Raw genomic sequence first — 144,179 nt, 5'->3', positions numbered from 1 at the left:
TTTCCATGTCAATGGATTTGGAAACTGAGTAATATTAAAATAGGAATTTTCCAAAATTGATCTACAGGGTCACTTCAATCACTATCAAAATCTCAGCAGACATTCTGTAGGAAAAAATTTTTAGAAAGATTTTTTGTAGAAATTAAAAACTCTTTCTAAAATTTATATGGAAACATATAGTATGTAGAGCAGACAAATCAATTTGGCAACTGACTTAATATTTAAAAATGAATGTTATTCTCTCCCAATAAAATAAATGAAATAGTTTATTCTTCCTATCTCAATAAATTTTATTACAAGTCAGAATCACACTCCATCTCCCCACATATACACATACATATACAGCAATAAATAAATCTATCTATCTATATACATATATAGCAAAATATGATTTCTCTACTGTCCGGAATTATTGCACATAGTTTTATTTTTTAATGGTTCAAATAATAACTGCCATACCTCCCTCTTCAAAGAAATTCTAATGTTTGTGATTCATACCTTCACTACGTGGATTCCAGTAGACACTTTGCCTATAATCTTTGTTGTTCAAAAAAGAGTAGCCTTGGGCTTCCCTGGTGGCGCAGTGGTTGAGAGTCCGCCTGCCGATGCAGGGGACACGGGTTCGTGCCCCGGCCCGGGAAGATCCCACAGGCCGCGGAGTGGCCGGGCCCATGAGCCGTGGCCGCTGAGCCTGCGCGTCCAGAGCCTGTGCTCCGCCAACGGGAGAGGCCACAACAGTGAGAGGCCCACGTACAGCAAAAAAAAAAAAAAAAAGAGTAGCCTCATTTTTGCCACTGGAAAATGTATTAGTACAAACACAGTTTTATAACTTACAGGCATAGTTTTTTTACATTTAGAAACATTTCAAGTGTCTGCTATCATTTTAATAGTATTTTACGAGCTTTTTTCCCCCTGTGTTTGATTTTATTACTGTTCGCTAATTTGTTTTTTTGAAAATTTATATTTGGATTCCAATTTGATGTTTTCCCTCTGGTTTATTCTTTTGTTACAGGCCTTGCAGGCAATTAACTTTCCTTGCATGGCTGCCTGTTTGGCCTCCCATACCAGTATTGGGAAACATCAGGAGAGCAATTTTCTTGCGAATATTTTTTTCAACTTACTCAGTTTTCTCCCTCCTGATGATTGCAGTCAAGAATTGCCACTCATTTCTGAGAGATTGCTTTCCTCACCTTTTCAGTCTCCTGCTAACTAGCCTGGATAGTAGTTCTGTTTCCCTCCAGGGTAAATTCCTTACTAGAAGAAATTTTATGTAGTTCTGACCTTACCAATGGTTTCTAAAACTTTCTAGCTGTTTCTAGGCTAGTTCTTAATCAGTCAGTAATGGGTCAGAGTGTTCACACTTCACAATGTGAACATTGGATCAGGTATCCAAGGCCAAGAGAGGTAAAAAAGGGAGTGAACTGTTTTTGGTGAGGAATTTCAGTTACCAAAGAGCTGAGACCTCAAATTCTGCTAAATCCACGTTATTTGAAGTTATTTTAAAAGCAAGAAATTCTCTTCCACCCAGCATATATAATTTAAAATCAGAGGGACCAATTTTTCAGAACATAGATGGGACTGCCCGACAAAAGCCGAGAGGTATCACTTCATGAAAAGTCTTGTGGCTCCCATAATTGCCTGGGTGGTAATACAAGATAATGATGTGATGTATGTGTGTCTACATCACTAGGACTATTCTGACAGCACTTAAAGTACTTTAAGTAGGAATCAATATTTAAAAGTTTTGTTTAAAATTTCAGATATCATTACGGAAATCTACACCAGGGTGTTTGTTAATTAGCAAGAGGATGTTAAAAGCACTATTTTTATTGGTGAAATAGTGATGTTCTAGAAAACTGTTTGATTAGGATATATGTACAGGTCTCGTTTTAAGATTAGGTAGAAGAATTTGGCAAGTGGGGTGTGCAGCTCCTGAGTTCTATAACCTTGTTAGTCCTTGTGCTAGACTGTTTTATGGCCCCAATTTTTCACCTTTCCCTATATCCACACCTTTTGTGGATATATACATCACATGACTTGCTTTATCCAATAGAATGTTAGTGTGAGTGATATAACCAAAAGCTTAAAAAGCACTTATGCAGTTGGTCTTGCCCTCTTCTGCCTCTACTAAGATGAGCTTTCCCTAGGTGGCCACTTCTCCATTTTCTTGGGCCCTAGACCAAATCGTATTCCAGCAAAGATACAAGCCCAGCTGAAGCCATAGCTTAAAGCAGGCACACCCAGCCTAGGCCAGTGTATATCAGCCAAACCCCTCACCCCAAACTGCCAACATGCAGAAACATGAGTTCAATAAACATTTTTTGGTTTTTGTATGCCATTTTGATTTGTGTCTATCATGTAGTGTTATTGCAGTAATTGCAAACTAATACATTCCTACATCCAAATTCACAGGGAATGTACTTAACCTCACTATAGTTGGCCAGTTTTGTCCTCAAAGAATCCAAGAGTCCACCTTGGAGTCAAGTTTTCACACAAAGTGCCACTGAAAAAGTCTAAGACGGAGAGAGAGATTGTCCAAGCTACTGAATAGGTCATAAGACTGTTCTGAACATTCTTGCTATTAATATTTGTGCATTAAGCAACGTTTGCCTTCTTTGATACCTACCACCTGGTGCTAAGGATATGAAGGAAAGGAAATATAGTTCCCACCTCCCTGTAAACCGCAGAGATGGTGAATATTTATCAAAAGATCCCTGATGTTTACTGAATGGGTAAAAGGACTTACATCAGTTTGCAACAGTGAAAAAGAACAGTAATGTTAACTTTTAAAAATTATAAACCTTTTATCAGAGAAAAGTTCATGTCTGCTTCATGGGGAGATATCCCACTTTTATACAGTTATATTCTTCCTGCCCCCATACACACAAGGATCCTACCTGTATGGAAGAGATGTCTTTTTTGTTGTTGTCATTACCCTCTTCCTCAAGTAAAAGAAGTTTTCAGAATTTGCAGCTAATGGTCCTAAGGGTTTCAGTTATACAGTATTTTTAATGTTAGCTATAGCCAAAATTGTTAGAACATTTATACTGTCTTAATACTGTCTTAATTTATGATTTGTGGATTTCTATGATTTATGACAAGTTTTCTCGATGTCTTTCATTCATATATATATATATATATATATATATGTATGTTTTTCTCACCTCTGGAATAGATTTAGCATTTGTTTATGTTTTTACGCTCTCCATTGAGCTCCCATATTTAATTTACATCAGCTCCCATTTTAAAACCCTCAGAACCATAATTCAAGTTAGAAGTTACTACCTAGAGATGTCTTCAGTCATTCAGTCCATGTTCTAAATCCTCTAATTCCCAAAACTCAATTAATTTTAATGTATCTGATTTCTAAGATAAATGTCATACAGCTATTTTAAAAAGGAAAAGGAGAGTTCTTTAAAAATAATGATGAATGGATAAAGATGTGGCACATATATACAATGGAATATTACTCAGCCATAAAAAGAAACAAAATTGAGTTATTTGTAGTGAGGTGGATGGACCTAGAGTCTGTCTTACAGAGTGAAGTAAGTCAGAAAGTGAAAAACAAATACCATATGCTAACACATATATATGGAATCTAAAAAAAAAAAAATGGTTGTGATGAACCTAGGGGCCGGACAGGAATAAAGATGCAGACATAGAGAATGGACTTGAGGACACGGGGAGGAGGAAGGGTAAGCTGGGACGAAGTGAGAGAGTGGCATGGACACATATACACTACCAAACGTAAAATAGATAGCTAGTGGGAAGCAGCCGCATAGCACAGGGAGATCAGCTCAGTGCTTTGTGTCCACCTAGAGGGGTGGGATAGGGAGGGTGGGAGGGAGATGCAAGAGGGAGGGGATATGGGGATATATGTATACGTATAGCTGATTCACTTTGTTATACAGCAGAAACTAGCAAACCGTTGTAAAGCAATTATATCCAATAAAGATGTTAAAAAGAATCTTGCCCTCCTAAAATGGTACAGATGAACAGGTTTGCAAGGCAGAAAGAGAGACACAGATTTAAAGAACAAACATAAATAAATAAATATACATCAAAAAAAGACTCATACTCTAAATCTACCTTAAAAATCTATTATAAATAAATCTACTTGTGAAAGGGGGGGAAAGGGTTTGCTGACATTGACTTGGATATCGTTTGATATGAAGGATAGTAAACAGAAACAAATTTTAAGGTTATGTCCACATATCCTGAAGCTGGAGGAATCTTCACAGGAAGATCAAAGAGCTCTAAATTCTAATTTAGGAAAGAAGAGTGTGTAAGTGAGGAAAAATAACAGCTTTCTATTGCATACACATTTCCTGGAATACACTGAATCTATTAGCAACCCAATTATATGAAGACTAATCTGAATGCTGACATGAAATTATCAGAACAATTAATACACTTCTATTTTTACTCTGAATTACACAGAATAAAGACTATAGTAAAACTTCTATCACTAAATTCACTCTGTGACTTTCAAACTAGCTGATCATTCACTGATCCAAGTTACTTCAAGTATCAGAATTAGATATTTTGTCCTGTATCCAATCAATTTATCTACAAATGCCTTTTTTTTTTTTTCTCTTTTGTAGATAACTACCTTGGTCATCTCACAAGTGAGATGAAAAAGCAAATACACCTGGCTACAAAGTAGTCATTAGCAAACCTGGAGGTGACAATATGTTGAAATTTGAAGAGAGTGATGTAGAGGTGCAGATGTCAACAGAAGAAAGCTAGCTGGCCAGCTTTTGGGAAGAATCACTGCATACCCTTGCCTAGGTAAATTCACCATGGTCTAAGGACTAACCTTAGCTGTGAATGTCAAGACACACAAGTTTGTTCAGTCAAGGAATGGGCTTCCCTGGTGGCACAGTGGTTGAGAGTCCGCCTGCCGATGCAGGGGACACGGGTTCGTGCCCCGGCCTGGGAAGATCCCACAGGCCGCGGAGCAGCTGGGCCCATGAGCCATGGCCGCTGAGCCTGCACATCCAGAGCCTGTGCTCCGCCAACGGGAGAGGCCACAACAGTGAGAGGCCCGCGTACCGGGAAAAAAAAAAAAAAGGAATGATTGGACTGTAGTGAATGGACTTTGACAGCTGTTTGTACAAATGAGCAGTCCTTTATCAAGAAAATCACTGATTGGAATGGAAATATTTAGGACACCAAATTACAAATCTGCAGTTTGGATAATGGCCCAAAAGTGAACTGAGATAAATGATTATGGAAAATTTTCTTCCACTTCCCAAACAGAAAGTATCACTTTCTCAGTGACCTTTTTCTTGTCTGTTAAATTGAATATCTCTTTTCCCTGGAAAATCCTGACAGTGTCTAGTTCTTTGCATTTTCCCCTTAAGGTGAGCATACCTCTCTGTATATTATTTTTCCAGGTATGGTGTCATACAATTGACAACGGAATTTCAGTCATGTTACGTATGCCTGAGATCATAGTCAGTTTATTTTGAGGATTTATGATGATCCTTAGGCTCATCAGTAACACTGTATGAGGACGTTGATCATTTATCTGCTAAAGACATATCAGGAATATCAGTTGTATCAGCTAAATATGAGGTTTTCTTGTTTTTTTATTTTTTTCTTCTTTTTTTTTTTTTTGCTGTATGCGGGCCTCTCACAGTTGTGGCCTCTCCCGTTGCGGAGCACAGGCTCCGGTCGCGCAGGCTCAGTGGCCATGGCTCACGGGCCCAGCCGCTCAGCGGCATGTGGGATCTTCGCGGACCGGGGCACGAGCCCGTGTCCCCTGCATCGGCAGGCGGACTCTCAACCACTGCGCCACCAGGGAAGCCCTCTTGTTTAATTTTAAACGATTTTTTCCTTGTTTCTAAGTTTTAAAAGGTCACCTTATTATCACATTGAACACATACTCTATCAATAACTGCTGACAGCTGTTTAGCAAATAAATGTTTAGTGAAACGTTAGTTGCTAAAGAGCCAAGCCTGAAAAGGATGAAACATGATTTACACAAAGTTTAAAACTTTAAAAGATGGAATGTAAAGATGGAGAGTGAAGTTTATTTTCTTCCTTTTCCTTGTCTTTTATCTCTTTGAGTTTAAAGCCAGGCCATATGCTTTTAGTTTAGTGCTCTTTCAACAATAGTTTTTTTTGATATTTAAGTCTTTGACTTTTTCACTTATGGTAGGTTTGCTATTACAAAATCATCATTTGAAATAAATAAGATTAGCATCTATTTACTAGGTCACAACTAATACAATTTATTTTTTTCTCTAACGTGAATATTAAGCTATCATTTTACAAATGGTTTCTGTCAAAGTGATCTGCTCTCCCAAACTCCCTGAACAGAGAAAAAGTTCTTTTTTATGGTTTTTGACTTTTATTATCTTTATATTATATAAGTAATACAGAATTATAGACAAATTAGAAATGTTAGGTGAGTAAACAGAAAATAAACAGAAACAATCACCTTTAAAGCCTCAGTCAGAGATAATCTTCCATTAGCATTTTAGTGTATAACCTCCTAGATGTTCTTCCCTTTCCTTTCTTTTATTTTTTAATGGGCTTATGTCTCAATTAATTAATTAATCTGGGAAAAAAGAAAACCATCTAGAGTATCAACAATAAATTTACTGTCAATATTCTAGATCTTGCATAGGATGGCAGATGTTTATTAGACTATTAAATAAAAAATAGAGTCAATGATGAAAATGTGGGATGATGTTCTTACCAGAAAGACTAATGTGGAAGTGTTGGGTAACAGCTCTCAAGAACACTTTTAAAAGATAAATGATGCATAGCTTTTTCCGCTTCTGTATCTTGATCCTTTCCCCAAAATTGCTGCCTGAAAGTCAATTTGTACCACGAAAATAGAACTCATGCAAGCAATCACTGAGTGGAACAAGAAGGAATGCTTCCTGAGTTTGGAATATTCATGTCTGGAGAGAACTGTCCGCCTCTGAACTTAAATAGCAGAGAATTAGCTCTGTTTTATTTAGGTCACGGATATTTGGGGTTCTCTTTTTCATTCAGCTCATCTTTAATCCTAATTGATATACTTTTTAAGTATCAAATAATATGTATTTATTTGCATAGTTTGGGTTTGATTCTTATTTTGGAATCACCAATGGAAAACAGTGTTCACAATTCAGGCACCACCATTTAGGGAACCAAGAGGCAAATTCCCTGAAAAGTAAGGCAGAAATAACTAATGAGCGAAAAATGACTTTTTTTTTTTTTTTCCTTCCAGGACAGATCATCTACCACAGAACATAGGTGTGGTCACCAAAGCAACACACTCTCATCAGTAACAATAGCTCATGATACAGCTTTCGCACATTCCCAGGCTCTCTCCTGTAACTTCCTCCCATTTCTCTATGATCTATGACAGAACTTGCTGATTGAATTATATTCCCTTGATTTAGGGAGGTAGCACCCACACACACACACACATACACACATGCTTGAACATCTATGCACTCATGCAAACACACATCTAGTTCATGTGCACACAAAAACAACAGTTTACAGTACTTGCAAATTTGCCAAATAATTGTAAAATAACATCATATAAAAGCTTAAAGACATAAGAGTTCACTAGGGAGCTAGTTTCCCACAATCAGAGCAGCTTAAACATGGCCAAAAGTTTAGGTAGAATATGGATGAGTAGAAAGGAAAGAAAGTGATAATCATTGAAAGCATTCTAAAAAAGCAAAATGACTAGAGAGAGTAAAAATTTTAAGGAATTATGAGAAACTCCTGTTTTGTTTGGCTGGTGATAGCTGTATTGAATATGGCCAGATTTCTGAATATCTGATTCCTCTAGAAGCCATACACCACCATTTAAATATTCTCAGAGCTATGTTTAAAATAAACCAGTATTTTCTAAAGAATATTTAGCAGACTGGAGGTCCTTTTGAGATTTTCTGTACAATAAAAAGACTCAATGATCAAATAAACATGGAAAATGCTTTGTAATGATCATCTACTATTTTGAATGGCCAATAACATTTTCTCTTTGCAAGAGCACTCTGTTTTTCTATTTTGAGTTCTTCATTCCTAAGCTTTAACCATATGGATCTAGGGGCTGACTAAATTGTAATATTCCACTCCCAGGGCATGTCCCAAACCAAGCCCATTATATGCTTCCTAGCTTTTATACTTTTAATTGGAAAAAAAATGTTAAAAAAAAAAAGGCAATCTATCTTTGTTGGCAAAACCCTAAGATACTAATTTGGAAATGTTAGTGGAATGTTCCATGTCACTGAGAAAAATCCAGTCTAAAAAGAATAAAGAATGAAACTGATAGAAACAAATAAGATTGGAAAAAAAATCTTTACAGTATCCCTCTCCTTGGTTCCATGTCTGTTTTGAACCAGTGATTATCTTTGCCATGTATTTGTATAGTCTAGTATCCGTAAATTGTTTTTCCCCTCTTAAACTTATTCCAGCTGGAGTTCCCTCACTTACAACCAAAATAAATCTGATTAATTCAAGCTATAGACTTCTCTCATCTGTTGAAGATGAGCGGTGCAGATTAGCATATGCAAGGCTCTAAGATGATGTTTAGGCTGTTTAACTTAACCCAATATTTCCCCAAAATTGCTGAGAAAGAAAATTCTGTTATTTGTTAGGATGAAGGCTCCAAATTCATATATACTCTTCTTTCCCTGGTGAACTAAACTACATCATGGATGATATTTGGGAGCTCTTTTTATCCCTCTATTCTTAGAAGGGCTAAAAAAAATATGCTTCATCTTGAGTACCAATTCTGATGGGTTACAAGAGGCTATTTGGAATGCTGTATTGAGAAGGATTCTGTTGCAGAACATAGCCTAGTGAACAAGAATGCCATTCAATTAGCAGTAGCAGACATTGGGATTATCATGTAGAGTGATGGTGCAGGTAACACAAGTTTGCCCTTCAAGCTAGCTCGGTATGCTGACGTTTTCCCTTCAAGCATGAAAAGATGGATCCAAGAAAAAGAGAGGAGAATTGCCCCGAGGTGCTTCTGCAACGCTCCTTTTTCTTAGAAATCACCTTAGGTTCTGCTGTACCTTCTAAAGTTAGGGAGCTCTCTTATGTTGGGACAAGCTCGAGTTCCTTATGTATTGCCAACAGAACAGACTCCACGAGAGATGGAAGGAAACCTGAGGAAAAAGAGTTCCCAGATGGCACCAAACAAAAAGCAGCAGCATTTAACGATCTGGTTTTTTCTTCTAAAAACGTATATTGTACTATCCCTTTGATTCATATAAGCTCTCCTCTACTGAGGACATTCAGTGAGGTGTACTCTGATCCATTGCAAGGGCAAGTCCAAACCAAAGGACAAGAAAGCCTAGGTGCTGCAATCTATAAAGGTCAGCCACTAGGACATAGAGAAGGTATTAGGAGAGTGTACCTGGAGGAGTAAATGGACTATATCCAGCACAGAGCCTAAGGGCCATTAGTGGAGCCAGAAATGTGAAACAATAGGAAAAAAGAATTATTAACACCTTTCTCTGAGCCAGCAAAGTGGAACCAATAAAGGTTTTAGGCATAAAATTAGAATCTTTCCTCTTCATAAATGTAAAGAATTAACATGACCAGGTCTCAGAAATACTGGAGTAAGCAAAGCATCACTGTTATAAGAAGATAGGTTTGAACCAGGAACAGAGGAATTTGAAAATGGATTAGAAATGAAGGAAAATGCATTATAACAAGAACTGAGTATAGTTTAGGCAGCAGTTTACCTAATTCTAAAGAGATATAGCAGACACGAAGACAAAGACAGTGTTTTTTTGTTTTGTCCTGTTGTTGGTTCATGTTACATTAATAAGCACTGTTACAAATGACTTGCAAATGTTAACTTATTTGATTTATGTAACACTATTACATAGGTGCTTTTCTTCCTTTTAGGACAGAAACAAATTCAGTGCAAGAACAGTTCCAGCACTTAGAAAAAAGAAACAAGTAAGCAGTTTTCGCTGATAGGCTGCCTGACCAAGAAAAATCCTATTCTGCCAAATAAGGAAGACAGACAACCACAGGTAGGACACGATCCCCATCTTATAAACATGGCTGCAAAGACAGTCAGATGTTAACTCTTTCCTTAACAATATTTACTTGGATGACAAAGGACTCAAACAAGCTATGTTTTCATTAAATTATTATTGCCATCCCTTCCTCCATGACCTCTCCCTTCCCCTGTCTTTCTCCAAAACAAAATTTGAGTTAACAAAAGAAGTCATAATAGCCATGTTTCAGTGGGCACTTTAGAATCCTAGTTATTGGCTGACTCTGCAAGTCCATACAACTCTGCTTTTGCACAGTTCTACTTCAGTGTCTGTCTGTTTCAGAGGCAGTCTCTAAGAACAAATTTTTCATCCATTTTTTTCATATTATTTCTATCAACTGGACTCTCCTCTCTTCTTATCTCCATTCTGTCAAAATTATATTTTTGAGGGCCAACAAATGTTCTACATGCTTCATGAAGACTATTTTTCTTCATCATCCTCAGCCATAAATAATATTTATACTATTGAGATGTTTCTCAAAGTGTGGTCCTCAGACCAATCCATTATAATCACATGGAGAGTTAAGGTTGTAAATTCTAGGTTCATCCTAGAAAGGGCAGAATATGAACTGCATAATTACCAAGGTCCAGAGATTCTAATACTCACCAAAGTTTAAGAAACACCATTCTCAGTTAATACAGAACTTTTTCTTTCTTGTGACACTCATCAATTTCTGCTATGGATTGTAGTTATTTTGTATCCATTATTTTATCATAAGGACTTCACAGCCATGGACCATGACTTCATGTTCGTACACTTAATGATATTTGACATATTGCTCTATATTAGATAGGTGTTTAATAAATATTTGTTTTATTTTCATGATTTTTTGTGAAGAAAGAAATAGTTTTATCTCAGAAATAGTTGTATTGTTCTAATCAACAACTTACAATGACTAATTTCTTTTTATTTAAAGATAGATGTGTAGGGCTTCCCTGGTGGCGCAGTGGTTGAGAGTCCGCCTGCCGATGCAGGGGACGAGGGTTCGTGCCCTGGTCCGGGAAGATCCCACATGCCGCGGAGCGGCTGGGCCCGTGAGCCATGGCCGCTGAGCCTGCGCGTCCGGAGCCTGTGCTCCGCAACGGGAGGGGCCACAACAGTGAGAGGCCCGCGTACCACAAAGGGAAAAAAAAAAAAAAAAAAAAAAGATAGATGTGTAGGTCTGCATAGATAGATATAGAGATACAATATTTTGTGTATATTTGGAATTCTTTCTTATCAGCATTAACGATGAAGCATGGGGCTTGAAAGTTACTATTCAGATATTTATACAACTGGACTCAGCAAACTCAGGAAAGTAGTAAAATGTAAAAATAAAAGATTCAAGAAGAGTCCAAGATATCCCTTGAGCTAAACAGAGATCCTGCCTCAATGACAGGAAAAAGTCAAGGAATATGCTTCCAATCTTTATCCCATGCTTTGCCTCAGATCATTTAAAGAAGAACCCAACTGGGTTGTCTGCCTCCTTTTAAAATTATATCTGCTTCAGGCAAAGCTGGCCTCAAAGGGACCAATTACAGTGAAAACTGGATGGTTATTTCCTTTTAAATTCCCTTGGCTCAGTAAAGTTAGCACATCTTTATCAGGCTTTCTGGAGGTCCTTCTTAGGACCATAAACCTAGTTGGGCAGAACTGCTTTCTTCCTTATAATTCCCTGTAGTACCTCACTTAGTACTCCCTGTATCATGGCCAGGACCTTTAATAAATTGTGCTAATGAAGTTGATAAAATAATCACCTCTTTATTTGTACCCAGAAGTGTTTAGTTCATTTAGTAGAAGTTCTGAATTTTCAGAAAGGTTAATATCTACCTAGCTATTTAGAAAGCTTCACATGAAGATCAATTAACCTATTTTTTTCTTTCAAAGTAGGCTTTCCTGTCTTTGAGGAGGTTAAGTATCTTGAAAGTCAATGAGAAAGGCTTTTATTAAATAGCTCTACAGTCTAGCAACTTTCTCTTGAAAGTTGAAAACCTTCGCCAGATGTATTACTACAGAGGAGACTCAGGCAATTAAATCAAAGAAACCCACAGCACACGCCCATTATCCATGTTTCAACAGTTCTCTTTGTGACATGTACAACTCAGGTGAAACTCTTTTGTAATTCTTCTTCTCAAATTTGACGTGATTCTGTGAAGTCTGTCACAGAGCAATTAAAAAAAGAATCCAATCATACAATTCAACTGTATCTTAAAGTTGCAGCTTGCTCAGCAAAGGCAAGTGAGACTTTTAAATAAGAAAAGAAAAAAAGCTTATATAATGCTCTTTCTATACCATTTTTATATACTATGAATTTGTGTACAACACAGAATGACATTTAGACACCTATAATAACATATTACAGTTTTTACTATGATCTTATTGCTACAAGTTCAATGTGTCAAATACTGAAATATAAGATTAAAGTAAACTTAAATTACACTTAGATACATATATTTCTTTTTAATTTTTTAAAATTTTATACAATTTTTAAAGGTTGCTTTCCCTTTACAGTTATTACAAAATATTGGCTCTACTCCCCGTGTTGTACAATACATCCTTGAGCCTATCTTACACCCAGTAGTTTGTGTCTCCCACCTCCCCACCCCTATATTGTCCCTCCTTTCCCTCTATTCTCAGGTAATGCAAAATTTGATTGGCTCTCATTCCAATTAGTCTAACTGCCTACGAAGATCTGGTACAAATTCTATGTTAATGAATTAAAACACTCAAACTTCGATATCTTTGGGGACTAAAAATATACTAAGAAAAAGATAGAAAAGCTGTCCTTTGTTATATGACCAATCTGATAGAGAAGTGGACTAGGGTAGTGCTCTTGAGTTCTTGTCTTTGTTTCACTGCATCTGTTCACAAACATAAAATTCTGGGTGAAAGGAGACATGACAACAAATGGGACTATTTTGAGTACGCATTATGTTCCAGAAACTTTATAAATGGTACCTGAAGTTTAGGTTATTCAAGGGTCATTTGCTAGTCTTAAAAAACAAGGGCTTTGGTTTAAACAGAGTCTAGTGGAGACAGGGGAGCAGGGCTATTAGGGGAATGGAACTGTGACTTCCATGTAAAGGACAGAGCTGTTGAAAGGTTATACTTTTAGCAAAAAGATAGACTAGGAAAAAGGAGAAAGAAAGAAAGCTTTCTTATTGACTTTGGCTCTAAATAGGAAAATGAGTCTTCCTAAGAATTCAAAACATGAGCCTATCGTGATGTATGTTTGATATTGAATTGTCACTATCTGTGCTGTACAGAGACTCCAGTGCTGAAGAGTTAACATAAAGAGCCATGCTGGTAACAACCTTGCCAAGACACCAACTGAAGTATCCTTTGGAAGTACACAACCTCATCCTAAGCCACAGATGATACTCTAGTGAACGGGAGCTCACAGGCCCCAATTTAAAAACACAGTTGACCCCTGAAGAATGTGGAGGTTAGGGGCACCCACCCTAAGAGCTGTCGAAATCCACATCTAACTTAGACTTGGCTCTTCACATTTGTGGTCTGCTGTATCTCTGATTCTGCATCCGTGGATTCAGCTGACCTGTGCAAATCATGTGAATTGTAGTGTTTACTATTGAAAAAAACCTGCACGTAAGTGGACCCACATGGTTTAAACTCGTGTTGTTCAAGGATCAAGAAGTTAATCAATATTAGGCTGAGTTTCAGGAAAAAAAAGAAAACACTGTAGAACTCAACCTACAACCTCAGATGTAAGACAAGAAGAGTGTGACAGGTTCACACTTAGAATTTCATATTGTCAGGGGTGGAACAAGAAAAAGTAAAAAGATTAATTAACATTAATTGTTGTTAAATACAGTTGTTTAATATACCGTAAGGGTGTTAATATTTTAAAAGTAACTACAAAAATAATAAAAATAGAATGTATAAACTTTAATGCAGTGTCAGGGGTATGGGGAGGGGGCAAGAATTAATCAATTTTTGAACACATTAAAAAAGAACAAAAGAAATATGTTAACTACAAATATCAGATTATATATTAAAGAAGTCACATATCTAGAAAGCATAAATAGGATGATATAAGTACAAATCTATCAGTAATAGTAATGAATATAAATTGATTAAACTTAACAGTTAAAGATGAAAAGAGGTGATTTGATTGGACAAAATGCAACCTAACCATCTGCAATTTTAAATCAGCACATATGACATAAAGCTACAGAAAGTTTAAATGTGAAGTAACATCAACAAAAAAATGAAGCTAATGTTATAGCTTAAAAATGTATTAAACAAAAATATACATAATTATAAAAGGTAATATGCAAATACAACTCTTATCATTGATAGATCAATGAGAAAAAATTAGAAGAATAAAAAAGATTTGAAAAACCTGATTACAGATTAATAACAGGCACATTTAACCCTGCAGTCAACAAGCTAAAAATAGACCTTGTTTTCAAGCATTTGTGGAAAAGACAAAAATATTGTCTATTTATTAGACTTGAAAGAAAAACTAATCAAATTTCAAAGAAACATTGTTTTGTCATAATTACCATTACTTAGAAATAAATACTGAAAAGATGAAGAATAAAATAAATTTCAAATTTAAAAACATATTTCTGCCTAAGTGTGAAGGAATGATAATAGAAATCAGAAAATATTTAGCACTAAATGTAAAACTCTAAAGCAACAATATATGAAAGTCCTATAATTATACCCTTGAAATGCTAGTGGAAAATAAACTGTATAAATAAGATGAACACAGAGCTGTCGAGTCAGAGCGGTGTCTTAACGTTGTAAGACATGAGATGTTTAAGTCAGGATCTATCATGGAGATGAACTTGGGTGAAGAAAAGAAGGGATATGCAGCTGTTTCCCAAAACCCACCACCTCCAGCTGACAGAGATGAGATCCAGAATAGCCTGAACTCAAAATTGTAGCAGTCTCCTGGAGATATCAACAAGCTTCAGCAGAAAAGGCCACTCTGTGCCAGCATGGAAGCAGTTAAAGACCCGAGCCTACATTCAGAATCTCGGGAACTCCTTACTGTAGGGGAAAGCATGCCAGAGAACAGTAGTGGGAACCATGGCTCCCCTGAGAATGTGGGTGGAGAGGAAGAGGTAGAGAGCAATAGCTACCCTGAGGGGGGTGTTCCATCCGCTACCTGGTTGGCCCAGTTCAACAAAGTAGATGAGGCCACTCAGTGTGATATGAGTTGGTGGTATGAGGTACAGTCTGAGAATTCCCGAGTCTTCACCAGGAAGTGGTAGAAACGGAGCAGAGCAGGTGTCAGTGGGGAGCAGGAACCAGGATGAAGTTGGGGAGGTAGAGAACAATGGCTGTGAGAGGCCCATTCCCTCCCCTACCTGGTTGGCCCAGTTTACCAAAGTAAATGAGGGTATACAGTGCGACATGAGTTGGTATGAAGCACAGGTAGAGAAATCCCCCCAGCAAATGCCCTCCAGAGATGAAGGGACCTCACCAGACTGCAAAACCAAGGGGTCATGGAGAAAGCCAGTCACAAATAGGAAATTAAGTGCAGACAAAGATGAAGTGATGGTGAATGATGAGATTGGGGAGGTGTATAAAGAGAACTTGAAAAGGTGTGCGGAGACTAGAAAGACTGTGCAAGGCAGGAAGCTGAAAGACCTGAGCAGCGTCTCAAATGTTAAGACAGCCTATTTGTTGAAGAAAAGCGCTGCCTTGACCATTGTGCTTCCTGAGGATTCAGAAGACTCTGAGTTGGAAGTTGAAGATGTAATGGATGAGGTAGAATGCCTCCTTGAAGAAGTGAGTCCACAAGACCCTCTGACATCTTCCAAAGGAAGGTCTTATCTGAAGGCTGGAAGGATAATCAGGATGCCACCTGAGTGCTCTGTCCCTCCCCAACTTATGGTCTGGCCCACCAGAAATAAGTACAAGTTATTACAAGCTGGTGGTGAATATGAGCACATCGTCCCTGTGGTTTACCAGCTGAAATGACAGGATGGACGGCTGTGAAAGCACTGGTGTCAGCCTCCGAAGAAAACACACAATGCCCAAGCCAGAGGGACTGGAGTCCAGGAGACCCTCTCACAAACCATCGGAATGTGACTGTGAGAGATCAAAAACCAAGTTCCCCTACAAAGTAACAGAGATTCAAGGCAGATGCTATAAAGTTTTGGAAATACCCAGCAGCTCTAGAGGAAATAAATTGCTGAGTTCCAGCTTCAAGGAAGAGCTAAATATTGCATCATATGATATCTCTCTTGACTGAACTATTAAAGCATTGTATCAAAAAACAAGAAAATGTGACATTGTAAAGTCTTTGGAAATATAAGTTGTAAAACAGCAAATAAATTGAATTGCAAAAGTGAAAAAAAATAACCTGTATAAATATAAGCTATATACATATAAAGTAAGAAATCAATAAAGTAGTAAACAAAAATGTACTACAAAGGATTCTCAAATATACACATTAGTTTTTTGAAAAGAAAAACTTATGAAATAGATAAACCACTGACAAGGTTGATCAAGGAAAGCAAAATAAGTTCAAAATAAGAAATATTAAGAATTAAAAAGGAGAATACAGTAGTGATTTTCAAAAGATATATAAAAAATGTATCATGAATAACAGTTTAAACTTGAAATTTTAGAGAAAATAGACAATATACTAGAAAAATACAGTTTACCAAAATTAAGTCAATAAGAAATAGAAAACATTAACTAATTGTAAAGATTAACAGTATTGAATCAATAGTTCAAATTTTAATCCCGAGAGAGAGAAGGAAGGAAAGAAGGAAAGAAAGAAGGAAGGGGGGAAGGAGAGAGTGAAGAAGGAAAGAAAGAGTCAAAGTAAATAAAACTCCAGGCATTGATGGGGAACTAAATAATACTCATATATAAATTGTTCTAGGGATTTGAAACAGAGCAAATGCTCTCCAATCAATGTGTGGACCAGTATAATATTGTGTGGTAAGGACTGATAATTGCAGTAATACAATCCATAAAGTTTTAACTGGGCTCCTGGCCAATCAGCTAGAGACTATCTTTCCCATCATCCCTTAAAGCTAGATATAACCATGAAAAGAAACAAAAATGACTATCTCACTAAGTTCAGGAAAAAAATACTTAACTGAAATTACACATTCAATATTAAAATTAAGAAAATACATAAACAAATTTTCAGCAATGGAGAAACAAAGCAAATTATCTTAATCTGGAAAAGTGCATCTATCAAAACACCTATGACAACAACAGAATGGATATTAAAGTGTTAATAATATTAGCTTAAAGATTATGAATAATACAACACTCTAATATCACAGTAGGTATTAAATATAATACCAAAGGAGTCAGTCACTGCACCAAGACAAGAAAAACAACTAATGAGATAAAGATTGGAATAGAAAATATCCTCATTCATTGACAATATAATTATTTACTTAGAAATCTAAACGGAAGCTGCGCCTTTTAGAATTAATAAGACAATTAAGGATTTTAGATAGAAGATTAATGATACAAAGTAATAAATGTGTTATACAAAAATCAACATATAAAAATCAGTAATAGATTTAGAAAATGTGCTTTGAAAATAAATGGTCTCAATTTCATGTATGTGTGTATAAAATAAAGTAATTCCTATAACAATTCTTATGATTTTCTGTGTGGGGGGGAGAAGGGAACAAACTTATTCTAAACTTTACAAGAAAAAGTAAAAGGCCAAGAATAATTAAAACATTCTTGAAGAAAAAGAACTAGTGATGGGTGGGGGAAGAGAAGATGAACTTGCCCTAACAGGTATCAAATGCTACGATGAAATTATAATAATTAAGAGAGCATGGTATTGATGTAGAGATAAATCAGCAAAAAAAAGGAACAGAAAGGAGCTGCGGTAAAGGATATAGGTATATAGGGAAATGTCATTTATGATGAGAGATGTAATTGAATGTCAATGGCATTGATTTTTAAAAGCAATGCTGGAATGATATACTAAAGAATGTAAGTAGACTCAAAATAAACAAATAAATTTTTTAAAAAAAGAATATAAGTAAATTCCAATCTCACACCGTATACAAAAGTACATTACTAGGAAAATAAAAACTTTAAACATTTAGGAAAAAAATATAGAATATCTTTTAACTTCCAAAAAAGGGATGATTTCGTAAAAAGCATCAATACAAAAATGTGTAAATCAAAAAATTATTAACAGTTTTACCTGTAATTTATAAGAAAACTTTATGTGCTTCAAATGACAACAACAACAAAAGAAAAAAAAAAATCACAGACCTGGGCAGCTAATTGCAAAATATATTACCAAGCTATAAGTATATAAGCATACGGAAGATTTGAACCATTCTAATGACCAACACAACCTGATTTATATGTATAAAACACTCCTCCCAACAGTTGGAAACTTCACATTCTTTTCAAGTGATCACAAAACATTGCCAAGATAAACCCTTTGCTGAGCCATAAGACAAGTCTAAACAAATTTAAAATAATATAAATCATTTAGAGTAGGTTCTTAGGATTAAATTAGAAATCAGTAACAAAAAGGCATTTGGAAAATCCTTCAGTATTTAGAAGTCAATCAAAATACTTATTAAACCACAGGTCTAAGACAAAAAAAAAAAAAATAGCATATGACAAATATGTATCATTCAGAGGAGAAAATGCGACTGCCAATACATATAAAAGATTCTCGGGCTTCCCTGGTGGCGCAGTGGTTGAGAGTCCGCCTGCCAATGCAGGGGACACAGGTTCGTGCCCCGGGTCTGGGAGGATCCCACATGCCGCGGAGAGGCTGGGCCCATAAAAAAGTTGTAAAGATTCTCGACCCCACAATTAATTCTGGAAATATTTTTTAAAAGCCACAATGAAATTCAATTTCACATATAACAAACTGGCAGAAAAAAAAATTTAAGTTAACTAGAATATGAACAAACCAAAAATTTTAGCCACTGTTAGTGCAGGTTAGCACAATCCCACTTGTAGATCAAATTGGTAAATACCTCTTAAAGTTCAAGAGCTGCATATGCTTCAAAGAAGCCATTCTACTATAATTTTATGACCTCAAGAAACACTTGAATATTTTCTCTTACAGACATGTACAGGAATGCTCAAAGCAGCAGTATTCGAAATCTCAAGAATTTAGAATATCTATTGGCAAAAGAATAGATGATAAATTCTAGTACTTGCATATCCTAGGGCATTCTACAGCTCTGGAAGTGAATTGTACAGAGCTACACAAATCATATCATAATGATACACTTTCTGTAAATATTAAGACATGGAAAACAATAACATTGTTTTAATTTAATTTGTATGCATATATAGTAAAGTATAAATGAATAAATGAAATTTGGAAATACTAATTTGTATTCAAAAGGATGCTTAACTCTAGTTGGAAGTGTGGAGAATATGATCCAGGAGGATTAGGGAAATATTATCTGATGGAAATAGTTTATATCTTAAACTGGATTATGGGTATATTGCCATTGAGTGTATAATTCTCTCTCTCTCTCTCTCTCTGTCTCTCTCTCCCCCCCATCCCTCCCTCCCTCCTCACTCAGTTATCTCTCTCTGTTTGCTTTTTGAAGTCACGACAAAAATAAATATATTAAGATAATTTTTTGAATGCTTATGGCTACTTCTGAGTATAAAAATAGGGGAAAGTTCAGAAATGGGTACAAAATTTGATTTTATAAGAGAATTGGTTTAAAACAAAAAACACTTAAGTTGCAGCAGTTTACATGAGTTGACATAGTGGATACCCCAGTTTTGAGAGTAGAACCTAACCCCAGTGAAGTCATTCCTTTGAAGAATCTAATCTTTCCAGTTTTCAGTTAAATTTTCTCCAACTCAGGAGCATGTAAATAAAAACACTGTAAAGGTACTTGAAGGCAAAAGAGCATGCCAGCATGCTAGGAATTCATCTGCCTTTCTGATTAATTTTAGATGTGAGCAATTTCAGATTACTGATTAGATTTATCAATAATTAATGCAATGTTATTGTGGATGATTAAGGTTATTTCTTTTAATGGGAATCTCACATCACTTTTAACACCCTGATATAAATTCTTCATGACATATAGCCCAGCATACGCTTTAGCAAGGCTGCCAGACAAGTTTTGTAATAATGATTCAACCAATCTCAGGGCACCAGTGAGGAAAAATTTGGTTTAGGCTTAGTTAATAAATGCTTATAGTAAAACCTTTAGGGGTAGCAAGACTGCTTTCTATATCTAGTGTTTGCAACTTTCTTTACCTCTGTGTGATTTATTTTAATTTATTTCGAATTCAGGTATGTTTATTCTGTAAGTTTACGCACATATGAGAAAAGAAAATGGAAATAGCTTTATAGTCAATTTGGGGTGACAATATGGTAATATGTTAACTGGTAATGAGTTTCTTTTCATATTTGGAGAACTTGAATACAATTTTTATAAAAATACAATGTTTATTTTCATAAGAAAAATAGACCATATCAGGGTGTGATTTTTTTCCTTCCATAATGTTCCCTGGTGTCCCTGAATAGTTACTTTAATTTAAGAAAATTAATATGTATTTATACTCAAAGTCTGTCCTGAGAATGTGAGTTGAGATAGTAAGACAAGTTATGGATAATTCTTAAGCCAAAGAAAACTGCTATTGAAAAAAAAGAGCAATATCCACAATTTCAGAGGATCTACAAAACATTTGCTCATGAGCTCTGTGAATAGCATCTATGAGTTTTATTTTGTGTTTTTATTGGATACAAGTGACAGATAACATTATGTAGATTTAAGGTGTACGACCTATTGAGTTCATACTTACATTTATGTATTGTAATATCATTACCATAGTAGTGTTAGCTAACACATTTATCACGTCACATTATTATTTCTTTTTTGTGATGAAAACAATTAAGTTTTTTTTGTTTGTTTGTTTTGCAGCACGCGGGCCTCTCACTGTTGTGGCCTCTCCCGTTGCGGAGCACAGGCTCCAGACGCGCAGGCTCAGCGGCCATGGCTCACGGGCCCAGCCGCTCCGCGGCATGTGGGATCTTCCCGGACCAGGGCATGAACCCGTGTTCCCTGCATCAGCAGGTGGACTCTCAACCACTGTGCCACCAGGGAAGCCCTTAAGATAAGTTTTAAAATATGTTCCCAAAAGAATGTAACTCCATCCCGTCTAAAAATGTTTCAAATTCTTTAAAGCACTTAAAATATATAATGTTATACCTGGTTAAACAGTTTAACAGAAAGCTATGCATTCAACTTATTAATGATAGAAAGAAAAATAAAGTATCTCTGTACTGATTGAATTAAAAATGTACAAAACCAATGCAAAAAGTTGACAAAGTTTTCCTTGGTCTATAAACATTCCAAATAAATGAAGAGACACAACTTACTGCTGGGTGAAAAAATAATATTTTAAAAATATTAATTGTCCTTAAATTGTTTTATATATTTTATGTAAATACCAATGGGATTTTCTTGGAATTTTGAAATTTTGGGGGGCAAAATAGTAATATTTCTTGCCCAAGATATACCCTAGGAAATTAATGCTAAGACAATTTAAGTTATTGTTGCTGTTTTTTCCAATATTACCCAGTGGTCAATTAGTGCTGGGTTTTTTTTGGTTTGTTTTTTGTTTTTTTGCGGTACGCGGGCCTCTCACTGTTATGGCCTCTCCCGTTGCGGAGCACAGGCTCTGGACGCGCTGGCTCAGCGGCCATGGCTCACGGGCCCAGCCGCTCCACGGCATGTGGGATCCTCCCGGACTGGGGCACAAACCTGTGTCCCCTGCATCCGCAGGCGGACTCTCAACCACTGCGCCACCAGGGAAGCCCAGTGCTGGTTTTTAAATTCAGGTTTCCCTGTCCAAATTCCTTTCTGCTACCAATATACTATGCTGCCTCATAAAGAAAAAAGAAAAATAAAAAAGGAAAAATATAATGAGGGCATTCTGCTACTGAATCAGAAACACATTGATAAATCAATGGAATAGAATAAGAAGCCCATATACAGAAATAAACTCAAAATGGATTAAAGACAAAGGTAAGACCTGAAACCATAAAACTTCTAGAAGAAAACATAGGCAGTAACATGTTTGACACTGATCTGAGCAATATTTTTTGGATATATCTCCTTAGGCAAGGGCAACAAAAGCAAAAATAAACAAGTGGGACTACATCATACTAAACAGCTTTTGCACAGGAAAGGAAACCACCAACAAAATGAAAAGGCAACCTACTAAATGAGAGAAGATATTTGCAAACAATATATCTGTTAACGGGTTGATATCCAGAATATATAAAGAACTCATAAAACTCAACAACAACAAAAAAATATCCTGATTAAAAAAATGAGAAGAGGACATGAATAAACATTTTTCCAAAGAAGGCATATAGATGGCCAGCAGGCACATGCAAATATGCTCAACATCACTAGTCATCAGGGAAATGCAACTCCAGAGCACAATGAGATATACCTCACAACCATCAGAATGGCTATTATCAAAAAGACAATAAACAAGTTTTGGCGAGTAAGTGGAGAAAAGGGAACCCTTGTGCATTGCTGGTAGAAATGTAAATTGGTGCAATTATTATGGAGAACAGTGTGGAGGTTCCTCAAAAAACTAAAAATAGAGCTATCATATAATATAGCAACTCCACCTCTGGGTATGTATCTGAAGAAAACAAAAACACTAATTAGAAAAGATATATGCACCCCTATGTTCATTGCAGCATTATTTATAATAGACAATATGGATGGAAGCAACAGATAAAGTTTTTATATATATATATATATATATATATTTATGCTAAGTGAAATAAGTCAGAGAAAAACCAATACCATCTGATTTCATATATATGTAGAATCTAAAAAACAAAACAAATAAACAAACATAACAAAACAGAAACAGACTCAGATACAGAGAACAAACTTGTCATTGCCAGAGGGGAGGGGCTTGGGGGGACAGATAAGATATGTGAAAGGGGTTAAGAGGTACAAAATTCCAGCTATAAAATAAATAAGTCACAGGGACATAATGTACACATAGGGACTAATAGTCAATAGTATTGTAACAAATTTTTTATGGTGACGGATTGTAACTGGACTTAATGTGTTATTTCGTAATGTGTAAAAATATCAAATCACTGTTATACATCTGAAGCTAATATGATATTGTATGTCAATTATAACTTAATTTTTAAAATAAAAGCCATTTGACAGGAAGAAAGAAACAAACTTTCATTTATAAGATGAATAAGTTCTGGACATTTATTATACAGCATGGTAACTATAGTTAACAATTCTGTATTATGTACTTTAAATTTGCTAAAAGAGTTATTAGTTCACAACATAAAATAAAAATGGCAATTATGGGAGGTGATGGAAGTGTTAATTAACCCTATCATGGTAATAATTTTACAATCTATATGTGTATTAAATCATCACGTTTTACACCTTACACAATGTTATATGTCAATTATATCTCAGTAAGGCTGGGAACAAAAATAAATAAAACCCATTTCGAATGAAAAACATAGTATCTTTGTTTAGTGACACTTAAAACACCACAGCTTTGTTCTTTACAGAAGTCACTTCATTTATGCTCAGTTGGATGTTGGTTATTTTAGCTTTCCCAGCACTTCATAACTAATTTGAATTCTTCCTGCACCAACACCAAAAAATTGTCTCCTCAAAGAGCTTCACCCTCTCAGTTGTCCCCAAACTCCAGGAATTCCCTACTTTGGGGGGACGTTTCTTGAGGTTACTTCTCTCCTTCCACCTTCTAGATTTCCCTTCCCTCCTAGTTAAGGAATTTTGATTAACAGAAACTCATACTTTGACTGACAGTAAAGTTTCCTTAATAACATCTCTTGAAAGGGAATTCAGGCCTGCTGGCCACGAAGTCTTGGTAGTTCTTTATAGATTGGGTGGCAAAGACAAAAATTACCTCTCATTTTTTGTTGATCAGTTGGAGAAGAAAATAAGACAAATGAATAAAAAAATTGTTGATTGATCCATGATAGATAAATATGTTGATAAATATTTGGAAAACTGATTAAGATACTTGAAAATATCCATCCGATAAATCAAGATAATCATAAAATGATTCAAAATTTCTTTATCTCTGAAAAATAGTATTTTATAAAATAGTGTTTTATTTTTACTTAGCTTGACATTTTTATAAGAAGAAAACCTTTTAAAATGTAACTTGTAACTTAGTGAATGGTCAATTGTTAAAAAGAAGGTTTTTTTTAACAATGGTCCAGTCTTGCTGTTTATGCCCAGTTTGGCTGTGGGAGAAGTAATATAGTTTAGTAGTTGTGAGCACATTCTCTGGAATCAGATTATTTGGCTTTGAACTTCAGCTATTCCACTTACTAGCTGGGTGACCTTGAGCAAGTTTCTCAGTTTAGCTGTGCCTCAGCTTACTCATATTTAAAATTCAGATAATATAAAATCTTTATCATAGGATGGTTATGAGGATTATACTAGTTAATACTTGTAAGAATCTTAGAATAGTGCTTGGTGTGTGGTCAGCACTATGCAAGGCTTTATTAATAAATAAATTATAGAATATTCAGAAACATCATATCCTTTTCTTTACACCAGCTGTAATAAATACGGTAATTTGTTCAGAGGCCACTAAATATCTGGAAAATGTTTACCAATAGGAAAGTAGAAAAGTCAATCAAAAACCATTGGCTCAATTGTTTATTAATAATATCACAAAGTGAAAATAGTTCAAAATGAGTGCTCTGGAGAGGAGTAAGATGCTTAAAGATCTTACAGAACAAACTGAGGAACATCAGAGTCCAGTTTTGTTTCCAGAATTGTTCACTGTTAAAATTCTCAGAAGACACAGGGAACCAGAGGATGTGTTAATGATGGGACGGGTTGCAAGACTTTAAGCCTGAGACTGCAGTTAGCCATTAATTGGTTGATTTACAATTAGGAAAAGGGTAGGAACAGTTTGGAGGCTAAGATCTTGCTGGAGTCAGCTGAAAATTTTCAGTTCTTCAGCATCTTTCACAAGAAGGAAGATGAGGAGAAAGAATTTCAAGAAAATTAAGATGCCAATAGGGTTTACTTTGTAAATGAGGTGCTTTACCACCCTCCAAATGTAGCCAGAGACAAGCTACTCTAGCAATAAATGGTCACCAGAGACAGTATATAAATGTATAGTTAGATGGTTTATATTATACCCCTGCTGCAGTGAGTTGCGCTAATCACAAATTTACACTCCAGGGGTAAAGATGGTAGCAGTAGGAAGAGGAAAGCAGCTTTCAACTGGACATTATTGCCAGAGTCTCTAATACCCAAACAATGAATGTTAGAAATAAGTTTTTGTGGCTAAAATTAATAGACTGTTTGGATAATATACAGCAAAAATGAGTTCTCATTGGTGACACAGTCAAGAAACATGAGTTGAATAAAATATCCGACAGACACTCCTCACACTTGCATAAATGGGACATAAGAAGCTAGCAAGTCCAATAGCCTCAAAATTTAGGGATGGTGATCCATGCCTAAACCATAAAGGATTTTATGTCCTCTGCCTACTTTAAAGGATTCACGGTCTTCTGACTCAAGCAGATGTGCAGCTGAATCCTTAAACTCGAATGCTGTTAAGTTTTCTTCAGGTGAAAATTTTAGACAAAGTGTTTGCCAAGGTTGCCAAGGAAGAGAAAAGAGAGAAAGAGATAAAAAGGCAAGGCCACATCAAGTTTAGAGAACAAGTCGTATGACAGAATTTTTTTTTCTGCTTTGCAATATATATGTGCTATTTATTATATGTGGCAGAATTTGGTCCCTGACTCTTCCCCTTACAAACTAGTTGTGTGATAGCTAATTCTTTCCTGCAACTACCATTACCAAACAAAACAAAACCAGCACACTAACAAAAATAGCTGAGGGTAACCAAATTGGCATAGATCAATTTATATTTTCAATTTCATATCAATGATAAGAAAGTATTGCTTCTCATAGTGAATTGTAGATACCCATATTATTTAAATTTCATGTCATGCCATTCAGTTATGTATGCTACATTGCCATTTTAATATTGAACACATTAAATTTGGGTCATGGGACACATGGAAATTTGCCTGGCAGAATATTTTGAGTCTAGGGGAAAAAAACTAGCTGAGAAGCAATCATCAGGGCTTTAGCTCAGGAAAAGACTAAGATTCTGCGTGGGTCAGTGGGTTCTAATACCACTTTTAGGAAGTTGAAAAGTTATTGCCACTATTAACTGTCAATTGATTTATTTGACACTTAGAGCTGTGGACCGAACAGTAAGCAACACACTTTACAACAGACTTAAATTTGCAACCATCTGTGCAGTTTAGAAACAGATGGTGAATATTCTGGCCTGATTTTTTTTTTTCTTTAAACCTGGCTTTAAGGAAGGCAAAAAATTCTCTTATTTCACAAATTAGTACATGCAGTTACATTTAACCTATTTAGTTTCTATAGGTTTTCAAACAACTGCTTTTATAAATCATTAGAGCATCTTTAAATAGAATCACTTGATTTCTTTGCATTTGCATTGTTTCTTACATTGGATTTATGTAATAAAGATGAGCAATATATCTATAAGTATAAAAACAGACTAAAATAACTGTATTAGCATGATCATTATATTCTGTTAAAATACTATCTCCAAATTTGATTTATTTTTATTAAAAAGTTTCAACACTGGCAGGATGAGAAGAGAGGTATTGGGAGTTTTTGCAGTTACAACTTTGCTTTTTATTTCAAACAAGTTGCCTAATTGTCTGCTGGATGTTTGAGACTAAAAGTCCCCAAAGTACAGATGGTAAAGAGATTCCTTCTGCACTGCTTATAGACATTCTTACTTGGCTTTAGAGTTCCTTAGGATTCAGGGAAACCAAAGTGTACTGTAGCGGCTTTCTAGAAATAGCTAGTGACTGACACCTTGTGATAAATTTAAATTTCAACAAAATATGTTAAAGTGGTAGGGATGTTACATGGCACCAGTCTAACTCAAAAGAATGTCCAGGACCACACCCGCCCACATTTTTCTTCAGCCAGTGGGAAATGGAAACACAGGGAAGAAAGAAGGATGAAGGAGAAGGATTTCCCTTTGAAGATACAATAATTCCCATCTTATGAATAATGCATTGCTAAATTTGATGGATTACAGTACAAGCCCATATGTCTGCCCCAAACCTGTTTATCCACACCCAAATTTCCAGTTTATCTGCATACTTTGAGTCTGGCCTGAGACCAGAAATGAAGATGGGGCCAACCATATTGGACACAGAAGACTTAGTCTGGCATGAAAATATGGCACAGCCAGAGCTAGCAGTAGAGTTAGGGCCAGCTGGATCCAAAGATGAATGGCATGAAACTGTGGTGGGACCAGTTCCCAAAGCAGAGACAGGGCTAAGCAGAAGGGAGGAGAACAAGTGGCCACATGGCTGAAAAGAGAGCCAGGCTTTCAGGATTTCCCTATATCCAAATCAGCCTCATTCCCCAATGATCTGGGTATTTGAAGTTTTGTTTTATTTCTATGTAAAGACAGTATTTGGGATGAAGCCCAGAGCCAATGCAAGGATTTGCCAGCAACTATGGCCTAATTCAGTCAAAATTCATAGGAAAAAATTACTCAAATAAAAAGATAAGCATGGTTACAGTCTTGTATTAATACTACAGATACCTGAATTTGAGGTTAATACTATCATACTGCTGATTTGATGACAATACCAAATCACTATGATGTGTAGAAAATTTAAATGAAGGCCACATTAAATGATTCAGATGTATTCATTACAATATATTGTGTGAGTTCAAAAATTCAGTGAAGGTAATGGTATTGCTTTTTAAGAAAATATTATACTGAATCTTGCCTCTTATGTAGTACTAATAAGACATGACCCTTTGTTACAATATCACCTGTGATCTGAATCTCATAGCCCTCCTGCCTTCTGCTTTTTGAAGAAATTTCCCCTGCTTACAGGCTTCTTTCCACCAATATTTAAGCATGTTCAAGTATGTCTTATATTAAACTAAAACATCTTTCCCTGGGCCAAGATGACCAAGCTTTTATATTCCTACATGTATAATTTGTTGGATGTTGGCCACCCCAGAAAGGAAGTGACCATGGGCAATCCCTGAAGGGCTGACAGCTGAAGACTTTCTCCAGGAAACACTCCCAGCATCTCTATCAACAAGTCCTTCACTGAGAGAGACTGGGTGGTATATCACAGTGTCCAACATGGGTCATTCCTTTAGTTGTTTGGATTTACTTCTTCAAACACATTTCTGGAAGCAATTGCTCCAGGATTCTGGTGACCTCTCCTCTTTAGGGGAACCACAGGAAAATAAAATCATTGTTCCTACAGTTGCAACTGGTCTCATCATCTCCTTCATCCACTGTCCATTTCCCATCCTTAGCAAGCACCTCTGCCATCTTGGTGGCTTGACTCAGACTTCCATCTCTGAGAGTTCTGAGCCCCTGATCACTATGCTTTTTTCAGGCCAGGGTTGATGAACTTGTCCATTTACCATAAAAAGAGCCACTTAATTGGATTATCTGGCTGACAAACATATGCCTCCCTCGTTTCTTCATTATGTAACAGCATCCCTGTCACTTTCTAATAAAGGTCTATTACCCCAGCCTGGATAGTGACTCCTCTTTTTGCCTTCTGGTCCCTTGGAACAAGGAGACTGAAATCCTCAGACAAGTTACAACTTACAATTCAATGTCTCTGTCCTTGACAGAAGGATACCCCATTTGAGAATTAAAGTCTTTAAACCAGCAGAGCCCAGTTGCAAGGACTGGAAGTAAAAATTCTGCAAGTGGGGCCATCTTTTTCGTTATCTTTTTTTCTGAAAAATTAATAGAACTTAGCAATGACTATTTATTTTGTTTTCCTTTTAGTGACTAGTTCCTTATGATTTCTCAAATACCTAATGCACCATGCAGGCTAATGCATCCCCTTCCACCAGTATACCATCCCAATTCTTTACCTTGTGCCAGGGTTAACTGCTCCACCTACGACCACTGATGAAATCCTCAACGTCCGCTGAGTAGCACGTGATCCAGGTACAAACTCCATCTTCAGCACCTGCTTTCACAGACAGGTTGCGTTTTTCTGGAAAGATGTTTTAAGATGGAGTTTAGCATGCAGGTGGTTTATTAAGGAATAAGGGAAAGGAAGTAGGAGGGAACAGAGGGAAAATCAAGCTGTAATGCAGACTTAACAACAATTTTGGGCAACGCTATAAGAAGCTTCGCAGCTAGAAAGGTTCTTCAGTTTTTTGTCAATTGGACAGAGATGTCCAGAGCTTTATATATCTGCATCAGTGAGTCATAGGATGTGGGTTGTCCATAGAGGGGCTTGGGCTTTTTTGCAGCTTTTTTTGCATACCTTGGTATACCTTGAAGGTGCTGAGACTAAAGGTTGTCTATTGACAGCACTTTTAACACATAGTGCAATAAGTCCTTCATTGAAGGAGAATCCAGTAGGTGCATAACCATGTTCACCACTCTTGTAGTTAGTGAAGTTGCCTTCAACTCTATACTACTCATGAGTAGGATTTTTGAACATATGGCTTAATTTTGATAAACACTATCAGATTATTTTCAGATGTTCTTAAACATTTGTATTCCAATAGCCTCAATATAAGTTCCAACTTCTCACAGTCTCATCAACACGTCAATGAAGTTAGGTAATAACATACCTTTCTGATTATAGCCCTTCTGTTTGGTAATAGGTAGTTTTTACTACTTTTATTACATCTCTTCTTATAACTTTTAGCCTTTGGTTGTTCCCTCTGGAAGTTGCCTTTTCACTTCTGTTAGCCAGTTTTCTACTGAGTGTTACGTCTTATTTCTGTATGTTTTTTAGGATTTAATCTTCTGTCAATTTCAGATGTTGCAAATATGTTCCCTCTACTTAATCACCTGTGAAATAATAAAAAATATATGTACTGGTCTCTGTTCCTGGTTCCTGACACAGAGCTCTAAAACACTTGTAAATAGGGCTTCTAGGAGAATCTTTAGTTCAAGTATTTGGTCTTTGACCTTGGTTTATGGCACAGAACTCCTAAATCCCTTGCAATTTTTTAGTGATTAGAATGACTTTTGTTCCAATGTGCTGATTCTTGGTGGGCTTCTGGATAGGGGCTGGCCACCAGAAAGATCAAGCCATGATTAGAAGCTTGGTACTTTCAGCCACATCCCCCATTCTCCAGACTGAGAAGAAGGCCTGGAAATTGTTACTAATCAATCATACCAACATACAACCCCCAAAAGTATATGTAGGTCTAAGAGAGCTTCCAGGTTGGTAATATGTCTACTTGCTAGGAGGGTGGTTTATAATATCCTTTATAGTAAACTGGTAAACATAAGTAAGTGTTTCCCTGAGTTCTGTGAACCATACTAACAAATTACTGAACTCGAGGAGGGGGTTGTGGAATTTATAACCAGTCTGTCAATAGCACAATCTTGGACATGCAGTAGCACATCTGACAATCTTGATGTTTGAAGTGGGGGCAGTTTTCTGGGACTGAGCCCTTAATTCATGGGATATGATACTGACTACAGATATACAGTGTTAGAACTGAATTGAATTGACCAGCTAGTGTTGGGAAATAGGTTGGTGTGGGGAAAAATTTACACATCTGGTGTCAGAAATATTCAGTGTGTCAAAAACTCAAAATGGATTAAAAACCTAAATGAAAGACCAGACACTGTAAAACTCTCAGAGGAAAACATAGGAAGAGCACTCTGACATAAATCACAGCAAGATCTTTTTTGACCCCCCTCCTAGAGTAATGAAAATAAAAACAAAAATAAACAAATGGGGCCTAATGAAACTTAAAAACTTTTGCACAGCAAAAGAAACTATAAACAGAATGAAAAGACAACCCTCAGAATGGGAGAAAATATTTGCAAACGAATCAATGGACAAAGGATTACTCTCCAAAATATATAAACAGCTCATGTAGCTCAATATTAAAAAACAAACAACCCAATCAAAAAATGGGCAGAAGATCTAAATAGACATCTCTCCAAAGAAGACATACAGATGGCCAAGAGGCACATGGAAAGGTGCTCAACATCACCGATTATTAGAGAAATGCAAATCAAAACTACAATGAGGTATCACCTCACATCAGTTAGAATGGGCATGATCATAAAATCTACAAACAACAAATGCTGGAGAGGATGTGGAGAAAAGGGAACCCTCCTGCACTGTTGGTGGGAATGTAAATTGACACAGCCACTATGGAGAACAGTATGGAGGTTCCTTAAAAAACTAAAAATAGAATTACCATACGACCCAGCAATCCCACTACTGGGCATATACCCAGAGAAAACCATAATTCAAAAAGACGCATGCACCCCAATGTTCATTGCAGCACTATTTACTATAGCCAGGCAATGGAATCAATCTAAATGCTCATTGACAGATGAATGGGTAAAGAAGATGTGGTACATATATACAATGGAATATTACTCAGCCATAAGAAGGAATGAAATTGGGTCATTTGTAGAGATGTGGATGGACCTAGAGACTGTCATACAGAGTGAAGTATGTCAGAAAGAGAAAAACAAATATATATTAACGCATATATGTGGAATCTAGAAAAATGGTACAGATGAACTGGTCTGCAAGGCAGAAATAGAGACACAGATGTAGAGAACAAACGTATGGACACCAAGGGGGGAAAGTGGGGGGAGGTGGGATGAATTGGGAGATTGGGATTGACATATATACACTAATTCGTATAAAATAAATAACTAATAAGAACCTGCTGTATAAAAAATAAATAAAACTCAAAAATTAAAAAAAAAAGAAGTGTTCAGTGTGAGAGTAAAGGAAAACAGTGCATTATTTCTAGGCATCATGCATTTCTTAAGTTAGTTTATGGTATTTAGAAATGTTTGATTTTGGTATAGAACATCAACGTTTGATCATAGGAATTGTACTTCTGTGGTCTTTTCTACCTTGAAGTCACAAAAATGTGCTCCTTCATTTTCTTGTTAGTTTTACACTATTATTTTTTACATTTAGGTTTTTAAAAGATATTTTTTAGAGTCTGCATTTACATATTCTGCCAAATTTGGATATTTATATATGACCCCAAATTAATTAATTTCATGCTGATTTTCCAATGAAGGTATATATATAATTGTCCATAATATTATTACATTTTCGTCTCTATCTGTCCATTTAATTTATTTGTGCTCTCTCTCTATCTCTTTTCTAACCAACTGAATGTGAAGTGCCAAGGTTTGACATTTGAGTGACTAAAGGGTTATCGATGCTGTCAATATACATGGGTTAAGTTCTGCAAATGCTATTTCCTTAAATGGAGAAAATGGTAGTACCTACCTCATAGTGCTGTTGTAAAGATAACTGAGGTAATACATAGAACACTTTGAATATAGCTTGAATAAAATGACCTTAATAAATGTTAAAAAGTATTATTATTATAATAATCATTGTTTTATCAGTATCTTTATTTACAGGTAAATTATAAATATTAGTGTAAGCTCTCTAGCAACCAACTTGAAAAAGATAAACCCAATAAAGTGTAGAGTTCATACTCTCCAAATAATAAAGACAAATTTGTTTATAGCTAAGTAATATTGTGAGACATTTATTTCTTTCCCTTCTGTATTTTCTATTCACACACACACACACACACACACCCCTTCAGAAAAGTAGCAGGTTTAACTTCACTGCATCAGAGTAAAGAAAGTCTGGAGTTGAATGCAAAGCAGCTTGAAGAACTTCTTGATTTTAGTTTTCCAAAATATTAAATCTAGTATGCAAGAATTGAGGAAAGAGACAGAGTGTTTGGAAAACAGAGGTGAACAAGTTTTTCTGCCAGACTAAAATGAGATTTCCCTGTTGGAGGTCAAGTTGGAAAAGAAATATGTGGGACTCATAAAAATGAGAATCAGACTTATCCTTGTCAGGGTCCTAGAGTGGGGCCAAGATCCCGGAAAGAAATGGCTGCAAGGAGCTTATAGGGAGATGGGACCACGGGTTCCATGATGACAGTCTCACCTTTTATCTTTGGACCCAATTAAGATTTGAACTCCCAGAACTGCCTCTAAATTCTCTGAGGAATCACTACTGGCTGAACACTTGTAACCAGCTTAACCTTCAGCCAGTTCATTTCTCTATGTTTCAGTTTCCTAATTTGTAATAATATCTACCTTACAGTGTAGTTTTCACTATTAAATGAGGTAACAATTGAAAAAGACTCCTTGACCAAACTCCTAGACAAGCTCCTCTGCTCTGGGTACCCTTTCAAGTTGTAATAGTCCACAGTCCGTTATGCCTTATGAAATGTCTAAATGATGGCCTCTGGAAAATTTAAGTAATCCCAAATCTTTCTCTCTTATTTAGCAGTGGCACATATATCCAAATCAAGACCCAGGAACATATACATGACTTCACCTGTATAGTTAGTAAGCTAAACTTTCCAAAGATCTTTGTTATTTATGTGATCAGTAAAGAATGAATACTAAATAAGATTGGCATTTCTGGAACTGTCTGGCTAATTTCAAAACCAAAATGAAGAAAAACGTGCAAACCACTGAAGATTACAGAACATATTTAATAGTTATAATTTCTTAAAGCCTTAAAATTATTTTCAGAATGGAGAAAAGGAGAAGAAAAGTATGTTTCCATATAAGTTGCTTAAAAAGGGACAGGTGGAAACTTCCTTCAATTGCAATACTATGAAAGCCAGACAATAGAATAGAAACAAAATAGTTTAAAGGAATTCGTCAGATTATTAATTTTTTGTTTAAACAGATCCTCAAAGACTCAGATTAATCTCATTTTACTTACTTGTGACAAATTTAAACATTTGTGATAATGCAGTAGGGAAAAGGAATAGAAAGTTGGTATATAACTGACATAACTAATTAGGTAGATTACCTTCCTTAGATTTCATCATGAATGCAAAATACATATTTACCAATACCATGAAATTTCATTTGGTATTCTTACTTAACTCTCATGACAGACAATAAGAAAAATTAAAATAAAAAATGGTATTTCCAACACTTTCTCTGAGTGAATGTTAAAACTGAGCCACCGAGACAAAAATGGTCCCGGATGCTAACTGCATGTAATATTCAATTGCAGTCATTTGTTGAGATACAACATGACTACAGTTATATAGAATTTTAAGATTATCTCTGTATTTGAACTAATGAAAATAACAGCATCAGGTTCAAAAATGAGTACAAAAGCAAGACTGACCTAAAACAACAAACAGCCAGTTATTTTACCAGCAAAATGGGTTTATTCAGGAACAGCAAAGAATTGCAATGTGGGACATGCAATCTATCATGAACCACAGGCTAGACTGGAGAACAAAGGAGAGAAGTGTTCTTTATAGAGGAGAGGGAGAAGTTGGGAGGGGCTGTTATAAACAAAGAGTCTATTGGATGAAACTGGGAGTTCGAAGTGCAGTGTCTTTTCATTGGCTGAGTTATGACAGTCTCATTGGCTGGGCAGTTGCCAGGCAAGGAGAAATTCTTTCTTCCTCCTGCTGGATAGTAAAGTAGTAACCATTTTCCTGATGGAGATGCAAAGGTACATCCCTTCCTGTTGGGTCTGCAATTGATGCTGAGTTGTAGGTTGTGAGAACTCCCCATTCTGGCCTGCCAATTCCATTTTCAATGAGGTTTCTGTTTATTAATTTTTATATCAAGAAAAAAGTTAAATAGGAGACTCAACTACTGAGATACCTCTGCAACAAAAATTAATCATTTTTCATTTTTGCACCCCATATCAATAGTTGAGAAGGAATGAGAGCATGCCTGCTCACCCCTGCTTCTTTTTAACTAAGTTATGATTTCTAGTTTAAGTAATAGATTTCTCTGTTTTACATAATAGTTGACAACTTTGTCCCTAAAAATTTTCTAATCTCATTATATAATATTATGGAACAGATGACACTAGCAACTAGCATGGAATGCAGGGGAAGAAAGAAGTGATGGAACCTCCCAGTTTGAAAGCAAACACACTAAAATACAGCTTTATGTTTCTAATAAATATTATGATCTCAATAGCTCTTTTATGACTGTATGCTCTAAAGCAAAATAAAATGTTTCATGTGTCAATGAATTTCTTACTTATAGCAAGTTACTCTACTCTAAGTGGTCCTCACCTCCTCACCTCTACCAAAAGAAATGGCTATGAAATTTAGAGTGAAATGACTTGTAATAGTGCCAAAATTGTCATTTATTTTATCCAAGCAAACAATTTCTGAAAATATAAGAGAACTCATGAAATGGAAGGGAAATGGATAAGGATAATGGAAGCAATACCAATAAATCGGTATTGATTTACTGGATAATATCAATATCAAATATCAATATTAAATATCAATAAATATCAAAAGCTTGATTTACTGGATAATATTTTTTGGGTAATTTTGTCAAACAGTGTGGGATGAAAATATGAAGATAAATAACTTTTTTCCCTAGAAGATATTTAGACCAGGTTGAAAATCAGGCCAGATTCTGTAGATAAACTCTTGGCTCATGACTTTTCTACTGGAGATGAAATAGGAAGGAGACTATACAATGGCAGTAAACCAGTGAGATCAAGATGGAGAGCTCAGATCTTACACGGTAGGATACTGGAAGGTAGAGCAGTTATTTATTTATTTTTCTTGAACAAAAGACTTAGGTATTTATGTAATAGGTTGTAGGGGCAACTGGAGCATGGAAAAACATAGAGCAAAGTCAAGTGTACAAATATGTAACTTTGAAATGCACTGGACATCATACTCCAATGTATTTTCTTCATAATTAGCACAGGGTAGTAATAAATTTTACAGAAAAAAGAACTCCATATAAAAATAAGTTTGGCAAACAGTGGTTTTGACATAAATAATTTTCAGTAAGACAAGTAAAAGAGTTCTCAAGGATTTTCTTTAGTGATTTCTATATGAATTTCCAAGAAGGCAATCTAGAATATAAACAGCATTGCCAAATTTATTTTAATATAAAGTTTACTTATCACGGAACACATCATTGGTCTAAATTTATTGGGAATACACTTTAAGAAATGCTGTATTACAGAAAGGGAGTATAAAAGAGAGCCATCAAAAATATAAAGCATATGGATAACACCAACTTCTGGCTTGCCTAACCCCAGTTCTAGTTTTTTATGTTCTCTACCAGAAAATATAGTAGTCAGGATTTAAAGTAAAATCATGCGTAACTGCAGATAAAATACCCACCACTGGTAACAAGAGAAACCATTGAGAGAATAAATTTGTCTCCATGTATTGTTAGTTATTCAGAAAATAGTTATGAGATACTACATGTCAGACACTAAGTGAGATGTTGGAGTTCCAAAGATAAATTAAGTCATAATCCTTGCACACCAGGAACTCATTCTAATTGAGTGGGCAGCTGGGAGGAGGAGAGACATTTAGAGAGATAATTACAATCTACTTGTAGATTTCATGAAAAAAGAAGAACATACTTAAAGCCATGAACTATTTATTAAAAAAGTCACTAAGTAAGCTTTACATACAAATCATTTTCAACACTATACACTTTTAAGTTATTTTAAAAGGACTATAATTAAGTGTAACATTCCTGAGTTACATGTATTCTCCTGAATAAAATGGTTATTGTATCAAAACTAGACTTCCTTTGTGCACACTGGCCAGTAATCTATTTTAAACTTGTAATAAAATCCTGTAAATCAAAATCAAGCTTCTAAACGTACCTTGGAAGAGACAGAATTACAAATAATGTACAAAGGCTAACAGCTGTTGTACCAGATTACCCTTCTTGAAAAATGTGATAATGCAGATACTTTTCTTTCCTTACAGTCATTTAATAAAATAAAGTTCCCCCAAGTGAGAGGTGCCTGCCAACAAAGCATGAAAAAAAGGTGTTATGTACTCCAACGCCTTTTTTTGCTGTGTCAGGATCCATAAGGGAACATTCTAAAAACGACTTCCATAAATCCTTTTCTTTTGTTCACGTTTTGCAAAAGTTTTTGTTCTGTGTAATCTTTCTTTGGCTTGGTTTAAAAAAGTTATTTGATGGGTCTGCAATTCGTTCTTTCAGGATTATCTAAAGGTGTCATCTATGTACTGTCATGATGTCCCAGAATCTGTCACCTAAATAAATTTATAGCAGTTGACTTCAATGGTTATAGAGCTCACATTGCATTCTGTCTTGAGAGAAGCTAAAGTAGAAAGCAGGAGATTGTAATTCTTGAGAAATGAACATAAACTACTTGTGTTGAGGAGAGATTACAGCAACTAATGTGCTCTATAAATACAAATAACTCAGATCATGATAAGACATAAATTAACTAATAATATTGCTGTTAAGCAATGCAAGAAAGGGAACATTTGGTTTGCTGTTCTTTTTTTTTTTATAGCATTTATATATTTTTTAACATCTTTATTGGAGTAAAACTGCCTTACAGTGCTGTGTTAGTTTCTGCTGTATAACAAAGTGTATCAGCTATACATATACATATATCCCATATCCCCTCCCTCTTGCATCTCCCTCCCACCCTCCCTATCCCACCCCTCTAGGTGGTTGCAAAGCACCGAGCTGATCTCCCTGTGCTATGTAGCTGCTTCCTACTAGCTATCTATTTTACATTTGGTAGTGTATATATGTCCATGCCACTCTCTCACTTCATCCCAGCTTACCCTTCCCCCTCCCCGTGTACTCAAGTCCATACTCTACATCTGCATCTTTATTCCTGTCCTGCCCCTAGGATCTTCGAACCTTTTTTTTTTTGTGGGGGGGATTCCATATACATGTGTTAGCATACGGTATTTGTTTTCCTTTTTCTGACTTATTTCACTCTGTATGACAGACTCTAAGTCCATCCACCTCACTACAAATAACTCAGTTTCGTTTCTTTTATGGCTGAGTAACATTCCATTGTATATATGTGCCACATCTTCTTTTATCCGTTCATCTGTCAATAGACACTTAGATTGCTTCCATGTCCTGGCTATTGTAAATAGTGCTGCAATGAACATTGTGGTACATGACTCTTTTTGAATTATGGTTTTCTCAGGGTATATGCCCAGTAGTGGGATTGCTGGGTCATATGGTAGTTCTATTTTTAGTTTTTTAAGGAACCTCCATACTGTTCTCCATAGTGGCTGTATCAATTTACATCCCACAAACAGTGCAACAGGGTTCCCATTTCTCCATACCCTTTCCAGCATTTACTGTTTCTAGATTTTTTGATGATGGACATTCTGACTGGTGTGAGGTGATACCTCATTGTAGTTTTTGATTTGCATTTCTCTAATGATTAGTGATGTTGGGCGTCCTTTCATGTGTTTGTTGGCAATCTTCTTTGGAGAAATGTCTGTTTAGGTCTCCTGCCCATTTTTGGATTGGGTTGTTTGTTTTTTGGATATTGAGCCGCATGGGCTCCTTGTATATTTTGGAGATTAATCCTTTGTCAATTGCTTCATGTGCAAATATTTTCTCCCATTCTGAGGGTTGTCTTTTCATCTGTTTAAGGTTTCCTGTGCTGTGCAAAAAGCTTTGAAGTTTCATTAGGTCCCATTTATTTTTGTTTTTATTTCCCTTTCATTAGGAGGTGGGTCCAAAAGGATCTTGCTGTGATTTATGTCATAGAGTGTTCTGCCTATGTTTTCCTCTAAGAGTTTGATAGTGTCTGGCCTTACATTTAGGTCTTTAATCCATTTTGAGTTTATTTTTGTGTATGAGGTTAGGGAGTATTCTAATTTCATTTCTTTACATGTAGCTGTCCAGTTTTCCCAGTAAAACTTATTGAAGAGGCTGTCTTCTCTCCATTGTATATTCTTGCCTCCTTTATCAAAGATAAGGTGACCATATGTGCGTGGGTTTATCTCTGGGCTTTCTATCCTGTTCCATTGATCTATACTTCTGTTCTTCTGCTAGTACAATACAGTCTTGATTACTGTACCTTTGTAGTATAGTCTGGGAGCCTGATTCCTCCAGCTCCATTTTTCTTTCTCAACATTGCTTTGGCTATTCAGGGTCTTTTGTGTTTCCATACAAATTGTGAAGTGTTTTGTTCTAATTCTGTGAAAAATGCTATTGGTGGTTTGATAGCGATTGCACTGAATCTGTAGATTGCTTTGGGGAGTATAGTCATTTTCAAAATGTTGATTCTTCCAATCCAAGAACATGGTATATCTCTCCATCTGTTTGTATCATCTTTAATTTCTTTCATCAGTGTCTTATAGTTTTCTGCATACGTGTCTTTTGTCTCCTTAGGTGGGTTTATTCCTAGGTATTTTATTCTTTTTGTTGCAATGGTAAATGGAAGTGTTTCCTTAATTTCTCTTTCAGATTTTTCATCATTAGTGTATAGGTATGCAAGAGATTTCTGGCATTAATTTTGTATCCTGCTACTTTACCAAATTCATTGTTTAGCTCTAGTAGTTTTCTGGTAGCATCTTTAGGATTCTCTATGTATAGTATCATGTCATCTGCAAACAGTGACAGTTTTACTTTTTCTTTTCAGATTTGGATTTCTTTTATTTCTTTTTTGTCTCTGATTGCTATGGCTAAAACTACCAAAACTATGTTGAATAATAGTGCTGAGAGCTGGCAACCTTGTGTTGCTCCTGATCTTAGAGGAAATGATTTCAGTTTTTCACCATTGAGAATGTTGTTGGCTGTGAGTTTGTCATATATGGCCTTTATTATATTGAGGTAAGTTCTCTCTATGCCTACTTTCTGGAGGGTTTGTATCATAAATGGGTGTTGAATTTTGTCAAAAGCTTTTTCTGCAACTATTGAGATGATCATATGTTTTTTCTCCTTCAATCTGTTAATATGGTTTATCGTCTTGATTGAATTGCATATATAGAAGAATCCTTGTATTCCTGGGATAAACCCCATTTGATCATGGCATATGATCCTTTTAATGTGCTGTTGGATTCTGTTTACTAGTATTTTGTTGAGGATTTTTGCATCTATGTTCATCAGTGATATTGGCCAGTAGTTTTCTTTCTTTGTGACATCTTTGTCTGGTTTTGGTATCAGGGTGATGGTGGCCTCGTAGATGAGTTTGGGAGTGTTTACAAGCAGCACATGTAGCACAGTATCAAAAAAACAAACAGTCCAATGCAAAAGTGGGCAGAAGACCTAAATAGACATTTTTCCAAAGAAGATATACAGATTGCCAACAAACATATGAAAGGATGCTCAACATCATTAATCATTAGAGAAATGCAAATCAAAACTACAATGAGGTATCACCTCACACCATTCAGAATGGCCTTCATCAAAAAAATCTGCAAACAGGGCTCCCCTGGTGGCGCAGTGGTTGAGAGTCCACCTGCCGATGCAGGGACACGGGTTCGTGACCCGGTCCAGGAAGATCCCACATGCCGTGGAGCGGCTGGGCCCTTGAGCCATGGCCACTGAGCCTGCGCGTCCGGAGCCTGTGCTCCGCAACGGGAGAGGCCACAACAGTTAGAGGCTCACATCCCACAACAACAACAACAAAAAACTCTACAAACAATAAATGCTGGAGAGGGTGTGGAGAAAAGGGGACCCTTGTGCACTGTTGATGTGAATGTAAATTGATACAGCCAATATGGAGAACAGTATGGAGGTTCCTTAAAAAACTAAAAATAGAATTACCATATGACCCAGCAATCCCACTACTGGGCATATACCCTGAAAAAACCATAATTCAAAAAGAGTCATGTACCACAATGTTCATTGCAGCTCTATTTAGAATAGCCAGGACATGGAAGCAACCTAAGTGTCCACTGACAGATGAATGGATAAAGAAGATGTGACACATATATACAATGGAATATTACTCAGCCATAAAAAGAAGTGAAACTGAGTTATTTGTAGTGAGGTGGATGGGCCTAGAGTCTGTTATTCAGAGTGAAGTAAGTCAGAAAGAGAAAAGCAAATACCGTATGCTAACACACATATATGGAATCTAGAAAAAAAAAGAAAAAAATGGTTATGAATAACTTAGGGGTAGGACAGGAATAAAGATGCAGAGGTAGAGAATGGACTTAAGGACATGGGGAGGGGGAAGGGTAAGCTGGGACAAAGTGAGAGAGTGGCATGGACTTTATATATACTACCAAATGTAAAATAGATAGCTAGTGGGAAGTAACTGCATAGCACAGGGAGATCAGCTTGGTGCTTTGTGACCACCTAGAGGTGTGGGATAGGGAGGGTGGGAGGGAGACAGAAGAGGGAGGAGATATGGGGATATATATATGTGTAGCTGATTCACTTTGTTATACAGCATAAACTAACACACCTTTGTAAAGCAACTATACTCCAATAGAGATGTAAAAAAAAAGCAAGGCCATCTTTGGCATTGTGCAGTATACAACATGCACAGCTATACACAGCAGCCCTGGGTTAAAGAGTGGGCTCCAGAGTCAGAGAAATCCTAGTCTAAATCTCACTTCTGCTATTTATTCTCTGTAAAACCATGAGCAAATTGACCCTTCTATACCTCACTTTCCTCTTTCATAAATCTGGAATATTTACAGTAGCAACCTCTTAGTGGTGTTGCAAGGATTAACATAAAATAATATATAGGTGAAGATTTTAACACAGGGCCTGGCACAGAGAAGTTGCTTAACAAAAGCTATGATTATTCTCCATGGCTAACTTTACCTTTAAGATCAGCCTATGTCACCCTGGATGGGAGGGGTGTTTGGGGGAGAATCGATACATGTATATGTATGGCTGAGTCCCTTTGCTGTGCACCTGAAACTATCACAACATTGTTAATCAGCTATACTCCAATATAAAATAAAAACTTTAAAAAAATCCAGTATATATAAAGAGCACATTCAACTAAACAACAACAAAAAAAAACCCAATTAAAAAATGGGTAGAGGGGACTTCCCTGACAGTCCAGTGGTTAAGACTGCACTGACACTGCAGAGGGCACAGGTTCCATCCCTGGTTAGGGAACTAAAATCCCGCATGCTGTATAATGCAGTCAAAAAACTTTTTTTTAATTAAAAAATATTTTTTAATGGGTAGAGGATGTGAATATACATTTTTCCAAATAAGACATACAGATGACGAACAGGCACATGAAAAGATATTAAAAATCACTAACTCTTAAGGAAATGAAAATCAAAACCATGGTGAGATATCACCTCACACACTTTAGAATGGCTATTACTGAAAAGTCAAGAAATAACAAATGTTGAAGAGGATGTAGAGAAAAGGGAACCCTGCTACACTGTTGGTGGGACTGTAAAGTGGTTGCAGCCACTATGGAAAAAAATATGGAGATTCCTCCAAAAATTTAAAATAGAACTTCCCTATGACCCAGGTATTTCACTTCTGTGTATCTATCTGAAGAACATAAAAACACTAATTTGAAAAGATTTACGCACTTTTATGTCCATCACAGAATTATTTGCAATAGTCAAGATAGGGAAACAACCTAAGTGCCCAACGATGTATGGATTGATAAAGAAGATGTGGTATATACACGTAAGGAATACCACTCAGTTATAAAAACAAATGAAATCCTGCCTTTTGGGACAAGATGGATGGATCTTGATGGTATTATGCTAAGTGAAATAAGTCAGATAGGGAAAGACAAGTTCCATATGATTTCTCTCATATGTGGAATCTAAGAAAACAAAACAAACAAACAAAATAAAACAAAAACAAACTCATAGATACAGAGAACAGAATAGTGATTACCACAGGAGAAGAGGGTTGGGAGGTAGGTGAAATGGGTGAAGAGGATCAACTGAAGAGGAATGTAAACTAAACTTTTGATGTATTGTACATTGTATACATTGTATACTGTTTATATTGCAGTGTATACAGAAGTCAAGTTATAGTGCTCTACACTTGAAAATTATATAATATATATAATATACAAATATATGGCTATATTTCCCAACTCATAATATGTATTCAATAACATTTTATTGAATGAATCTGAATGCAAAAGAACAAATATATAATATTTTAATCTGGACTAGTAATTATAAGATTGGGCAGTAACTTGAGGGGAAGGACCTTTCCAATAGATAGTCACCTGCCTTGTCAATGATAAACCCAGCTCAACCTGGGAAAATGCACAAGAGTTTACAATGGTAATAGCAATGATAGTAATAATACATCACAATTACAAATTGAGAAGTTTGAAGATTATAAAACATTTTCATAACCTGCATATATTAGGCTCAAAATAGCTAGACAATATGTCTCAGACTGCAGCATACTAGAAAAATCTTCAAGAGTGTGTGTAACACAGTAAGTGTCCTAAAGTCAATGACTTCTACACAGCAGGGAAAGCTTTCTCAGGTGGTGACCAACCTAAAAAGCTATTCACTTAGAGCCAACATCCAGAACAACCCAGATGACCCTTCCCCGCTAGAGAAGGATGTCACCCCTGGCTTACAGATAAGCATTTTGCACAATATCTATTAAAAGAAAACAAATATTCTTAAAGTCGTAGCCTCCCAAATTAGAAACAGTGGGAGCCAGAGCAACATAAATCCATAAACATGCAAGGTATAGTTTCATAAAACACAGACAGAGAAAGGAAGGCTCTCAAAAGTAAGTTAAGCCCTGGAGCAAAGATCAGTCCTTTTAGATTAAACAGATATAATATAGGAACAGCACTGGGGACTGAAGATCATCAGGGCAACAAAAGAAAAAGAGTTTCTGAAAAAGATTAGGACAGACAATTCCATTTGCCAGAAATGGCCAACCTTTAATACTGAAGTAAAGAAAATACATTATGTAATTTGAAACATGCATGCTTAACTTAACTATATTCAGAGAATTCAACATTTAGAAATTATTAAAGAAATTATTCCAGAACACTAAGTAGAAATCATTATTCCTTAAGGATTGGTGTTATAACAAGGCAAATTTTCCCCTGGGCATCACAGAACTGCATTTTGGTCTTCAGCACTCAGCATTATGATCGCAACAGTGTTATGTCCATGTTACAAATAAAAAAGGAAATTGAGGATCAGAGCTGAGACTTGAATGCAGATCATTTGAGTGCAAACTCAGTGTGTTTCTTATCCACAGCTGTCTCCTTTTGGTATTCTGCAACTAAAGTCCTGATAATTATTTAACAGAATGCTATAGCATAATCTAGGGGGAGCTTGCCAAAAATTACCCATTGCAAGTACCCTAAACAAGTTTATTCTATTCTTTAGACAAAATTATACTCTATATGCTTTTGCAGCAGTATTTCAGCAAATAACTCCTCTTTAGTGATATCCACTTTCATGGGTTAACATCAGTTTTAGTAGCAGCATTTTGAATATAAAGAAAATGTAGCTTCTCAGGGGGGTTCAGAGAGAAATTATGAATTATACCACGTTATTTATTACAAAAATGTAGGTGAATATTTTTAGATGAATAACCCCACCATTCTGCATAATCTGTGCTTTACCGTACCTCTTATTTTAATTTTATGCCAGTATTTAATTAGAAAAATATTTCTAGTGACACTAAAAACAACTAAAAGATTTGCTATGGAGGCAGTTTTACCATTACGTCACTGGCATCCACGAAAACAGGCTGTGTCACATGCATCTCAGCATCTTGGGGTCTGAAGGAACCTTACTGAGCATTTACCCCAACCACCCATTGAAGTGCAGTGGAAATGCAAAATTTGAGATTGGGTAGACCTGGATTTCAATTCCAATTCCAGCACATATCAGTCATCAAACATACCTCTCCGAGGCTAGGTGTATTTATCTAATTAGGGTTGTAGAGGTAGGTATTTCCTGAGTAACTTATCTCACATACACATCAATAATTCCCTCTTCATGGGAATTCCCTGGCAGTCCAGTGGTTAGAACTCTGCGCTTCCACTGTAGGGGGCATGGGTTCAATCCCTGGTCGGGGAATTAAGATCCTGCATGCCGCATGGTACAGCCAAAATAATAATAATTCCCTCTTCATACAATCTGTATATTTCATATTTTGAATTTATTATAATATATATTGTTTGTTTACTTGTTTACTTTATTACAGCCTTCTCCACTAAAATAAAAGCTCCGTGAGATTAGAAACCCCATATGTCTAATTCACCACTGCATCTTCTGTCTTGAGCATAATCCTGGTACACAGTTGATGATCAGTAATTTTTTTTTTTTTAATGATCAGTAATTTTTGCTAGGGGGAGTAAGGAAAGGGAATAGAAAGGAATGTTGCTGTGACAATTAAATAACATAATATGTGTGGAGGGTTTAGCACAGAATGGGCAGTCCATAAACATTAACTGGTATTATTAGTATTTATGCCAAACATAAATCTCTCATATTGTATTTCTGAAAGGTGGGTTCTAACCCTATGGAAAAACTCCAATGAAAACACTCTTAAACTTCTTGAGTGGCCCATCCCACATTCAACCACACATAATGGCAAGATCTCCACAAACAAGAGAAGAAATTTCCAAGTATTGTTTCCTGTTCCTACCACCTATGTCATACAAACCAAGGACTACACTTAAAATATTCAAAAATTTTTTTTGAAAATTGTGTCAGTTTCTTTCTCCTATGAAAACTCCCAACTCTGTGTGTGTGTGTGTGACTAAATAAAATGACAAAGTCTCACAGTTTTGATCACCAAGAAAAATTCACCAGACATTTGTCAAAAATGACCATAATGTGAACATTTAAAGTAGGACTTTAACATTTCTGGAAAATATATTCTCCTAGGACTGTGCTCTTCCCAGTCAAGGCAAAGCTTTTGAGTTTATCAAAATCTTTTTCAGCTTTTCTGCCCACAATTATGATTAGTGACTCCTATATGAGAGGAGGTATAAGCATTGTGAATCTCTTAAGGGAAATATCATGTGAGAATTATTTTGAGAGGCAAACACAAGTAATGATCATAATGACAAAATTTGAGGTACAGTTTTTACATGAACGTTTCAAAATTGACTTTGACTTTAACAAATTCTCTGAATTTACATATCCAGGGTTAGATTATCATATGAGCTTCAAAATCAGTATTTAAATATGTTTTCCGTTTTGTAATACAGCTCACTTGTGTTTTTTGTGTTTATTTCACAAAAACTGCTTTAGAAATGGAAGATAAAACTCATAGTATGTTTGGTGCTTACTGATTTGGAAATCTATTCAACTGCAGTGTCATGTCTTGACATTTCACAAAGTTTGTAGCAAACCCATGAGGACATACCAAAAAGAAACTCACTGTTTTTAGAACTTAGAAAATCACTCTTAAAAGTGACTTCATTTCATGAAATATAATACTATCTTCAACTGCCTTGGTCCTTAGGAGCCTGAATTTATTTTTGACTGAGGTAGCTACAGAAATGCGGTTCAAGCTCGTGTGGGGTTTTGTGTTTTTTTGTGTGTGTGAAATTGGAACATAAGGCACACAAGGGAGAACACTCAATGTTCACAATTCTAATAGCATCTTCTGACTAGGGTGGAGCTCTGGGAGTCCCTGAAGGCTTTCAATCGGCTTGCATTGTCTGCATTCATCTGGGAATGCAGGCTGTCTGTAAATAGGCAGGGGGACTGCTTGAATATTTTCTTCCCCAAATGACACCTCATAAGAAGGAAAATAAAGAATGAAAGGGCCTCAGCTCGCCTCCATTTTTGAGAGCCAATGCATTTACTTACATTATCTTACTTATTCCTCACAAGGTCTTTGTGAAGTGGGTGCTATTGTTCTCCCCATTTGGTGATAAAATTTTTCTTCATAGATTCACCTGAGGCCACACCTGAAGGAAGAGATTAGAACATCATAATCTGAGCCCACTCTACCTCACCACTGTCACTTCATTTCATCAAAGGCAAACCAGTGTGTTACCATATTTCCTACAAGCGCTTTCAATTTCAGTCTCAAATACATAACTGAGAGGATTCTCGGAAGACAGCAGCATTGGAAACACTAGGAACATTGGCAGAACCTGACAGATGTAATTATTTTTGAACTCTGGAATCTCTTAAAGGCTTGCAACTTCCAAGGGAAGGCTTGGACAGTACACTGTGGTTACTTTCAGTCAATTTCATCTCTTAGCACAGTAGAAATTACCCATCTCATTCCCCAGTCTCCTGGAAGGCATCCGTGCAGATATTCAAGAGCAGCTCACATGCAGCTTGTAGGCACCCGGATGGACAAAAAGGACCTGTTCTCCAAGTATTAGGGACCTGTGCTCTGCTGATTGCTACTTCTAATTTCAGAGGTGAAGTCTTATAAAGTGTGACTAAATACCCAGAACTGCTTTTTAAAATTCTATGTAAACTCTGGCCACATTGAGACAACTACCTTAACTTGCAGCCACAGGTCTAGATGCTGGGGTGGATGAGCCACCTCAAAGCTTTTTCTTTTTTTACTTTCTTTTTCTAATACAACCCCAACCCCCCTTTTTAGCCTATTGAGGCATCACAAACCCTGACTCCATGAGACAATCTTGTGGATTCAATTTTCTGCTAACAATCACATGAGCTTGGAAATGCAACCCTGGTTAATATCATAACTGCAGTCCTGCAAGATCCCAAAGAAAAGGACCCAGCTAAGCCATGTCCAAACTTCTGATACACAGAAAAGATGAGATTTTTTTTTAAGTGTGTTGTTTTAAGCCATGTCATTTGTGGTAATACTGTTATACAGCAACAATTAACTAATAATCTTTCCACACAGAAGAAAAAAAATCTATACGTATCTTCTCTCTTTGCAATTCTGAATGAAAAGAGCACTTCTTTCCAAATATTCCCCAAAAAATTCTTCAGGCTGGATTAAATCAAGTGCCCATTGTTGAACTAATCACTTTGAACTTTGATTTACAAGGTCTGGGACATGTATCAAAGCCAAGAGGTATGACTGTTGATAAAATTGGAAGGTCACTTCCTGAAAGGAAAAGAGGAACTGTGATGTCAGAAGAAGGAATTTTTGCCAGCAAAAGGAGATTTCCACCATTGCAGAATTATATCACAAATCCTACTCTCTACTCAAAAGTGACCCAAACTAGCATGATAATTGGATGTGGCAGGTAAATCTAACTTACATTTTATAAATAATCAAAGGTAAATATTTTAAGGATTATAACAACAGAAAAACTGAACCCCTTGAAGAGTATTCATTGACATGTGACTATGAAATATTAAAACATAATCAAAGATGAGAAAGAAAGTTTCAAATTTAAAAAATTTAAATTTTCTGGAGACTCTAATTAGATCGTTAGATCTAAGATGATGACAAAGTAGCAAAGATATTCATGTCACAGGTATTTTCTTTGGGTTTAGCTTTCTGTGTTGGTCCTAGAGCATTCACCAATGAGGATAAAGTTTCTGATTTTCCTATTTTTTATTAATAGATTGTTTTATAGTGCTTATAGCAAAAGCACAAGCTATCATTACAATCACTTTCTCATGAATTGTATCCAAAGATTTGCATTTGTGATGATTTATAACTATGGATAGATACGGTTATTTGAACCTATCCATATGTTCTTTGAAGATATTTTAAAAATTGTTTCCAGCTATCATTGGGTTTTCTGGTGAAACTAAAGAAAAATGTGTCTTTGGAAGAAGAACAAGATAAGAATCTGACTGAATGCAGAATATTCAGTCTAACTATAGTATAACACTCACATCGTACCTAATTCAGAGCCCTTCAAAGCACAAGCAGCCAAGAGGCAAGAACACTCCCCAGTTCACTTATATTCCCTCTATTGCCAACCAATAACAAGAAAAAATTGGCTGGGAAATTCCCCCTTGTTATAGAAAAGCAAACCGATTTGAAAAACTTTTAGATGATATACCTCAGTGGCAAATTTTGTCTCTTCATTAAGGAACTAATGATTATGTCCATACGGCTTCATTCATTACTTTATAAAATGTTACCTTGCCATTACGTGTAGTGGTGAACAGTGTGTTGTAGACTGTTAAAGTATAACCCCCAGAATCTGAGGACAAGCTTAGAAAATATCACTTTATCACTAAAGGGAAAGCTAGTAAGTAGATTTAATAAGCCAAATAAAATATGGAATCTAATAAGTATTCTGATTAAAATATCTCTTAAGTGTCATTAAGTAACTTGATGTGATGTGAGTCCCAAGATACCATCCAAAAGACAAATAGTTACTAAGAGAGTAGATGATTTATTTCACTGGCATGAGATGAGGGCAGCATTTCATACAAAGGCTAAAAGGAAGGAGCACATGAAATAAACTTTGTTCAGTATGATTCAGGATATAAATTGTGTAACTGGTCAACATGGGTGAAAGAACACTGGAAACATAGAAGTATGTAAAAGGAAAAGAGAAAACAGTCAAATTTACCTATTCGATAAAAGTCTCAAAAAAAAGACTATAATTATAACACTAGATCTAAGATAATGATGGAGTAACCAAGATCTGCATGGCATAACTATATTCTCTGGATAGGTATGTTGAAGCAAAAGATATATCAAATACCCTTCATGACTACTATATCCCTTTGCTCTGATTATGGTCAAGCCAATTCTACTGGTCTAAGACAAGCAATCAAAAAGTAACTGAACAACGTGTATTAAGTAGAGTTTTCTGCTGATCTGAACATTCTGAGTCTCAAAATATGAGGACCTGACCTTGAGCCTAGAGTCTCCCTGTCAAGGTACGGATATAAGAACCCACTGAGAGAGGCTGCTAATACTTTTCTCTCTTTGTCTCTTTACCATATGTTTCTTAATTACAAATTATGAATATGAAAGTTTAAGTGCTTTAAAAACATTTTCAACAAACTTATTCCTACAGCTCAAATATTATAGTGTTTTTTCATGCAATAGTAGTCCCAAACTGTACTAACTGGACATTTACTGCAAAGAAGGCCAATTCATATGAGTATAACAGAAGCTAATGAAAGGATATTGAAATAACAGAGCCACAGAAAAGTAACAAATTTTTAAATTAACATGTTAAAATTGAGACAAGCCCTATCATACATTCTTAGTTTTCGATGAAGACATTTAATCAACTGTTATACAGATTGCATTTTTATACCAAACTTTGCTGGAGACCAATAAATTGTCAATAAATCTCAGAATATCAATGATTCCTTCTAGCTTTGACCCTGTTTAACCTGAGCATTAATAGAACATAACTTGATATTAACTTAGCAAAGATACTTTATTTAAACCAAATTTGATTTTACCTCCTTAGCCCCATGGTCATAATGCTAATGAAAAATTGTGCTAAGAAGGTTTATGAGAAATGTGCTTGCACCTAGAAAACGACATCCAATTATAACACAGAAGTTATGTTCATCTACCTCTCCCCTAGTTAAACCATGACAGAAAAGAAAACTACATTCACATTTTTCTTATTTATTTGACGATTCACTTTTCTAATCCAATTTCTAAGCTCCAGACCTCAGAACACTTTGTTTGTAACCACAGATGGGGAGAAGTGAAATCTTTTTAAACTATAAAAACAGTCATAGAATTGGGTGAAAAAAAGTTGGTTAGCTAGAAGCCAGAAGAAGTACGGCCTGCCTGACAATATCCAAAGTCAAAGAAAATCTGGGGATCAGGAATCAAGAAATATAAGAAGTTCACAAATGCAAGTAGGAAGTTTGGCCTATGCAGCAGAGAGGACACAGTGGGAAAAGCTACTGAACTTTGAAGTAGACAATAAAAAAAATGAGTGTTTCAGTTTTTCCAAAGATTTCTTATCTGTAAAACAAACTTCAGATATGTGTTGCAGGGCAAGCTAATCTTCATGTCTCATAAATGGCAGTCATTATAAGCATCATATCAAGGATTTGCACATTGATATGCCGTCATTTTAGAGAGAATAAACTAGTGTAATTTGGGAAATCAGAAATTTTGTCTAAAATCATGCATCCATTCTAAATTTTTTTTATTTTGGGCGATTTAAAAGATGTATAATACAGAGAATTATATAACAACTTTATTACTTCCACTATTCAGAATTGGCAGCAGCTAAATACTATTATTATGTTTACTCCAAATCTTTTGTTTATAAAAGAAATAAAAATTGCTGATGAGAAAAAAAAATCGTGAAGGGCCCCAAAGTCAGGGGTCTGTTGGAAAGTTATTACATTTTTCTTAATCTAAGTGTCCTCACGAGTTAAACAAAAGCTGTCATATCATGAGGTACGATAGCTACCTCATAAAGACAAAATGCTGCAAAAACTAACTTGAGTAATAAACATAAAACACTTAGTTGTGTCTAGTACATAAACGGGCTGGTAGATGAGGGTTGTTAACAAAAGGATTACCCATTTTAACTAAAACCTACAAGGAGATGTAATATCTAAGTGGTTTCAGTTAATGTCTATAAAGCGATCAATTGACTTTCAGTTATGAACCAGAAAAACCTTCAGAAGCAGCTGAAGTGGGAGACTGAAGAGTTTGAAAATCAGGGTCATAGACCTGGACAGGAACCAAAAACAAACTGGAGGCACTGTCTAGGGCAGGCCCTTGTTGACACTGAATACAGTGTTAGTTAATAATTCTGCAGAGCTAGAATGGATAAGCTTGATTCTGCCACTTTTCTATAATGTCAACATCTACAAATAGCAGGAATTTTAAAGCTCGACTTGGCCTTCTGTGTCGCTGCAGGAATGCACTTGGAAAAATACTCAAGTTGATCTAATGAGAACTTTCTATAGGCTTTTTAATTTAATTTCCTAACTCTCTACTGCTACATTTATTCTTGGGAGATACATTTATTTGCTATTCTAATGTATCCTTAAAGAAAATATCATTCAGTTAATCACATGTACATAAAGTATGAAAGAGCATTATAGAATTTCTGATAGAGTTCTGAAGTCTATAGAAAGGGCTTTGTCTCACTTATGCCTTTATAGATTTTTTTTTAAAGACTGATGCTGAGATTCAATATGTGAAAAAGTCCGATGTTCAAATATTATTACAGAACTATAAGCATGAAACCCATTCATTTTCATCACTTAGTAAATATTTATTGAGCAGCTGCTACATGTACCATTACTGGGACATATGGAGAATTATGAGGTAGTTATAGTGTTTCTAGAGACACAAAGCACTTTTCCTATTTATGCAGCCCCTTAATTATTTCTACAAGCCACAACCAAGCTGTTGGTCTCTGCTTGCCTTATTCATTATTCGTTGATTTACTTTGTGTAGGTGATGATAAAAATAGAAAATGTCAAATTTAGTAGCACTTAAAATTATGAAAATGTCATTTAAATATGGTACTACAAGAACAAAAGAATAGTGATTGTCACATGTGGATCACAGAAGGCTTTCAGTGAAGTAGATGAAGACCGAAGAGTATGATTCTATTACAACAAACTAAAATGCAGCTCCTTAGACAGCAAGCCCCCACTCCTCACTAGTTATATCTGTTACCCAAGCCTACAGTTAACCTTTGACATGCGGAACAGAGAAAACCTTAGATTGTAACCTTCTTTTATGTATATTCATAGCACTAGCAAGAATATAGATATTGCCAAATTCAATTTAACTTTCAGAGTCATACAAGTTAACATTGATTCATTTCTCAGTATTTGATAATTTAGAAATATCCTTGAGTTTCCAGCCCATGTAAACATTTACAAAGCTTTTAACGTAGTGTCCATGATAGTTTATTTGAACTACAAGGATATTAAAAAGGGATCATCAAATATTTGCATTAGCTAAATGAAATTAATCCCCTAAAGCAATTATATCCTAATTGACATCCTAATAGGTATGATAATCAGAATGTTAAAAAATAATTTCTATAGAATCAGTAAGCCAATTTTACACATGAAAAGACTATATTTTAGGGAACATTTTAGCTCCTCATAGACTGATGTATTCATATCTTTGAATCTGTCTCTCTCCATTTTCTATTTTTTTAAAAAAAGAAAAGTGAAAAAAAAAATTACATGATCAAAGTCCATTTCTGCGTCGCCGGAGGGCCCACATTATAATGCTACTGAATTCTAGCCTCATCAAATTTCAGTAAGTACCATTTGACAACCCCAAACACTGTGTGCTCGGGGGCAAGCACTCTTTCACCTTGGGGTTTTTAGAGAAATGGCCTGCTTCTCTTTTCTGTGAAGCACATGTTCTCCAAAGGTATAAGGTGGGGGGACACAGTAAACTGTCTAGAGGATGGCCAAGGATTATAACCAGTTTGATAGCACATATAGAAATTGTAGCATGTTTTTCAGTTATTCCAGATGCCTTTTGAAAACCATGCTTATCAAGTAGGTTATTGATAAAGCAAATGAGACCAACCTTATGGGCTGAAACTGCTCAGGCCTGCAGTACTGCACTGTTCCAGAGGTGTAGAGCAATTGAAAGATTTCTATTTTAAAAGTGCCCACATGTGTGGGAGATGTTTCTGGAGAGTGGGTAAAGAAAGAAGGAAAGGGAGAGGATAAATCAGAGGACAACCTAACAGTCATAAATTTTTCTTGTTTTCATGTTTTATTCTAATGAAAAAATGGATTTTCGTGCTTCCCGAGACAATAGACTACTATTACATTTCATGTTCCCCCAACTAGAATGCAAACATCGTAAGGGCAAGTATTCTGTACCAGTCTGATATGCTTTCAAATCCACTGGTTTATGACTTAGGTGAAGTTGCTTTAATCCATTTGTTTATGGCAAAGACCGAAAAAAAGTTGCTAAACTTATTTTGATACAAGAATGAAGGAAGCTGTGTCAGGATGTCATCATCTCATCTGCTGTGGTTGATAAGCCCTCAGAGCTCAGCTGCTGAGGGCCTCAGCTTGGAGCTTGTAAGCAAGAACGCGTGGAGAAGCAAGCAAGACAAGGGAAGGATTAGGCCATGAATATGGAGAGTTTTGAGGACTATCGGAGAGTTTCAGGTTCCCTCTGGACAAAGCTACCCTTTGCTGATCTCGCTCTCCGAAGACCTTGGGACATTAGCTCCTGCCATGATAAAGGTGACTTCTTTATTGGCAGTGAGGACAAACCGTGCAGCAGCCCCCTCCCTCCCAAGGAGATCAGCCTGCCAGTCAACACAGGCGCCCTCGTTCCCTAGCAACGTGCTCCAGCAACAAGGCACTTCTATTTTTGCGCTGCAGCTGGATGTCAGCTCTCCACTGGCCAAGCTGATGCTCCCAAGAAACCAAAATTCGTAGAGAAGGTACATTTCAACTAAATCTGGACTTATTCCTTTCATGTCCCCTTGCATGGAACAATAGAGTAATTCACTTTTCATTTGTTTGGAGTATGTTATTTCTTTACTGGCTTATTAAGAGACATTACCCTGTATGCTATTGGCTTGTGAAATTCCTGCAGTGAACTTATGTTAAATATACTACTGGCAGAAACAATCTCAGACTCTGAGCATAATTGCCCACCCCCTCCCCTAAACACTATAGCAGGGGATTTTGACTATTTGGCTTATGCATATAGCCACAGTTCTAAGAGGAGTGCCTGGTACATAGAAGATGTTCAGTAAATATTTGTTAAATGGACAATTAAATTTTCCATCATATTTTCCATGGTTGAATATTTCCCTTCTGGCCTAACAGTAGGTATAAGAAAGATGAATCATAATATGAGTGGAATATTGTGACATGATCATGTACATAGGCATAGACTATGCCTCAATTCAGCTAGGTTTAAAAAAAAATACACATAACCTTAGTCACAAAGAGATTCAGGTTACAAACATCATTTAATACAATTATATCATCACACTAAAAGTTTTTTTAACCAACAATAGGGCAATAGTACCACTGCAGTTTTAGTTGTATATAACTAGAAAGTCATGACATTTCCTCCTCAGAACTTGAGATATCATGAATATATTCATGAATCTTGACAAATAATTTGTTTTCCTTATTTTCAATATTTTAAACTGTCTCTCTGTGATAAGCTGAAATAATGATCCCCAAGGTCATTATCCCTGGAGCCTATGAATGTTACCTTAAAAAGAGACTTTGCAGATGTGACTAAATTAAGGAACTTGAGATGCAGAGATTATCCTGGGTTATCCAGGTGGGTTTAAATATAATCAAGTGTCCTTATAAGAGAAAAACAAAGGGAGATATTCCTTATAAGAGGAACACAGAGAGAGAGAGAAGAAAAGGTAATGAGATGACCTCAGCAGAAAGACAGAGATTTGAAGACACCATGCTGCTGGCTTTGAAGATGGAGGAAGGGTCCACAAGCCAAGGAATGTGAAGAAGACAGCTGCTGAAGCTGGAAAAAGCAAGGCAGAGGATTCTCCTCTAGAGCTTCCCAAGGGACCATAGCCCTCTGACGCATTGATTTAGGCCCATTGGAACTGATTTTGACTTCTGCCTTCCAGTACTGTAAGAAAATAGATTTGTATTGTTTTAATGCACCGAGGTTGAGGTAATTTGTTATAGCAGTTCTAGCAAACCAGTACAGTACCTGTCAAGATAGTTCAGGCAACTCTCATAGGGCAAATCTATGAAGAAACTTAAGAGGTCAAACATTAACCAAAAAGATTGCAAGTAGTGAATTCTTGAAATCAAAGGGCAAAACAGATTTGAACTGTATTTCCTAAAGGAACACTGGATTCACTAGATTTACTCCAGTGACAGATTTAGCATTAAATGAGTCAGAGAATAAACTGTATCTCAAAATCAGTAAGATAATTTTAATTGTTCTTGAATTAAAGTGGTGAAAAATATCCTTCAGGTCCTAAATGTTTATGTATTGAAAGACCCAATTATTCAAGAATCCTAGTATAAGTATCTAATAAGTATAGTATCTAATAATAAATAATAATATACAGTCACAAATCTTAAGATATGAGTATTGAATAGGTACAGAGTTAAAATGCATCATAAATTTAAGTCAAAATAATATTTTACTACTGTCAATATTAAACTTTGTGCAGAATTTTAGATCCAGGAAAGACATTAGTAAATGTATTCCAAATAATTATACAGGTTTCAACATATATGCCAACTCTGATTGAGATTAAGGCTGCCAAGAGTATTGTACTGAGGAAAATTGTGATACTTTTTCTTGTTTTGGAGAGAAATAATGACATTCCATGGCCAGCTGTGGGCAAGATTGATGCAATATTCTCCATGTATGTGTTGACCTAGGTCTAGTTCAACCACTTTTTTTTTTCAGATATGACTAAGACATAGAATAAGAGTTTGAAGCACAGACTAAGTCATCAAGTGAATTCACAAGGTAAGTTAGCAGCAGTGATGGAATCTTAACCTTGGTCTCCTAAAATAAATGTTTTTCTACTTAGACTTGAAAATAACTTTAGTTGGAAAATTCAGATAATTGATACTTTTATAAGAACTGTCCTGAGTTCTGAACTTATTTTCCTTTGCTCCATGGTTATGTTCCCTATATCAAGTAGAGTCATTCTACCTTACTATGAATACATTACGTTAAAAACAAGCACACTTATCCCTGTGGGCCACTAAATGGGCCACTAAATGGCAACCTTATGCTTCTGAAGTTCACCAAATGAGTGGATAAAAATGTAAAAGTATTAAATAACACCAATCAAACAACCAAAGATGATAAATACATTTTTCCTGTTAAGATTACAAATGTTTTACAACAAAGGGGAAAGAAAAGAAAAAAATATCCATACATAAGAAAGATGCTAAGAAATTTTATAAGTATCATGTTGTGTTTTTAAATTATCTAAATGTTATTATCTCTACTTTTAAGATAGATCATGGCTTTAACATGCAAAAATTATGTCCACAAAAGGGGATAGATATTCCTGGTGAAGCTAAACCTTGATATCCAGTCATATTTACTGAGCCTCTTCTTGTTTATTCAAGCCAAACTAACAGTGGAAGAAGGTTTGAAAATTAAAGATTGCCTTTGTGACATAGTCACCAGCTTTTGAAAATTTGGAAATCAATGAACTTTATTAATTACTAGTGTTTTTGCTTTCCAATTAAGCAGATAATAAAAATGGGCGTGTCTGCCTCACACAACACAAGATCAATAAATGACACCCAGAGCAATTAATTCTGCCTTCACATGTTGATCTTGGCTATGAGAGACTCTGCACTCTTGTTTAAGGATATAGATGTCCTAGTTGGCCTTATGTAATGACTGATCAATGATGAATACAAATTTCTGAATATCACAGGACAGTGATTTCTGAACAATGTGTCCTATCTTCTGTTCAGTGTACTCACTCTGAAGACAGTAAAGCTGGAGAAGAGTTTAATGTGAAAAACAAAATGGCGTAAAACAATAGGGTGTGAAAACTGAGAATGGTAAAATTGATTCCACTTTCTGTGCCAAAGTTAATGCAGCACAGAATATCCTAGACTGACTGAAAGATCTGTAAATCAATGCACTTTATTAACAGTCTCTCTTTTTCAATTCATCAGCTAATAAGTGTATCACAAGAACATACATTTTTTTCCTTTTTTTCTGCTCTAGCTCCTTCAGAGAAATTGTACACCAGGGGTCTTAAAGAGCCTCAATTATTTATACAACCAGATTTTGTACTTTCAATTCATGAACTGGTTGAACCCTAGGTTAACTTCTTAGTAATATTAAAATTGATATACATCTAAGCTAGAATTGTCTTTATTAACTCCACATCACAGCCTCATAAAAGCACTGAGCGAAGTTGAGAGTGGTATGCAGTTTTCTGGGAAATCTCCAATGCTGAGAACAGGAAGAGTGTTACCATTCAGCTGGGTTCACAGGGTAGACGCCTGTCAGAAAGAGGAAACTACAGGAGAAAAAGGAATGGAGCTGGTACTGAGAGGAGTGTGTCAGAGATGCTAAGTTGATGATCTGACTCAAGCAAAACACCCACACTGGGGACGGGATATCAGGTTCCAAGCAAACTTGCATTAACAATGAATTCCTTATTTCTCCCATGCTTGAACTGTGATCTTTCCACAAGATTCTCTTCTCATTTCTTTTAGTGATCTCATCCATTCCAATAACTTCAACCATCCCCCTGTCAGAGCTGCCTAAATTTATTGCACAGTGGTTCTGAATTACACAGAGATGGATCTGAATCTTGGCATGTCAACTTACTAAAATGAACCTGTTGCAATTTAACAAAACTCTCTCATCTATAAAATGGGTATAGTATTGGCTTTAATCATTTAAGTGTATTGTGACAATGAAATAGGATAGTGAATTTAAAATGTTTAACAAAATGTTGGCCAGAGTAAGTACTCAGTAAATACTGAAAACTTTAATGATAATTCCTATGCAAATTGGCTCTTATATTTCCATTTAGATCAACACACTGATTCATACCTTTATTAGTTTAAGTTTAAATGTCTACAATTGCTTTTCCTTTTTGGTAGTTTTTTTTTTTAATCCTTCTCTATGGTCATTATTTGAACAATGGAAAATTCAGAAAGGGAAAAGAAAGCGGCATCGTTAATCTCACTATACCATTTTCTGTGAATGTTTCACATAGTTTAGTTTTTAATTATATAATCTGCCTAATTATAATATTTCCTTCACTGTTAAATAACTACATAAACATTGTTTTAATGGTTTCACGTTATTATTTCATGTAAATGTACTAGAATTTATTTAACTAATTATTATGTTTTTATTATTTAAAGAGTACTGTAAGGGAATTGCTGGGGAAGATGGCGAAAGAGTAAGACGCAGAGATCACCTTCCTCCCCACAGATACACCAGAAATACATCTACACGTGGAACAACTCCTACAGAACACCTACTGAATGCTGGCAGAAGACCTCAGACCTCCCAAAAGGCAAGAAACTCCCCACGTACCTGGGTAAGGCAAAAGTAAAAAGAATAAACAGACACAAAAGGATAGGGACGGGACCTGCACCGGTGGGAGGGAGCTGTGAAGGAGGAAAGGTTTCCGTACATTAGGAAGCCCCTTCGCGGGCGGAGACTGTGGGTGGCGGAGGGGGAAAGCTTCGGGGCCGCGGAGGAGTGCAACCTCAGGGGTGCAGAGGGAAAAGCGAAGAGATCCCGCACGGAGGATCGGGGCCGACCGGCACTCACCAGTCCGAGAGGCTTGTCTGCTCACTCACCGGGGCGGGCGGGGCTGCGAGCTGAGGCTCGGGCTTCGGTCGGAGCGCCGGGAGACGACTGGGGTTGGAGGCGTGAACACAGCCTGAAGGGGTTAATGCGCCACGGCTGGCCGGGAGGGAGTCCGGGGAAAAGTCTGGACCTGCCGAAGAGGCAAGAGACCTTTTCTTCCCTCTTTGTTTCCTGGTGCGCGAGGAGAGGGGATTAAGAGCGCTGTTTAAAGAAGCTCCAGAGACGGGCGCGAGCCGTGGCTAAAAGCGCGGACCCCAGAGACCGGCATGGGACACTAAAGCTGCTGCTGCCGCCACGAAGAAGCCTGTGTGCGAGCACAGGTCACTAGCCACACCCGCTTCCGGGGAGCCTGTGCAGCCCGCCACTGCCAGGGTCCCGGAATCCAGGAACAACTTACCCGGAAGAACGCACGGTGCGCCTCACGCTGGTGCAACGTCATGTCGACGCAGGCTCGCCCCGCCCTCCGTGCCCCTCCCTCCCCCCACCCCGAGTGAGCCAGAGCCCACGAATCAGCGGCTCCTTTAACCCTGTCCTGTCTGAGCGAAGAACAGACGCCCTCCGGCGACCTACACGCAAAGCCGGGGCCAAATCCAAAGCTGAACACCTGGGAGCTGTGAGAACAAAGAAGAGAAAGGGAAATCTCTCCCAGCAGCCTCAGAAGCAGCGGATTAAAGCTCCACAATCTACTTGATGTACCCTGCATCTGTGGAATACCTGAATAGAAAACAAATCATCCCAAATTAAGGAGGTGGACTCAGAGAGGAAGATTTATGATTTTTTCCCCATTTCCTCTTTTTGTGAGTCTGTATGTGTATGCTTCTGTGTGAGATTTTATCTGTAAAGCTTTGTTTCCACCATTTGTCCTAGGGTTCTATCCATCCGTTTTTTTTTTTTTTTTTTTAATTTTTTTTGTTCTCTTAAAAATTATTTTTTTATTTTAATAACTTTACTATATTTTATCTTACTTTATTTTACTTGACTTAATCTTTCTTTCTTTTTTCCTTCCTTCCTTCCTTCCTTCCTCCCTCCCTCCCTCCTTTCTTTCTTTCTTTCTACTTCTATTAATTCTTTCTTTCTACTTTATCTCCCGTTTATTCTGAGCCAAGTGGATGAAAGGCTCTTGGTGCTCCAGCCAGGCATCAGGGCTGTGCCTCTGAGGTGGGAGAGCCAACTTCAGGAAACTGGTCCACAAGAGACCTCCCAGCTCCACATAATATCAAACAGCGAAAATCTCCCAGAGATCTCCATCTCAACACCAGCACCCAGCTTCACTCAATGACCAGCAAGCTACAGTGCTGGACATCCTATGCCAGACAACTAGCAAGACAGGAACACAACCGCACCCATTAGCAGAAAGGGTGCCTAAAATCATAAAAAGCCCACAGACACCCCAAAACACATCACCAGACATGTACCTGCCCACCAGAAAGACAAGATCCAGCCTCATCCACCAAAACACAAGCACTAGTCCACTCCAACAGGAAGCCTACACAACCGATTGAACCAACCTTAGCCACTGGGGACAGACACAAAAAACAACGGGAACTACGAACCTGCAGCCTGCAAAAAGGAGACCCCAAACACAGTAAGATAAGCAAAATGAAAAGACAAAAAAAACACACAGCAGATGAAGGAGCAAGATAAAAACCCACCAGACCTAACGAATGAAGAGGAAATAGGCAGTCTACCTGAAAAAGAATTCAGAATACTGATAGTAAAGATGATCCAGAATCTTGGAAATAGAATAGACAAAATGCAAGAAACATTTAACAAGGACCTAGAAGAACTAAAGATGAAACAAACAATGATGAGCAACACAATAAATGACATTAAAAATACTCTAGATGGGATCAATAGCAGAATAACTGAGCCAGAAGAACGGATAAGTGACCTGGAAGATAAAATACTGGAAATAACTACTGCAGAGCAGAATAAAGAAAAAAGAATGAAAAGAACTGAGGACAGTCTCAGAGACCTCTGGGACAACATTAAACGCACCAACATTCGAATTATAGGGGTTCCAGAAGAAGAAGAGAAAAAGAAAGGGACTGAGAAAATATTTGAAGAGATTATAGTTGAAAACTTCCCTAATATGGGAAAGGAAATAGTTAATCAAGTCCAGGAAGCACAGAGAGTCCCATACAGGATAAATCCGAGGAGAAATACGCCAAGACACATATTAATCAAACAGTCAAAAATTAAATACAAAGAAAACATATTAAAAGCAGCAAGGGAAAAACAACAAATAACACACAAGGGAATCCCCATAAGGTTAACAGCTGATCTTTCAGCAGAAATTCTGCAAGCCAGAAGGGACTGGCAGGACAAATTTAAATTGATGAAGGAGAAAAACCTGCAACCAAGATTACTCTACCCAGCAAGGATCTCATTCAGATTTGATGGAGAAATTAAAACGTTTACAGACAAGCAAAAGCTGAGAGAGTTCAGCACCAGCAAACCAGCTCTACAACAACTGCTAAAGGAACTTCTCTAGGCAAGAAACACAAGAGAAGGAAAAGACCTACAATAACGAACCCAAAACAATTAAGAAAATGGGAATAGGAACAAACATATCGATAATTACCTTAAATGTAAATGGACTAAATGCTCCCACCAAAAGACACAGATTGGCTGAATGGATACAAAAACAAGACCCATATATTTGCTGTCTACAAGAGACCCACTTCAGACCTAGAGGCACATACAGACTGAAAGTAAGGGGATGGAAAAACATATTTCATGCAAATGGAAACCAGAAGAAAGCTGCAGTAGCAATTCTCATATCAGAAAAAAATAGACTTTAAAATAAAGAATATTAGAAGAGACAAAGAAGCACATTACATAATGATCAAGGGATCGATCCAAGAAGAAGATATAACAATTGTAAATATTTATGCACCCAACCTAGGAGCACCTCAATACATAAGGCAAATACTAACAGCCATAAAAGGGGAAATCCACAGTAACACATTCATAGTAGGGGACTTTAACACCCCACTGTCACCAATGGACAGATCATCCAAAATGAAAATAAATAAGGAAACACAAGCTCTAAATGATACATTAAACAAGATGGACTTAATTGATATTTATAGGACATTCCATCCAAAAACAACAGAATACACATTCTTCTCAAGTGCTCATGGAACATTCTCCAGGATAGATCATACCTTGGGTCACAAATCAAGCCTTGGTAAATTTAAGAAAATTGAAATTGTATCAAGTATCTTTTCTGACCACAACGGTATGAGAGTAGATGTCAATTACAGGAAAAGATCTGTAAGAAATACAAACACATGGAGGCTAAACTTAATAACGAAGTGATCACTGAAGAAATCAAAGATAAAATTTAAAAAATACCTAGAAACAAATGACAATGGAGACACGATGACCCAAAATCTATGGGATGCAGCAAAAGCAGTTCTAAGAGGGAAGTTTATAGCAATAAAATCCTACCTTAAGAAACAGGAAACATCTCGAATAAATAACCTAACCTTACACCGAAAGCAATTAGAGAAAGAAGAACAAAAAAACCCCAAAGTTAGCAGAAGGAAAGAAATCATAAAAATCGGATCAGAAATAAATGAAAAAGAAATGAAGGAAACGATAGCAAAGATCAATAAAACTAAAAGCTGGTCCTTTGAGAAGATAAACAAAATCGATAAACCATTAGCCAGACTCATCAAGAAAAAAAGGGAGAAGACTCAAATCAATAGAATTAGAAATGAAAAAGGAGAAGTAACAACTGACACTGCAGAAATACAAAAGATCATGAGAAGCATGATATATGCCAATAAAATGGACAACCTGGAAGAAATGGAAAAATTCTTAGAAATGTACAACCTGCCAAGACTGAATCAGGAAGAAACAGGAAATATGAAGAGACCAATCACAAGCACTGAAATTGAAACTGTGATTAAAACTCTTCCAACAAACAAAAGCCCAGGCCCAGATGGCTTCACAGGCGAATTCTATCAAACATTTAGAGAAGAGCTAACACCTATACTTCTCAAACTCTTCCAGAATATAGCAGAGGGAGGAACACTCCCACACTCATTCTACGAGGCCACCATCACCCTGATACCAAAACCAGACAAGGATGTCACAAAGAAAGAAAACTACAGACCAATATCACTGATGAACATAGATGCAAAAATCCTCAACAAAATACTAGCAAACAGAATCCAACAGCACATTAAACGGATCATACACCATGATCAAGTGGGGTTTATTCCAGGAATGCAAGGATTCTTCAATATACGCAAATCAATCAACATAATACACCATATTAATAAGCTGAAGGAGAAAAACCATATGATCATCTCAATAGATGCAGAGAAAGCTTTCGACAAAATTCAACACCCATTTATGATAAAAACCCTGCAGAAAGTAGGCATAGAGGGAACTTTCCTCAACATAATAAAGGCCATATATGACAAACCCACAGCCAACATCGTCCTCAATGGTGAAAAATTGAAAGCATTTCCACTAAGATCAGCAACAAGACAAGGTTGCCCACTCTCACCACTCTTATTCAACATAGTTTTGGAAGTTTTAGCCATGGCAATCAGAGAAGAAAAGGAAATAAAAGGAATCCAAATCGGAAAAGAAGAAGTAAAGCTGTCACTGTTTGCAGATGACATGATACTATACATAGAGAATCCTAAAGATGCTACCAGAAAACTCCTAGAGCTAATCCATGAATTTGGTAAAATAGGAGGGTACAAAATTAATGCACAGAAATCTCTGGCATTCCTATACACTAATGATGAAAAATCTGAAAGTGAAATCAAGAAAACACTCCCATTTACCATTGCAACAAAAAGAATAAAATATCTAGGAATAGACCTACCTAAGGAGACAAAAGACCTGTATGCAGAAAATTATAAGACACTGAGGAAAGAAATTAAAGATGATACAAATATATGGAGAGATATACCATGTTCTTGGATTGGAAGAATCAACATTGTGAAAATGACTCTACTACCCAAAGCAATCTACAGATTCAATGCAATCCCTATCAAACTACCACTGGCATTTTTTACAGAACTAGAACAAAAAATTTCACAATTTGTATGGAAACACAAAAGGCCCCGAATAGCCAAAGCAATCTTGAGAATGCAAAATGGAGCTGGAGGAATCAGGCTCCCTGACTTCAGACTATATTACAAAGCTACAGTAATCAAGACAGTATGGTACTGGCACAAAAACAGAAAGATCAATGGAACAGGATAGAAAGCCCAGAGATAAACCCACGCACATATGGTCACCTTATCTTTGAGAAAGGAGGCAGGAATGTACAGTGGAGAAAGGACAGCCTCTTCAATAAGTGGTGCTGGGAATACTGGACAGGTACATGTAAAAGTATGAGATTAGATCACTCCCTAACACCATACACAAAAATAAGCTCAAAATGGATTAAAGACCTAAATGTAAGGTCAGAAACTATCAAACTCTTAGAGGAAAACATAGGCAGAACACTCTATGACATAAATCACAGCAAGATCCTTTTTGACCCACCTCCTAGGTAAATGGAAATAAAATCAAAACTAAACAAATGGGACCTAATGAAACTTCAAAGCTTTTGCACAGCAAAGGAAACCATAAACAAGACCAAAAGACAACCCTCAGAATGGGAGAAAATATTTGCAAATGAAGCAACTGATAAAGGATTAATCTCCAAAATTTATAAGCAGCTCATGCAACTCAATAACAGAAAAACAAAACCCAATCCAAAAATGGGCAGAAGACCTAAGTAGACATTTCTCCAAAGAAGATATACAGTCTGCCAACAAACACATGAAAGAATGCTCAACATCATTAATCATGAGAGAAATGCAAATCAAAACTACAATGAGATATCATCTCACACCAGTCAGAATGGCCATCATCAAAAAATCTAGAAACAATAAATGCTGGAGAGGGTGTGGAGAAAAGGGAACACTCTTGCACTGCTGGTGGGAATGTGAATTGGTACAGCCACTATGGAGAACAGTGTGGAGGTTCCTTAAAAAACTACAAATAGAACTACCATATGACCCAGCAATCCCACTGCTGGGCATATACCCTGAGAAAACCATAATTCAAAAAGAGTCATGTACCAAAATGTTCATTGCAGCTCTATTTACAATAGCCCCGAGATGGATACAACCTAAGTGTCCATCAACAGATAAATGGATAAAGAAGATGTGGCACATATATACAATGGAATATTACTCAGCCATAAAAAGAAACAAAGTTGAGCTATTTGTAATGAGGTGGATAGACCTAGAGTCTGTCATACAGAGTGAAGTAAGTCAGAAAGAGAAAGACAAATACCGTATGCTAACACGTATATATGGAATTTAAGAAAAAAATGTCATGAATAACCTAGGTGTAAGACAGGAATAAAGACACAGACCTACTAGAGAATGGACTTGAGGATATGGGGAGGGGGAAGGGTAAGCTGCGACAAAGCGAGAGAGAGGCATGGACATATATACACTACCAAATGTAAGGTAGATAGCTAGTGGGAAGCAGCCGCATAGCACAGGGAGATCAGCTCGGTGCTTTGTGGCTGCCTGGAGGGGTGGGATAGGGAGGGTGTGAGGGAGGGCGATGCAAGAGGGAAGAGATATGGTGACATATGTATATGTATAACGGATTCACTTTGTTATAAAGCAGAAAAAAAAAGTGTACTGCAATGATTGTATGTAAGAATTTTTCTGCTTTGGGGGTTCTGTGAAATTTTTTCTTCCCCTTAATATAAGTTCCTTGAATTGACATTTCTGAGACAAATCTAATGAGCTTATACATGATCTCTCTCTTTTTTTTTAAAGAAAATTCCTTTCCCAAAAGTTTGGAGCAACACCCATTCTCAGCCATCATACATTCTACTTACTCTCACATTTGCTGGGTCACACTTTTTAAAAATCTTTGATAATGATGAAACTGCTTTATATTTCATATCCCTCACTTCAGTTTTCTCTTTCAACCTATCCAGCTTACCACTGCCAGGTTGGTATTCATTAATCTCTGTTCATATAAGGTTCTTTCTGCACAAAATATTCAATAACTCCCCGTCACCTTCCAATTGAAGTTCCAACTCTTTATCCTAGAATTGAGTATTTCACAGTGCAATCATAACTATTTTTCATCTTACCTTCTTATTTATCCACCTAAAATGCTAATTTCTCCCTCTTTTGGGACTGACCTTTAAGGCTCATTCTGTATACTGTGATGAATCCCGTATTGATATGAACTCTCTTCAGAGCTCCAGTTCTTATATTTTTCTTAACATTGTTACTTGGATGTTTCAAAGGCACCATAACCCAGCACATTCAAAATAGAACTAACTGAAACATGTTCTTCCCACATTCTTTTTCATTTCTTAACATGCCAACACCACCCACACAGTTGCTCAGGTCAGAAAACTTCTTCATAAAATCCACCATCTAAACTACCAGCAAGCCTGTTGTCGCTGCACAATGTGTCTCAAGTCCTAGCTTGTGTCTCCATGCCCGCTGCAACCATCTAGTCCAAGCTACCTACATCCCTCTCTGGATAATGCTGCAGCCTGTTACTACATCATCCTAATTCCATGCTTTACCTTCTCCCTCTTATTCTCCTCATATTGAGTCATTTGTAGTGAGATGGATGGACCTAGAGTCTGTCATACAGAGTGAAGTAAGTCAGAAAGAGAAAACAAATACCATATGCTAACACAAATATATGGAATCTAAAAAAATGGTACTGATGAACCTAGTGGCAGGGCAGGAATAGAGACGCAAGCATAGAGAACAGACTTGTGGACACAGGGTGGGAAGAAGAGGAGGGTGTGACAAATTGAGAGAGTAGCATTGACATATATACACTACCATGTGTAAAACAGATAGCTAGTGGGAAGCTGCTATATAGCACAGGGAGATCAGCTTGGTGCTTTGTGATGACCTAGAGGGGTGGGATGGAGAGGGAGGGAGGGAGGCTCAGGAAGGAGGGGATATATGTATACATATAGCTGATTCACTTTGTTGTACAGCAGAAACTAACACAACATTGTAAAGCAATTATAATCCAATAACGTTGTTAAAAAATAAAAATAAAATGTTAGCACAGTTTTATATTTGCTAACTAGCTATGAAACACATAACTAGTACAATAAATAAATACTGAAACACTACAATCAACACTACAATACTGCAATAAATAAATAAATACTACAAAAAAATGTTTAAAGAAAAGACAAGTTCTTTTCTTGTCTTTTTATTTCACTGACTCATTTTTCTATGCATGTTTTACTTGGTTCAGTTTGTGCTCTAAATAAAAATTTTATTCTGCCTCTTTTAAATTCATCATTAAACGATTATTATAGCATCATTAGATTATGTCATTCCCCTAAGTAAAATCTTCAATGGCTTCCTATTGTACATGGAATAAAAATGCAACCTCTTTATCACAATTTATTAGGCCTTAAACAGTCTGGCCTCACCAATCTCTCCAGCTTCACTGTGCGCTACGTGCTACCTCATATGCTATGCACCAGGTGCATTTGCCGCCTCTCAGTCCCTCAAAAGTGTCAAGTTCTTTCTCTCTTCTCACAGCGAGACTTTTGTACATGCAATTTCTACATACAAAACCCAAGTCGGCCTCTCTTTTGTTTTTGAATTGTATGTTTGTTTTTACAATGAAAATGTGGAGGTCTGCAACCCCTATCTAATATAAGGTACTATAAGGGATTCTCAGGATTTGGGCTGATCAAGGAAAAGATATAACCACGCAGAGGCAGTAGCACACACAAGTTTATCTGAGTGACACTCTAACAGGTTTACATTCAGGTGAGGTCTCCCATAGCAAGAGATTGTCCAGAGGTTATAATGTTGAGGCGGGGGATACCATCCAGAAGAGGAGAATAAGAAAACTCTTAGGGGAGAGAGGGATCAGATAGGGACTTCAGTGTATCTACATGGATGTTGCTCAGCAACATGGTATGGAGTGTCTGGGTTAGAGAGCCCAGAAGGCAGCAGTAGTTTGGGTCTTTATAGCCTGAGAGTTTATCTACTCTATGGCTAGTAGATATTGGGCATAGTTTCTCCAGAGATGCAAATCAGGCAGGGCATAAGGCTAAAAGTCTACTAGTATGAGCTATGTTTAAAGCAATTGTATGTATAAAATTTTGAACTTGGCAGCAGAGGGCTTTTGAGCTCATCTTGCTATGAAGGAGTAACAACTTAAGGACCAATATACAAAGACCATCTTTGGTTCATTTATATAGCAGGTACTTCTTTGAAAAACTTTATTATTGCATAAAGAATTATTATTAATTCTTCCATTGATATTCTCCTGCTTTTATGGTCATGAAGACTTGTGAGTTCAAATCAACAAAGTCTAGATTTTTTCTAAATATCTCCTAAGAAATTTTATTGGGAATTATACCATATTAAACTTCTCAGCTTTTTCTAGGTCATTTTTTTTACTTTACAACTAGAGTCATCAGAATGAGAGATTGTGAAAATTATGATTATTAATTGTCTGCTTGGTATTAACGATTCTTCCAAAATTAGTCTCCCTAAATCTTTGCTTTTTAGAATATTTCTTATCTATCCTGACCCCAGTTTACTAAGTATCAATAACATTCCCTTACTCAGAATTTGATAGCCATCCATTAGAAAGTTTAATATATATAAGATTTTTTTATATTTCTTTATTTCTGACAAAACTTTAGACTCACAAAGAAAAAAGAGAGAAGACATGAGCAACTAAAATCAGAAATGAAAGTGGGGATAAACTATTGACCTTTCAGAAATAAAGAGGACTATGAGGGAATACTATGAACAGTTGTATGTTTAAAAAAAAAAAAAAGTAGATAACCTAAAAGAAATGGAAAAATTCCTGGAAACACACAAATTACCTAAGCTGATTCAAGAAGGAATGGAAAATCCCAATAGTAAAGAGACTGAATCAGCAATCAAAAATCTCCCAACAAAGAAAAAGAAAAATTCAGGGCCAGGGAAAGTCTAGGACCAGATTTTACTGGTGTATTCTACCAAACATTTAATAACTAACATCAATCCTTCTCAAACTCTTTCTAAAAATAAAAATTAAAAAAAGGAAGGAACACTTTCTAACTCATTCTATGAAGCCAGCTTTACCCTGATACTGCTACTGAAGACAAAGCATCAGAAGAAAAGAAAAATACAGACCAAAATCTCTTATAAAAACAGATGTAAAAATTCTGAACAAAATGCTAGCCTGCCAGCAGCATATTAAAAAGATTATACAACTTGACCAAGTGAGAGTTACCCAAGAAATGCAAGATGTTCAACATAAGAAAATCAACCCTCATTGATCATGTCTTGTCGAATAGGATCCTATCATACTGATTTGGCTCACTTTTATCACTATTTATATGAATTATAGGCCTTGCTAAAGCAGGAGATAATATTTTTGTTTGCTTTAATCACCAGCAACAAGAATTTTATCTATCAGACAGTAGCTTCAAATTATTTGGGAAAGGAATAGTTAAGACTAGAAGTAATATAATAAAGAAAAACGTGAGACTGTAAAGTTTTTTCTTCTCAAAATAGGGAAAAATAGATTCACAAAAGAAAGAAAATTAAAAGTCACACTGTACTTTTAGAAGGATGGTTTTTCTGGCATAAGTCTTATACAAGACACTGGAACCTTGGTAAATGATTAACGAGGCCCCACCACAAACGCAGTCTTCGTGGTAGACAGATAGCAAAGAGGAGGAAAATTCCATGAATTTACTTTCCAAAGGATTATACTTAATCACAGTTAATAGATTCATAACATGAAACTGATCTTGTACTGAAGATTGTTGTATTAAAAACAAAATCCAAAGAGGAAGCATTAGGGCTAAGTTCTTCTTGGCTTTGATTCCATGTATAGCAGTATGGTCTCTTAAAGGCAAAAATAGAAATGGAATTAGCCTGTAACCATAGAAACTGCATGTGGCAGTTAGGGAAAATGCACTTAAGATGTAAAAACACCAAGTGAATCTACAGTGCATAACAAAAATATCTTCGTAGTTGTCAAACTGAAGTACAAGTGTGAATATTGTTCACAATAGTCTTTGACAGTAATCCTAGTTCTTAAGGTGACACCTGCTAAAAGCATAAATTTTAGTGGATAGCTCCAAAGATTAAAGGGGAAAAATTTCTTTTCCGATAATTGTAGTCTTGGAGTACACTATTATGAGATTAATGGAAAGCATATAGAATTTAATCAAGTTAAATTTCACTTAAGAATACATTACAGTCTTTAATCAACAACAAAAGAGTGTTTATTGATTATATAACGGTCCCAGTGAAAAACTAGTGTTGTACTTTATTTTCTAGAGGAAATGAATGAGACTATTTACTCCTCAAGCCAAACTGAGACCTGAACATCATGAACATGACTAGTGATAAGAGCAGGTATTAGAAAAATTGAGGAGAGACAATTGATTCTTTAACAGGGTAAAGAATAGATCAAAATTGTGTAAAACTTGGATATTAAAAGTCATTAGTGTTTGAATTCACTACACTTTTTTATTTTGTACTTTATTAGAATAATATTTAAATCAAAATCAAAATGTTCTTCTGTTTACCGTCTTACTCCCAACCAGACAGTAAACTCCATGGGCGTAGAAATCACACCTGTTCATCATTATATCCTCAGTGCCTAGCACTGTGCCTTGCATGGAATAGGCACCTCAGATATTTGCTGAAAGACTAAAAGAAGAAAAAGACTTTAGAAAAATCAAACAAAGTGGTTAGGATCAAGCAAAGAGAGATGGTAAACTAGGGAAAGTGAAGGTAAGAGATGAAACTAAATATACCAGCAAGTTATTTGAGATTCCAGTCAAGGAAGAACCACACCCACTTCCAAAGGGTGATGTCAGCTCTTCTACACCGGCACTGTTTTCACAAAATCTCTGGAGGATTTTGAAGCAGCTCTTAGGAACATGCTATGATTAAGAACACTTTTGTATATATGAAACTATCTGGAAATGTATGTGCGTGAAGCCTTCCAATTTTTTTGTATTTGTTTTGCCAAAGGAACCACAAGCCTGCAACTGCTCACAAAACAATCCCAAGTCCTAAAACCTTGCCAATGGAAATCAAATTAAAAGCTCTACAGCCCACAAGAAATTAATTCTCTCCAATGGACATGTACAAGGAACAAGTAACAACCTCTTAGAGTGTAAAGCAAGTCCAGGGGGGACCATGTACAAGGGAGTCCCACCTATAGCCCTGGAATACAGACTCAGAGACCACCAGATCTACCAACCAAGGCTGTTATTCCATTTCTGAAGAAGGCAGAGCAGATGATTTTTGTAATTTCTGCTCAATGGGATTTGCTAATTACTGTGGAATAGTGATTAATGTCTGTTTTCGTTCTTTCCACTTCTCAATAGCAGTTTTATGGCAGCAAACCTGTTCTTAATCTGTTATTCTATGCTAGGTGTATGCTGGTTGTGGGTGAGGATCAGCAGATAACTGTTATTTTGTAGTGGGCCAGACCACGAGGATCGATATCCAGACATAATGGAAAGAATGGCAACTTATTCCTAGACTTTCAACTAGATACAGTAACGATGGCCTTTAGGATTGTTACTTGGAGAAAGGATGAGTATGCTCTGTGTGTGGGAAGAAGGGTACATACACATTTGATCCATTGTAGTAATTTGCTTTTGAAGAGATGACTGTGTACCCCCAGTATCTGTTCTCCACTTCTTCAAAAATAGTTTTGGCTAGAATATAGCCACTCAGCTAAAGACTGTTTTCAGCCCTTACAACTAGGTATGGACATGTTTCTGTATTCTGGACAATGGAGTGTGAGTGAAAATAATATAAGCAAATGCCTGGTTCATTTCTTAAAAGGAAAGAATTTTCTGCATTTCCTTTTTCCATTCTTCCCATTGAAGGAATTCAGACACAATGGCAGGTGCTAAAGCTGCCATCTTATACTCCTGTGGGGGCTACCATATCATCAGTCTTGAACTTCTATTATTCTGGTTCTTGTTACAAAAGTTTGACCAGCATTTTGATTATTAAAGTAACAATGGACAATTCACGTAGTGTCCATAACTGTCAGTTTCTTCATATCTAAAATGGAGATACTAATTGCAGCTGTTTCTCAGGATTATTGTGAGGATTAAACAAGGTCATGTCTTGAAAGCACTTAGTCTTTAGTACATGGTAACCGTTGGAAAAATGATAACTATTATAACAAGCTTAGCCCTACTTTAACTTAAACTCCTTCATATACAGGAATGACCACAGTTGACCATGACACTCTGCCTTCTCCATACCTGGTCTGCCTCACTCATCAAGTTACACTTTAGTATTTTAAAAGCTGATTTATTTTTAGTAAAATTAATTAAAATCTATTTTGAATCTTAATTACCTGTCATTTTTATCACTCCACACACACTCCATTCTCAGTAAACTGTGAGAGGTAAATGACACTAGTGAAAATCTCACACAACTAAATTAGCTGTTGGACCCACATTCAAACTGTATACAAAGTAAGATAGTCTTTCCTCCTTTGTAAGCCAATTTTATTTCCAGAAAAATCTTTTAATCTATGTTTTGGGTAAATATTCAGGAATAAATTTTTTTCCTATGTAAACCAACAGTAATCATCTCACTTAACATTGCCTAGAATTTGCCCTGTGACTGGCTAATTTCACTTGGAATAATGTCTTCAATGTTCACCCATGTTGTTGCATACTGCAGGATTTCCTTCTCTGTGAGGCTGAGTAGTATTTCATTGTATGTATATACCACACATTTTAATTAATTTATCTATTAACAGACATTTAGGTTGTTTCCACAACTTAGCTATTGTACACTTAAAAATCTGTTAGGAAGGTAGAGCTTATGTCAAAAGTTCTTACCACAATAAACTTTAAAAAAAGAAAACATTATCAAATTTACTGACTGTAATTTTTTAAAATATTATAATCTGTATTTAAGTAGCTCACCATATCGCCATACTGGGAATTTTTTCCTTCCACCTACATTCAACATTTGGTTTCAAAGTTTTGGATCTACTGAGTCCAAGAGGTTCTAAGAGCCATTATATATTTTAACAGAACGTTTCGTTAATAAAAACAGATTCATTAATAAAAACAGATTAGATAGACAAGAATTAATTTGAAAGAAAGCTTCATAATGCTTCCTGATGGTAAATATCACTTAATGACTTTATGGGAAAATGTGTAACTTACTATAAACCTCAGCATGTAAACTCTGAGAAATCAACTTCAGTAACTAAGAGTGTTAAAACATTATATTGACCACTGTCACGTCAATGGATATCCAACTGGTCACTGACAAGACTGGCCATCTCTGTGACAGGATGCATGATTTACCAGAATCAATGATTTTTGTCTATTCTGAGATTCTGTATTTAGCTACAAAGATTCATTTCCTCAAAAATATGGTATAAAATTGAAATGCTTATGTTGGTTCTTCTGTTTGGCTATATGTGTCTCAGTAAGTTATTTTACTGTTCAACATCTCATTTCCCTTACTTGTAAAAGGGAAATAGTAACAGTTTTTTTAACTTAAATAGGTGTTGTAAAACTTAAAAATGATAATGGATATATTGTGCTCACTGCATGCTTGGAAAATAGTCCCTGCATATTCCTCCTATTATCATGTTTTTTAACTTTTCATTTCAAAATAATTATAGATATGTAGGAAGTTGCAAAGAAATGTACAGGTTAGTGCCATGCATCCTTTACCCAGCATCTCTCTATATTTACATGCTGCATAATTTCAGTGCAATATTAATGCCAGGAAATTAACATTGGTACAATCCACAGAGATTATCCATGTTCTTTCAGTTATAAATGCAATCATTTGTCTGTGTGTGTATGTATTTATATGTTTGTGTGTGCAGTTCTGTGCAATTTTATCAGATGTGCAGCCTCCTGTAACTATCACCAAGCTCAACATACTGAGCTATACCATCAACACAAGGCTCCCTCATGCTACTCCTTTATAGCCATACACACCCCCTCAGCCCTCCTATCCTTAATTGCTGGCAAGGAATTATCTGTTCTCTATCTTTATGTTTTTATTTCATATTTGAATGTCATGTGAATAATAGAATAAGATAATCCCAATTATCTGTTTAAGCAACTGTTGTGTTTCCTAAAATACCATAAAAGTTCTTTGTGTTGTAAAATAACTGAAATGCTTACACTTTGATTTTGATACTCCTAATCATTTCACGAAGAGCTATTTTCCTTAACTACCAAAACCAAAAACATAAATGAAGAAAAAGTGCATGCATTAGGGGACCATTTATTTCAAGGTTTTATTTTTAGTTCCCACTATTTACAAGGTAGTATGTGTAGTCCAGGACTTCAGAGCTCAGGGCTTATAAAAGGATTTTCTGTTAAGAGTCACAGCTAGGGCTTCCCTGGTGGCGTAGTGGTTGAGAATCCGCCTGTCGATGCAGGGGACACGGGTTCGTGCCCCAGTCCGGGAGGATCACACGTGCCGCAGAGCGGCTGGGCCCGTGAGCCATGGCCGCTGAGCCTGCGCATCCGGAGCCTGTGCTCCGCAACGGGAGGGGCCACAACGGTGAGAGGCCCGCGTACCGCAAAAAAAAAAAGTCACAGCTAATGGCTCTTAATTTCCAAAGCTGAAAAAAAAAAGTCTCTATGTTAAAAAAAAAAAAGTCTCTATGTTAACCTCTTTCATTCCAATTCTCATTGTTCGTATTCAGAAAAAAAGAGACTAAAGAGTATTGATTTCCAACAATGTATTAAGTACTGTGCTAAGGCAACTTTTAGGCATATTTTTGGTTTACTCTTTATAATAGCTCTAAAAGAGAAGTATTACCATCCCAATTTTAAAGATCATGATCTAAGTCTCAAGGAGATTAAGTACTCATATTGTGTTTCCTTTTGATTCCTTGGTTAGCAGATTAGTATAAATCTTAATAATTGTACCATATTTCCCTTATAGTCAATAAAGTGTTAATATTCTTCTTATTAGTTTTACCTATAAAAATTTCAGCCACTACTTAAAACATGTTTAATATATTTAATAAAGTAGCTACTCATTACAGCAGGAATACTATTTGAGTCCTAGTTTCTGATTGTTTTAGATCATTAATCTCTCAACTCCTGCCACAAAATCCAGCCATTTAATGGATAAGATTGTAAGGACACACAGAAGTCAATAATACCACACTTTGACAGCTCTAACAGTTTGTTGGTTTGGTACAAATTTATAAAATCTGCAGAATCTAATGGCTCTTGCAATGACTCCTGACCACTTGTTCATTAGTCAGTACAAATATTTTATACAATTGCTCTCCCATTGCTATCAATTAAAGAGAAGGTGGTAGCAGAAGCTACATTTCATCAGGCTGTAGAAAATGGTGAGAATTGTTTGCTGCCATTTGTAATTCCCTTGAGTATGACAGGAAAGCAAGGATGAAAAGATATTAAGATTGATGAACAACAAATGATTTTAAGGAAATAATGCATCTCTGATCTCCAAAATTTCTTTGAACTGAGGAAAGGCATAATTTCTCCAATTACAAAGTCAGAGGTGAAAGTGCCTGTCTAGACACTTAGAATGGTAGGTGCTGAACTTCTGCATGCTTGGTGGAGAGTGTGTGTGTGAGCATTTAAAACAGGCTTTGCTGTGATGTATGTCATAGTGTTCTGCCTATGTTTTCCTCTAAGAGTTTTATAGTGTCTGGCCTTACATTTCGGTCTTTAATCCATTTTGAGTTTATTTTTGTGTATGGTGTTAGGGAGTGTTCTAATTTCATTCTTTTACATGTAGCTGTCCAGTTTTCCCAGAACCACTTATTGAAGAGGCTGTCTTTTCTCCACTGTATACTCTTGCCTCCTTTATCAAAGATAAGGTGACCATATGTGTGTGAGTTTATCTCTGGGCTTTCTATCCTCTTCCATTGATCAATATTTCTGTTTTTGTGCTGGTACCATACTGTCTTGATGATGGTAGCTTTGTAGTATAGTCTGGAGTCAGGGAGCCTGATTCCTCCAGCTCTTGTTTTCTTTCTCAAGATTGCTTTGGCTATTCAGGGTCTTTTGTGTTTCCATACAAATTGTGAAATTTTTTGTTCTAGTTCTGTGAAAAATGCCTCCTAGAGTAGTGGAAATAAAAACAAAAATAAACAAATGGGACCTAATGAAACTTAAAAGCTTTTGCACAGCAGAGGAAACCATAAACAAGACAAAAAGACAACCCTTAGAATGGGAGAAAATATTTGCAAATGAAGCAACTGACAAAGGATTTATCTCCAAAATACACAGCAGCTCATGCATCTCAATATCAAAAAACAAACAACCCAATCCAAAAATGGGCAGAAGATCTAAATAGACATTTCTCCAAAGAAGATATACAGATTGCCAACAAACACATGAAAGGATGCTCAACATCACTAATCATTAAAGAAATGCAAATCAAAACTGCAATGAGGTATCACCTCACACTGGTCAGAATGGCCATCATTAAAAAATCTACAAACAATAAATGCTGGAGGGGGTGTGGAGAAAAGGGAAGCCTCTTGCACTGTTGATGAAAATGTAAATTGATACAGCCACTATGGAGAACAGTATGGAGGTTCCTTAAAAAACTAAAAATAGAATTACCATATGACCCAGCAATCCCACTACTGGACATATACCCTGAGAAAACCATAATTCAAAAAGAGTCATGTACCACAATGTTCATTGCAGCTCTATTTACAATAGCCAGGGCATGGAAGCAACCTAAGTGTCCATTGACAGATGAATGGATAGAAAAGATGTGGCACATATATACAATGGAATATTACTCAGCCATAAAAAGAAATGAAACTGAGTTATCTGTAGTGAAGTGGATGGACCTAGAGTCTGTCATACAGAGTGAAGTAAGTCAGAAAGAAAAACAAATACTGTATGCTAACACATATATATAGAATCTAAAAAATAAAATTGTTCTGAAGAACTTAGGGGCAGGAGAGGAATAAAGATGCAGAGGTACAGAATGGACTTGAGGACATGGGGAGGGGGAAGGGTAAGCTGGGATGAAGTGAGAGAGTGGCATGGACATATATACACTACCAAATGTAAAATAAATAGCTAGTGGGAAGTAACTGCATAGCACAGGGAGATCGGCTCGGTGCTTTCCACCTAGAGGGGTGGGATAGGGAGGGTGGGAGGGAGACGCAAGAGGGAGGAAATATGGGGATATATGTTTATGTAGAGCTGATTCACTTTGTTATACAGCAGAAACTAACACACCGTTGTAAAGCAATTATAGTCCCATAAAGATGTTAAAAAATAAAATAAAATAGTGCCCAAGGCACAATACACCTACTAAAAAAAAAAGCTATACGGATATATTGTACAAAACAGGGAATATAGCCAATATTTTATAGTAACTAAAAATGGAATATAGCCTTTTAAATTGTGACTCATACCTCAATAAAAAAATTTGGACTTAAAAAAAAATAAAATAGGCTTTGCTACTACAACGCATTTAAGGTCAAACAACCCCTAAATTGCAGAGCTAAGTGCAAATCAGTTCTGTCAAACTCCAAAGGTCTTGCTTTTGCCTTGATAACCAAGATCAGCAATGTTCATTCCCTGTCATAGCATTTCTTAGAATACCAAATAATTATCCATGATAAGAAATTTATATGTAAATAATAAAAAAGCCAATTGTTTTCTTTTTCACTGACTTAATCTTACAGTCTTTATCCTTGATACCTTTTCAATAAGTTCAGTAATTTTTGCTGTACTAGATTCTAGGTTTGTTTCTAGAAAGACAATGCACCACAAGTTTCTTGGTATGTCTTTAAACATGGTGAGTAAAGACAGAGGCTCTCTCAAGAGCCAGATAATCTAAGTTCAAACTGTGGCTCCACCATTCACTATTATGTGACCTTGGGCAAGTCAGTCCATCTTCTGACTTTTTTTTTCATCAGTAAATCAGGGGTGAGAATGATGCCCACCTCATAGGGATCCTATGTTAAGTGAAGTCAATCATCTAAAGGGTATAGTGTATTTCCTGGCCCCTAGTAAGCACTATTAAATGGGAAATATTATACTTACAGTGATGAAGGTGTACCAGACGCTCTATTAATCCCCAAAGACCTTAAAATGAATAAAATATGATCCTGACTGCAATGAACTCACTGTTTAGTATGTGTTAATTCTAAAATAGAAGTTTACACAGGGGATAGTGATTAACATAGCAGAGTTGTCAGCTAAATTTAAGGAAATTAGCAATGGGTTTCTTAAAGTGGTGGAATTTGATCTGAGTCTTAAAGGATAAATAAGAGATTAACAAGACAAGAAGATGAGTATTCTGGGAGGTAGGAACAATAGGGGCAAACGCAAAATCGTTTTCAGAGAAGTGTGGTGCAATTCTGCTCAAGAAGTCAAGTATAAGATGCAAAGATGGGATCTGAGGCTAGACAGAAAATTACGATCCTAATGTATTCTACATTAGGAGTGTGAACATTTTGATTAGAAAATTGGAGTAACTTGGTATTTAAAAAGTTTATTTGTAAGAAAGAGACAAGATCCCTTGAGGGTTAGTGAAAAATTAATTACAGGAAAGAGTAACAGTGGAATTAAGAAAAATTAATGTCATGAAAATAAATAATCACAATAATTGAGCTAGAACAAATGTTTCTGAAGTTTTACATGCCCATCTTATTCTCAACTGAAAAAAACTTATCTACAGAGTGTGGCTTTTAGGAAAGTTATTAAAACAAAATCTAAATATAATGAACAAGCTGAATTAGAAAACCAGGTGGTATGGAGGAGTGATTTAGACATGTCTCAACCACCAAACATGAATTAATCTTTTTATATAGTATCATTATCGTTATTAAATAGAAAAAAGGGACAGGATGTTAAGGGTGCATTTTACAGATATAAAAGATGTATTTAAGGGCTTCCCTGGTGGCGCAGTGATTGAGAGTCCGCCTGCCGATTCAGGGGACACGGGTTCGTGCCCCGGTCCGGGAAGATCTCACATGCCACGGAGCGGCTGGGCCCGTGAGCCATGGCCGCTGAGCCTGCGCGTCCGGAGCCTGTGCTCCGCAACGGGAGAGGTCACAACAGTGAGAGGACCGCGTACCGCAAAAAAAAAAAAAAAAAAAAAAGTTGTATTTGAGCATTCTAGAAAGTTGCAAAGCCAAGAAAGATATAGACTGGGTTTTGTCAAGATGTTTTAGGGACTTCTAAGAGGAAAGAAAATAAAATGAAAAGTTCAAGTAAAATTAGTTTTAAAAGAAAAATATTTAGTAAGGTTGTTGAAAAGATAATAAAAGTACTGTCAATGACATCTTTAAAATGACAAAATTGGTTTTCATGGATAGAATAAAATATTTGAAAGTATTTTGTCTGATTATATCTACCAGCTAAATAAAATTTATGTAGTAATTCTACTAAAACATTCTCGGTTTCCTGTAAGTTGTATTAAACTAGACACTTGTTAAGTTTTCATATTCTATCAGCATTGAAGGACTCACTCATGAGAATTTTTCAATACCTTAAGAAACTCCCTTACAGAAATATTAACCAAATAGTGTATTCTCTTAATACACACACAAAAAAATTCTCATGTACATTATTATAAATCTTTTTTAAAAAACACATAAAGCATTTTGAGGTATCAAAGATGCCAATACATTTTAAGACCACATATATAAAATTCCTTCACTGGTCATTTTAGAAAGAATTTTCTAAAAAATAATGCATTAATAAATAAATTGCCTTAAAATATGTATCCCAGGTTCATTTACCAGTTAATTTTCACTGACACATGTATGCATTGTTTGTTTTACTCTTCTGCCAGAAATGAAAGCTAAGATATTTTGTCAAGCCTGGTCAAAAGTTTATAAAATTTAAAAGATTTTGCTTTTGAAGATGACTAAGTCTGAAAAAGAAAGAAAATATGGACAAAATGTTGTTTGACCTTTATGGAGCCAAAATGGTTCATCCTAGCCAGTACATCTTATTATCAGGGAAGTGGCATAGTTTAAGTGGACATGAGCCTTCTGCCAGGATTTGACTCTGTTGTAGTTGCTACCTTGCCTACTGTCACTTCAGGTTGTATGATTTTGGGCAAATTAATTGACCTCTCTGCTTTTGTGGCTTTTTATCAAAAAAAAAAAAAAAGAAATTAAAAAATTAGCTCAGCCAGAAAATTGTTGTAAGAATCAAATAAGTTCATATTTTAAAGCACTTATAACAGCATCAATAATAGAGTCAGCACTATATAACTGTTAGCTCTTATTATTTATAAAAGATAACTTTTTTACTTCATATTATCATTTCCTCCCACTTCTACACACATGCATGTACACACACACACACACACACACACATCAAGGCATTAGAGGAAGCAGGAGCAACACAAGCAAAAGCAAAGAAACAAGGTGTTTTCAGACAAAATGTGGTTTGATTCTGCAAGAGAATGAAGCATAACGGGGGAAATGGTGGGAACTGGAACAAAACAAGAAATTGGGATACAAATAATGCCTGTAAGGAGAGCTATAGTTCTCAATACTCACTGACCTTGCTTCACTTCCCCAGAAAGACAACTCTAATTCACACCTTTGTTTCAAAAATAAACAAAAGCATTCATCAAGCACCCACTTGAGTGTGTGAGTCAGAAGCAAGGTGCCACAGCACATCCCATAATAAACAGAAGATGATTATAGTTTTCAAGAATTTTAATCTATCATTTAATCTATCAAAGCATGTATAAGTAATAGAACACCAGTTCTTCCAATAAAAGGCTGAATGTGATAAATGCCATAATAGGATTACAAAATTCTCTCACTATTTACCATTCAGAGGAAGAGGAAGAAAATCACATCTAAGGGGAGAGATAAGGGGGCACTTTTAAGGAGGGAGTGGCATTGAAGGATACAAACAAAAAAAAGGTTGGATTTCAGTGTCTGGAAATGTAATTTATAACATCTTTCCATGATTTCAGTGGAATGCCACAATCTCTTTCTTTTCTTCAGCAACATAAAGCCATATAATCTATAATTACGCAATTTCCAGTAGAAATATGGTTGCGTTTGTTAACGCAGTTTAGGTTGTCTTTCTCAAAATCCTCTCTAAGAGCCACCTTCAAATTAAACTAATAATTGATGGAAACATCTTCCAACTTCCTGAAATCTGAAACCTATGCCAAATGTGGCATTAGCTGCCAGGAAGCCCTGATCTTTCTTGGGCGGGTACAACAAAGTCTTATATCCCATTAAATATTTAACCACACATTATGAAAAATTTAAGACTAAATCACTCGATGCAATTCAAAAAAACTGAAACAATATGTCAGATACATAGATTTGTATTGATAATATTTCCACAATTCTTATTATTAAAATTGCACATTATGGTGCATGAATTTAAAATGTCATCATAAATAAAAATGAAAAGCAAATGTTTATGGAAAAACTCTTCAGTTTGACTTGAATGATGTAGACTTTTCAATATAAAAGATGCTAACCAGCAGATAAGGTCATTTTCTGGGCCAAACATACATTATTCAAGAGAATAGCACTGGCAGACCATGGTGACCTCAAGAAAGCTAGAAAGTGCAGCCTTGCATACTGCATTCCAAATGTAGGAGCAGAGAAAAAGTAGCCCTGATGCTTGATTCTAGAGAGATGTATTTTCCTTAACCTTTGATGCTCTGCTCCACATTAAGGGTTCCATTCTCTAGCAATCTCATTTTCCCCAGCTTCTTTTGCTCAGAATTTCTTCAGATAACAAGATATAAAAAATTTTAATAGCAGAGAAGAACAGTTGTGAGACTGAAACTCAGCAGGAATTTGGGGAATGCAACATCATGTGTCTTGTAGGAAAAATACAAGATTTTAAGGACAGAACTGGGTTCCATCCCAAGTCTACCATTTAAAGGTAGTGAGCAACACTTGCAGGTCACTTGACCTCCCTAAGTATCACCATTAAAGTGACAAGACCTTCTCTGAGTTTTGGGGACGGTTAAATTCATTAAAATATTTGGGGCATCTGGCTTATCACTTCAGGTACCCTAGAGACTCAGTAATGTTGGTTCTTGCATTTTCTATGGAAATCGTTAAGTATGGAAGTAATTTTTGAAAATACAAAAAATGATACAATTACCAAACTTTATGTCCCCTTTTTATTTCTCACTCTGCTTCATTGAACTTTGTTGATCCCCCATTTCCTTCTACAAAATTTCTTCTTTCTTTAAGGAATTTCTCTTCTGTTTCTCATTCTATATCTCAATTATTTGTCTTGTCTGTTTGCTCTTCTCTTTATGGAATATCATCAAATATTAGATATGCTGGTATTCCTGAGGGTTCCACCCTTGCTCTCCTTCTTTATTTTGCTGAATGACTTAATTTGTTCATATGGATTAACTTCAACTTTTATGTCAATAGCTCTAAAATCTTAGCTCCTGTGATTCATATATTATTTGCAAACATCTAAATTGTCTTCAAGTCGGTATACGAAACCAAAGTCATTATCTTTCCTGCTAAACCTAAGCCTCTGTAGCCGTCAACCAAAGTAAACCTCGGATATTTTATTTTTTTCCACTTCTTCACCCACAATACTCAATCTATTACCATGTTCTGTTGATTCCATTTTCTAAATATCTCTTGGTTGACCTCTTACCATTCTCATTGCTACCACTCTAGTTTTAACCCCCATCAGTCATCTATTAAAAAATTGTATCAATTTATCTCCAAGTATTTAATCATTTTTCTCTTTACTATCCAGTACAGAAGCCACTCACCACATGTGGCCATTGAGCACTTGAAATTTCATGGCTAGTCCAAATTCAAGTAGCTGTGAGTGCAAAACACACACACCAGATTTTGAAGACAGAATACGGAGAGGAGAATATAAAATATCAATTAATAATGTTTATATTGATTGCATATCAAAATCATAACATTTGGGACATATTGGGTTAAATAAAACATGAAAATTAATTTTATCTGTTTATTTTACTTTAAAAAATTTAAAGAACATGTGTGACTTGCATTCTATTTTTATTAGATAGCACTGTCTTACCCACTTATCCATTTTCTTGTCAGTCATCTTTCTATGATACAAATTGGATTGTGTCATTCCTTGCTTTAATCCTCTCGAATAGGTTTTCAATATCTTTGAAGCAGCGCTGCCTCATTGTGCATTTCTGTAAAACAATGAGAATGGTGCTAATTTCAGTTGTACAACTCTACCTGTAAAACAAGCTTAAGTTCTCTCTCATGTTTTGAGAGTCCTCTCAACTTATTTCACCATCTTTATCCCACATTACACCCTGTCCCAACATTGAGTCCTGACCACTTTAGCCACACTCGACTAGTTCAATTTCCAAACAATCTATTCACTTTTATGACCTTATCCCATTTAATATCCTGTTTTCAAGACTTGGAAATGCCCTTGTCTAGGCAATCACTGACTAATTTTCAAGGTGCAATTGAGAACTTAAGTCTCCGGAAAGACTTTTCCTTCAAACCTCCTCCCAAAAAGAACCAGTTGCTTTCTTTTGTTCTTAGTAACACGTGGCACATGACTGTATTTTGTACGTATTACTTGTAAGAATTGGTTTATATAGATGTCTCATATTGGTGTACCAAATGGTTCAGATAAGACACTATGATTTATTTGCTAAGCCCACATTTTTTTCTTCTACCTACATTCTATTCTCCAGTAGTGTAATCCCTCTCCTTTAAAAGAAAATAAAGACTTGACTGGGCCCAGAGAAGATACTGGGAATTTTAGTTTCATTTGGAAAACTAAATTCTTTGGAAGATAGAAAAATAAGTTTAGTTTTCATCTAATAATATAAATGATGGTTCCCACTTTTTAGAAAATTATAATCTTATTGATAGAAAAATGACATGCATTGAAAATACTCTTAAAATTATAAAATTATCTTTAATCAAAGTGGGCATAATATTTTTAAACCACTGGCTCCCAGAATATCCTAAACTAAATGCTATGTTGGAGAGTTTCTCTCTCCCAGGGACAGCAGGAAATAATCAGTCAGAACTGCTCAACCTTGTTTCTGGCATGCTGAGACATATCTAAAAATTAGATCCATTAATGAGTAAAAGACAACCCAAACTATCTCTAGATGGTTTCCAATTGACTCAGAGTTCATGTGGCTTACAAGGAAGCAACTAATCCACCATATTTGCCTTTTAGTTTCAGACTGGAAAGATGTAGACAAGTGTTAACTTCAGCAGAGTGTCTGACTAAATGAGAATGGTTCAATCAGGACATACAGCTGTTAGTTACGTAAGGATAAGTTGTATTCTCTCACATTCCTACAGGCTTTTAGGCCCATATCTTTCTGGTCTAGTGCTAATTTTTAAAGGGTTTATTGGGCAATGAAAATGGTCCTGCGAGACTAAATTAAACTAGACTTCTTGAACTAGGTAAATATACCTGGGAACTCTAACTGGGGTTAAGGATAATGATTTAAGTTTCCACCACGTGCAAATATATGTTTTATTGAACATAAGAAAATTTGTATTGTCAAATCTGTTATTCTATTAATTATAAAAATTAATAACACATTTAATTAGTACTTTTTGTATGTCAGGTATTATGCTAGGAATTTTATGTGTATTATTTCACGTGATTATCCTCACAACTCCATGAAATATACAGATATTGATTAGAGTTCTTAGACACAAGCAGTAAAAACTACAGGTTAGGGGTGCTGACTCCTGGCAGTGGAAAATCCACGTATAACTTTAACAGTTGGCTCTCCCTACCTGCGGTTCTTCATCCATGGATTCAGCCAACCACAGACCATGTGGTACTGTGTATTTATTGCAAAAATCCACATATAAGTGAACCAGCACAGTTCAAATCCGTATTGTTCAAGGGTCAACTGTACTTTTACTTATTTAAGCAAAAAGAAACTTCATAAAAGATCTTTTTTTCCCATCCATTCTTCATTCACTCAAGGGTTGAAGTTCCAGCAGAGAGTATCTAATTGGCCAAACATAGGTCATGTAGCCTTTCCTTGGCAGTAGTAGAGGAAGGGTCTGTCTCCTTCATCTTCCTGTACTTCATATAGGAAGTACCTTTCCACCAAAACTACACACTACTGTGGGGTGGGTAATTTCCCCAAACTGAAATCAAGGTGCTATTACAAAATATATATAAATGCTAAGAAGTCAGAACTTACAAAGATTCACTCTAGCCCACCCACATTGCTGCCCAGCATTCATATTTATAGCTCATACTTCCAAAAGTGCTCCCACCTGACAAAGTGAACTCCATAAAGCTGAAAATGAACTTATTTTCTTCCTCCCAACATTGACTTTGGTTTTCTAGTATCCTGCTGCTGTGACTCAAAGATAACATTCTTTAAGTGTAATCAGTAAAATTACCTGATTTTTAGTCTGGGTGTACTGCACGTATATAAGAATTTGAGTTTATCACTGCTTTACATTAGTCCATTCAGAATGGCAACCACCCTACTCTGCAGTTCCTAAATTCTCCACGGCCTTCATAACATTGTGGAAGCTGTATATTATCAGAGAGGCTTAGCTTCCGAGTAATACTGTATTTGTTTTCTCCACCACAGAGAACAAAGTTGCCAGATTCTCATCAAAAATGCAAATGGTGGTTTCACCACCTTATGTCCCATCTTGGTTAAACAAAGAATTAAAAATTACTCAAATTAACTTAGGGTCTTTGGCTGGTCTACATCCATGTTATGTATCAATTCATTTTTCAGTGGCTTTTATTTCTATTGAAGTATAGTTGGTATAATATCATTTTAGTTTCAGGTGTACAGTATAGTGATTCAATATTTTTACAGTTTATACTCCATTAAAAGTTATTACAAGATAATGGCTATAATTCCCTGTGCTATACAATATATTCTTTTTGCTTATCGATTTTATACATAATAGTTTGTATCTCTTAATCCCATATCCCTAACATGCTCCTCCCCTATTCCCTCCTTCCAACAGTTAACTTCTAGTTTGTTTTCTATATCTGTGAGTCGGTTTCTGTTTTGCTATATACATTCAGTTATATTACTTTTTAGATTCCACAGGTAAGTGATATCATACAGTATTTGTCTCTCTCTGTCAGACTTATTTCACTAAGCATAATATTCTCTAGGTCCATCTATGTTGCTGCAAATGGCTGAATTTCACTCTTTTTTATGGCTGAGTGATATTTCAGTGTGTGTGTGTGTGTGTGTGTGTGTGTGTGTATACACACACACACACATTGTGTATACATATACCACAATTTCTTGATTTGTTCCTCTGTAGATGGACACTCTGCTTCCATATCTCAGTTATTGTCAATAGTGCTGCTGTGAACATTGGGGTGCCTGCATTTTCATATTAGTGTTTTTGTTTTTTCCAGGAGTGGGATTGCTGGGTCATATGATAGTTCTATTTTTAGTTTTTTGAGGAACCTCAATACTGTTTTCTATAGTGGCTACACCAAGTTACATTTCCACCAACAGTGTTCAAGGGTTCCCTTTTCTCCGTATCCTCGAAAACATTTGTTATTTGTAGACTTTTGATGGCAGCCATTCTGACAGGTGTGAGGTGATATCTCATTGTTATTTTGATTTTCATTTCTCTGAAAAGTAGCATTTTTGAGCATCTTTTCATGTGCCTGTTAGCCATCTGTATGTCTTCCTTGGAAAAATGTCTATTCAGGCCTGCTTCCTATGTTTTGATTGGGTTGTTTGTTTTTGTTTTTGATACTGGGTTGTATGGGTTGTTTATATATTTTGGATATTAACCTCTTGTTGACCATAGCATTTGCAAATATTTTCTCCCATTCAGTAAGTTGTCTTTCATCTTACTGATGGTTTCCTTTGTTGAGCAAAAGCATTTAAGTTTAATTAGGTCCATTTATTTATTTTTCTTTTATTTCTTTTGCCTTAGGAGATAGATCCAAAAAAATACTGCTATGATTTATGTCAAAGAGTGTTCTGCCTATGTCCTTTTCTAGGAGTTTTATGGTTTCAGGTCTTACATTTAGCTCTTTATTCTATTTTGAGTTTATTTTTGCATATGGTGTGAGGAAATGTTCTAATCTCATTCTTTTACATGTAATTGCCCAATTTTCCCAGCACCACTTATTGAAGAGACTGACTTTTTTTCCATTTATATTCTTGCCTCCTTTGTTGTAGATTACTTGACCTTAGATGAGTGTGTTTACATCTGGCTCTCTATTCTGTTCCATGGATCTATGTGACTGTTTTTGTACCAGTACCATGCTGTTCTGATTACTGTCACTTTGTAGTATAATCTGAAGTCTGGGAGGGTGGTACCTCCAGCCCTGTTCTTCTTTCTCAAGATTGCTTTGGCAATTCGGGGTCTTTTGTGGTCCTATATGAATTTTAGGATTATTTGTTCTAGTTCTGTAAGAAATGTCATGGTTATTTTGATAGGGATTGCATTAAATCTGTAGATTGCTTTGGGTAGTATGGACATTTTAATATTAATTCTTCCAATCCAAGAGGAAGGGATTTTTCCTTTTTTTGTATCATCTTCAATTTCCTTCACCAATGGTTTATAGTTTTTAAGTATAGGTTTTTCACCTCCTTGGTGAAGTTAATTCCTAGGTATTTTATTCTTTTTGATGCAATTTTAAAAGGATTTTTTTTTACTTTCTTTTTCTGATACTTCATTATTAGTGTATAGGAAAGCAGCAGATTTCTGTACATTAATCTTTCATCCTGCCACTTTGTTGAATTCATTTGTTAGTTCTAGTAAGTTTTGGAGTGAAGACTTTATACTTTTTCTGTATAAAGTATCATGTCATCTGCAAGTAGTGATTGTTTAACTTCTTCTCTTCCGATTTGGATGCCTTTAATTTCTTTTCTTGTCTGATTGTTAGGACTTCCAATACTGTGTTAAGCAGAAGTGATGAGGGTGGGCATCCTTGTCTTGTTCCTGAATTTAGAGGAAAGGCTTTCAGCTTTTCACCATTTAGTATGATGTTAGCTACAGGTTTTCCATAAATGACCTTTATTATGCTGAGATAGGTTCCCTCTGTACCCACTTTGATGAGAGTTTTTATCATGAATAGGTGTTGAGTTTTGTCAAGTGCTGTTTCTACTTCTACAGAGATGATTATTCATTTTTATCTTTCTTTTTGTGAATATGTTGTATCACATTGATTGATTTGTGAAAGTTGAACTATCCTTGTATCCCTGAAATAAATCCAACTTGATCATGGTGTTTGATCCTTTGTACATGCTATTGCATTTGGTTTGCTAACATTTTGTTGAGGGTTTTTGCATCTATATTCATCAAGTGTATTTGCCTGTAGTTTGTTTTGTTTTGTTTTTCTGTAGTGGCTTTGGTTTTGGTATCAGGGTAATGCTGGCCTCATAGAATGAATATAAGAAGGTTCTGTCCTCTTCAATTTTGGGAATAGTTTGAAAAGTGTAGGTATTAGTTCTTCTCTATAGGTTTGGTAGAATTCCCCTGTGAAGCTCTCCAGTCCTAGACTATTGTTTGCTGGGAGTTTTTTTAAATTAAAATCCAATTTCATTTCTAGTGACCAGTCTGTTCAAATTGGCTGTTTCTTCTTGATTCAGTCTTGGCAAGTTTATATTTCTCTTGCTGCCTTTAGAATTCTCTCTATATCTTTAACTTTTGCCAATTTAACTATGATATGCCTTGGTATGTGTCTGTTTGGATTCATCTTATTTAGGACCCTCTGTGCGTCCTATACCTGGATATCTGTTTCTTTCTTCAGGTTTGAGAAGTCTCCAACCATAGTTTCCTCAAATACATTTTTGATCCCCTTCCCACTCTCTTCTTCTAGGACCCTATAATGCAAATATTGGCATGCATAATGTTATCCTAGAGATCTCCTAAATTGTTTTCATGTATTAAAATTTGTTTTTCTTTTTGTTGTTATAATTGAGTGACTTCCATTATTCTGTCTTCCAGATCACTTATTCATTCTTCTGTATAACTTAGTCTGCTTTTCATTCCTTCTAGTGAATTTTAAAACTTATTTCAGCTATTGAATTCTTCATTTCTGAATGGGTCTTTGTTAATGTGTTTGCTGTATACATCAATTCTTTAATTTGTTTAATATTTTTATTACCAATGTTTTGAATTTTTTCTGGTAAATTCTTTATTTCTGTTTTGTTATTCGTTTTTCAGGGTTTTTCTCTGGCTCTTTCAACTGAGGGTAGTTCCCCTTCCTTTTCGTTTTTGCTTAACTTCATCCACCTCTGTGAATTTAGGTGAAACACTTACCTATTGCAGTTTTGAAGAAGTCATCTTATATGGGGGTATCCCTATACATACTGTGTGCCCAGTGCCTTCAGTAGGAGAGCTGGATGCAAGTCATGTCTTCCTCAAGTTGTGCTGACTCACACTTTGGTAGGGGGTGGACCTGGGGCTGGAGGGACTAGAGCTGGCGTTGGGTTCATGAGTGAGGTGAGACTTCCCCTCTGCTCAGTGGCCATCATCTCCCTATTGGGGGCAGGGTCTGATCCCAAGTTGCTGGAGCAGAAGCCCTGAGGGTCCAGCCCTAGCTGGTTCTATTCCCTGTAAGTGTGTGTTTTTCCGTCTCCCCACACCAGGACCCTTGCCCCACAGCAGAGCAGTGCTGAAACAAACAGTCCATGTGGGCTCTTGACTCTGCTCTACTACAGACAGAGGTCCAATGTGCTGCCTATTCAGGTGCCCACAGCTCTGCTCAGACACAGCATATGGTACAAGTCCCCTTGTTCCTCACAGCCAGTCACTGCCCACAGACTCTGCTGCTCCCACCCTGTTGTGGAATCACTTCACAGGTTAGGCAGGGCCCACACAGCCTCTTGGTGTGTAGGGAGGGGTGAGCTGTGGTGAAGTGGCTTGCTGTTAGAGATCTGGACTTCTTCTGAGGCAATGCCTGAGTAAGCTGCAACAGTAGTTGTCGCTGGAACACCTGGGCTCTGCCCCAGTACACGTCACCTCTGTGTCTTAGTCAAGTCTTTTCCCCTGTTGTGGCCACCCCAGATCCTGTGCCATGCTGTGATGTGGAGTGAGTGGGGCCAGAGCATTCACTCAGCTTGGGCTGGGGTGTGCAGTGAGGCAGTTGTGAAAAACGAAGCAGCTGCTAGAGCAGACCTCTCTCGACCCTGCCTCAGTGGCAAGCCTGCACATGCATGTTCCTCATGAGTGGAGCCCAGGCTTCCCACAGCCCTTCTATTAGTCCCAGCAGTTCTCCAACCAGCCAATGGGGCTTGTGTCCCCCGAGTAGGAACCCAGGACTGAGATGTCCAATCTGTGAATGGCTTACTCCCCAGGGAGCATGTCACCCTGTGTAATTTCTCTTTTCTTCTGAATCCCCTCCCAGGGGCAGAGGGCTGACCCACCCACTTTTCTTCCCTTACTACCTGGTTACATGTGCATCTTGCAGCCATGATTGTGTAGGAGTCCATCGGCCAGTTTCCAGTTAGTTTTTAGTGAAAATTGTTCCACATGGAGATGGATTTTTGATGTATTCATAGGGGGAGGTGAGCTCCATGTCCTCTTACTCAGCCATCTTGATCCAAACCCCCTTCGGTGGCTCTTCTGATTCCACAAAAAAATAACAACAAAAACAAAATTATGGCTAAGTTTTAAAAAGATGGAGACAATCATAAATCTTCTAGAGGCTCACAAAGATAATGGAAATTGAAATAATTGACTTGAGAATGGACAGGAACTAAGATATTGTTACCAAGCAGAGAACTCTATCCCTCCTTGATTGCAATGCCTTCATAGCTATGTAGGTTGCATTCAGAGGGCTTCAGAGACATCAGCTGAAAATCTGGAGCACTTACACCTTTTTTAACATGGAACCTCTGTAGCTTGTCAGCAACTGCTTTCCACTTTGTTTCTTGGATTCTTGCTCGTCCATGAGTAGCTAAGAAGCTGACCTAGAAGGTAAATTGCAAAAGAAGTGTCAGTTTTATTTTTCTCCAATTCCACCCTCTCTTTTTTATTGACACTTTGAATCCTGGCTGCTTTGCCCAGTTAAGCTGCAGCAAGTTTCAGAATTTAAGACTTTCAGCTTATTTTGTCTGCAACAAAAATAGGCACGTGTCTAAGAGGAAAATGGAGGCAGCTGTGAGGCTCACCTCAAAGTTCTAGCCCTTATTCTGGGACCTTAGTCCCTTAGTGCTGGCTGCCTTGGTTATTCTCTGATGCTTCTATCAGTTGATGTTATATTTTGTCCAGGTTTCAAAGATACTGTTTTCAGGGAAACTAGTCTATAGGAAAGTACTCCATTATAACCAAAAGGTGAAAACGTTCCAGTAGCTGGGTTTATTTAGAGGTCCTTGAAAAGAAGTAAATAATTCAGACTTTCTAATTGGGTTACACTATGGATGACAGAATCTTTCACCAAGATAGCAGATATAGGAAGAAGGAAAATTTGGAAAGGAAGCATGGAGGAGGTGTTAAATAGCTCATGTTTTGGTTCCTTTTGCTGGCAGCAAGGTAAGTCACACATGTGGAGCACACACACACACACACACAATTTGAAGCAAACATAATGATACCTTCTCAGTTCTTCTAGGATGAATCTTGATGTGCCTTGGTTCAAAGTACTGGAATAGGTTATATTCTGAGAGAAAAAGTGTAAATGGCATATTCGATGGCTTATCTACATTATTTGTTCTTGACAGTCTAATTAAATTGATTTGGCAGAACAGAAATTCTAAAGCTCACAGAGCCTGGAAACAAAGATTTTTGAGCCTCTTTACTATTGCCTGATTCATGATCTTGTCTTTATTTTGCTAATTAGATAATAAATTTTATATCGCTGTCTTCAAAACTCAGGCTGTTTTCTCAGGTTATCTGTAGTCTTCCCAATCTAAGTATTATCTTTTTGGCCAGAACTTAAAAAAAAACAAATGAGTTTGGAAAGATTTTATGTAGTAAATTTGTCACATACTGAAGAGAGTTTGCAGAGGTCTAGGGGGCAAATATCTTTTTCAAATGGATAACTGTTCCAAAGGTCATAAGGTATACCCAGTGCCTTAAAACTAATTAGATTGAAAAGCTTGATTCAGCAAATGCAGTTTACTTACTACAAACCACATTTGACCTCCTCCAAGTTTAGAAATGATTTCCATCACATGTGACATTAGTATGATACCTCTATAACTTTTCACTGATGTAAGAGGGCAAACACTCAACCCTGGAGATGATCTATTGTACATCTCTTTACAGTCATTAGCAAATGCATAAAATTCCTGACTGCTTTATTGTAGAATGTACTTACCTTTAAACGCACTTTTGTAAATGGGAATATTTCTCTTTCTTAATATCTAACGAGTGTACTTTCCAACCTTGGAGACAGACAACACCATTGTGACGATCACAAGCAAAGGGGATATGTTTGTTTTCTTAATTAAATTTATTTTATAATTTTAAACCAAAGTCACACAATGTATATCCTATGTGGAACCTGGAAGTTCAATTAATCCTATAGTTTACCATCAAAAGTAATTTTTTTTCAACATTATATGTATCTAATTTATCTTAAATATGTGACTAGAAGCAGATTTTAAAACGAAGGAGGTAAAATTAAGGAGAGGTGAGTAAATGGAGAAGTTTGTCTTAATGTATATGTGGTTTAGGTAAGCTATTTTATTTCAGCTCAAATCCCAGCATATCACATAAGCCATGGAAAAGTGTATTATATATTGGGAGAATACAAATCATGTGAGGTGGCTGGCTGGCTCACAGTGATCCCTTCTCCTCTACGAATGGCCAGGTAATTCCAGAGTGCCATCACCTCTACCCTGGAGTCCATAGATACTTGCTTGACTCAGGCCAAGTTGATTCACCACTCCTATGGGAATTTAAACTTCAGTGGACCTGAAATTGACCTAAAGTCACTGACACTGAGTCACCTGCACTCAAGGAAAAAGAAGAGGGCCCTGAAATCCTACTATTCTAGTACAAAAAGAGCTCTAAGACTCAGTTATTATCTGTTCCCTTAATTCTATTAGCTACTCCAATATATTTCCCATAAATTGCTTATTCCAAAGCCTCATATGCAACCAGTAGGAATTCAACTCTGAAACTGATACAAGTGTAGCAGGATGTTATCTCTTTTGCTTACTTTCATACATGTGATTAAAAAGCAAAAATTCAACCAAATTTGAAGATCCCATTTGGCTTTATTCAACAATTCATGAATGGGCAGGGCTTCCCTGGTGGTTAAGAATCCGCCTGCCAATACAAGGGACATGGCTTCAAGCCCTGGTCCGGGAAGATCCCACATGCCGCAGAGCAACTAAGCCCATGCACCACAACTACTGAGCCTGCACTCTAAAGCCTATGAGCCACAACTACTGAGCCCACTTGCCTCAGCTACTGAAGCTCACGCACCTAGAGCCCGTGCTCCACAGCAAGAGAAGCCACTGCAATGAGAAGCCCACACACCGCAACGAAGAGTAGCGCCCGCTCACTGCAACTAGAGAAAGCCTGAGCAGCAATGAAGACCCTGTGCAGCCCAAAATAAATAAATAAAAATAATAAAGTTCCCTTTAAAAAAAAAACTTCATCATTAGGCAGCATCCCATCTTGCAATTAGAAGGGTGCTCCAAGGAGCCATACAAAATAAAAGGCTTTTATAGAAAGGAGGTTGGGGAAAGGAAGTCATTAGCAAAAGAAAAAAAAAAGAAGATTAAGGATTATTTTTAGGTCAGGACATCTTCTTTGGCAGAGGGGTGGGGAAAGGAACAGCATGGGTTTTATGCCCATTATTGCCTCTTCTTCCTCTAGGGGACAGAGAGGACCCACATAACAGATTACCTCACTGGTGCAGACCAGAAAATTCCAAGCTGGTTGATTAAGCTTACATTTCCGGTGAAGGTTGAAATTGCAATTAAGTTAGGTATAAAAAAATCTCTGCTTAGTATCATGGGCTTTATCACAAATGACATCATCTTGGGCCTGTGGTTTCTCTCTTTAACAATTTTTCCTTTTTGATCAGACTCTCAGCCTGAGAGATGTGATCAAAATTTAAGTCATTAGTGTCACTCTCAGCTATGGCTTTGCAGTTTTGTTGATCTTTGATGTGGTATCTGTAGGCCATGATGTTTTTGCTAAATCCCTGTGACATTCACAGGTTACGGTTCCAGGTTTATAATTCTTAAGTTGGTTACTGTTTTTGCTTCTTTTCCAATGTTCCAGTCTTAGGAAGATCTTTTCCCTGCTGGTCAGCAGCTGTGAACATGCACTTAAAGCTTCTGAGAGGATACAACACACCAGGGGATTATTATGATTATAATAAGCAGGATGTTGAGAAGAAAAAAATTGTTTTTCTACCCTTCTAGGTTCTTCTGGCTGGTCTAAGAATTAAATTGACATGAGACACTTTCATAGGAGGAAATCAAACAGAGTTTAGTAACATGTATACATGGGAGAGACTCAAGAAAACTGAGTATCTCGCCAAAATGTCAGAAGCCCTCACCTTAAATACCAACTTCAGGTAAAGACTAAAGAGGATGTTGGGGGTAGTAGTGTGGGACTTCAAAGGGGAGGACAATTCACAGGGAGATGAAAAGCAAATGTTTGGTAAACAAATGTTTGCTGGGCCATGCAGAGATGATGGGACACAGGAATTTTAACCAACATACTTTGCTAGGTTCCTCCCTGTCTACCATACCTAGTTTATGTTCTTCTATAGTTGTCTAAGGTGATAGCTCCCTTCCCTTTAACTACATCCTTTTAAACAGTTAATGGGAAGATCAAAGGTTCTTCCTGAGTCTTTTGAGCCTTGATTGTTTTCAGCTCAAAATAATCTACATGTCAAAAAGAAAAGTTGTGGGGTGGCAGGCAAATTTTGCTCACCTACAGGTAATTCCCAATGTTTGGAACATCCTTCTGGTTGCTAGATGGGATGGTGCCTGATTCAAGAATCCTTGAAAAAGTAAGTTAGCTCTTCAGATTTATACAATTGATTTTTTTTTTTTAACACATACATCACTCACTTATAGACAGGCAGGATAATATAATGATGAAGGATAGAGGTTTTTGTGATCTAGTTTTGGCTCCAAAATTTATTTAACTATGTGACCTTGGGCAATACATAATTTTTCCATGTCTCAATGTCCTCATTGTAAAATAGGACAATAATTCCATATACCTAATATAATTGTTGCAATTAAATGAGCTAACTTCACTAAAGTGTTAGATTTAAACCTGGCACATAGAAAACAATATAAGAGTGTTCTGTATGATTATTTCATAGCCATGAAACAAGAGGGAAGGGAGCAGGACACAACCTTTGAAAGAACGACATAGCCATAGGACGTGACAAAAACTGGTTAGAACCAACTAGGTCCAAGATGGTGGAATATTCAACTTCCAGCGGATCTTGAGCCTCATCATATGCTCCTTGTAACACATTAGCATGCTAAATGACACACCCACCAGTGCCATGACGATTCTGAGGCTAACCATAAAAAGCCAAAGAGTGGGCAGTGGCCCAATTTCTGGAAATCTCTGCCCCTTCCCCAAAATAATTAGAATAATCCTCCCCCTCGTGAGCCTATGAAATTACCCAGCCCATAAAAACTAACCACGCCATATTTCAGCCTCTCTTCTTCTGAGATGGTCCACACTCTGTGGAGTTTCTCCCAAGGCTTCTTGACTTCTGAGATGGCCCACACTCTGTCTGTGGAGTGTGTTTCTCTCTAGATAAATCCACTTCTTACTTATCACTTTGTCTCTCACTGAAATCTTTCTGTGATGAGACATCAAGAACCTGAGCTTCATTCAGTCCTGAGACAAGGTGTGTGATCTCAATTAAAAGACCGTGGGTTCAAGTCCCCATCTGAGTTACACAGTTTCAGCCACTGAGTCATAGGTACTGCAGTTCGGAGAAAAAAAAAGGATTCAGAGCTGGGGGCAAGTCAAAAAGCAAAAGACAGCAGAGAAAGACTAACTGTTAGGGTCTGGAGCAGATAATGCAATGGAATTTCCACAGACGATTGCTTATTATAGCTGAGCCTCTTTTGAAAAGCCATGTACTTGTGTCCAAAAGTAGGTCCATTTTTAAAGAATATAGAGTCTAAAATTCTTTTTTCATGCAGTGACATTGAAAAAGAAAATAATGATTTTTATACTGAATGAAAATTAAACCTGTGAATTACTGAACATTAAGTGATACTATGTGTGTCTTGGCTACTTAAGTTCCTTCATTTTCTTAAAGAAAATAAAGATAGATATGTTTGAAAGAACTTATATACTAGGATCATGGCATGATGAAATTATGCCGAATAACAGAAAGAATTCCTTAACAAAAATATTAAAAGGAAAAATAGTCAATGACTCAGGAAAAATTAAACTGTAGATTAGTGCCTAACACTTCTTTATGAAGAAAAGAATTATTTTGGGAACCTCCCTGGTGGCACAGTGGTTAAGACTCTGCACTCCCAATTCAGGGGGCCCCGGTTCGATCCCTGGTCAGGGAACTAGATCCCACACGCATGGCACAACTAAGAGTTCACATGCCACAACTAAGGAGCCCACCTGTCTCAACTAAGACTCAGTGCAACCAAATAAATAAATATTTTTTTAAAAAAAGAATTATTTTAAAACTTAAAAAATGTTTTCATTTAATGAAATAGAGACTCGTAAAATAAAAGATTTATTGTTTTACTTTATGTTCTGTGGTTAAAACCTAGGATAAAACACCTCAGGCATTATTAATAAAACATGTCATCATTTAATGCATTAAAAAAGTGTCATGTTGGCTATGTTGGATAAGTTTTCTGAAGTTAGGGCAAATTAATCTTTTTTTATATTAAAATAATGAAAATGTATATAAAAGTATGACCCCTATTCTCATACAATTTAAATTCATTGGAGAGACATATATACAAGTAAACAATTACAACAAAATAGTAAGAGTTGTAATGGAGTTAAGTAGAAGATGAAGTGGAAAAAGAGAGAAAAGCATTCCTGAGTCTTTAATTTTTATTTTTAATTGCATAATATTTTATTAATTTTTCCTTCTTTATCCTTTTTTTTATTTTCTTCAAGTTTTATTCTTGACTCTTTCATGAGGGTCAAGGAAGACCACAGAGAGGGTGACGCAGGAACCCATGTTAGGTGAAGAGCACAATGTGGAAACATAACAGAGCATTTCATCTTTAAGGAACTAAAAATAGTATGATGTTTCTGCAACTTAAAGGCATAAAAGAAAATGCCTAAGGAAAAAACTGGACAAGTAAGCAGGGACCAAATCATGAAGGAACTATGCTATGCCCAGGAGGCGTTTTATCTTACAGTGAAGATACACAAATTGAAGAATTTTGCAGTTTCACAATGCTTGGGAAATACATCATTATTTGTAGTGTTGACTAAAAAAATATTACAACATCAAAGTTGAGAGTTATGTTTTATTCGGCGGGAATTTTTAGGACTTCAAGCCCAGGAGGCAGCATCTCAGGTAACCTGTTCCAAGGAGGCGAGGGGGGAGCTAGCATATATTGGAGTTTTGCAACAAAAGGCAGGTAATAGGAACAAAAGATTACTGTTAATTAAAGAAAACTAGAAATCTCAAGTTAAGGAATTTAGTGTTTTTCTATGTATAGGAAGATGCAAGAGTCTGGGCTCACTGAAATAATTCCTTTTATATGCACCTCAGTTATCTGGGGCCAGTATCCTGTGTTTTCATGTCCTGAGTTTCCTCAGGGCTCACCTGCTCACCATTGGAGGGCTGCAATCCCTGATGACTGTGACATCCTTTGTTTACTGACAGGGCAGGCGATATTCCATTTCTCAGTAGGAATCAGGTTATAAGTCATTATTATTACATGGTGTGACACTGTGATTTATCAGAAATGTATATATTTGGTCATTCAGTTTATCATAAAGTTCAAGTAGCAGTAGATGAAGAGGGAGAAATAATAATCAAAGTAGTAGAAGAGTATAAACATGTTTGTAATGGTTTTATAGGACAAATGAGTTGTTTCTTTAAATCTATTTCTACCCCACACTGGCTTCTCCAAACAATAGGCATATTTTGTTGGAACTATTGTTATATTTGCTCTATAGATGCTACACCAAATATAAGTGCTGTGACAGAATTTGTTACCAAACCAAACTTGGGTCTGCTCACCTGGATGCAGTAAAGCCAATCTACTGGCGCGGAGTTGTGGTGAAGGAAAATGCAGCATTTATTGTAAAGGTGCCAATACAAAGAGGACAGGTGGCTTGTGCTCTAAAGCCCCAAACTTCCCAAAGGGTTTCAGCAAAGCATTTTTAAAAGCAAGGTTAGGGGGTGGCATACCAGGGTACATGATCGCTCGTGCACAATTCTCTGAGTGGTTGATGGTGATCAGTCCTTGGGCTCCAGAAGGTCTGGGGGCTACCTGCTCATGATCATCAAGTAGTTAATTTCTTCCCTTTGGTGGTGGTTTTAGCATGTGAAAAACACAGGAAATGTGCATCAGATACTATTATCTTGGTACATACTTTAGAGAGGAGCTAGAGCAGAGGATATGGGGGAGGGATCTGTCCTGGGAAGACCCCATAGTGTTCTGCTCAGTTACAGTATGATTATTTTGCTGTAAGGGATCCATTTTTGAAGACCAGGGTTGTTGTGATTTATAAGAAATGTATAAATATATTTTCATTTAGATAACCAAAGTATGCTTCTCATATATATTTGGTCTTCATACACAGATCCTGGTTCACAGCTCCCCAAACCCTTGGAATTTGACAAGAGCAATAGGAGCATGTCTTAATATTTGGTCTCTTGTCCTCAGTTCCTGAAAACACTTCAGAGCCATAAATGGGTGTGTTGTTATTCATAACTCATGTTAATGAAAGTGACTTTTGGGAAGCACTTGAGGATGGGGGCTGGTTGTCAGGAGAACCAGCCATTTAACAGAAGGTTGGAAATTTCAGTCCTACCCCCTGATTTCCAGGGAGGAAAGAGAGCTAAAAGTTGAATCAATCACCAGTGGCCAATGAGTTAATCAGTCATGCCAATGCAATGAAGCCTTCATAAAAATCCAAAAGGAGGGAATACAGGGAGCTTCCAGATTAGGGAATTAAAAAACACTTCCATGTGCCACTATGTTGACCTGACAGTCTATGAGGACAGACACTCCTATGTTCAGGACCTCCCTCTACATATCTCTTCATCTGGCTGTTGATTTGTATCTTTTAATATCCTTTGTAATACATCGGTAATTTAGTGAGTACATAGGTTTCCTGAGTACTGCAAACCATTTTAGCAAGCTAATTGAACCCAAGGAGAGGATCCTGGTTCCTCTGATTTATAGCCAGTCTGTCAAGAAGTACAGGTAACCACCTGGACGTGTGATTAGCATCTTGAGTTGGAAGGCCTCCTTGAAACATCCAGTTTGTAACCCGTTGGTCAGAAGCTCAAGTAAAAACCTAGGTTTGAGATTGACATCCAAAATGGAGAGCCATCTTATGGAACTGAACCATTTACCTGTGGAATCTGATGCTAAATCTCTGGGTAGGTAATGTCAGAATTGAGTTGAATTCTCATACCAAGAATTGCTTGTCTGGTTTGGGGGAATCTCCACATATACATGTTGGAATTGGGTCCTGGAACCCCAAAGACATGGGTATTCAATGCATGAGTTAAATATTAATTAAATTGCCCTGGAAATTTTAAACTAAAACAACATCTGTTTGAAGTTACCTACTATGAGGCATGAATCTTAGTATTAATTGGTCTCAAAATTTCCGAATTCAACATTTAAGAAGTGATTTCATAGTAGCTAAAATCCCTTAAAGGCATCAGGTTTTACAAAAGTATAGAGGGAAAACAGAAAAATTAATATTCCCTAAAGGCAAATTACTTTATCTAAATTTATTGTAACTAGAAAGGATCCTGAGTTAGGAATAAAGAGATATTAGTTCTAGAGCTCTATTTTTATGCTCTAACTACCTATTAGCAGATTATGACTTAAAAAGTAGTAAGAAAAGTGCTGATTAATGTATTCTCTGTTCTCTTGATGAAACATTATGTGAGCATCAGAGACAACAATTCTGAGCAGCAGCAATTAAATTTAGGATGTCATATTCTTATTTATGTTATTAACTTTTTTTATTAAGACCATAAAATGTCTGGGTTGAAAAGTTGTAATTTGTATTTTAGTATCTACACCATCTGTGTCCATGTATTTGTCACTTAATTTGAATGATAGTAATAGATAAGTAATTTTCACTTTCTGGATCTCCTAGCTAATGACAAAATCATCTCCATGGTAAATTTTACATATATATAAATTATTCCTGGTTTCACTTTAGAAGGAGAATAATTGGTGAATGAGGAATGAGATACAGAAGTTAGCTCATTACAAGAGCATAGTCTCTTTAGCTAAACAGCTATAAGTTATGATATAGCTTTTCTTTTTGGTGTGTACATTTCAATTTTGGGGGGTTATTGAAGTATAGTTGATTTATAATATCATGTTAGTTTCAGGTGTACAGCACAGCGATTCATATATAGATATATAGATATATTCCTTTTCAGACTCTTTTCCCTTATAGTTTATTACAAAATATTTAGTATGGTTCCCTGTGCTATAGAGTAGGTCCTTGTTGGTTATCTATTTTATATATAGCAGTGTGTATATGTTAATCCCAACCTCTTAATTTATCCCTCCCCCCATCCTCCTTTCTCCTTTGATAACCGTTAAGTTTGTTTTCTATGTCTGTGAGTACCTTTCTGTTTTGTAAATAAGTTCATTTGTATCTCTTTCTTTTTTGGATTCCACATATAAGTGTATTATGTGTTATTTGTCTTTCTATGTTTGGCTTACTTCACTTAGTATGATAATCTCTAGTTCCATCCATGTTGCTGCAAATGGCATTATTTCATTCTTTTTTATGGCTGAGTAATACCCCATTGTGTGTGTGTGTATATATATATATATATATATATATATATATATACCACTTCTTCTTTAACTGTTCATCTATCAAAGGACATTTAGGTTGCTTCCATGTCTTGGCTATTGTAAATAGTGCTGCAGTGAACATTGGGGTGCATGTATCTTTTTGAATTACGGTTTCCTCTGGATATATGCCCAGGAGTGGGATTGCAGGATCATATCATGGCTCTATTTCTAGTTTTTCAAGAAACATCTATAGTGTTCTCCATAGTGGCTGTACCAATTTACATTCCCACCAAAAGTGCAGGAGGGTTCCTTTTTCTCCACACCCTCTCAGCATTTATTATTTGTAGTCTTTTTGGTGATGGCTATTTTGACTGTTATGAGGTGATAAATACCTCACTGTAGTTTTGATTTGCATTTCTCTAATAATCAGCAATGTTGAGCATCTTTTAATGTGCCTTTTGGCCATCTGTATATCTTCTTTGGAGAGGTATCTATTCAGATCTTCTGCCCATTTTTTTGATTGGGTTGTTTGTTTTTCTGATATTGAGCTGCATGAGCTGTTTGTAAATTTTGGAGACTAATCCCTCGTTAGTTGCATCACTTGCAAATATTTTCTCCCATTCTGTGGGTTGTCTTTTCACTTTGTCTATGTTTTCCTTTGCTGTCTTTGCAAAAGCTTTTGAGTATAAAAGCTTTGTTTATTTTTGTTTTTATTTCCATTACTCTAGGAGGCGGCATGAAAAACATATTGTTGTGATTTATGTCAAAGAGTGTTCTGCCTATGTTTTCCTCTAAGAGTTTTACAGTATCCAGTCTTACATTTAGGTCTTCAATTCATTTTGAGCTTATTTTTGTGTATGGTGTTAAAGAATGTTCTAATTTCATCCTTTTACATGTAGCTGTCCAGTTTTCCCAGCACCACTTATTGAAGAGACTGTCTTTTTAACATTGTATATTCTTGCCTCCTTTATTCTAGATTAATTGAGTATAGGTGCCGGGGTTTATTTCTGGACTTTCTATCCTGTTCCATTGATCTATGTGTCTGTTTTTGTGCCAGTACCATACTTTTCTGATTATCGTTGCTTTATAGTATAGTCTGAAGTCAGGGAGCATGATCCTTCCAGCTCCATTCTTCTTTCTCAATTTTACTTTGGCTATTTGGGGTCTTTTGTGTTATACAAATTAAAAAATTTTTCTTTCTAGTTCTGTGAAAAAATGACACTGGTAATTTGATGGAGATTGCACTGAATCTGTAGATTGCCTTAGGTTGTATGATCATTTTAGCAATATTGATTCTTCCAATCCAAGAACACAGTATATCTTTCCATTTGTTTGTTGTCATGTTCAATTTCTTTCATCAGTGTCTTACAGTTATCAGAGTACAGGTCTTTTGCTTCCTTAGCTAGGTTTATTCCTAAGTATTTTATTCTTTTTGATGTGATGATAAATGGGATTATTTCCTAAATTTCTGTTTTTGATATTTCATTAGTGTATAGAAATGCAACAGATTTCTGTATATTAATTTTGTATCCAGCAACTTACTGAATTCATTGATAAGCTCTAGTAATTTTCTGGTAGCTACTTCAGGATTTTCTATGTATAGCATCATGTCATCTGCAAACAGTGTCAGTAGACATACTCTTTTAATAGGTTAGGGAAAATGACCAGCTGTTAGTCACAGAGGAAAACATCCAATCGTTCCTAAACAATTGAGAATTGATTATATTTATATCATCCCCACCAAATAATCTTGAATATTCTCATGCATGTAGCTCTGGGCTTAGCATAAATCCAAGTCAGTTGAATAATAAAAGTTTACAACATAATACCAAGAAATCAACATGAACATAAGTAAAATACAATCTAGTGTACATAAATATGAAAGAAAAAAATCTCCACTAAAAATAAAAAGTTAAACTTTATTAGTCAAATAGATCTATGTCTTTTCTGCTGGCTCTGTAGTCTTCAAGTCCCCAGAAGGTCACTTTATTTGACTTACTTCTCCCTGTTTCTCTGACCAATCATAATCAGAGGGAGTGGGTTCATTAGCTACCCCTTATCCATGGAGATACATTCCAAGACACCTAGTGGATGCCTGAAACCATGGACAGTATTGAACCATATATATTTATATATATGTTGTTTTACCTACGCAAACATACCTATGATACAGTTTAATTTATAAATTAGGCACAATAAGAGATGAATAGCAATAACTGATAATAAAATAGAACAATTATAATAATATACTGTTATAAAAGTTATATGAATGTCGTCTCTCTCTCTCAAAATATCTTATTGTACATGTTCAATGCCTTTTTCATCTTAACTAAGCATTTATCACACACTGTTGCTATAACTTTTGCAGTTTGAGGTGCAATACCAAAGTAGCATGAAGTTCTTTTTCCTTCTTCACAATTTCACAGATTCATTCTTACCATAAATCTTAGCAACCTCAGCATACAATTTCTTTTCTTTCCTTATTAAGTTCGGAATTTTCACCTTTTCATTCAGAAGCACTTTACAGCTTCTCTTTGGCATATTCAAATTGCCAGCATAACTACCCTTGGGCTTCGGGGCCATTATTAAGTAAAATAAGGGTTACTTGAGCATGAGCACTGTGATACAGCCACAGTTGATCTGATAACTGAAGTGGCTACTAAGTGACTAAAGGGCAGGATATGCTGGACAAAGGGATGATTCACATCCTGAGAGGAATGGCATGAGATTTCACCATGCTACTCAGAACAACGTGCAATTTAAAACTTGTAAACTGTTTATTTCTGGAATTTTCCATTTAATATTTTCAAACAGCAGTTGACCACAGATAGCTGAAACTGTAGAAAGTAAAGCCATTGGTGGGGGGGATGGTATAATCAAAAATCATCTCCACACATGGGTACCCAGTGCTCAGCAACATGATGCCTCAGTGTTAACCCTTTAGTCCCTGCATTATTATTTCAGTTCTCTCTCCTATTAGGCTGACATCAAAATCAGTGTGTGCCCTATGGTGACTACTGGTATAGAGTTTTCCTTGCCTGTGCTGAACCCCATGGCTAAGGTATCCCCTGTAGGTAAGTTTCTGCTTGATATATAGTGTCTGTATCTTATTAGGTACACTGATGGGCTCTGATTTTCATGCCATGGTTGGTCGGTAAGGCACCTTCAGTTGGCAAGTACAGTGCTCAAGGACTGAGCAATACTCCTAATTCAAGTAATGATACCCATAAAATGATCTGTTGTTCCCCCTGCTAGCCTGTCTCCCTAAATTCTTTCCTGCCTATCTACTTGACACAACTGGTGAGGAGAAAGAATCTGACTGAAAATTGGGGGAATGGACCAAAATGAGAAACATAACGGAGGCCTTGAAACTTTCAGTGAAGAATGAACAGTCTAAGCCAGCCAATCCAAGTTTATTCTAATCTGGGCCAGCTTCACCATCCAAGAGATTAGAAGGAAGTGAAATATCCAGTAATATAGGCAGAAACATCATTTATGAACACAATTCCTGTAGTTAAGAGATCCAAATCTGGTTTATAGAATGTGTGTCCAGATTTGGAGATGAGATTGGTAAGCAGCCAGATTTCTTAGGAAATTAGAATTAAAAGTAAGGGTCAGAATATAGTCCCAACCAGAGACTTCCTCAGAAGGAATCAAGGACAAGAGACTTGGACATAAGGTTATTCAACCTGACTTGCATTAACAAAGAGCACCTGGGTTTAAGTCTTCCACATGCATTAGAATAGAAACAACATTGTACAAATCTTACTAGTGAAAAATTTTACTTCTCAGATAAGACTTTCCCAACTGATATTGAGTCTTTGGTCTGGTATCTTTGCAATCTGATACTTCCAAGACTTCCAAGCATATACTTAGCAAACGAATGTTAAAGATTATAAGTACTGTAGAATATGGAGTAGGTGATGAGTACAGTTGAATGGAACCCTTGCCTGAAAAGGTCGGACTTAAACTGATATTTGAAAGATAAATAGGAAAAGTAAATTAGAGTGATCAGGGTACTCTATGCAGGAGGCAGATAATAATTAAAGGCCCAGAGACTGGAGAAATTTTCCTCTCATTTCTGGGAGATAGGAAGCGCTTGTTATTATGTGTATATTATGCTTTTTTCTGTTTGGATGATATAATCATTTAGATGAATAAGCATTAATTAGTATGTTATCTGGGAAATTTTAATGAAAGAGGTGGATTTGTAAAAGATCAACTAATATTATTTTACTTAACTGTAACCTGTCTACTATACACCAAAGTGCAGTGAAAAACTGAGAATTTTTAAAATATGTAGAGGTAAAAATGCATTTGTTTTGCTTGAATTATAAAGCTCAAAATTCAATTCTCCACCTGAATTTTTATGATGATTCTGTTGAAAAGTGGGAGAAGGCAATGTTCAGTCAATTCAAGCCAGAAAATTGAAAAAGAAACAAATCCTATTCGTGTGCTAATTCCTAAGTCATATAAAGTAGCATTGTCATATTTGGTCCTATTCACTACTAGCCTAAACTAAAAATGAAATCATCATTTTTATTTTCTCAAAAAATAGAAATGTTTCGTAAGAGACCATAGTCTCAAAGTTAAACTATTCTGACTTCATAATATAGTCAAACACCTTGAGGCTATTAGTGACACATAGCTCTCATAACCCATAAAGTATATTGCTCTCATAAAGATAAAGGTTACAGTTAGTAGGTTGCCTCTTTAGTAATGTGCTCAAATGTTACTATAGCAACTCATCTATGCAAATCATGATGGGTGGTCCCTCACAACTCTCAGATGGTTGAAATAAGGGAGGAAATAAAGCAAATGGAAGATTACTTGGGCCTTCTCAGTAGTCAGTATTACTCTTTTGCTGGGTAATCACTAAATATCTGTAATACACAAATTTATTTATCCACAGGGTTGTGTTATGACTACTGGAATTATTTTTCTTCTAATGATGTGAATTACATAGCAGCTCTACTAAATTAATCTCAGACAACTTGTTAATTGTTTTTCCCACTCATCCAGCTCCCATAGAGAAATGAGATCTGACCAAACAATATGATATTAGAATTTTAATGACAAATCCTAGAGTAGTAAAAAGAACATGGATTCTACAACTAGTATCTGGGTCTAAATCATGGATCTACAAACTGCCACATACGTGATCCTGTACACATCATTCAAATTATCTAGACCTCAGTCTTCTACACTTTAGAATGGCAATAATAGTGAGGATTTCATAAATTTGTGTGAAACACCTAGCATATTGGTTGGAATATAGCAGGAACACAACAAATTCCAGTTAATACTATTATTATCACAATGAATTTTCAAGGGGCACATGTATCTAAAAGCATCACTGCTTTGAAAATGAACAATAAAATTATACACTATCTTATCCTGAGGGACATAATTTAATGAAGAGTAAAACATTACTTCAGTCCAGTTGAAATCTGCACATGTTGATAACTATAGCGCAGCCCTTGCTAACATTGATTCAATTTAAAAATTGTTCATGTCTACCTGCAAATACATAAATATATGATATATGTATATTTGTGTGTATTTATATACACATGACACATATGTGTATGTTTGTGTCTATATATGTATGTACATAATTGTATACTGCTGACCCTTGAACAATGCAGGGGCAGGGGTGATGACCCCTGCACAGTCGAAAATCTGCATATAATTTTACAGTTGCCTCTCCCATATCCCTAGTTCCATATCCCAGGACTCAACCAACCACAGACCTTGTAGCACTATAGTATGTATTTATTGAAAAAAATTTGCGTGTAAGTGGACCGACGCAGTTCAAAGCCCTGTTGTTCAAGGGTCCATTGTATATGTGTGTACATATGTGTATATGTGTGTATACATATATGTTATATTTATGTGTAGATATGTACATGCACACCCCTCAGGTGATGTCAAGTTTCTTCGTTAGCGCTCTCCAAGGTGCTGACCACAGACTTACTCCATCCTCTACTTGTCCCTCTTCTCTGTTACAAGATACGTAGTCAAGTGGTAAGGGCAGCCCCAGCACTAACACTGTTCTACAGAGAAACCTCACTGTCAGCACCTCTCTTCCCACAGATGTCAGAGAAACAGACTGAAAACCTCTGGAAGTACTGTCCAAAGTCTTTTGTAATAAGTGCACACAAAAATGTTCCTATCAAAATAGCCACAGATGAACTAGTATTCATATAAAGAATAGATTTTTTATCTCAGAATTATATCACTCCCCTCTATTGTGGGAGTAATTGACTATTAGTCAAAAATCTATTGGACCCCATTCAAAAAAAAGAAATGTCTTTCCTTCAGATTTATTTTTCATTAGTGATTAAATCTAAATGTTTTCATTTATTGAAAAACCTTACTGAATCCATAAGAGTGACCTCATCCCTACATATATCATCAGGTAAAAATGAGCCTAAATGAAGTCCATCACAAGAAGTGAATCCAGGAATAAATGCAAAAATATAGTCCAAATCATCCTAGTCTGGAATAGCAAATTAATTCAAACACCTTCATAAATCAGACATTACAATGTTGGGGATGAAAATGTAAATTCCTACTGTACGAAAGACAGACCTTCACCCTTGTATATCTTTCAGCTTAGAAAATGCTCTTAGAGTGTCCTGCATATGGTAAAACCTTACCAAATACTTGTGACTCAGTAGTACTAGTTTTAGGATACCAATCTCCTGTTATTTCCCTAATGTATCTTCTCTACATGAGTTAACTATAGTGAGAGACCAGTAAATATTAACTGCAACTTATCTTAGTTTTCCTTTCCCTGTCTTTTAGTTTTATTCTTACAAGAAATATTATTTCTAAATAGTTCTAGTATGTTTTTAAAAGTTTATAAGACTGTATTTAAAAGCATCCAAAACTATTTGAAAGTCAATTTAAATGAGATACATTGAAGATCAAAGAATGCCTTCACATTTCCCTTAAATAACAGAGGTTTTGAGGGTTTCCTTGAAGCTACCATCTTACACTTATTTCCCATTTTCCAGAAGTGCAATTCTGCAATGAAAAACCATGGGGAAAGGCTTTAAAGCGGTATGGTGAATGGGCTGTTGGTCCATGTTAACTATTCAGCACAGTCCATAAAATGCATTTTTCCTGATGCCGCTGAACTGCACTTATTTCCTGAGAGAATGCATGAGGTCAAATTCATTATGGTAAAATGGAATCTAAAATAAAAGCTCTATTATCAGAAGTCACTGCTCTACTTATTCATGGCATGGTTCAGACTGCTACCAGCCCTCACAAATGAAGCAGAAGTTAGACGGTCACCTCTATAACACGATCATGAGCTAAAATATACCCCATGGTATTTCAGAGTTACCAAATAGCAGCTGACAGGATCCACGGCAATACTTCAGTGAAACAGTTTGCAAAGATTTTCAAAAGCATTCGTTATCAACTCATGGGGATTTTGCTACCATGTAGGAAGAGGATTCTGGAGGCCATAATAAATTTTCTTAGATGTAGTTTAAATAAACAAGAAATGTCATAAAAGACTCCATCTTACAGCAATAGTACTAAGTTACACCATCATATAATCCGCTAAGAAATGTCAACTGTTTTCAAAAGGAGCTGCTTTCTAGTGGCCTAAACACAAGATCCACTATGCTACATCTCTTGTATAAACAGTGTCCTGCTTGTACAAGCACACTAAGCCCTGAAGACCAATGCTATGGGCAATTTATTACAAGAGTTCTGAAAGCATTCTTATCCCTGTGTTCAACATGGTAAAATGTGATAACTCACTTTGAAACACTCAGAAAAATAATCCAGATGTTATAAACATGAAAAAAAAGTAATAGTAATAATAGCCACCATTTTCAGAGTGGCTGCTATCTGTCAGGCAGTTTACACACATTCTTTCAAAAACGGGTATATTGTGCTCACATACTACAGATGAAAAAGATGAGTGTCAGAGAATGTAAAGCAATTTGTGTAAGGTTGTTCAGAACCACGATTAAAGCCAGATCTCTTACGCTAAATGGTTTTCACTACATCACACAATTGTTAGGAATGGCTTATACTTATATCTGGCATTTACAAGAGAACTACATATATGGAAGGAAGGAAGGAAGGAAGGAAGGAAAGGAGGGAAGGAGAGAGGGACGGGAAAGAATGAAATTTTAAAAACAACCTCTGACTACGGTAAAGAGATGCTATACATTTGTGTTTTAAGTCAATGCAAAGACAACTTAGATATCTATCATGAGATATAAAGTTTAATTGGGAAAAAATAGGATAACCCAGAAAAATAAATAGATATTTAGGTGATGTAAGTGCATAGATGTGATAATGATAAAAAATAACATTTTTTGAGTGCTATGTGCCATGTCCTGGTCAAGGGCACTTTATTAAAACTGCATTATTCCATTTCATTCATAAAACAACCCATGGGCTAGGTATTAGCAATATGTCCATTTTACAGATGAAGAAACTCAGGCAGAGGGACCTGAAAAACATTGCAGAGATTACATGGATAGTTAGTAGCATATCCAGGATTTGAAACCCAGGCAGTATGATACAGAGACACCGCTCTAAATGTACTAGTCTGGCAGTCCATATCATTTGTTCTGTTACTGTGATACTTCCATTTGCTCAAGATTTAAAAGATGTTACTATATATAATGAGGTAAATAGCATTCAAAACAATGGCACTATTTTCCTCCGCAGTAATCATTATCTTTCTTTTTACTCTATCAAGAGATAGTCCCCTTGGGGCTCCCCCCCGGTGGCGCAGTGGTTGGGAGTCCGCCTGCCGATGCAGGGGATACGGGTTCGTGCCCCGGTCCGGGAAGATCCCACATGCCGCGGAGCGGCTGGGCCCGTGAGCCATGGCCGCTGAGCCTGCGCGTCCGGAGCCTGTGCTCCGCAACGGGAGAGGCCACAACAGTGAGATGCCCTTGTACCGCAAAAAAAAAAAGAGATAGTCCCCTTGCTTTATTATCTATCTATCTATCTACGTCTCATCATAGCAAGAATATTGTGAACATCAGAGAAACAGGAGTAATATTTTTCTGGAGTTATGTTGTATTTATTTTTTCTCTTAGAAGTAGTAATAAGTAGTAATAGTATGGAATAGTAACTTTCCATACTGCTTTAGAGCTACCAAAGTGCTTCCAAATATTCAACTTTTCTTACTCCTCACAATAATCTAATATTATTATCAGGCCATTTCACAAATTTAGGAATTCAGAATTAGAATAGATAAGTGATTTACTCAACATATATACTAAGAGGTGAAAGATTTTCAGCTGAAGACTTCTTACCTTGAAGCTCTTTCTAATATAACACCATGCTTTACTGCAATTTATACTCTTTTATAATTTAAAATTTTGTTTAGTTAAATCACTTACGTTAAAAAAAGAAAACAAAATAAGAAAGACATCTTTGTTTCTGATAGACCTCCATATGATCCGTGGCTAAAGCATTTGCCTACAAAAACAGGGATATATTTAAATTGATCATGGTATTGAAAATCAGGCTTGGAAATAACCAGTGGCTGTTTTTCCTGGGGCATATAAAAATATAGAGTCCTATAAAAAGAAAACAGAATGCTGGCTTCATGGTTTTATTACTAGCCTTAGGAAGCAAGATCTAAATAAAAATTTTTTGTAGGGGCTATAGCAAATGCTTTCTCCCTCATTCTTTTTTTTTGAATTCAAAGCTAGTTTTACCATTTGCATGTAGGAATGTTAACACAAAAGCTCATTTTAATTCAACAAGTTAGTAGTACAAGGCATCATAAACTTTATTTCTACAAGCTTCTCTGAAGTGGAGTCATTCGCAAACTGAGCATGTGGTTCAAAACATGAGAAAGTGACAAAGATTCTTACCCATTTACATACACTGCTGTTTTATACTCTCTCAAGGCAGAGTATAGTGGGAGCTTGGGTGTCCCTAATTACCAGTCTGTTTTTCAGCAACTTTAGGCGAAACTATGGAGATCCATTTGCAGCTAGGCAATAGCTTACATTTTGCTACACAGTTTGAAAATGGCAGACCAAGTGGGACTTTGAATGCATTCTCCTAGTGGGAGAAAAGCAGCAGAGGACCTGCTCCCCCTTTGACACCAGTAGCCTGGCAACCTCACACTCTAGTTTGGATTAAACAAGACTCTGGGATTGCAAGACTCTCCTCCTCTTTTCCTCCTAGCTACACTTCTTGTGAAGAGAAAATGAGACTCCTGTATTAAAAAGTACTTTGAAAGTATATTTATAGCATACCACTGAACAACTTCAAAGGGAAACTAACTCTATTTATATTTTAAAAGCAGAAACTTGTTTAACAGAGTCACTTCAATGAATACAGAAAAACTTGCCCTCTTCTCTTTGGTAAGACTTGGAACATATGATACATGTTTGTCTTTGATGTATATCTTTTTTGACATAATAATCAGAGTTTTAACATAACCTATAAACCCCATTTATATTCTAGATACCCTTTTCATTTTTTGTTTCCTTAGGGTTTTTTTTCTCTTCAGTCTCAGAATTATAATTGTATCATCTTTCACTATTATTAAGGGACCAAGAAGATTGAAATGTACCTACTTAATTCCCCCCCCCAAATTTAACATCACAGCACATTACTATAATAAGAACTTACAGTGACTATCTGTATACTTCCCAAACGAGAGGTTTTATATAATACTATTTTATGCAATTACCCCAACTTTATCTGGGCATAAAAACCAACATCCCATCACAGATGGCCAGAATGAGGAGAAGCAAGTGTATGGGAGTAGAACGATATATGTCCTTCTTTTTGGCTGTTCATTAGCTGAATCTCCTTCCAATGACTGCAAAACTCCCCACCTTATGAATGTTCTCATCTCATAGAATCTAAAAATGCCCCAAACACAAGTCTGAAGCTCCCAAACATATAGTTAGTAAACATGTGACCTAGGCTCACCAATCAAATGTACTATCCCAAACTTTGAAGCAAGAGATAGTGAAACAAAATTTGATGGAATAGCTGGAGGTAGTGATATTACCTGAGGTCAGGAGCTAGTGGTGTTGGTGGTACAGGCTTCCTGGACTAACAGGGCAGCAGGATGATTACCCCGACCATTTCTGGATCATAGTTTTTCTAGCTGCATCATCCTCAGTCTAGGTCTCCATCTTTCCTGTTGATCCTGTGAGTACCAATATTCTCTTAATAACACATGTTTCTGCTTAAATCATCCAGGTTTTTGTCTGTTTATTTCTGTTTTTGTATATTTTTCAGAAACAACTCTAAACCTGCTTGACTCAGAGATTTTTTTTTTTTTTTTTTTTCTGTTTAGGAGCCCTGTCTGTGCACTTGAGTCCATTTGGTGAGCTTTTAATTTATAAGGGTCTAAAACACTAAATTAGACAGTAAATGTTGTAGATGATCACCCAGTATGACACTTCAAATATATCTAACTTTGAGCATTTAGGAATAAAAAATAAAACAAGTCCCTAAATTATAGATCTCATATATAAGAAAGAGATAAAAGAAAGGAAATCATCATCTTACAAGTAACTAATCCCTAAGGGCCTAAATCATACATTAACTACAAAGGCCACATGACATGCTTTTCCTTAAATGAAGGGTGTTTAAGAATTTAGCTAAAGCAGGTTTGACTCTATAGCTCACCTGATTTCTGATTGAATACTGCATCTTTAAGAAGATCTCAACTTTTATACTTTTAAAAAATCATAATAAAGTCAAATGAGAAATATACTGGAGGGAAAGAGATTTGGTAGGGGTTAGGTTAAAAAGAGTCTCTGTGGGGAAAAACACTATCATTTCTATGAAAGTAATTTTGAAACTAAATATTAGTTAAATAAGGATGAGCATTACAGGGTAATAATATGTTGATACAGGAAATATGGCATATTCTTACAAAGAGGGAGCCAGTGGTTAATCCTACAACAGGAAAAAAAAATCTTTAAAAAGTATCATTCATTCAACTCATTCTCTGATATTGGGAGAAAGTTTCATCCTCCAAAGGCATTATTCTGAGTATGCTATTTTTAACTCACTGAATATTTTCTAAATCTATTCCATTCAACATAAACCAGGGAGATTTTTACATGGTTAAAAAGATTTTTTCTGTATTCAGTTTAATATCACATTTGGTATATAATGCTCCTCTCATACCAAGAAATGTATCAGTTTAGATTTGAGTACTCAATTCACCTACTTGAATAAGATTCTTAGCCTTATCTGTATCTAATACATGATACTGGTTTTTCTTTTAAAATGTATTATTTTTTCAGGAAATTGCCTTCAATATTCTTCAGATTTGCATTTTATAGGTAATACACTTGAAATTGTAGATACCTTCAAAAATCTTAGAATAATCAATTTAGTGTACTAATCATTATCCTTTGAAAAGAAAAATCTACAGTGTAATGATGATATCTGCTGAAAAGGCACAACTAGAAATCCATGATCAGTAATGTCCAAATAAAGAAGGATAGGTTTCTTTTTCCAAAAAAGTAGACCAAGTTATTTAAGGATTTTTATTTATCTGCTTTTCTTCTAGACGATTTTATATGAAGGTGAAGCCTAATTTATTCATGCTATATAAAATGTTTTCAGTGGACATTTCCTGTGTACTACTCTCAGACTTTACCTACCCAGGATAAGACATCTGTATTAAAATTTTAAAAATTAACACTTTAGGCACTGCCAAATTCACAAATAGGTGGGTTTCTTCTAATAAAATATTTGAGGAAAATTAGTCTTGAGGGAACTTACTTAAAGCTCACTGCCTGGTACTACACATTTCTTTAAAAGGACGAGAGAGACCAGAAAATGGAGACTTCAGCAGTGATGATGGCAAATTAGCAAGAAGCTTCATCTTTTCTAACTGCCTTAGATGATGTTTACTTGCAAGGGTGTACTCCAGAGAATTCTAGGAAACACTCCTCTCTCCTGCTCCTGGACAGGTACAGAGGGGAGAGGTTTGGACACTCATCTCGGTCAGCTGAATTATCAATAAATATCACTGGCTACTTTAAGTGTAGAAAAAACCAATTTTGTGGCCAAGAAACTGGAAATCCAGGCTGGAGAAAGAAATGGGGCTGGGGGATGGTGTATAGGTTAAGGAGGTAAGAAGGAAAGATAGAGTTGCTAACCTCAAGCTACTCTCCTGGCCATCTCCTGATTGGCTCTGAAGCTTCTGATCACATAGGATAAATCTGGACTTAAGTTTAGCAAGTGATTAAAAAAAAAAGACCAAAAAAACCCCAGCTTCTACGTGCCAAGTTAGTTTCTATCTAGAATTTTTGATATGATAAATTTAAAACACTAAAGTAAATTAGCATTTACTGTTAGCATTGCCATCTGTAAATTAAAAGATTTAGAAATACTATAATTTTCTTATATAATTGATGTGAAAAATCCTCAAGATAACATTCCTTGTTCATAGCTCTTGTGAGAAACAACCAAATCTCTTGCTAAACATCCTCATAATAAATAATCACATCTTTTGCTAAATCCCCCTGATTCTTGTAAAGGAAAAAGATTAGTTTGAAATACAATCTCATAACGTTTCTTGACCAAGAAACATGTATACCACGTCCACAGGGACGGTTCCCAGGTTGTTTTGGGTACTCATATTTACTGAGTATTTATACTATGTTGCTGGTTTGAGCTTAGTTAAGATCAGTTCTTAAATGAAACACAAATTACAAAAGATGATGTAAATTACTTCTCTTTTTGAGAGGAAATACATCTTGCCTATTATTGGGGATTTTTAGGGTCTTACACCTTTCACTACCAAGATTCATGTATGTGAATCTTTGTCAATTGATTTCAAGACTAACACACTGACAGCTTACAAAATTGTGTACATATGTATCCATTTTCTCTATGAGAAGAATGTGTTTCTCTTTTATAGCTATGATTCAATAATAAAGGCTATATAATTTGCCACATCAAACATCTTCTGCATCACAAAGGTTCTAGTTATTCCTTTAAAACAAATTGTTTCATAGATGAACAGTGCTCTCCTGTGATCAAAGAAAGGAACTGCTTGACTCGTAAAACAGGTAATTACTGTCTTTTTATAGCCAATGTTTCACCTCCTGTTTTCCTATAGTTATTAGGATTATCTCCTGTATGTATTATGCCCATTATCTCTCTGAGGAAGCCTTTCTTTTTCCTTTCCAAAGTGAACGTTATTATACTAATTATTTTATTCACATAATTGTAACTGAAGTTCTTCTAGTTCGTTTTTACCCTTGTTTGAGTCATAACAGAAAAGATAGCTTGTGGAAAGAATAAATCTTTCTAGAACTGATCACGGAAGTTTATGTTGGCAAATTGAAAGGTATGTTATTTGCAAAATTGTCCCATATAAGCCAACATGACCATGTAAAATTAGAACCTTGAATTGCTCACTTTGGTCAGCCTTGTCTTTTATCAAGAAGTAAGAAAGGTGTATGCCATAGCTTCAGGAAAAGAGCTTCTAAGGGTATTTGCCATTTTAAATGCCCACAATTTACAAAGCATCAAATAGCACTTATTCTCAAACAATTCCTATTCCTATTAAGAAATAGAGGTTTAGACTTCCGCCAGTGGTGTTTTATATTCATGAAAGGAGTTTCCTGAGGCTTCTGGAAAACCACCATAATTTCCACTGACACATTCATCTAACAGTTGATGTCATTTTGGTGAGAAAAGGAGAGCAGCTAGGAAACTTGTTGCCTGTGAGCACCGATCCAGAACACACCGCAAATAGGTTTGTCAGAGTAGTCTTCTTTCGGGAGAGTAAGCCCAGTTGTTACATAATCGGACTCTGCCACCTAGACTAATGCCATACAGAAGAAGGCAACATGTGTGCCTCTCTTAAAATGGTAGACACGTATCTGTCACATAAACATAGCACAGGATTTCTGAGAAAATCTTCTATCATATCTAAATTGATATATAGGTAGTCACTGTATATTTGGACTATATATGGATAATATACCTATGTAAGTGTGTAAATGATCTAAATATTTATTGTGGTGGAGTTAGTATATGCCAGCTGTGAACACATTTGGGCCATCTCACCGCAGCTGATCACAAGCCCAGCTGGCAGACATTAGAGCGACCACCTGCCACTCACCTGCCGAAGCCACTGCTGATATTCCTAACAGCAGTGAAACAGGGATCGATCTCCCAGAGAGAAAAAGTCAGACCCTAGGGGAAAAAGCAATCGCAGGGAGGTGTACCAGAATTTGACTTGTGTACTTGAGTGTAGATCATGTTACTTGAACAAAGAGCACACTAGTATCTAGGGAAAGTGCTTGACAGACGCACAAATATTAACCAATTAAATCAATGCCATGGAAACATTTTGTTACCTGGGGGTTTTATGCAGACAAGTTGAATAACTTGTCTAAATTTGCTGTACCTGAAACTGCAAGGCAGTAATATCTCAGGTATCAGCAGTGATGGTAAAATTAGGGGTGAGGATATCAGAAGGAGGGGGTAGTGCAACTCACAAAATAAAATATCATGTTCTCATAATAATAATACTTCTTTTTTTCAAGTAGTGAAAACAAAACAAAACCTGGGGCTTCCCTGGTGGCGCAGTGGTTGAGAGTCCGCCTGCCGATGCAGGGGACACGGGTTCGTGCCCCGGTCCGGGAAGACCCCACATGCCGCGCAGCGGCTGGGCCCATGAGCCATGGCTGCTGAGCCTGCGCATCCGGAGCCTGTGCTCCGCAACGGGAGAGGCCACAATGGTGAGAGGCCCGCGTACCGCAAAAAAAAAAAAAAAAAAAAAAAAATTTAAAACAAAACCTGGAAAAGGCTTTCCAAAAAGTGAAAATTCATCTGATCAATCCTGTTATGGTAGATAACGTCACATCCTGATGCTCCCTACAGTTTGGAGAAATAAAAATCCACCCCTCCACTGCAACATACGTCCACCCCAAATTGCCTTGTGTTAACAATTGACAGGTGTAATAACAAAGTGATTATTGACAATATGACTCCTTGGCAGAGGTGTTTGTCCAGAGATGGGAATATGACCAAGCCAACAAAGCCCTTCTCTAAAATTTGGAACTGAAACTGATAAAGAGATAGCACGGGAACCTCAAACTCTTGACTGCTATTCCACCACCATCAGGAACAGAAAGTGGGCTAGCTAATCTGGAGGGCGTGTAGGACAAAATCAAGGAGAGAAGAAGGAAGCAGATGTTCAAAATGTGCTTAGGTGAAATAAAGATCATCTTGACTGCATTCAAATTATTGGTTTTAATAGTTCTTGGTCCTCACCTATATCCCACCTTAGGTTCGAGCACAGCATGCCTCTTCTCATAAAGCCCCCATTTTTGCATAAGCTAGTGAAAATAGGTTTCTTGTGTTTCCAGCCAAAAGTTCTAACTAATGTACTGGCTAAGAATCCCAACAGTATGCTAGTTAACGTAAGGATTGTTCTATGTATAATTCTATTAACATTAATGGCTTAATAAATATCAATATATATAGGTTAATCCACTCCGTGAGCTGAGCCATTGTAAAGATATTCTTTTGTTGTCATAAGCTCTCACGAAAAATAATTCCTTCAGGAATTATTGATGTGAAACAAGTAGTTCCAAATGACAACTCAAGTCAAGATTCAGATGCCTAGAATGAGCTTAGGTAAGCAGCAAACCTATGACAATTCTGCATGAAATATATGCATTCAAAAATATTCACTCATACATATTATGTATGTAAATAAAACTTATTTCTAAAGTATGCTCTAGCAAATATCTGTATATTTGTAAGAGTTATTAAGCAATGCACTAGTTGTCCCCAAGCTTACCAGTCACTCATCAGCCCATGCCATCTTTCTTTTCCCTAGGGCTACCTCAGAAGTTCACCAAAGGCAAGACTATTTGGAGATTTTATAGATTTTTCCTCTTTTTACACAGACACAAACTCATGATTGGTAGAATAGGATCTAGAGGACAATACAACACATTAAGAAATCTCTCTGTGTGCACCCACACATTCATACGTGGGTGTATGTACTTATGTAGCACTAAGTACCCAAATTGAATAGTTAAAATTCTCAAAATGTCATAGTAGTTGTACATTTACATTTCACACACTAAAATTCTAATATTATCACTTAGGATAGAAAAATTGCAAACTAATAAGAAGACTATAGTTACAATGAAATTTGGACAACGACCTCTTAGGGGGAAAAATCAACTTGTCTTATGCATCTTTAGAGGAGATAGTGAGATGGTGTGGCAAACTGGCAAGAGAAGAGGATTAAGAAAAAAGTAAGAGCTGGGTTTAGTCCAGATTCTTTCTTTAATATCTATGTTAACTTTGGTTCACTAAACTTATCTGAGCCTTGTTGTTTATATCGTTAAAATGGATGAAATAATACCTACCATTTAGAACTTTTTTAAGGATTAAATTTATTCCTTCATCCATTTAGCAACAATTAAGGAGTTTTCTCTTCCTGTCAGACATATAGATATTTAATGAATGAATGGTGGAAGGAAAGAGAGAAGAAAAGAAGGAAAGAGAAGAATAGAAGGAAAGAGAGAAGAAAAGAAGGAAGGAGGAAAGGAAAGAAGGAGGGAAGGGAGGAGGGGAGGAAGGAAGGAAGGAGGGAAGGAAGGAAGGAAGGAAGGAAGGAAGGAAGGAAGAAGGAAGGAAGGAAAGGGAGGAAAGGAGGGAGTTGAATTACTTGTTTGTTATGGATTTTATATGTTAGATTTTTATCAAACAAAAATTGTTGCCTGACTAAAACCTGCAACTAGAGATTACTTGGTAAAACAAGGAAAGCTATACACAACAGTAGGTTAATTTGCCATGTGAGGATGTTTTAAAGCCTTTGCTTCATATTAAAGCCAAAGGCAAAATGAAAGCATTATGCTTTTGTCTTGTTTGATGTTAAAGCAGGATCCTGGAGATACACAACTCAAAAATTCAGACAAAGAAATAGAGTAATGGGTTGTAATCAACATGAATTAGCAAAATGATTACCTCTCTGCGCCACATTCCTTTGTTTCAAGAGCCCTTGTCAGCAAAATGTTTGTGACTCTTTTTATTACAAAAATCCATTTTTTTATTCTCATTCTTACTCCAGAACGGGGTAAGAAAAAATGACTTAAGAGTTTCAGTTATGCAAGATGAATAAGTTCTAGAGATCTGCTGTGCAGCATAGTGCCTACAGTTAACAATACAGTATCGTGTATTTTAAAATATTAAGAGGGCCTCAGCAGATACATGCTGCTCTATATAAAACAGACAAACAAGGCCCTACTGTATAGCACGGGGAACTATATTCAATATCCTGTAATAAACAATAATGGAAATGAATCTGAAAAAGAATATATATATATATATATATATATAACTGAATCACTTTGCTGTACACCTGAAACTAACACACTGTAAATCAACTATACTTCAATTTTTAAAAGTTACAATAAAGCTTTAGGCACAAATGTTTAAGTAAATAAATAAAATGCTAAAAGGATAGATATGTCACGTGTTCCAACCACAACATGCACACACATGAGCACAGGAATTTTTTGGAGGTGACAGATATGTTCAGTACCTTTATTGTGGTGATGTTATCATGGGTGTATACATATGTCCAAACACATCATGATGTATACAGGCGTACCTCATTTTATTGCACTTTGCAGATATTGTGTTTTTTACAAAATGAAGATTTGTGGCAACCCCACGTCAAGCAAGTCTATTGGCACCATTTTTCCAACAGCGTTTGCTCACTTCATGTCTCTGTGTCACATTTTGATAATTCTCACAATACCTCAAACATTTTCATTATTATTATATTTGTTATGGTGATCTGTGATCAGTGATCTTTGATGGTCTTACTACAACTCACTGAAGGCTTAGATAATGGTTAACATTTTTTAGCAATAAAGTGTTTTTAATCAAGGTATGTACATTTTTAGGCATAGTTATTGCACAGTTAGACTACAGAATAGTGTAAACATAATTTTTATATTCACTGGAAAACCAAAAGATTCATGTGACTCACTTTATGGCAGTATTTACTTTATTTCAGTGGTCTAGAACAAAACCCACACTATCTCCAAGGTACGCCTATACATTAAATGTGTACAATTTTTTGTATGTCAATTATACCTCTGTAGAGCTAAAAAAAAAAGTCAATAAAAGAATTGAAAGAGAAAAAAAAATAGAGGTTAACAGACTGTGTCTCTATAGAAATGAGTAGCTCTTTCTATAGCTCCACACTGTTCAACAAATATTTGTAGAATAGGATAGGCACTATGGTAAGGGCTGAGAATACAGAATTGAAGAAACCATTTTCTCCCAACAAGAATTGCTCAGTCTATTAGAGAGACAGATCAGTAAACATCTGGTCTGATGATCTGTAATGCTCTATTAGAATGAACAAAATTTGATAGACTCATAAAGATGGCAGTGATTGGGTTTATGAGAAATGATACATGGAAAACCTCACAAAGTACATTCAAGCCAGTGTTGAAGTATGAGGAAAAAAGGAGGTATACCCTTAACTCAGGAATACCCTGGTTTTTGTTAAGAAAGAATTTATGGCTTAATGGAATCCTTTAGAAAACTATAGTCATCCCTCGGTATCCATGGGGGATCAGTTCCAGGACCCCCCAGGATACTAAAATCTATGTAGACTCAATTCCCTTATATAAAATGGTGTAGTCCAGTAGCTGTACCTGAAAGTTCTGAATCCATCCATGGTTGGTTGAATCCACAGATGAGTAACTCGTGGATACTGAGGCTGATGCTATTAGAAGAATAATGAGGTCTGTGGAGAATAGCCATGTCATGCCAATGGCTAAAGCAAGGCTAAGTCCAAAGACACTTGACCATCAATTTCCTGCCCCTTCTTCCATCTTGCCTTCTTCAAAGTCTTGAAGAGAAGAAGGTTAGAAAGGTGGGAAGAGGGGTAGATGAGTCACATTGGTAAGATGCTCTTGGTCTAAATATACACCACAAATATATTTAGAACTGTCTGTGGTGGAGGGGAATCACCCTTTCCTGAACATCTTTGGTGCACCAGACTTCACATTCACTACCTTATTTTAACCTATAGATTCTAGTGGCCCTTAAACCACTCTGTGATGGCATTGTGATGTTATTGCTGTTAGTTTTTATCCTCAGGTTGAAAGTACAATATGCCTGTCACATATATTTGTCATTTCCACTTTCACAAAATAAATTTTATACTCCTGGATTTCAGTGCTAATCACTATCCTTCTTTATTTTCTCCAAATATCAAGAAAAGGGGCATAAATACTTGCTAAGTGAAGAGTAAAAAATTATAATTCAGTAAAATAAATTTCCTGGTAGCCCAACATTCACCTAAAGTGTGTCTGACACTTTTTCACAGTTCTGAACATTTCTTCCACATTGACATCTGTGCATAAAACATGAATAAATTCTGTTGGTATTTTCCATTTAAAATTAGTTTCTCAAGCTTTGTAACAAATGATTACTAACACATGCAACATCTGAATTGTTAAGTTAAAAGAATCCCTATTTTTCAGATCAACAAATTAAGGCACAGAAAGTTTTAGCAGGTCGAAGGAATCACACACAAACTTGGCTTGTACCTATTTCCAATATCACCATTTACATTCTTTCTAATCTACTACTTTTCTGCTGGTTTGATTTTTCATTCAACTATATTTGTACTGTGGCTACCTTGATGAAAATCAAAGTTTCTTGACCAGGTGTTGTAAATAAAGAAACAATAAAATTCCCTTTCAGTCTCTGTCTTTCTCCACAGCTAAGGAGTTATGCAGGGATATTTCCTTGCAGACAGCTGCTAAATTTATATTTATATCCTTTCTGTCTTTTGTCTCTTGGCTACTGAAATGCACTGTTCGTATGTTTCAGCATTCTCTGCGTAGAATCTGATGTAATTTCTGGCAGATGCTTTCAGAGGGTTCCAGGCTGTTGGATTCTGGCACGAGGGGCTTGGGAGGAAGTCAAGCAGATCTTTCATAATAAGGGATTGTTGAAAGGTGCTTTATACACTTCACAGTAGCTATGAAGCTATTCTGTGGCACGTCCCTCTTAGCCTTGGTATCTCAACAGTTGTCTCATCTGCAAGTGAGCCTCCTACTGAAACTTTCTAATCCCAAGAGCATGCTAAGGTCCTAGTAACCCAAAAATTACTGTCGCTTGACAGCTATTCAAGCATGGCTGCCACTGAGTCACGTAACCAGGCATCAAAAACACAAAGAGATTTTTGAAAAGAGTGGTCACATCTCTTTCAAGACATTTTTCCAAAAATGTTTTACATGACTAATACATTTTGATTGCTGTGGGTTAGACAATATGTTTGCCTCACTTTAATTTTTATCTGATATGCATTGGCTGATTTCTTTCCATCTCTTGTTTTCCAGCTAGTGAAATGTGTTGCTCTTCAGAGATTCTCTCCATGAAAATTATGTTGAAAGTATGAGATATAAAGAAATCACAGCTTTCCTGGGTTTAGGAAAAGTCACTTGGAAAATTAATCATTTGTTAATTAATCTTCAAAAATAATTAACAGGTTGACACTAGCCTACACTGTTTTTGAAGATCCTCAGAATCCTTTCAAACAATTGATTTTAAACATTTTTTTAGTAAAGTTTCTAGAGAGACAAATTGTGCCAAATCTCCTTTTCATAAGAATGATTTTGTTCATTAGCTTGAGGCTGAGTATTTCATGAATGAAAACTATATATTGTGGTCCTTGTGTTTCCTTCCAAAGGACCAGTTTGGATTCTGTTGTAAAGCTCATTTTATAAATATCTAAAGCTTATTTTATAAATATCTAAAGCTTATTTTAAATTCTCAAATACTTCACTCAAAGAGAGAGAGGGTAGAAATAAACTAACTGAAATAATGTTATACTAGTTCAGATAGAGAAAGGCTCCTAGAGAAAACTAGAATGTCTGTTTTTGGTTTTGTTTTGCTTTGTATTTTTCTTCAGTTACAACTTTCATCAAGCCATTTGGCCAGAACTCTGAAACACCAGTCTTCTCTCTCATGCAGTATTAAGCTACTCTTTAGCAAATCAGAACAACCATAGATTGTAAAACTTGACCCAACTCATACGGTTCTAATAGGCATGCAAATACAGTTTAATTATCCTGGCCACTAGCCAGAGAGCAAGTTCACACAATTCAAGGTGGAATTCTTCATAATTTTTAACAGCTTTATTGAGGTATATTTTACATATCATGAAATTCTCCCATTTAAAATTTACAAATCAATGACTTTTAGTAATTTTACTGAGTGGCAAAACCATCATCATAAATCAGTTTTAGAATATTTTCATCCCTCCTATAAGATCTCTCCTGACCACTTACAGTTAAGCCTCATTCTACCTCCAGTGTCAGGAAACCACTAATATACTTTCTGATGCTATAAATTTACTTTTGGAACGTTGCATATAAATAGAATCATACAAATGTGGCCTTTTGTGTGTAGATTATTTCACCTAGCATAAAGTTTTTGAGGCTCATGCATGGTATAGCATGGGTTATGAATTAATTAGTTTTTCATTGCTGAACTGTATTTCATTATGTGGAGACCACATTTTGCTTATCCAGTAGTTGATCTACATTTAGGATGCTTCCAGTTTTTTTAATATTATGAGCAATGTTACTATGAACATTATGTGCAAGTCTTTGTGTGCATGTGCCCACGTCTTCATTTCCCTTGAGCAAATACATTCTAAAGTAGTTGCACCATTTTATATTCCCACCAGCAATGTACAATGATTCCTGTTTCTCCACATCCTTGCCAACATGTTTTAATGCCTGTCATTTATTATGGGCATTTTATTGGTTATTAAATGGTATTTCATTGTGGTTTTAATTTGTAATTCCCTAATGACTAATGATGTTGAGCATCTTTGCATCTGGTTACTAACCATTCATATATCTCCTTTGGTGACATGTCTGTTCATATCCTGCAAATCATTTATCAAATATGTGTTTTGCAAATATTTCCTCTTAGTGGGTTGCTTATCTCTTAATTTTTTATTGGTGTCTTTTAAAGGACGTTTTTATTTTGATGGAGCCTAATTTATTTTTTATAGGCTTGCTTTTGCTAGAGTACCCCCCCAAAATTTGCTTATTACAAAGTATTGAAGACTTTTTCCTATGTTTTCTTCTAAATTTTTTATTGTGTTTTAGAACTTTACTTAAGTCTAAGATCAGTTTTGAGTTAATTTTTGTGTATGGTGTAAAGTGAGGGTATAAGTTCATCTTTTTGTATAGATATGAACAGTTCCTGCTCCATTTTTTTGGAAAGGCTATCCTTTCCCTGGTGAATTCCTTTGATACATTTTTAAAATATCAATTGAGTATAATTATAAGAATTTATTTCTGTACTCTCAATTCTATTCTATTGATCTATATGTCTAACCTATGGCAGCACCACACTATCTTAATAACTCTACCTCTACAGTAAGTTTTGAAATTGAGAAGTGAAAGTCCTCCAACTTTATTCTTCTTTTTGAAAATTGTTTTGATTATTCTATGTGTTTGCATTTCCACATAAAATTTAGAATCTGTTTGTCCATGTCTGCAAAAAGAAAAACCCTGCTTGAATTCCAATAGGGATTTTTGAATTTATAGATAAGTTTGAGGAGAACACTCACCTTACAATATTGAGTCTTTTATACATGAATATGGAATGTATCTTCATTGTTTAGATCTTCAGTTTCTCTGAGCAATGTTTTGTAATTTTTAGTTTACAAATCTTACGCTTATTTTGTTAAATGCATTCCCTTCATTGCTTTTTATTGCTGTTAATATTTATTTTGGTTCTGGTTTTGGTCAATGGTTTTTTTAATATACAACCATGGCACCTTGTCACACAGCATGCAGAGTGGAAAGGGTAGGGAGAGGGAAATGGAGCTAATGGCAATATTGGACAGAACAGGCAGCAATGGTGGTCCTGGGGAAGGGCCAGACAATCACATAGATGAAGTACAAATAGGCAATGGTAAATATTTTTAGTCCTAGACATGATATACATTAGTGATCCAAAATGAAATGCTGGAGCTAGACTTCTGGAGTACAGTTATGGTTCTAGCACATACTAGATTTTGGCGTCGGGTGAGTTATTTAACAACCCTATGTCTCAGTGTCCTTACCTGTAAAATCTGTAATGTAATATTACCAGTGTATAACTCCAACTTTATGAACTTGTGAGAGTTGAATGAGTTAACAGATGTCTATAGCAGGTTTAGAACAGGGCCTAGAACACACTAAACACTCCATAAATAGTTAAACATGAGCATCCTAAGGGATTTCAACCAAGTAACACAATGGAATGTGACTTTAGAAATGACAGACAGAGAGATGGGGGTGACGGTGGGCTAAAGCGGTAAAACCGAGCCAAGTGCAAACTTACATTTATAAAATAAATAAGTCATGGAGATGTAATGCACAGCATGGTGATGGTAGCTCCTAATACCATGTTGCATATTTGAAGGCTGTTAAGAGAGTAAATCTTAGTTCTCATCCCAAGAAGAAAAATTTTTGTAACTATGTATGGTGACCGGTGTTAACAAGACTTACTGTGGTGAACATTTCACAATGTATAAAAATACTGAATCATTATATTGTACACCTGAAACTAATATAATATTTTATGTCAATTGTACTTTAATAAAAAATAAGAATAAATGACAGAGAGATCATGGGCTTCTAGCAAAGCAGGTCACATTACCCAGATAACTGATTGACAACCAGGCTGGGAACCCAGGACGATATGTAAGCAGTTACATTTACTTTCTGTTCCTCATGTTTTTAAATGAACTAACCTAATATAATACCTTTGGCTTCTCTTTCCGTTTCTAATTATTCTTACCCATGGGAGAAGGAAGGTCTTATTGACTGATTATTGATGGAAAATAATGCACCAGGTATGCTCCATTCACTTTCTTTCTTTATTGTAGAGACAGCCACCCAGTAGGAAGAATGCATGATCTTCTCCTCTACCACAGGGGTAGACCTCCAGAAGGCTGCTGGCTTCTACTCTGCCACTGAGTGAGTAGTTCTTATTCTATGGTACAATATTCAGAAGCCCATTTGGCTATATGCCTAAACTTTCTTCTCTACTCTAAGCTTTTATCAAAAATTAAGGTAGCATTTTTGATCTCCAAATGCCTGACAGTGTTATGTTTGCCTATTACCATACACAGTTGACATTTCAACATCTATGGGTTTGAACTGCATGGGTCCACTTATACGTGGATTTTTTTTCAATAAATATTCAGTTGGTCCTCCATATCTGTGGGTTTTGAATCTGTGGATTCAACCAACTATGGATCAAAATTTTCATCGGTTGGTGGAAAATAGATGGAAACGCAGAGATACTGAGGAACGACTATGTTCATTGTCCATGGCATTTTATACAAGGGAGTTGAGCATCTGCTGATTTTGGCATACCCAGAGGGTCCTGGGACCAATCCCCAGTGGATACTGAGAGACTACTGAATGCAGAAGCAGCAGCCTACAGTGACTTAATGAGTAGTAGTGAATTAAGTAAGCCTTTGTCTAAATGTTCCAATACTTCAACTCCTGAAAGCTCATTTAGTGTTGTTACTATACTCCAAACAAACTTTAATCAAATACAATAACTTTATTGAATATTTGAATTTGTATAAAGTCTCTCTTCACTAGACTATAAACTTCTTGAGGACAGGGCTTCTACACTGTGTTTCTTTTTCTCTAGGGAACCTAGAAGTAGAGCATTGTAGTTAAGCACCTGACCTTTAGACTTAAGAAGCCCTGATTCTGCTAATTATTAACTGTGTGATAAGGCATGTTATCTAATATTTTGAGCCTCTAGATTCTCATCTTTAAGAAGGACACAATAAGATGGTCCTCATAAAGTTGTATGAAGCCTTAAATGAGATAATGTGTGTAAAACTGTACCTTACACATGGGAAGTTTGCATATAGTAGCAGTTACAATAGCAGCTGCAGCACCATAAGTAAGTACCAGTAGTAGTTCATTACCTGACATAAAGTTCCCACACGCTAAAAAATTGCTGGATAAATTGGATAATGAATTTGATTTTTATACTTGGTTTATCCTGATACATATATATATATATATATATATATATATATATATATATACACACACACACACACACACCAATGTAAGTATCATGTTACATTTAAGTATATAATACTTACATAGAGTTTCTTACATATTTTATGGTATCTTTCCATTGGAAATTAATTATGATGAGATAGAAAACTAGTTAGTTGGACTCCCAAAACCCTGAACCCATGACTAACTGCCTATTGCTATAACAGGCAGATACAGGAAGTAGAATGGGGACAAGATACCTAAAATAAATATTACTTAACTTTTGACTCCAAACCCTCAATACCATTTTCTGGTGAACTTGGTCAAATCACAGATGGCATGAGGAATTATTTTACATAGACATAACAAATCAAAGTGGCCTAAATCATGAATCTTTCACCTATACCCTACCCTGCCCAAAGGTGGAGGGATACCTAAAACCTTCTTAGTTTACATAGAGTTCTAAGACAGAGAAGCAAGTCAAAGAGAAAAGTGAATTCAAAAGAGAAGATTGATACAGCAGAGACTTCATTAATCATTTTTCTCATCAAACTAAAAACTCTTTATCCTAGCATTGTGCCTAAATACCTCCAGTTTCTGAGAGCATTGCTCTTCCTTGGGTTTGAAATATCAGGAAAGCTGCCTTGAGCACTCACTAGAGGTTAGAGCACCAGGGAAAGGTAGAGAAATTCAAATTTCTATTAGGTAAATTGTATTAAAATTGACAGAAGTTTATCAAACAGTAAGAAAAATATGTCTCAGGGCGTTATATAACAACAAAAAGACACAAGAAAAGAATGCCAAAATTTTTTAAGGAAAATAAATGAAAACTAAAATAAATGAATCACATAATCTTGAGACTAATTATATCTTAAAATCAGCCATCCCTTGAGAATAATGACTAGCTTAATATTTTAGTATGAGTTATCATTGAACAAAAGTAACATTCTCTCCTCACTTCAATCATTTTTAACAATTAACTTAAACTTGAAATTCTTGAGTGATTCTTAACCATCACTATCTGATTTACTGTCTCTTCACTTCCCATCAAAAAGCCATGAAAAACGAAGAACTCCACTGCAAAGAATAATATTAATCAATAGATTACCAGCTCTTGGGAAAATTGCATCTATGATTCATGGATGAAGTCAGACTAAAGTCATAACAATGGCCCACACACAGTTAGACCTTGACCTTCACTTCTCTAAATGATTTCCCTAAAAATGATTACCGTTGTTCTAAACCCCACAGCTTTCCCTTGTATTTTGACTGTCCTGTTCTTCAATTTACAGATGGACCTACTGCTCACACGCTCCAAATAAATGTTCAACTAGAGCTCCCATTTAAGCTTAATTTTCCTGTTGAATTTATTCTTCAAGTGCATGATGATGCCAAGAAATATTATTTTGGAAGAGGGTAGCTGTTCCTATAGGTTCTCTTCTCACCTTTTGACAGGTTTTTGTTTTGGGCTGAAGATTTCTGTAGCTCCAACCTAAAAGCACACCCCCTTTTCCAATAGAATGACTTTAGAACTAGGAAATGGCCTCCCTTTCTCTTCATTCACATAATTTTTTTGCCTATAGACATTATGCCCAGGGAGAAAAGCATAAGAGTTTGGACATATACAAGCCTGAGCATTCTCCTTAGCTCAATAACTGAGCCTTGCCTAGGTTGAACATTATATGAGGACTGCTGTCATGATTAGCTTGCGTGACACATGTATGGATTGCAAGAGTAGTCACTGTATCTGGAAGATCTGTTCTCTTAGACGGATGGAAAAAGAAGCAGAGAATCTGTCCCATTGCTTCCCATATTCCATGAATGCTTTTCCTGCTACCACCTTATCACCTAAACAATAGAATGTGATGAACTTTTCAAAATAGTTGCCATTTCCTCGAGGGAGAGGCCAAATTAAAATAATCCCATGTGTTTGTTTTTAAGTGCTCCCTGAAGTTGAGTACCATGAAATGCTCTGAGAATGGGAACTGGACCCTTTCTGATCTGCATTTTGAATTTGAAAACAACCTATTAATAAGAAACTGCTTAATATGTGCATTATGAACCAAAGAGGAGATTCTAAATTAAAATTTTAAAAAATCATTCTGATTTCATTATAAAGATCAAAAACTTTATGTATTAATTTGTTTATATAGAGATTACTTTCTTTAATCAGGCTTTTCAAGAGAGAGCTGAGTGTTATATTTCAGTCTGCATCTTACACTGAAAAGAAGCAAAAGCGCAAATGAAAGGTTCTTTACTAAAGTGTTTTGTTTCTGTTTTCCAAAAACATATGGTTGATGTTTTTCATGCCATTTTCAGTAAATCACCTCATGCTTTTATCTAGTTCTTCCCTTTATTTTTCAAATCATAGCATTAGAGACACTGAAGAGTGTAATCTTACCTGCTACAACCTTGTTAATTTTCAAATTAAACAAAAAAATCACTTATCAAGAGCAAAATGTTTCAAAGTCTCTGTTTTCTTATGAGTCTTGAGAAAATACCAGAAGATTCTACAGGCCCATCTGCCAGGTCTTAATTGTCCTCCAAACTGAAAGAAAGCCTAATGCCTGTCCTAAATTTTGGAAATGTTCTTCACCTTGTAAATTTAATTTCCCTTGTATCTGTTTCAACTTTAGTGTCTGATCTTAGGTCACTGCTGCCGAAGTGCTCACTGTGTCCTAGCTTGAGCATGTTTCAATCAGCTCATTCCCTTCTACAATTCTGACATCCCATCCATCATTCCACTCACCCTAAACCATTTCCCTTGCATGCTTCAACTTACAAAAAGTTCCATCCTCCTACTATGATTTTTTAGATTGAGCTGGAAAAAACCTTAGAAATGATATGCTTTACCCACCTAATTTTGCACATGAGAAAACTTAAAACCTAGAAAATGTAAAGAAAGCAATGAACATCATTCCACAGCCATTATTTGGCAATTAGTGCCTAAGCTAGGATAGAATCTAGGCATATTTATGCTGGCTATGAACTCTTTGCACCACACCATGACCTTATCCAGTAGTAAATACTCTCTGCCCCTCAACAAACTCCCCCCAAACATTTTCAACACTATTTGTAAATGGGCAATTTATTCAAATCACAGACTACAAATGAGTTAGCTGCAACCATTGCCAGTAAAAAATTTCATTTGAAAATAATTTAAGGTAAGTGACTTTGACAAGTAATTGTTCTAAGAATTCAAAAAAAGAAGCAATGAAATCCAGTTAAAAAGAAACAGGAAAGACTTTGTCTACCATATGCAGATTGTTCTCAATTCTTTATTGCAATACAATCTCTCTTCCCAGTATCACATACAGTTATTCATTTACCAACTGCAGATTTCTACTTGAGTGTGATAACATCACTATCATAAAAGTAATAGCTTTCAATCACATAGTATTACCATGTGTTAGTTAACTGTCACCACAATTCTGAGAGACAGGTGTCATTATTATATTCATCTTACAGATGGACCACAGTCATCCTAAGTAAACAAATCCAAAGCCAAACTTGTGTCAGTGAATAGCATAAACACTCATGTAGTCCCCTCAATGCCAAAACCTGTCTCACCATATCCAATTAGTCATACTTAATATTTTATATTTATATTTTCTATCCCCACAAATATCCCCTTAATCTAGGCTCTCTTCATTTTTTACTTGAAATATTACAGTTATCTCTCTCTCCATAGTTATACTCATTCAGTCAATTCTCTACTCTTAGACTAATTTTTCTGAAATGCAGCTATTATGAAGTGTTCCCCTCCATCACCACTTTAAGCATATTATTACCTATAGCAGTAGTTTTAAATTTTAACTGAGACAATTTTCATTGAAAAAATAATTTTCCTATCGAGAAAGTAAGTCTTAAAACTACTGTCCAATTAGGAGTTTGGGATTAAAATATACACACTACTATACATAAAATAGATAACCAACAAGGACCTACTGTATAGCACAAGGTATATACTCAATATCTTGTAATATCGATAATGGAAGAGAATGTAAAAAAAGAATATATATATATTTATATATGTATAACTGAATCACTTGCTGTATACCTGAAACTAGCACAACATTGTAAAGAAGAAGGAAATAGAAATGCCTTAGTGTGGCACTTAAGGCCCTCATAGTGTAATGTATATCTATTTCTTTAGCACAATTCCTTCTCTAACTTCTCTTCAGGTCCTGCTTTCCTGAATGCCCACTTATTCATGCTTCTCCAAATGTCACATTTAGTTTTTTTTTTTTTTTTTTTTTGTGGTACGTGGGCCTCTCCCACCGCGGAGCACAGGCTCCGGACGCGCAGGCTCAGCGGCCATGGCTCACAGGCCCAGCCGCTCCGCGGCACGTGGGATCCTCCCGGACCGGGGCACAGACCCGTGTCCCCTGCATCGGCAGGCGGACTCTCAACAACTGCACCACCAGGGAAGCCCCACATTTAGTTTTGCCTCCATGTTTTGACCACATTGCTGTTCTGTTTGAAATGCCTTTACTTCATAATGCCCAGCTCCCCTACAAAGGGCCAACACCTTTCATCTTTTGAGGTTAATTTCCTTTTTGAAGAATTCCTGACCCATATGGTAGGCTTGAATCCACCTCACTTGACTCAACCACTATAGATTTCAAGCATATACTTGTAACACATTGCCATTTATTTGCAAATTTGACTTTCCCTACTAGACTATAACCTCCTCAGGCCACAGGTTATAATGTATTTATCTTTTTACAGTATATCCAGTGATTATATGGTTTCTAGCACTGAGTTATTGCTAATAAAAGAAAAGAATGAATAAAAAAATGCACGCACTTAGGTTGCAAAGAATGTTCACTTGTTAATGAAAAAAAGAGAGACTTAAAGTTAAGAAATTTCCGTTGATCTAGAAAGGGAGACATCCTTTACCTAACAGTAGCGTTCTAGCAAAAAAGGCAAACATGAAATGAGTGAGAGTGGAAAGAGAGAAAAAAATATTTATTGTGAGGAGTCTCCAGGGCCATATGGTTGGAAAGGGAAGCAAGCACAGAGCTGTATTTAATCTGCAGGTCAAGCTTCAGGACCCTCTCATGCAGATACCAACAAAAGCAAAGTCATTACCTAAGAGGAGAACACACTCATGCAGAACTTAGAAAATCCCAAGACCAGCTGTTGGGAGATAAAGACAGTTTTCCAAGAATATCTTACATTTCTGCAGTTCTGGTCCTCTAAGCAAAATCACTTACTTCCAATTTAAGGATGTTTGTATAAGGAAACAAACATTTCATGACAATAAATCTTAGCGACACCCCTGGCCCCAGAGATGGTTCAAGTTAGTGAAGATAAAGACCTCTTCCATCCCTCCCCAGAGTAGATTTATTCCAGAGTAAAGATAAGGTTCTCTCTCTCTGGGGAGGAGAATGGGCAGGTCACCAGCAACCCCATATGAGATCAGAGTTGTGTTTTGTTTTGTTTTGTTTTGTTTTTAATTTCTAAGTTCTCCACCTATAATGTACTTTACTTCATGTACAGCTTCTGGTTCTCAAAAAATGACCCTGTCTGGATTGGGACTCAGGGAAACAACATGAGGTAATACCCTGGATGCTGCTTTTACTATGAGTAATTGAGTAATGAACTGTCTTCTTTTTCTCTGGCCCACAGTCCATATATATAACTATAGTCAACTAACTTCTTATCTTCCAAGTAGGGTTAAATCTCAGAAACCTTCACAGCTTCTGGCTTAACAAAAACCTATATTTTAATTTCTGTTTATTAGTGGAGTGGCCTTGCCCACCCTGAAGTAAGAATTGAGGGCAGAACTACTGAATTAACGAATAAACATTGCTATGTTTTATTTCCTTCGTTTTATATGTAATGACCTAACTGTAGTTACCTGAAAGTAATAAAAGGCTTTTCAATGTGGTTCTTTAAATAAAAGAAATTTATCATTTCTCACATAGAATAGTGAGAAATTTTTAAATGGCAGGTGATTTTGTTGATGGAGGGAAAAGATAGAAAACCAAACGAAACAAATAATGGCTCTGTCTCCAGTTTGTTAAATATTTGAGTTTTATCTAGTTGTAGTTCCAGAGTTTCTTTGAAAAGTTGTTTAAACATGCATGAAGCTGCAGAAGTTTTTTACCTGTGAGTACCAATGGTGTTAATAGCATGCCCTTTTGAAGAGTTAAGGATGTAGAGAGATATTATCAAACATATTTCTAAATTATGTGATTAAAAGGCTTAGTAAAAATTTCCAAAATTACAGACGATTAAAAGAAAAACGAAAATGTTTCATCCTTTTAATTTGTAGAATACCAATTTCTGTTTTAAAGATGCAGAATTGTGAAGTATAGATAGGATTAAAATAAGCAACAAATAATTAGGCATCCAGTTTTCCTAATATTTAGCTATTGAGTAAAAGAAGCATAATTTCTCAGCTGCAAAATTGGGAGTTATTATACTACCTTAACTTCCTAAGGTCCCTCCCACCCTCAAACACAGATGATGATGAGACTATTGATTTCACACTGAAATTTAACATTTGTTTAAATTAATTCTGGGTACTGTCATTTAAGAAAAAGAGTTTATTTATTTATCTGGTTGATAAATCTATTCTATCAAACTTATTTGATATGTGTTGAAAATAAAAGTAGGGGAGAGTTAGATTAATAGAATAGACGTATGAGGATCAAATTCGAGATTTTAAACAACTTGCAAAATACTAAAATAATCTTACTTTGTATTGTCAGTGATAGAGGACATTTGAAAGTTGAGTTTAATTTAGAGTAATTAATTTCTATTCATTATTGCAGAACTGTGTTGGAAGGCTCCTTTTATTGATCTACTTTCTTTGATGTGGTTTCAGATTGATGTTCTGTAGGGCATAATTTTTTAAGATTCTTGAGCTTTTCTTCCAGTTATTTTCATTTCATCTAATGAAATCTCAAATGGATACCTTGGTGACAAAATTTGATTTCCCGACATGTAGCACTGTACAACATTGTAGCTTCAGCTCTTGCTTATCTGTGAATTATCTTTTTCATGTGTTTCATCTATATAAGACAGTTATTTGAAATATATATGACTTAGACTATGATCCAGCTATCCTCTTTAAGTGTGATGGTCAAAACTGTAACAAACTGAAATAAAAAGAAGCAACACCCTTGCTCTCACAGCTTGAAAAGCCACAGAACCATTTAATTCCTCCTTCAGCCTCATAACAGGTAAGTAATGAGGACAGATAACAATGGTGAGCTGAAGAGTCCTCTCCTCTAAGAAACCTCTAACTTCACTTTAATTATAGCTTGAGTGTGTGTGGACGTGAAATACAGAGAAGTCAGGAATGGAAAGAAGCATTGAGTAAACTTCAGTGTGGTTTTAACACTATCATATACTGAAAGCACTAAAAAAATAGTCATTTGGATGATGGAAAATTAAACTTATTAAAACACTTAAGAATATGCCTTAGGTAATAATCCCACACCATTAGGTGAATTAATGAGGTACCCTAATGGGTAGTTTCCTCATCAACTTTTTAAATTATGCAAAATTGTATGCCAGGCTTCTATATAATTTGTACAATTAGGAGCAAATTCTGCCTTTCATTATGCATATTTCTCTCTAATTCTGATAGATGCTACACATTTGAATAACCTGTCCTTTCAAAACTGTAATATATGTACTCATGTTAAGCAGCAAAGCCATGGTAACTTTTTCCCATCCCCCTTACTTGCTCCCACTTGAGCTGTATCTAAAAGAGTCACAGCTACAGAACTATCTGAAAGGCAAGAATTTAAATCCAGTACAGCTTTCCTTATCTGGCGTTTCTAAACCTGGTAAATTTACCTGGTAACAATCTGGTGCTAATGACTCCAATATTATTGGTTACTTGACTTTATGGGCCAGATGCATTCGTTTATGAGGTGAACCGGATGGGACCATACTCCTAATTTTGATCATCCATTTTGTAAATTGGCTCTTGGTTATATTGAATATTAAGTAAAAAAAAAAAAAAAAAAAAAGAATGTAAAAATAGAATATATGGCCACGTAAGTAAAAGAACTTAAACACTTTTATTGACAATATAGTAATATCACTACATACACATATAAACACACACACACATGCACACACAGAAGAGCATTTCTTTTCATAATGTGCTGCAACCTGTATTTGTTCTAAACAAATTTAAAAGCACAATACATCAAAAATTATTTATTGGGGAAATGGTGACCAGATGACCAGACAGGAGATCTAAAGTAACAGTCATAGATCTTCAAAAACGTTTGAAAAGGGACAAATTTTACTAATCATTTTTTGAAATTTTTCCAACATCTAAAATTTCCTTACTCTCATTTGCTGAGTTTAAACCTGCATTTTCCTTATACCATCATTAGTTATACTTGATAATGTCATAGACGTTTATCAAGTGGCACTAAAAATAGTAAGTTCAGACTAAAATAATTTCCAGATCCTAATTTTGGAGTCCCAACATGCCAACCAGTAAAAAGGCAAGGAAACGTCAATTTATTTAGGATCCTTGATTCTATAATATCTACAAGAATTAAAATTAAAGTAAGTCAACTGGAGTGTAGATGATATTCAGTTGTGTAGGGTCAATTAGGCTAGATCTCAATGACTTTAATTCAAAAAGGATTTCAGAAAAGAGAAAATTTCAGGCCCAAGCTGGAATCAGTTATTCATTTCAGTCTAACTACTTACTTTGCAGAATAACGGTGACTTGTATTTTACATACATTATTATGTATTTATATTTGTACTTTAATATACATTATTAGTAGAACATCATTGCATAAATGAACCTTTAAATATTATCTTCATTAGGATTTATCATATTATCTTTCATAGTCTCCATAACTACTCACATATTATCTTTCATAGTCTCCATAACTACTCACATATACTTTTAGATTGAACTTTGAACTTCAAGGCTAGGGAACGCAAAACAGAGAAACTGAACTTCAAGGCTAGGGAACGCAAAACAGAGAAACTGCAAATACATTAAAATGAGATCAGTACTAAAATAGGAAGTGTTTTTCCATCCCAGGGGTCCATAATCCTGGCTGTACATTAAACTCCTCAAAAGAGTTTTTAAAAATACTGCTGCCCAGGCTCAGAGACCAACTGAAGAAAAATCTCCAGAGATGAGTCCAAAACATTGGTAATTTTAATTACTTAAGATTATACAGAAGATCTTAACTGACTTAGGAATTCACTTCATTATCACAGTGGCTAGCAGAGTGCACTCTAGTGTCAGACTACCTGGGTTTGAATCCTACATTCACCTCAGTATGCATATGACCTAGTGCAAGCTACTTGCTCAGGTTTTTCATCTGTAAAATTGGTATATTAATACTCTATGAAGTACCTGCTTCATAGAGTAGCTGTAAGTGAATATATGGAAAGAACTTAGGATAGCACCAAGCATATAGTATAGGTTCAAGAGATAAAATAATTATTGTGGTTTTATATTGATAATTATTATCATCAAAGTAGACATTTTCAATTCTTTAGTGGTATCCTACACACAATGTTACTTTACTCATTAGAAGCTGGGATATACCCACATATATAAAATGAAACATCTATCACAAAAGGAAACAGTTTACTACAGAGTCAACTAATCCAGTGAGTGGCTCTGCTACTGTTAAGATACTTTAACAGTAGAATTTGAACCATGTGCTTGCAGAGTTTTAATTTCTCCATTTGTAAAATCTTTATAAAGTAGAGATAACTTTACAGTCGCTTCTAGTTCTAGTTCCATGGGTGTATTTTAAAAGATGATAAAAACTAGGAAAGATTTGGTATACTAGATTCCATTAGAAGTAATGCTCATGACATTTCTGAAACTGTTATACTTTGAAGCCAAATATCTAAATAGCCAGTGTTTACAATGCAGATGTAATGACAGGTATGTTAATTAGTTTGTGATGATTACTTCACAATATGTATGTATATAAAGCACAAACTGTAATATCTTAAGTATATACAACTTTTTGTCAGTTATACCTTAATAAAGAGAAAAAAAGAAAAAAATAGCATCACATTTGCTTGACTGGTCAAATCAATTAAAAAACCATAACATTACAATTTGAACAGAACTTCTAGTTTCAATTTTGGTTTTTTGCCCCAAACAAAATTTGATAGATCAAGTAGAGTAGGGGACCAAAAATAAGATGAAACATAATTAAAATACCCTGTTTTTAAACCTACTTTCATTAATTAAAATAATTATATATAATATTTGATAAATACAAACAATATATGAAATAGAACTGATATATTGAGCTCAATAATAGAACACACAGTCTTGAATCCACTGTCTTATTTCAGTGTAGAACTCTGTCAATATCTTTGTGTCTCCCTGTATATTTCGTGCCATCATCCTCTTTTCTGAGAGCTCACTGCTAACCTGAATTTTGTGTATCTTTCCCTTGCTTAAAAACTTGGTTTCGCCATATATGTATGTATCCCTAAATGATATGTTGTTTTGTATTTCTTGGTTTTGAACCTTATTAAAATGGCATTTTACTGTTAAAAAAAAAGATTTAAAAGAATTTGTGGTAAAATGTGAGCATTCTGTTCTCTAACTCTCCCGCTTTTCTGCATTGATGATAAATCATAAAGTCAGCTTAAAGAAGCCAGGTGAGTGATACTACTTGACAGTCCTTTCTGGCCAGTAGAAAAACTTTAAAAACTGATATTCTTGTATGTTATTCTTTGGTCATAAATAAAATGGTAGGCATTAAAACAATTTATCTTTCATTAAGAAAAATTACCAAAGGAATTTTTCAGTATCATGTCTCTAGTTCATTACTTTTTAAATTCTATAGTAAGTATGACATAAAACTTCAGCACAAGTCTGGTATTTTTAAATCATATAATAGTAGTTCCTATTAAATTTTAAAACTATAATAATAGAATCAAGTTAGCATGGAAGGAGATGGAATTTCTTTCTTTTCATACATAACTGGAAGAAAGGCGCATTTAGATTTTAAAATATTCTGAACACAGAGAAGGATCAACATTTTCAAAAGTACAGATAGTTCAAAATAGTAGAAGAAAAACCAAGACAAATACCTTATGTTAAAAAACAGATGTCTATCTCCTAGCAAGGTTTTAAGTTTATAAAATTGTAGAAAACTGCTATTAATCTATTCTGAATAATGTCTGACACAACACCATGTATATTTAATCATGACATTATAAAATACCTTCTATTATCTCTCAACAAGTTAGCTTTGAAAATTTTTGTTTGAACTGGAGAAATTAATTTATTTGATCCTTGCAAATTTCTGCTAACTGGTAAAACCAAAAGGGCAGAAGAGATCAACTAATTTCTCCTGCTAGGATATAACAGTGAAATCCCACTGATTGGTTTTCCAGAAAAACACAGCAATTTTTCATCAGGGTAGCTGAGAGATTGAACAAGGATTATAGCAAGAGCATATTGTTTCCATAGGAATGAGAAGTTATGCTGAAATCAGGAGCCAATCAACAACAGCAATTTAGCAAAGTGAAATCACTTCAATTTGGCCAATCTTACTGAAAAACAATTTGAGTCTTGAACATGAGAAGCACGAGGTGGTTAGCCAGAGAGGAGCTCCGTGGGGGTAACATTTTTGAAAATTTGTAGCCTGAGGTTTTAAATATGCAACATATTTAAGGAAAATGATTGAAGAAAACATCCCAATGCTCTGAAAATAAAGCTACTACCACAGGAAGAAATATAGTTAAGAGTTCTTATCAGTTCTAGGATGCTTTAGTTTTGGGAAAGGTAATTAAACAGAAATTTCATCTCTCTCACGAACTCCCTCACTTGATCAACAGAAGAAAGGCTCAGTTTTATTCATGTGCCAATAATGCAGAATGAGCAACTCACTGGTGTTCACTCACATTCTACCAGGAGCACAAACACGGATTTTTTTCCCCTAACTTGAAGATTTTTTGTCTCTCTGCTTCCTTTTCAGATTTCTTCTTTTAAATTATCTTTTAAAGACCTAAAGAACTTTGAAATATAAATACAAAATATGCTTGTATTTTTTTAAAAAAAACAACTGCAAATATAGCCAAACTATATAAAACTTAAGGCTGACAGAGCAACGTTTTTTGTTTGTTTGTTTGTTTGTTTTTTAACTTGTAGCCAAGCAAAAATGCCTAGACCCACGTGAGGGCAGGCCAGGATGCAAACAAAGATCTGCCAAAGGAGTAGGCAGAAATGGAAACTGAGATCCAGGCAAGACTGAGCCAGCATTTCTAGGGCAGAGCCTACAAATGTCACCAGAGGGAACAGTACTATGGTGACTGTGGTGGCCAGAGTTGATTACGGAAGACCAGCAATTGGATCAATGATGCGGACTATGCTGCTAAGAGTAAAAGAAAAAATAAGGTCAAGAATAAAATTAAGCCCTGTAAGAACAGTCCTTCTGAGTCTTTTTGATAACCAGGTGAAAGCTCTCTCTGGGAACATGCATAAAGGCACACGGCAATGTGTATGCAATTACAGGGAGAACCCAGGTGCCCTGAAGTGCAACTACAGACCTCCCACACATTCTGCCCAGGTTAAGAGACCCTATTATGGACTCAAAATATGAAATTACCCAAGCACTTCATTCCTTATGATGAGTGCTTCAAAGTAAGGTGGCTTACAATTTTATAGAAATAAGACAGGTATAGATTACAATAAAGAAATCAACTTAATTGCAGGGACATATACTATGTGGAAGCTCTGAAAATGACTGGACATATTATCAAAGAACACATTAACTTGGTATAAGATGACTACCTTGTTCCACTAAGTGTGACAGCAAATATCAGGAGATATATGTTGACAGTTTAACATAGCACTATAAGTACAAAACTAAGGATATTTTAGGGAAGACCTTCCCACACAGTGATATAATCACTTCATAGACATTGATTAGATTGCTTTTAAGAAACTAAGAGATTTTGTTTGAGTGTTTTAAAAGCATTCTTAAGTTTTCTCTTTTGTTGAATCTCATTTCATACACTTCATCCCCCAGAATAACCTCTTCAAGAACAATGACCTAGGAAACAAAATTCCTCTATCATCTCTGTAACTTAGTCAGAGGCAACTCTTTCTGAGACTGTCATTGAATGTACCACACTGGGTGAGCTCAGTGACTGGTTGGGTGACAGGGATTCCTGTGAGGTCCCCACTAGGTCTGAGGGGCTGCACAGCCTCAGTAACTTAAATTAAATCATACAGATATTAATTCAGTACTAGAAAAAGCAACCGGCATTTAGGGAAGATGGATATTTTTAATCTCAGATGTCAGAAAACATTCCAGATTGGTTTTACATTATTATATTGATACATTTAACATTTTCTTATTGTTTCAAATGAAAGTTGACATTTAAACAGAATTTACCAAAAAATAAATAACATATATTAATAAATATCACGAGTTGTAAAAATGTGCTTGCCCTAGCTAATATGAAGTTCATTTTGGACTTTTAAAATATATATGTGTATATGTGTGTGTCTGTGTGTGTCTGTGTGTGTGTGTGTATATATATATATATAGTGTATTGTTTATAAATGTTGAACCAACACAAAAAGACAAACAGGGTGATACAGGACATGGAAATGTTCTATTAATTCTGATATTCTATTTTCTTAGCTAGAATTATGTAACTAATAAGTGTATTATTGAAATTCCTGCCTGAGAAAGCTTTGTTTAGGAGAGAATCACCACTGTGACTCAGTGCCTTGTTTAAACCAAAGCTCGTCCGAGTTCTGTACCCTTATGTGTTCTACACTGGCAGTACACAGAATAGAACCAAATAATTTAATTTCAGTGGACTTCAGATTCTAGAGAATCATTGATCACTCCCTCATAATAGTCCAAGTTAGATGTTTTGTGATAAAACACATCTATTTCTTTGTAGCATTGGCTTGGAGAATCAGAATGACTAGTACTAGAGTAAGCTTTAATAAAACATAATTACATTTGAACCTTAATAAATGATATTGGTTATGAAGAGTACTACTATACTTCTTCACAAGACAGATGGCAAATAAGTGAAACTTCTTATCCCAAGAGGAATTATCTCAGAAGCTTTAGTTGAATTTATAAAAGGTTCAAGAAAGCTCAGGGTATAGGAAACAATGGTTGACCAAATGTAAAAAAAAAAAATTAATGAAGTGAAATTCAAGCTACAGTCAGCTTTGAAATCAGATTGGTCTTGTTCTGGCTGTCTGTGCCACTTTCTGAATAGCCTGAGAAAAATCTCTCAAGTAATTATAGCCCAGTTTTCTCATCAGCAAAATAGATATTATATATACATAGATTCATGTGAGAATTAAATGGAATAAATCTTGGCAAGAGCCAAGCAACACCTGGCACACAATAGGGATTCAATAAAAGATAACTATAAGAATGAAGGTGACAGAGGCAATTTTAAGCATAGCAGCAATATACCAAGTTAGTCCTTGATTTGCACAATTCCAGTATGCATGAATTTTAGTTACCACTGTTTATAAACAACACAGTCCTCACAATAAGATGGTTTAAATTTTCATTATCATGGTGTGCTGACTGTAATTGCATAACGTACAAACTTTGCTGCTAGATCTTTGTTCCAAAAAGCACTGCTTAAGTAACAGATATGCATCATAATTATTGACCAATTACATCACTTCTTTCAGATCACTTTGGTGGCTGTTCATTGACATATGGATTCGGTTCATGCACAGACAGCTAAGCATATTGTTGCATTGCCTCTTTGTCTCCTAGTGATACATATATATAAAACTATGCAAAAATGAATAATCCAAAGAGAGAGTTGGTGAATAAAGATGAAAATGAAGAAAAGAAACAAAAATTTACCAAAAGTAAAATAAAACTTAAAAGTAAATTGAGTTACTAATCTTGGGAATGTTGACATTACTGCAATTAGAGAGACTCCAGATATGAAGCTAGAGGAACTTAGTGAAGGTAAACTTATCAACTTAAATGAGGAAAGTGGTTGTGACACAAAAAAGAAAGAAAGAAAGAGAGAAGGAAGGAAAGAAGAGAAAGAAAGTTTCCCAGAGGAGGTGACAGTGGCCAAAAACAAAAACAAACAGCAAAAAAAAAAACAACCTCCACATTAAAGGAATTCATGGGCATATTTCACAGTATTCAAGCACAAAAGATAAAATATTGGAAGTTGAATCAAACTATGAAAGGAATATGACAATTTGTCAAGGCATAGAAGGGATGCAGGTTCCATACTGTAAGTTATTCCACAAGAAGAAAAAGGCAAGAACTGTCCAAACTACTCCTCATACATTTTTAACACATACTTTGTCAATGTTTCTAATGTTTTAGAACACAGTGTAGTAAATATTAGTTTCACTATTTTTTTCATTCCCTATAAATTTATAACAGATTGTAAGAAAGTCTTTAATGTTGTAACAAAAATATTTAAGGATCACAGAAAAATCATAATTTTTCCTGTGGCTTATTAAGATTGCTTTGCATGGTTTCAACATATACATTCATTTTTATAGTTCTGGGCTACAGTGGAAATCGAGGAATATCTGTATCCACTTTGAAGGGAGACTACCATGTGTGTCTGCCCTCCTCTGTACCTTTCACCTAAATTCCCTTAGTAATGTAATGTAGAGCCTGAATTCCTGGGTTTGAAGTTGTCCACTTTCCCTTAGGCTGTATTTGAATGGACTGGGGAGGAGGGCAAAGAGCAGAGGGCATGAAGTTCAAGAACTAGGAATTGCCCAAGAACTTACTTAAGAGACAAGTAGTCTAATTTCAAGGTATGTATCCACATTCTTCTCTCTCTCACTTTCCTAAATATGCAGCTCTTGGTAACTAAAAATCATGCAATAAGAAAAGAATAGGCACATTATAATTTGTACTATTGTCCTTTAAAAATTAGGAGCAATGATAGAAAAAAAAAAGATGTATTGAATCTAAATAAATCTCCATGCCTGTGCAAAATCATCCTCTTCAATATACTTTGTAATACTTCATCTAGGCTAGTTTTAAATGCCTCCAGGAGTTGTACTGGAAATATTGTACAGAATAACTCTATTCTCTAAACCTGCTAACCATAATGAGTTGTAATAAGGGTGGAGTGGCAGCCAGAATAATATTTCCATTAAATTTTTGTCAATTTAAGTAAATCATATAGTGATATTTTCTTCTGTGTAGATATTTTAATCATCTTATTTACTGGTATTGCATATGTTACAGAAAATTCAGGGGAAAAAAATGAATCTATTTTCTGGTCCTAAATGGCAGCCAGCTGGATATGTAATTACTCTAAATGACATTCACACTAAATTACAGGCAGGTAAAAGTTTTGTTGAACAGTCTCAGAATAAATGGACCAATAAAAGGCTATTAAGAAAAAATGCTACTGTATTAAATCAATCTATTGTGGAATAGCTCCATTTCAAGTGGTGTACTGAATTTTAAGAAAAGCAAGAAAACCTTGAGGGAAGACATAGATTAATGTTATTGTCTTCTCAGATACTAAATGTAAGGGAGGTTTCAGCTCATACTTTCTTTGAATTGATTGAAGACAGAGTACTTTTGAAAGCCACTTTTAATTTCACTTCATTTCTCAGGACAAAGCTTTTCTGAGAGGGAATAAAGTCCCAGGGAAAGCAGGGTACTGTGTGATGGGATCACTGGGCAGCAGAAGAGCCGCGTTTTTCTGCATGAAGCAGAGATCAGTCAACATGATTCTGTGTATTTCTGCAGGCACATCCATTCTGTTCTATTACTGTTTTATCCATCTATTTAGGTAATGGACATTTCTGTCTCTTCTTCTCTTCCGCATAGTCTTCCTCTTCCTCTTGTCATCCTCCCCTCCTCTCCCTTCCCCTCCCCCTCCTCCCCCTTCCCCTCCCCCTCCTCTCCTTCTTCTCCTTCCAGTGTTTCCTGTTCCTCCTCTTGCTCTCCTTTTCCTTTTCTTGTTGTTCTTGTCCTCTTCTTTCTGATTCTGCTTAGTGGTAATATATTTATCACACACTGTGAAATAATTTACCTTTTTGAGGCTCCATGTTTTCATGAGCAATATGGTATAACACTTATTTTGGAGATTATTGAGATAACATGTCTTAAAAGATAAACTGAGCCACATTAAACATTTTTAAGAGTTTTTGTGAGCAAAAATCAGTTCGAATCAGGCAGCACCAAACTGGCAGTGGTTAGGAGCATTCCACCAACTGTGGCTCAGGAAAGACTTTATAGGACAAAGGCAGAAGCAAAGCAAAGAAATTAT

The sequence above is a fragment of the Aethalodelphis obliquidens genome, unplaced genomic scaffold, assembly GCF_003676395.1.
Source record: "Aethalodelphis obliquidens isolate GAN/ISIS:26980383/991018 unplaced genomic scaffold, ASM367639v1 scaffold39, whole genome shotgun sequence".
Classification (NCBI taxonomy): domain Eukaryota; kingdom Metazoa; phylum Chordata; class Mammalia; order Artiodactyla; family Delphinidae; genus Aethalodelphis; species Aethalodelphis obliquidens.
Note: the sequence above shows the minus strand (reverse complement) of the source record.